At 46.2% G+C, this 108848-nt stretch overlaps 4 protein-coding genes across 4 annotated transcripts; 1 reads left to right on the plus strand and 3 right to left on the minus strand.

Moving 5' to 3' along the window:
• Positions 1-514: 514 nt before the first annotated feature.
• On the plus strand, positions 515-26491 carry LOC307208900 (regulator of G-protein signaling 3-like). The gene is made up of 7 exons (XM_079963927.1): positions 515-673; positions 16180-16602; positions 18640-18722; positions 21732-21797; positions 23413-23474; positions 24158-24324; positions 25806-26491. Exons 2-7 carry the CDS (start codon positions 16180-16182, stop codon positions 25995-25997), a joined length of 993 nt encoding a protein of 330 aa, XP_079820053.1. The 5' UTR covers positions 515-673; the 3' UTR covers positions 25998-26491.
• Positions 26492-36216: 9725 nt separating this feature from the next.
• LST1 (leukocyte specific transcript 1) lies at positions 36217-49790 on the minus strand. Its single transcript, XM_079964195.1, has 5 exons — positions 49596-49790; positions 48185-48236; positions 44664-44774; positions 41310-41332; positions 36217-37286 (listed from the first exon to the last, which is right to left on the minus strand). The coding sequence occupies exons 2-5, from the start codon at positions 48210-48212 to the stop codon at positions 37035-37037; spliced, it is 414 nt and encodes a 137-aa protein (XP_079820321.1). The 5' UTR covers positions 48213-48236; positions 49596-49790; the 3' UTR covers positions 36217-37034.
• Positions 49791-62488: 12698 nt separating this feature from the next.
• Positions 62489-79111, minus strand: LOC307209032 (natural cytotoxicity triggering receptor 3-like). The gene is made up of 4 exons (XM_079964118.1): positions 78946-79111; positions 66182-66535; positions 64384-64506; positions 62489-63384 (listed from the first exon to the last, which is right to left on the minus strand). The coding sequence occupies exons 1-4, from the start codon at positions 78995-78997 to the stop codon at positions 63323-63325; spliced, it is 591 nt and encodes a 196-aa protein (XP_079820244.1). The 5' UTR covers positions 78998-79111; the 3' UTR covers positions 62489-63322.
• A 10750-nt stretch (positions 79112-89861) lies between these two features.
• LOC307209041 (natural cytotoxicity triggering receptor 3-like) lies at positions 89862-95407 on the minus strand. The gene is made up of 4 exons (XM_079964132.1): positions 95061-95407; positions 92990-93112; positions 92424-92467; positions 89862-89982 (listed from the first exon to the last, which is right to left on the minus strand). Exons 1-4 carry the CDS (start codon positions 95386-95388, stop codon positions 89869-89871), a joined length of 609 nt encoding a protein of 202 aa, XP_079820258.1. The 5' UTR covers positions 95389-95407; the 3' UTR covers positions 89862-89868.
• Positions 95408-108848: the final 13441 nt, after the last annotated feature.

Genomic DNA, 108848 nt, shown 5'->3' on the forward strand with positions numbered 1-108848 from the left:
TAACTTGGCTTCTCGCAGCGAGGGAACTGCCAGAAGGCCCTCAGCGCTGGACCTCAGTGTCCGGGCAGAACGATGGGGGTGGAGACACTCCTTCAGGTATACTGGGACCAAGGTTGGTGGTGCAGTACCCCCCCTTCACCCCGACGGTCCAGCCTGCACTGTAAGCAAGCAATGTGCCTTTGAGCAGCCGAGCAACAGGCAGAGATCGAGTCGCCCCAGCTTTCCCCCCCAAGATGGGGAGATTTTGTTGTTGTTTTCCCCGGCCTGATGTGCACAGTTCTTCAGAGGCACTGGGAGAAAGTGACTAGGCTTGAGCCGCAGGTGGTGTTTAACTCTGCAACACTTCCGTTGCCTGATGACACACTTGTGCCCCATTCAGTCTCCGCCACTGCAAATCTCTGGGGAGTGCCTCGTGATGTCACGCTTTACTTTTGCGCTGTCAAAGGCCCAGGGTCACACACACACACACACACACACACACACACACAGGCACTCTGCCACTCCCATTGAGCATTGAGGGAGGAGCTGACTTGAGCCCTAGTCAGTTCAGAGCTGCAAAGGAACTAGCTGGCGGAGGTTTGGCTGCTCCTGTGGCCCAGAAGAGGAGGGGAAGAGTGGGGGAGAGAGAAAGTAAGGAAGAGGAAAAGACTGCAGGCGAGTGAGAGGCAGAAAGGTGAGCAGGAAAACCCGGGAAGCCAGTGCCAGCCTGTTTATTTATTTCTCTGTCTTCTCTTCTCTACCTCTTTCTCTCCTCCTGATTCAATCAGTTGCTTTTTCTCTGTATACTTTGTCTGGAGGGAATCAGTTGCCTTACTCTTCTTCATGTAAGACAGAGAAAGACAGACAGGGAGGCTGTGTCTACACAGTACACTTAAGGCAAAACCTGCCCCACCCACCCCTAGGTTGGGAACTGTAGTTTTGTTAAGGGTGGTGGGAACGGCAGTGGGGAGTGAACTACGGTTCTTTGGAAAGGGGGAGCATGGTTTGTGTGTTTTGTAAATATATGACAGGCACGCAGTGTCAGTACACTTTGATTATCTTTATTGAATCAGTTTCCTCATTCTTTTTTGCCTAGGAGAGAGGGGGTGGAAATCTTCCAGCACTTTGAGAGGCAGCTGATTTATTGTGGTCCATACCTGAGCCACAGCAAATCCTGTTAACAGCACAATCTTAGCTACGTTTACTCAGAAGGAAATCCTATTTGGTTTAGGATGGCAGCTGTAGCACTTTGAATACTCTTTTTTAAATTTTTTTTTAAAAAAACCCTTTGATGTCAGAGACACATCTAGCTACCCCTCTGGCATTTGCCTCTTAAATTTCTGTGTCCTCAGTTCTGTCCCTATTTTTTAATCTATCCCTCCCTCCCTCCACTCAACATTGCCATATCCCTCTCCCTATTCTCAAAGACTGAGATCAGGTAATACTTTTACATCAAACAGAAATGCAGAACCGTCACCATTATTATTATTATTATTATTATTATTATTATTATTATTATTATTCACAGTTTAGATATGTGCTAAGGTGATTTGCAGGCATACAATGAGAACAGTATCCCCCCCTCCCCAGAATATTTATCTATTTATTCCAGAAAATTTATACACCACTTGATTGTTAAAAACACACACCAAAAAAAACCCCAACAACCCTCAAAGTGGTTTATGAAAAGATAAAACAAGGAAAGGAAGCCTTACTTTAAAACGTACAAAACTTAAAATACTAAAGCAGATTAAAATTACCTCTGCTTTCTAATCCTCTGGGTGGACTTGTCCAAACAGGAGTGCTTTTAGCTGGTGCCGGAAAGTGTACGGCGAAGCTGTCTGCTTAATATCAAGTGGCAGGGAGTTCCAAAGCCCAGTTGTTGCCACACTTACAAAAGCAGAACAGATACTATTGGGGGGGGGGGTCTTAGCATTTATGTTTGTTATTATCCTGCATATTTTTGTGCTCTCATATTGTAAACTGCCCTATGATCTTCGGATGAAGGGTGGTTCATAAATTTACGGATAAATATTATGTAGGCACCTACAGTAGTGCCAATCCCGCCAACTGGAGCGGTCGGTTGGGCATGTGTGGGGCAAGGCGATCTTGTAATTAAACTACTCTCAAGTTAATAAGCGCCTTGTATAATAACAGCAACACCTTAAAAAGTAGCACCCAGTTGCAAATCAGGAAAAATGAACACCTAAGGCCCGGCTAGACCTTTCTGCCCAGCAAAAAAAAAAAGATTTCCCGAAACTATTGTTCCCAGAAGGTACAGATTGTGGGTGCAATCCTTGCTCCCCACAAATTGCACACCCTCCAAGTATCCCTATTTTCCAGGGACAGCTCTGGAAACCGTCCCAGTTTCTGATTTCCTGGAATGTCCCACTTTTCCTTAGGACGTCCCTATTTTCACTGGAGAAATGTTGGAGGGTTTGCAGTTATGCAACCCCTGAGCCAAAGAGATAAGTAACTAGGCAACCTTTAGAAGGCATCTGAAGACAGCCCTGTATGGGGAATTTTTTAAAAAATGTTTTCTTATGTTTTTGTTTGCTGGAAGCTGCCCAGAGTGCCTGGGGCAACCCAGTCACATGGGTGGAGTATAAATCATAAAATTATTATAATTATTATTATTGTTGTTATGGAGTAGGATGTCCCTATTTTCATCGGAGAAATGTTGGGGGGTATGTTATTTATCATATTTATTATCAAGGAGTCCAGGAAAGCAAAGAAAAAGACATCTGAAGGCAGCCCTGTATAGGGAAGTGCTTTCCCCCCCACAAAACCCCCCACATGTTTAATGTTTTATTATGTTTTTATATATGTTTGAAGCTGCCCAGAGTGGGTGAGGCATCCCAGCGAGATGCAGTGGCATAGCGTGGGGGGTGCAGGGGGGGCCAGCCGCACCGGGCGCAACATCTGGGGGGGCGCGCTCGCCGCCTCCGGAGTCGCCGAAGAGCCTCGGGCGCAGGCTGTAGCAGAGCCCCATGTTTCGCGGAACCGACGAGCTGTGAACGCGTCCGGGCTGAAGGCGTCCGGCAGGCAGCGGCTCTCAGCGCTCGCCGCGGTCCCCGCGCGTCAGGGCCGCGGAGGGCGCGCCAGGCAGCCCCTCCTCACAGCCCCGCCGCAGCGGCTGGGCCATGTTGCATTTTCCTTGCTTCTCTGCCCTTCTCCTCCTCCTCCGGGCAAGCGGCGTCGTTTGGGCGGCAGCGCTAGCGGCAACTCGCCTCAGTAAATACCCCAGCCCAGGCAGCAGCAAGAAGAAGCTGGCAGCGGCGGCAGGTTAGGGGTTAGGGGCGCAAATTACTTGCCTTGCCCCGGGTTAGGGGGCGCAAATTACTTGCCTTGCCCCGGGTGCTGACAACCCACGCTACGCCGCTGGCGAGGTGGGTGGGGTATAAACAACAAATTTAATATCATTATTATAATTATGGAATAGGATGTCCATATTTTCATCGGAGAAATGTTGAAGGGTATGAAATTGGAGGGGTGGGGGCTGTTTCTCTCCCTCTCCCCATCTTTCTCAGTCCTCACCCTCCTCGTCTCCCATCCTTGCTGTGTTCCAGCCGACTGATGTGCCCATGCCCGTGTTTACTGCAAAGGAAAAGCCTCTTCTATCGCAGTCCCTTCAGATGGCCCCCTTCGGTGGTTGTTGATGTTCTGGACATTCCTCGACCTTTCGGGTGGATGGACGGATGGACGAAATGAGTGGCTTTGGGGAGAGAGCCTCTAGGGATGTGGAGAGAGGACTGGGCCGGTTTGGCAGTGGGCTGTGTGCCCATGCGTATGGGACGAAGACGGGGAAGGAGCATAGCTGTCAACTTTCCCCTTTTCTTGCAAGGAATCCTATTCGGATTAAGGGAATTTCCCTTTTAAAAAAGGGAAACGTTGACAGCTATGGGAAGGAGAGAGGGCAGGCAGGCATGTAGGGCACCAGTGCTGGGCTTCTCCCTTCCCTGCTTTGACTTTTCTGCAAGCGCATGATTTACGTCTCGGCAGAGACATAAGCCAGAAACTCCGTCCCTGACCTTTTGCTCCCCCGTGGGGTACAAACATGTGATAACTCCTCTTTCCCTGTAGTGACAGCAGGCTGGCTTGTCCCAGAAAGGCGAGGGGACAAGGAAGAGGAAAAACCATGGCGGAATGCAAATTGCGCACCCGTTTATAACCAGTGATTACTTTCCAGCCACGGATTTGCCAACCTAACCCGCTTGGGGAGGGCGTGTGTGCATGAACCGCCCAAGTCCTCCAAATGGTGGCAAACCAGGGTGCCATGTGCCTCGCAAACCAGGGTGCCATTAGCTGCAAAACAGGTGATCACAGACAGATGGCTGTAGGGCAGGACTCTGTGCAGGCGACTCAAGCAAGTGAGCCAAGCTGCATGTTACAGCGGTACCTCTGGAAGCGAACAGGATCCGTTCCAGAGCCCCGTTCACAACCTGAAGCGAATGCAACCCGCGTCTCCACAAGCGCGGGTTGCGATTCGTTGCTTCCGCGCATGCGCGTGATGTAATTTTGAGCGTCTGCACATGCACGAGCGGCAAAACCCGGAAGTAACACATTCCGTTACTTCCAGGTCGCCGCAGAGCGTAACCTGAAAATGCTCAACCTGGAGCATATTTAACCCAAGGTATGACTGTATAAAGGGATGCGGGTGGCGCTGTGGGTAAAACCACAGAGCCTAGGACTTGCCGATTAGAAGGTCGGCGGTTCGAATCCCTGCGACGGGGTGATCTCCCGTTGCTCAGTCCCTGCTCCTGCCAACCTAGCAGTTCAAAAGCACGTCAAAGTGCAAGTAGATAAATAGGTACCGCTCTGGCGGGAAGGCAAACACCGTTTCCATGCGCTGCTCTGGTTCGCCAGAAGCGGCTTAGTCATGCTGGTCACATTACCCGGAAGATGTACGCCGGCTCCCTCAGCCAATAAAGCGAGATGAGCGCCACAACCCCAGAGTCGGCCACGACTGGACCTAATGGTCAGGGGTCCCTTTACCTTTACCTTTATGTCTGTATAGGGGATGGCAACACCTTCCCACCAGTGTGTGTGTGTGTGTGTGTGTCTCCAAGGACTCAGGGAGGTTCCTCCCAAGACCCATTCGGCTGCAGGTGCCCACAGTTGGACTTCGCATCTTCTGCATGCAGGGACCTGCAGTATGTATAGTTTGGACTAGGATGGGGGAGACTTGGGTTCAAATCCACTGTCAGGCATGACCTTGGGGCTAGTTGCACATTGTTGTGAACTCTTCGGGGAAAGGAACGGATAGGCATTTACCAAATTCTGCCCTCTACCACTGAACTCTAGCTCTTCGCCATATAGAGCGGATTCCAAGAGCGAGTGGTCTGTGCTGTGTTTATTTATTTGTTACATTTATTTATTTGCCCAGGTAGCTCAGTCAGTAGAGCATGAGGCTCTTATTCTCCGAGGTGTGCGTTCGAGCCCCACGGTTGGCAAAAGATTCCTGCACTGCAGGGGGTTGGACTAGATGACCCTCGGGTCCCTTCCAAGTCCACAACTCTATGATTCGACCCTGGTCATTAGCTTTTTTCATTAGCTTTCGCATAACTGTTTTAAATATTTTTTATTACAGTGGTACCTTGGGTTACAGACGCTTCAGGTTACAGACTCCGCTAACCCAGAAATAGTACCTCAGGTTAAGAACTTTACCTCAGGATGAGAACAGAAATCACGTGACGGCAGCAGGACGCCCCATTAGCTAAAGTGGTACCTCAGGTTAAGAATAGTTTCAGGTTAAGAATGCACCTCCAGAACAAATTAAATTCTTAACCCGAGGTTATTTTAAACCATTACCTCTATTGTGTAATAGCGGATGAGATGGTGCTTTTTAACTTTTCAATTTTTAGCTTTTCTGATGTGTAAACATAAGTTGTGGTAAGTTGGCAATTCTTTTATTCTTTTGTGCTGGTTTGGCTTTTCACGTGGATGATGTATACTGTATTAACTGCCGTTTTATATTTATATATGTGTGTGTGTGTGTGTGTGATACACGCACACACACACTTTTATTTAGTTTTGCATTCATATTACCTACTGAATCTACATGATCAGGCAGCTAATAAATATAACGAATGGATATGTAAATAATACGGAACAACAGCCAACAGTGCCTGAGTGGAAGTATGCCTGTGCAATGGGACTTCCCCCTCTGACATATTGTCAGAGGCAATATGTTTCCAAATACCAGTTGCTGGAAACCGCAGAAGCATGGAGAGGAGCTGTTGAGCTGCTGTTGTGCTTGTGGGAACAAGGACGCTGTGGGAACAGGATTCATTATATCTTATCTTCTTAGGATCTCACCCCATATGCCTCCTTAAAATTGCTCCTGAGAGTCAGGAGCAGATTGTGGGGCCCAGGTGTTGCCATGGGGGCAGGGGAGAGAAGTATATTATTATTATTATTATTATTATTATTATTATTATTATTGTTATTGTTATTGTTATTGTTATTGTTATTAGTGCTATTTCTCTAGAAAAAGAGGTGCCCGAACTCGATTCCTGTAGGTTCCCCCTGAAAAAAAAACCTGGTGGTTGTTGTTGTTATGTATTATTATTATTATTATTATTATTATTATTATTATTACCCGCCCATCTGATTGGGTTGCCCCAGCCACTCTGGGTGGCTTCCAACATATAGGAAAGCATAATAAAACATTAAGCATTTTTTAAAAAAAACCCTTCCTAAAAAGGGCTGCCTTTAGATGTCTTCCAAAGGTTGTTCCAATAGGTAGCCGTGTTGGTCTGCCATAGTCAAAACAAAAAAAATTCCTTCCAGTAGCACCTTAAAGACCAACTAAGTTAGTTCTTGGTATGTGCATGCAGAAGTGTGCATGCACACGAAAGCTCATACCAAGAACTAACTTAGTTGGTCTTTAAGGTGCTACTGGAAGGAATTTTCCAAAGGTTGCATAGTTAAAGGTAAAGGATCCCTGACAGTTAAGTCCAGTCGTGGATGACTCTGGGGTTGCAGCGCTCCTCTCGCTTTAATGGCCGAAGGAGCCGGCGTTTGTCCGCAGACAGCTTCCAGGTCATATGGCCAGCATGACTTAGCCACTTCTGGCGAAACCAGAGCAGCGCACGGAAACACCATTTACCTTTGCACCAGAGCGGTACCTATTTATCTACTTGCACTTTGGCATGCTTTCGAACTGCTAGGTTGGCAGTAGCAGGGACTGAGCAACGGGAGCTCACCCCGTGGCGGGGATTCGAACCGCCAACCTTACGATCGGCAAGCCCTAGGCTCAGTGGTTTTGACCACAGTGCCACAAGAACCGTTTTATTTCACAAACAGTACTTCATTCCGTTGGTGGATAGACAACGTCTGGAATCTCCCAAGGTGTTTTTGTGTGTATGTGTGTTGGACATCCTATTGGAAGCAATGTTGTCTGTGTGTGCGCACACTTGTGTGTGTATTTCCCACACATGCAATAGCATATGGCTGTGTGGGCAGTCATTCACCTGACCTCCTGTTGCTCATGTCGCTGCTGCATACAGGGATGGGAAACAGGAGGGGTCAGGCAGCCTTGAGGTCAGCATGGTGCAAACAGTGGTGTTTCCACTGTGTTGTCTCTTCCTCGTCCTACTCACCCCTTCTCCCGCCTGTCTCAGTATGACACAGGTGACCAGAAGCCAGGCCAATGCCCTCCCTCTGCCATCACATTATTGTTTAAAGCTCTAAATGACATAGGGCCCTAAATATCCTTCCCTATAGACGCTCTTGGTCTAAGGGGGCCCTCTTGGTGGTTCCCCCACCCGTAAGAGTTCAGGTGTTGGTGGCCCCAATATTGTGGGACTCCCTCCCCACAAAATTGCATCTGGCACCTTCATTATATCGTTTCCACTCTATGCTGAAGAAGACACACCTCTCTGCCTTAGGTTTTTGGGGGGTATTTTTCCAGGACACATTCCATTTCTGTGGCCATAATTTGCTTTAACTGTTTTTAATATGGAGTTCTAAATCTCTGCAACCTGCCTTGGGACCTGATGGTGAAAGGTGGTACTAAATGGAAATAATAAGAATACTGTAATAATAATGTACAGTCATACCTCGGGTTAAATGTGCTTCAGGTTGAGCGTTTTCAGGTTACGCTCTGCGGCGACCCGGACGTAACAGAGCATGTTACTTCCGGGTTTTGCTGCTTGCGGGTTGTGTTCGCTTCAGGATGCAAACGGGATCCGTTCCGGAGCCCCGTTCGCATCCAGAGGTACCACTGTACATATACAGTCGTACTTTGGAAGTCGAACGGAAAACCAGAACACTCACTTCCAGTTTTTGATTGTTCAAGAGACAGAACATTTGACTCCCAAGGCGTTTGGGAGCCGAGGTATAACTGTACACACACTGTGAACAGTTAATCTGGTAAAATTTGACCTGAGGTAAAAATTCTCTCCCGCCCTCCCACCAGGGCCAATACTTAGTCCCCTAGCCGAAAGGTGAGCAAATCTTTCACCCAAAGAATCTTCCAGAAGGAACTGAACACAGGGCAGGCGGGCATGTTTGTTTGTGTTTGAGGGTGTATGAGAGACCAAGAGTACCATCGACATTTAAAAGTTTCCTCTCCACTAAATCAGTCCACCACATCTGAAATGTCTCGCAAGCTGAGGCTGTCCGCGCTGCACTTAAAGAATGATGGAAATCAAACAACAGGATTAAAAGGAGGCGGGAAAACATTCCTGACTTCAGTTGGCCAAAATGGAGGCTCCAGGACACGAGCATATACGGCTTCCTGCTACCGAGTCAAACCATAATGCCCATTTATGATCTGCCAGCCGTTCTCTGAGGCATCATAAGCAAGAGAGGAGACTTTGGATTTCATTTTAATTTGATCTGGTTTTTATAAGCTGCTCTCTTTTAAAGTCCCCAGGGCACCGCTCAGAAAGAATCCAATTTCCCTGCGAAAGAGGCTTCTATTTCCCCTTTCTCAGGGTAAAAAGGTAAAGGTAAAGGTACCCCTGCCCGTACGGGCCAGTCTTGACAGACTCTGGGGTTGTGCGCCCATCTCACTTAAGAGGCCAGGGGCCAGCGCTGTCCGGAGACACTTCCGGGTCACGTGGCCAGCGTGACATCGCTGCTCTGGCGAGCCAGAGCCGCACACGGAAACGCCGTTTACCTTCCCGCTGGTAAGCGGTCCCTATTTATCTACTTGCACCCGGAGGTGCTTTCGAACTGCTAGGTTGGCAGGCGCTGGGACTGAGCAGCGGGAGCGCACCCCGCCGCAGGGATTCGAACCGCCAACCTTTCGATCGGCAAGTCCTAGGCGCTGAGGCTTTAACCCACAGCGCCACCTGCGTCCCCTTTTCTCAGGGTACTTGAGGATTAATTTGTTGTTGTTGTTTAGTTGTTTAGTCGTATCCGACTCTTCGTGACCCCATGGACCAGAGCACGCCAGGCACTCCTGTCTTCCACTGCCTCCCGCAGTTTGGTCAAACTCATGCTGGTAGCTTCAAGAACACTATCCAACCATTTTGTCCTCTGTCGTCCCCTTCTCCTTGTGCCCTCCATCTTTCCCAACATCAGGGCCTTTTCCAGGGAGTCTTCTCTTCTCATGAGGTGGCCAAAGTACTGGAGCCTCAGCTTCAGGATCTGTTCTTCCAGTGAGCACTCAGGGTTGATCTCCTTCAGAATGGAGAGGTCTCATCTTCTTGCAGTCCATGGGACTCTCAAGAGTCTCCTCCAGCACCATAATTCAAAAGCATCAATTCTTCGGCGATCAGCCTTCTTTATGGTCCAGCTCTCACTTCCATACATCACTACTGGGAAAACCATAGCTTTTACTATACGGACCTTTGTTGGCAAGGTGATGTCTCTACTTTTTAAGATGCTGTCTAGGTTTAGCAGGTGGCGCTGTGGGTTAAAGCCTCAGCGCCTAGGGCTTGCCGATCGAAAGGTCGGTGGTTCGAATCCCTGCGGCGGGGTGCGCTCCCGCTGCTCGGTCCCAGCGCCTGCCAACCTAGCAGTTCGAAAGCACCTCCGGGTGCAAGTAGATAAATAGGGACCGCTTACCAGCGGGAAGGTAAACGGCATTTCCGTGTGCGGCTCTGGCTCTGGCTCTGGCCAGAGCAGCGATGTCACGCTGGCCACGTGACCCGGAAGTGTCTCCGGACAGCGCTGGCCCCTGGCCTCTTAAGTGAGATGGGCGCACAACCCCAGAGTCTGTCAAGACTGGCCCGTACGGGCAGGGGTACCTTTACCTTTACCTTTACCTTTACTAGGTTTAGCGTTTCTTTATTACTTGTGTGAGGGGTGGGGTTTTGAACTTAGTTTGTTTTGGTGAGGGAGCTGAAGGTGTGTTTCTCCCGTCCAACTAAACATTTCTCCAGCGCTCAGCAGCCTCCCCGGGTGCCTGCACTTCCTGATCTGAAAAAGTCTGATGGGAGGGTTTCTCTCCCGCGCACCCAGGAAGGCTGCAGAAGGCAGACCAATGGGTATTTTTTAGACACTCACACTGTTGGCCACCTCAACAGTAAGATAAGCATTGTAGCAGCCAGTGGGGTGACACCTGTGGGATACTGCTGGTGAGGCTGCGTTGATCTTCCGGCTTCTCAATGCCATGCATCACTGCTGGTTACTGAGAGGGGAGCTGAAAGGAGATAGTTCAGCATGGTGCAAGCACAGCACCAGAAATGTCAATTTGGCTCGACTGCTGTGCCCACAATACAGGATACAGTTGCAGCCGTAAGCAGAGGGGACAAGATGGGACTATAGCTGTCAAGCATCCCTTGTTTGGCGGGACAGTCCTTTATCCCAGCGCCATGTCCCGCTGCTGTCCCTTATTGATGATGTCCCTTAAATAAGCTACTGAAGGTAATGGGGCCCTTTCTGTGTCCAGCTGTCCTTTGTCAACAACAAATTGTTGCTGGTTTTTTGTGTTGAATATATGCTATATGGTAATTTATGGACCTAATAGGTATCTAAAGCCATTTGCACATAACAAAATATGTATTTTATCAAAGTAATTGTTGATCCCTTATTTTGGCTGCTGATCCCTTATTTTCGAGGCTGCTGGTCCCTTATTTTCAAATCTGTAAGTTGACAGCTATGTATGGGACCTCTCCCCAAAAGCACCCACAAAGCTGTGGCAGCTCTCTACAGTTTTACAGGTAGAAGGTGTGTGTGTGTGTTTGTGGGTGGGTGTGTTTGTGTGTTATATATATATATATTTTATTTAAACAAGAACAAAAACTGGCAAATAACATAAACGCACATAATGAAAATACGCAGTTAAGCAATTTCATCTGAACATAAAAAAAGAACATGATCCGCCATTAAAACGTACAATAAAATAAGCCCATAAAAACAGCGAACAATAAAAAGAGTTAGAACAGCCATTAAAAGCAATAAAATGCAAGAGGTTCAGGAAATTGGGGGGGGGGAGGTGTGCCTGTCCAAACTGCTATGTCCTAAACAGATGAAGTCTCCTGGTTATTGGCAGGGAAGACGTTCCGCAGTGTTGCTGCTGCCAGTGGAAAAAGCCTATCTCTCTCTGACTACAAGCTGATAATCATCAGGTTGTGCAATTAAGGTGGGTTTGGGGCTCTTTTACCGCGAAGCGGCTTTGGAAATCCAAATGCACGCTCCATAAACGGGCTGTCTGGAAGAGGCTGTGTCCCCTGCTTCGTTCTGTAAAGTGTAGGGTTACTAAAGGCATAACACAGCCGCCACACTGTCCTGCAATAGCAACCAGTGAAGTTGAGTCTGGAGAGAAAGAGGGGAGAGCAGGGGAACTTGCAGAATAATGACATCATACCATTCACTGAATGCCCCACCACCACATTAATTGGGGTGGGAGCGTAGCTGGTAAGGGGAAGACATGCGGCAACGCTTCAGGTTCTGCTGTAGAAGAGCCTGGATGTTTATAACAAAACCTATTTATCTGTAGGATTTATTTGTAGGATTTATAGCATTCCTTAACTGCCCACCAACCATCGGAGGTGGAAAGGTGCAGCATGAAGGAGGCTTGCAAAGCATAGGCCTGGCTCATAGCTGTCAACTTTTCCCTTTTCTTGCGAGGAATCCTATTTGGAATAAGGGAATTCCCCTTTAAAAAAAGGGAAACATTGACAGCTATGGCCTGGCTATGTCACGGGGAACCCCGTGCAAGGGATTTTGGCAGGTGGGTGTGACATCCCATCTGTCAATCATGTCAATCATACCTCGGATTACAGATGCTTCAGGTTGCGTTTTTTCGGGTTACGGACCCACCGAAACCCGGAAGTACCAGAACAGGTTATTTCCAGGTTTGGGGGGGGGGGGTCACGCATGGGCAGAAGTGCTAAATCATGCTTTGCGCATGCGCAGAAATGCCGAATCGCAAGCCACACATGCACATGCTGAGGGTTGCGAGCGCTGTGGGTTGCAAACGGGCATCCCACACTGATCACGTTCGCAACCCAAGCGTCCACTGTATTCATTTTTGGTTCAGATTTGTCATGGCCATTGACTAGTACAGTGGTACCTCGGGTTACATACACTTCAGGTTACATATGCTTCAGGTTACAGACTCCGCTAACCCAGAAATAGTGCTTCAGGTTAAGAACTTTGTTTCAGGATGAGAACAGAAATCGTGCTCCGGCAGCGCAGCAGCAGCAGGAGGCCCCATTAGTTAAAGTGGTGCTTCAGGTTAAGAACAGTTTCAGATTAAGTACGGACCTCCAGAACGAATTAAGTACTTAACCCGAGGTACCACTGTACAATAAAGTTATTTGGATTGTATGGAGAACCAGTTTCAACTCTCCACAGAGATGGTCTGGCTGGTTCCTTCCAGACCATCACTGTTTTGCCGGTATGATTCCATCATATACCAGCAAATTCAAGCTATAACATTTGGAGTAATGGAAGGGACATAGCTCACCAGTAGAGTACCTGGCTTTGCATATGGAAGATTCTAGGTTCAATCCCTGGTATCTCCAGGAAAAGCTGTGAGAGATCCTAGCTAGAAATTCTGAAGAGCCTCTGCCAGCCAGTGTAGGCTAGGTGGACCGATCACCAGACTCATCATAATGCAGTTTTAAAAAAATGTTTGCCTGCCCGCCTCCAAAACAAACTGGAACGGTGGGATTTTTGTGGTCAGAAAAGTGTGGGAAGATGCCCTTGAAAGTGTGGGGCAACCGTGACATCGCTCAGTGTCATGTAACCTGCACGCAAACAAAAAAATAACATTGCCTTTTAACATTGCATGAATTTTAACATTGCGTGAATTTTGTGCTGGCAAATCAGGGCGAATGGTCCGGAAACAGGATATCTGGGTGAGGCCCTTGCTTAAAGACTTGAGGCCCTTGTCCTAGCCTTGGTTATCTGTCAGGACAACCAATGTTGTTTCATGGGCAAAAACCAGGCCAGAAACTAGATTGGAGGGAGTGATGGTTTGGAATGATTCCAGCTCAAATGCCTGCTTGGCCACGAAGCATCTTCCACAGGCGTCCTTCATCTTATCCGCTTTCCTCGGCCCGACTTCTGGTGACTGGTTCTGTTTGGGCAGTCAGTGGACTCAAGGAATAGTTGAATTCTCTTCCACCTGCTCCATGCTATGTTCTGCAAGGGCAATCCTGAGTTGAAGAAGGAGGAGAAAACAGACAGGCAGTGGATGTTAGAATTCCTGATCTATGATTGCAGTCATGGGATTGTTGTCACCCCATGACTGGTTGTAAGAAGGCAGGCAGGTGGGAGCCCAGGCTGAGGTTGGTGGGGCACCACCCCCATTTAGCTTAACCAACCAGCCTTCGCTGTTGCTATTCATTACGGTTGCCTATGACGCACGTGATATTCTGGACAGCATTCGCGACAAGGAAAATGATGGTAATAAAGGGTGGGTGGACCAAGAGCAGGGGTCAGCAAACTTTTTCAGCAGGGGGCCGATCCACTGTCCCCCAGATCTTGTGGGGGGCCAGACTATATTTTGGAAATAATCCAGAGATGCATTTTAAATAAAAGCACACATTCTACTCATGTAAAAACACCAGGGGGACGCAGGTGGCGCTGGGGGTTAAAGCCTCAGCGCCTAGGGCTTGCCGATCGAAAGGTCGGCGGTTCGAATCCCTGCGGCGGGGTGCGCTCCCGCTGCTCAGTCCCAGCGCCTGCCAACCTAGCAGTTCGAAAGCACCTCCGGGTGCAAGTAGATAAATAGGGACCGCTTACCAGTGGGAAGGTAAACGGCGTTTCCGTGTGCGGCTCTGGCTCGCCAGAGCAGCGATGTCACGCTGGCCACGTGACCCGGAAGTGTCTCCGGACAGCGCTGGCCCCTGGCCTCTTAAGTGAGATGGGCGCACAACCCCAGAGTCTGTCAAGACTGGCCCGTACGGGTAGGGGTACCTTTACCTTTACCTTTAAAAACACCAGGCAGGCCCCACAAATAACCCAGAGGTGCATTTTAAATAAAAGGACACATTCTACTCATGTAAAAACACACTGATTCCCGAACCGTCCACAGGCTGGATTTAGAAGGCGATTGGGCCAGATCCAGCCCCCGGGCCTTAGTTTGCCTACCCATGATCAAGAGGAATACAATTCATCTCCGCATGCCTTTCCATCATTGATGCCAAGACCCGGCCAGATAATTCTTTAATGAGCTTCTCTCAGATATTATCTGCCTTGGAGAGATTCCCAGTGAGAGAGGCAAATGGATGGGATCCCTGCAGGCCATTGTCTGACAGCGCAATGCTCTGCGCATTTCCTCAAAAGTAATCCCCACCGACTCCTGTGTGGATTAATCCCAGGAAAATAGGCATTGGATTGTGGCTTAGGTGAAGAGAGGAAGGTGCTCAGAGCCTGGGTGGCTCAAAAATTTAAGTGGCTCAAAATTGCATCTTTTTCTGACTGGCCATTAGCCTGGCGATCTAGAGAGTGTGAAGACTTGACGTGCCCCCGGCACTCTGTAGGAACTTCCCATCATCCTCCGGAGTTCACAGAGGCCCTGTGGCAAAAATAAGAGAAAGACTGATGTGGAAACCCGCTCCCTAGAGATAGGAAGCTTTACAAGTACTGAATTAGAAAATGTGCAGACAATGCTTTGGACGATTCTTTCAAATTGATGTGTAAAACCCAGCCTTGGTCGTCTCTTTAGCTCCTGGTTAAAGGCACCCCTATTTTCTGCAAGGACTAAGGCTTTCCTTGTTTTCATGTTTTGTATAAAGCGTTTGCATGGCCCATCAGAGGGTGGCAACACGAGAACGGGGCCTTCTCTGCAGTGGTTCCCTGTCTGTGGGATGCTCTCCCCAGGGAAGTTCGCTTGCTGCCTTCATTTATACACCTTTAGGCACCAGGCAAAAACGTTCCTTTTTAAGCAGGCCTTTGGTTGATCCGATTGACTTCCTATTCCCTTTAAAAATGTGTTTTTTATGGGGACGGAGCTATTGGGTTGTTGTTTTTATTAGGTATTTTGTGGTTTTGTATCTTGATTTTATTCTGTGAGACCCCTGGGTATGATGATGATTGGGTATACCCCTGGGTATAATGATGATGATTATACCATAGAATTCTCTGAAATTGCTTATACTATCCTTCATCCTTCTCCCCTTTCCCCTCAGTTTTCTCAACCGTTCTCCTTCCAAACTCTTCTTCCCTAGCTCACCTCTTTGTAGGGCTGGTTATGTTATGTTATGTGTTGAAGTTCTGACCCTGGCCACCAGGGGTATCGTGTATATAGTTTTTACTCAGGTCCACATCAGTTAATTTAGGCAGGAAACCCTGGGTTGTTGTTGTTACAATGTTGTCCGCCGGCTGCCTATAAAAGCAGGCCGGCTGAGCTGTTTGTAGGTTAGTAGTTGGGCTAGGTAAAGGTAAAGGGACCCCTGACCATTAAGTCCAGTCGTGAACAACTCTGGGGTTGCAGCACTCGTCTCGCTTTATTGGCCATGGGAGCCAGGGAACAGCTTCCGGGTCATGTGGCCACCATGACTAAGCCGCTTCTGGCGAACCAGAGCAGCGCACGGAAACGCCATTTACCTTCCCACCGGAGTGGTACCTATTTATCTTCTTGCACTTTGACGTGCTTTCGAACTGCTAGGTTGGCAGGAGCAAGGACCGAGCAACGGGAGCTCACCCCGTCACGGGGATTCGAACTGCCGACCTTCTGATCAGCAAGCCCTAGGCTCTGTAGTTTAACCCACAGCGCCACCCATGTCCCAAGTAGTTGGGCTACTGGACATTTAAACCAAAATGGCCATAATTTCTCTCTCTCTCTCACAGATGCTAAGCCCCCTCCAGAAATGTGGCTCCGAAGGCTGCCTGGTAGACTGCGATTTTTTCCCTTGGCACAGGAGCACCCTCCGAAGGCAGCCCCAGAGCTTTGAGGAGTCGGAGTCCGGGGGTGACCATGAGGCTCCCAGCCAGGAGAAGCCCTCCCCTCCCAGCATCCTCTTGGAGGGTGCAGAAGTTTCCACCTGCCTCCAGACGCCCCTGCAAGATCCCGGAGGGGTGTGGCGATCCCGCAGCGAGGGCCGCTTGGACCAAAAGGGGGTGCCATGCCCAGGGGAGACCGAGGTGGTGGACAAAACAGGAAGCGGGTGGAGCTTGCCGTCCCCCAAGTCTTTGAGGAAAGAGCGACGCCTCAGAGGGAGAGTTGCGGCGGCCAAGCAGCACTTGAGGAATCTCTTCGGAGGGTCCAACAAAGTCAGTGAGCAGCCATTACTCCTCCTTGCACGGCACTGCCATGTTTCCAGCCCTTTTGTTAATAATAATAATAATAATAATAATAATAATAATAATAATAATAAAATGTTATTTATACCCTGCCCTTCCCAGTTCCAAAAACCGGGCACAGGGCGGCTAACAACAAACTTAAAACCCTTAATTGATGCAACAAAAAACAGCATAAAATGCAGTATAAAACGTGAATAACAATAAATTCAGAATTCAAAAATCAATTTAGGGGGGAAATCCATTAGATGATCAACAGGGCTAGCTGGCTAAATTAGTCCTATTTGGGCCAGCGAGGAGACCAGGGGAGAATTAGCTGTGGGATCCCGGAGCGGGTAATCTTCATAAAAAGGGGAGGGGGAGGGAAGGAAGGAAGGGGAATAAAAGATCAGACTAAGTTCAAATTAAAGGCCAGGTGGAATAGCTCTGTCTTACAGGCCCTGCGGAAGGAAGTTAAATCCTGAAGGGCCCTGGCCTCATGGGACAGAGCATTCCACCAGGTCGGAGCCATCACTGAAAAGGCCCTGGCCCTGGTGGAGGATAGTCTGACTTCCTTAGGGTCCGGGACCTCTAAACTATGGTTATTCATGGACCTTAAGGTCCTCTTACTTGTTGCTTACTGTCCATGTTTCTTCTTTCCACAAACTCACCCGCCACCGCACACCACGTCCAGGAGAAACTGCAAGCCCAGATTCTATTTTATTTTAGCTCGGTTGTATAAATATTTTAGTGTCTTTGTTCCCAATGGTTTTAATCTCTGGAATTTCCTGCAGTGAAAAAAAAGGAGAGCGAAATAGAAAAGCACACCCTGAGGCTAAATAGAAAGCTGATAATTCATTACCAAGGAAGGGTTATGCCAAAGGGCCTGGGAGTCTGGACTCCTGGGTTCTCTAGAGGGGGACCAGAGACTAATAAGCAACGCAAAGGATCTGAGAGGCAAAGTCCTTTGTCTAGTAGGTTTGCTTGGCTATCTGACACAAACGCTGATGCCATCGTAGCTTAACTGACTCCTGTGGCTGAGAGTACTGTGAGGGGATGGGGCTTTGAGACCTCTTGGGAGTTAAGTGACTCACTGATTGAATAATAATAATCAATACAGTGGAACCTCAGATTACAGACACTTCAGGTTACAGACTCAGCTAACCCAGAAGTAGTACCTCGGGTTAAGAACTTTACCTCAGGATGAGAACAGAAATCGCACGGCGGCAGCGGGAGGCCCCATTAGCTAAAGTGGTGCCTCAGGTTAAGAACAGTTTCAGGTTAAGAACGGACCTCCAGGACGAATTAAGTTCTTAACCAGAGGTACCACTGTAACAACATTTATATATTAAGGGGAATTGTTTTGGATGACTTTTACAGAGGGCCCATTCCCCCCCCCTTTAAATTTTTCGAGAACCCTAAATAATAATCATAATATGTATATCCTGCCCATCTGGCTGGGTTTCCCCAGCAACTCTGGGCGGCTCCCAACAGAACACTAACAACAGAATAAAAACTTCAAACATTAAAAACTTCCCTAAACAGGGCTGCTTTCAGATATCTTCTAAAAGTCAGATAGTTGTTTATTTCCTTGACAACTGATGGGAGGGCGTTCCGGGAGGGTGCCACCACCGAGAAGGCCCTCTGCCCGGTTCCCTGTAACCTCACTTCTTGCAATGAGGGAACCGCCAGAAGGCCCTCGGAGCTGGACCTAAGTGTCTGGGCTGAATGATGGGGATGGAGACGCTCCTTCAGGTATACTAGGTCGAGGCCGTTTAGGGCTTTAAAGGTCAGCACCAACACTTTGAATTGTGCTCGGAAACGTACTGGGAGCCAATGTAGGTCTTTCAAGACCGGTGTTATGTGGTCTCGATGGCCCTGTGCACAAGCTGAGGTGACTCTAGCCCTGAATTCAGTGAAATGCAGGGGGGCGGCATAAAATCCCCTGGCCTCTGGAAGCAGTTGTGGGACCCTGGACACCTGGGTCCCTTGGGGCATCACAGAACTGGAACTCTTGTTTCTGTGTTTCAGTCTCTGGCATCGAGTGTGGAATCGGATCTGGGATCAGAAGGTGACAGCAACTGCCAGGCACAACAGAGGCAAAAACGCCGCCGGTGAGTTGAGTAGCTAATAGCAGAGCTATAATCTTCCAGGTCCTGGTTTAAATCTCACCTCACAGAATCCTAGAATCCTAGAGTTGGAAGAGACCACAAGGGCCATCGAGTCCAACCCCCTGCCAAGCAGGAAACACCATCAGAGCACTCCTGACATATGGTTGTCAAGCCTCTGCTTAAAGACCTCCAAAGAAGGAGACTCCACCACACTCCTTGGCAGCAAATTCCACTGTCGAACAGCTCTTACTGTCAGGAAGTTCTTCCTAATGCTTAGGTGGAATCTTCTTTCTTGTAGTTTGGAACCATTGCTCCGTGTCCGCTTCTCTGGAGCAGCAGAAAAAAACCTTTCTCCCTCCTCTATGTGACATCCTTTTATATGTTGTGACATCCTCCTTCGACTTGCTGGGTAGCTGTACTACAGTCATACCTTGGTACTCAAACGCCTTGTGACTCAAACTTTTCAATTCCTGAATGCCACAAACCCTGAAATGAGTGTTCCGGTTTACGAACGTTTTTTCGGAAGCTGAACATCCGTCACAGCTTCCACAGCTTCTGCTTGAGTGCAGGAAGCTCCTGCGGCCAATCGGAAGCTGCGCCTTGGTTTTCAAACGTTTTCAGAAGTCGAACGGACTTCTAGAACAGATTCCATTGGAGAACCAAGGTATGACTGTACAGTGGTGCCTCGCAAGACGAAATTAATCCGTTCCGTGAGGCTCTTCGTATAGCGGTTTTTTCGTCTTGCGAAGCAAGCCCATTGACAGCTTAGCGGATTAGCGCTATTAGCGGTTTAGCGACTTTTAGCGGATCAGCTGATAAGCGGCTTAGGGCTTAGGAAAAGACGGGGAAAGGGGAAAAAACCCGCAGGAATTCGCAAGACATTTTCGTCTTGTGAAGCAAGCCCATAGGGAAATTCGTCTTGCGAAGCGCCTCCAAAACGGAAAACCCTTTCGTCTAGCGGGTTTTCCGTCTTGCGAGGCGTTCGTCTTGTGGGGCACCACTGTATTCATGAGCCCGCAGGATTTCATCTGGCCAGCTAAATCAGGTGAGGGCAGCCAATGGGCCTCAAACCCTTGATTAGTTAGGGTTTCAGTGGATTGAGCAAACGAGACCCAATAGTGGGACCAGTGGTCAAGAAGGCAGTTTCTGCATGGGAAGTGAGGGGCAGATGGGGTTCGTCAACCTGGGAAGGTAGCCCATCTAGGAGAAGTTAAACCATGATGGCCTTAGGGGTCCCAGGCCACAGGGAGGTTAGGCTGGCCCCAACCAGAGCCAGGGCTTTTTCGGCTATGGCCCCGATCTGGAGCAACACTGTCACAAGAGACTAAGGCCCTGCGGGACTTGACATCTTTCCGCAGGGCCTGCAAGACAGAGCTGTTCCACCAGGCCTTTGGCCAAGGCACAGTCTGCCCCCTCCTTTGGCAATCTTCACAGAACTCTAGCCCAATGGATGCGATTTAATTAATTCGGTTTTGAATTGATTTTAGAATGATGTGTTACTTTTATTGTTAGCCGCTCTGAGCCCAGCTTCAGCTGGGGAGGGCGGGATATAAATAAAATATTGTTATTGTTATTGTTATTATCTTAAACCTCCACTGCTTTGTGGGAGAGCTTCAGGAGAAGAAAAGGCTAGGGAGGAAACCTTACACAAAATTGAAGCGGAGTCCCTAAGACTGTTAAATGGTGCCTTGTATCCCTCCTTCCAGCAACTCCTGCAGCCAAGTTTGTGCCAAATGTTATCATAATTTATAATAATAATTTATTATTTATACCTCGCCCATCTGACTGGGACCCCCCAGCCACTCTGGGAAGCTTCCAACCAAATATCAAAATCAAATACAGTGGTACCTCACAAGACGAATGCCTCGGAAGACGAAAAACTTGCAAAACGAAAGGGTTTTTCGTTTTTTGAGTTGCTTCGCAAGACGGATTTCCCTATGGGCTTGCTTCGCAAGACGAAAACGTCTTGCAAGTTTGTTTCCTTTGTCTTGCAAGTTTGTTTCCTTTTTCTTAAAACCGTGCATTCACTTCGAGGAGCAACTCATAGCACGCGGTGTGGTAGCCTTTTTTGAGGTTTTTGAAGACTTTGGTGATTTTTGAAGCTTTTCCAAAGTCCATGCTTCGCAAGACGAAAAAATCGCAAGACGAAAAAACTCGTGGAACGAATTAATTTCGTCTTGCGAGGCACCACTGTACAGAGCTTTCCTTTGGACCACAACAGCAAGGCCAAGAGGGGAGTCTTGTCATCTGGGCAGCCCAAGAACTCCAGACACACTGCCCAGGTTTGCGCCCCAGAGAAGGTCACTTTGGTGATGCTAAGGCAGCAGATTGCCTTCACCTCCCGTAGGCACAGTCCATTGTCTCTCGAGACAGAACAGACAACAATCCCCGAGCCCCCAGATCTGTAGTACGGCAACGATAAATGCTAGCAGCCTGCCTTTCAAGGTTGTTGTAAAGGTGACCGAAAGAACGTATCTACTGAGGCACTTCTTCAGGGTAAGGTGCTATAAAATGCTAAAGAGATTCTAACACCTATTGCTGATAAAGTTCCGATCTTGCCTTACATGTGGAAAATGGGGATAATACTGTAGATCCACTTTGTAGGACTTACTGAGATAAGAACAGGATCAGGCCAATGGCTCATCTGCTCCAGCTTTCAATACTGTTTGTTGCCTGAACATGCCTTGGGTTGGACTTACTACTTCTTTTCCAATTGGTGCATGGCCCATAGCTTCCTGGTGCAATCCTGTAACTTTTTGTACCCAATGTTCTGGTTTGTTTCCCACAAACACTTAACAATGCACTAACATCAGAGGAGCACCGCAGAGCAACTAAGAAAGAGAAACAATGCGCAGATGGGCCAGTATAATGCACCTCTAATGCACTCTTGTTGCATCAATGATGTGTTGCAGAATATCCTGGGGGTGTGGGGCGGACCTCACACCAATCTGAAGGTTGGCTTCCGCTGCCTCTATGCATTTGATTTACTTTTTCTTTCTTTCTTTTCAAAAGGAGGAAAAATAAAAGAAACTTCCTAAGGTTATGGAGCTCAGGGGGTAATGAAATCCAATCCCTAAGGTAATTTAGCTCTCTTATTCTAACAAGAATTGTGTGTTTGTTTGTGTGTGTGTTTGTTTGTTTGTTTGTTTGTTTGTGGGGGGTGAGGCTTCAGTGGACCATACAGTTATTATTCTGTATCTCTGTCAGGGCCGGCCCTACCATTAGACGAAGAGATGTGGGAGATATTGGGCCAGGACAGATTATCTTCCATGAACGCAGTTTTAACACTGAGTCTGTAAGTGACTGTGGAGGCCAATTCTGGATCCACACGTCCTTCCACACTGGGGACATAGGTTTTCGGGTGGGAGTTGATCGTGGTGAGGGTTTACCAAGCGTGCTTTCCTCTTAGTACATTTCTCCCCAGTGTGGTGTAGTGGTTAAGACCGGTAGTCTCGTAATCTGGGGAACCGGGTTCGCGTCTCCGCTCCTCCACATGCAGCTGGTGGGTGACCTTGGGCTAGTCACACTTCTTTGAAGTCTCTCAGCCCCACTCACCTCACAGAGTGTTTGTTGTGCGGGAGGAAGGGAAAGGAGAATGTTAGCCGCTTTGAGACTCCTTCGGGTAGTGATAAAGCGGGATATCAAATCCAAACTCCTCTTCTTCTTCTTCCCTTTCGTCCTGAGTTTGGTAAAGGCTGTTCTCCAACTGGAGCGCTCGTAGGCCAGTGTTTCCCAGTTGTCAGTGTTTATACTGCATTTTTTAAGATTTGTCTTGAGAGCATCTTTAAGCCTCTTTTGTTGACGCTTTCCATTTTTAAGTTCAGAATAGGGAAGTTGCTTTGGAAGACTATCATCAGGCATCTGCACAACTTGACCAGTCCTGCATTACAGGGTGTAACCCTGCAAGTCTATGATTCCATGGAAAGCTCTTAGTCCTGTTACTAAGTACCTGGACGGAAATGGCAAAGGAAGGTGTTTTTTAAATCAAGAGGTGGAGGGGCATGGGGAGGAGATGGATTGGTAATGGGGAAAATACATTTGTAATAAGCCAGCAATGAATCACATTGTTTTTCGTTTTTAATTTTTAATCCTTCTTGTTAATCCGTCCACTTAACCTCTTCTTCCAGGAAGAGCTATAGGCCATTTAGATCTGGTCTGGGGCCAAATTTCTTTTCAGAGTGGTCCGCGGTGCAGGGAGTGTGTGTTCGTCTTGATGTTGTCGATTATCTGCCTGATTTCTGCGAGTGAGTCCAGTAGAGTTATGGGTTGGCCGGATGGAGACGGAGATTTGAGCTGTGGTGCAGTTATCAAAAATGGGTCGTGGATTAAGGATCTTATGGGGAGTGGCCCTCTTGAGACAGCAATACGCATTACTTCCCTTGCCTCACAATGTGTTTAGGGTCATGCCTGGTTATTTTGCCGAGTGGGAGTCTGGATCTGTGCCCTGAAGTTCCCCTCGGAAGGCGCCACAGGAGTTCACAGAAGAATATCAGCGTTCCTTTAGTGCAACTACCACCAACCTGTGGCGAGGCAAGATGGGATCTGTAGTCCAACAACATCCAGAATGCCACTGGTTCCCCAGTCCATGCTGTGAAGAGTAGGACCTGGGAGGCCTTATACAACTCTGGCCAAATTGCTCCTGGGCTCAGAGGGCAGCCAGTTCCCAGTTGCTCAGACACTTTTTCTCTTATAGGCCGACTCCTGAGGAGGCGCAAGAATGGGCTGAATCTCTGGAAAAGTTACTGCTTCACCCATGTAAGTGTGCAGTTCAGAACCGCTAAAAGTCTTTAGAAAAGCTGCCACAGCATATTATGTTTTATTATTATTATTATTATTATTATTATTATTATTATTGTTATTGTTATTATTATTTAATTAATAATATTATTATTGATTACATTTGCCTACTACCCTTTATCCACATAGAAATACAATCCCTCCCACTTTCCCTTTCCAAGAAACAAGAGCTGAAAATCTGAAGCAGAAAACGATCACCATATTTTTCACTCTATAAGGGGTGCCCGGCCATAAGACGCACCTAGTTTTTAGAGCAGAAAAACAAGAAGAAGAATATTCTGAATCAAATGTTGTTGAAGAGGCTTTGCGAGGCTATCCCTGAAGCCAGAACAGCAATCTCTCTTGCTGTTCTGGCTTCAGCGAAAGCAACGCAGCCTGCATTCGCTCCGTAAGATGCACACACATTTCCCCTTACTTTTTAGGAGGGAAAAGGTGCGTCTTATAGAGCAAAAAATACGGTATGTACAGAAATTTCATAGAATCGTGGCATTGTAGAGCTGGAAGGGAACCTAAGGGGTAATTCAGTCCAGCCTCCTGCAATGCCAAAATCTCAGCTAAAGCATTTCCACCCTTTATTCCAATAAAATAATTTGGATTCCTTGAGGGGAAACCCCTGACTCCTCCATCCCTCTTCCCTGCAGATGGACGGTCTGTCTTCCACGCTTTCCTCAAGTCAGAGTTCAGCGAAGAGAACCTGGACTTCTGGCTAGCGTGCGAAGACTACCGGAAGCTGCGAGGCTGCGACAAACTCCAGGACAGCGCCAAGAAGATCTATGACCAATACGTCACCATCCACGCCCCCAAAGAGGTAAGAGACCTGGGCTCGATAAGCATGCTTCCAAAACTATCCTCACCCAAAATGCCTTTTGAATGAGCTGGTCTTCTTTTCTGAGGTGGAGGCAGAGGGATGGGTGAGGTTTTCTTCATCAGGGGTTGGCCCAAGACATTTCGCCGCCTGAAGCAGACCTTGAAATGGCACACACACACACACACACACACACACACACACACCTCTGTGCCAGGGAAGAAAGGGTCAGGGAAGATCTGCATCAGGAACAAGAGTGGGGGAGAAAGATTGACATCGGGATCTGCTGTGCCGCAGAACTCTGTCGCCTGAGGCGGCCGCCTCACCTTGCCTCATAGGTGCGCTGGCCCTACACTGTGATGTTGTGGGTAAAGTCCTGGACTAGGACCTGGGAGACCAGGGTTTGAATCTCCACTCACCCAAGAAGCCTATTGGGCCACTCACTATCTCTCCTACCTCACAGGGTCATTGTGAAGATAAATTGAAGAGGAGGAGAAGGGTGTACACTACCTTGAGGTGGAATATAAACGTATCATCATCATCTTGGGGGGCGGGGAAGACATGTGCTTTGACTGTATGATGTTGGATGTTAATCGAGTCACCAAATCATCTCCCTGCCAGTTCTCCACCTCTGCTCTACGTGTTAATCCGGAATTAGTAATTTATTTTTATTCTTCCCAACTCCCTGCTTGACGCTACCTTTTTGGCCACGCCTCTCCATCCCAACCGACAGAGGCATGTTTTCAGTGCTCCAATTCTCCCCTGCAGCTATGACTGAATTATTATTATTATTATTATTATTATTATTATTATTATTATTTACACCCTGCCCCTCTGGCTGGGTTTCCCAAGCCACTTTGGGTGGCTCCCAACAGAATATTAAAAACACAATAAAACACCAAACATTAAATACTTCCCTAAACAGGGCTGGGACGCGGGTGGCGCTGTGGGTTAAACCACAGAGCCCAGGACTTGCCGATCAGAAGGTTGGCAGTTCAAATCCCCGCGACGGGGTGAGGTCCCGTTGCTCAGTCCCTGCTCCTGACAACCTAGCAGTTCGAAAGCACGTCAGAGTGCAAGTAGATAAATAGGTACCGCTACGGCGGGAAGGTAAACGGCGTTTCCGTGTGCTGCTCTGGTTCACCAGAAGCAGCTTAGTCATGCTGGCCACATGACCCGGAAGCTGTACGCCGGCTCCCTCGGCCAGTAAAGTGAGATGAGTGCCGCAACCCCAGAGTCGGCCACGACTGGACCTAATGGTCAGGGGTCCCTCTACCTTTAAACAGGGCTGCTTTCAGATGTCTTCTAAAAGTCAGATGGTTGTTTATTTCCTTGAGATCTGATGGGAGGGCATTCCACAGGGTGGGCGCCACTACCGAGAAGGCCCTCTGCCTGGTTCCCTGTGTGCTAGGCATTGTTTAAATCACTGTAGCAACAGCCATTTCCTGGCATGTAACCTGACCGCTTCCATCTCATGTTTGCAGGTGAACCTTGACTGCCAGACCAGAGACGTCACAAATCGGAACATTTTGCTACCCACTCGTTCGTGCTTCGAACAGGCTCAGCGGCGCATATACGGTCTGATGGAGAAGGACTCGTATCCCAGATTCCTCCGCTCCCTCCTTTACCAAACCTTGTCACAGCCTGACAGACACCAACCCAACGGGCCTGTGTAAACCAGCCATATTTCCCTTTCGTTCTTTGGAGAGGAGGCCCGTCTAGGAGAGGAGGAACCAAAGACGAAGACCTCCTTCTTCCTGGACTTCCTCCGGCGGACTGTTTAGGATGTATGCAGCCCAAAAGCAGGAGAAATGGATTGGCCTGACGTTAACACCAATGCAGGCGAGGCTGTGGAATTGCCACCAGGGGCGGACTTGGGAAATCTTTCGTAATATGGCACCCTGCGTGAGGCCAAAATGTGGCGCCCCCAAGTGGACCTTCTCAATTATGGATCTTCTCAGTTTTGCACCCCCTTGGCTCGTAGGCCTGTGTGGGGAAACGGCCCGCACCACCCTAAATCTGGCTCTGTTGCCACACCGGCACGCCAATCTTTTCATGGAGGAAAGAGTTCATGAAAAGTTGGAGCTGGTGCCCCTTTGCCCATGGGCAGAACTTTTTGTGGACTGATGCAAAAAAAGTAATAATATTAGAAGTATAGAATCACTGACCATGAGCTGTGTGTGTTTTTTGTGTGTCTGTGATCCTGTTGCGACATTGGAATTTCCACATACAGTGGTAACTTGGGTTAAGTACTTAAATCGTTCTGGAGGTCCGTTCTTAACCTGAAACCATTCTTAACCTGAAGCACCGCTTTAGCTAATGGGGCCTCCCGCTGCCGCCGTGCCACCGGAGCACGATTTGTGTTCTCATCCTGAAGCAAAGTTCTTAACCCGAAGTACTATTTCTGGGTTAGCGGAGTCTGTAACCTGAAGCGTATGTAACCTGAGGTACCACTGTATTAGGTCGGAACAGGTCTATTGTCACCATTTGGCACCCATGGGCAGCTGCCAATACCCCAGGAGCTGACTGGTACACGCCCTGGGCACCCCCTTAGAAACAGCAACAACAAATACATCTGGCGATCGGCCTTGTTTTAAATTTCCCCAGCTGCCCTTGCCACAACATTGCCCTGGGTCATTGTGGGAAATTTAAATGGTGGAACTGTTTGTGGCAGCAGTGGGGTCTGGAGTATGAGGGCCCCTAGAGAGGGCACGACGCCAAAGGCGCCACGTCCCAGGCTTTCCCCCACATGATGCCCTCCAGACATTTTGAACTCAAGCTCCTCAGCTAGTATGGTCAGAGTTGTAGTCCAAAAAAATCTGAGAGGCACCATGCTGGGGAAACTTAACCTCCTCTGGCTAGCTGCATCTCACCCGTGTCTTGGGCAGAAGGTCTTTTCCATCCCTCGGTTCTTGATTCTTTTAACTGGAGAGGACAGGGACCGAAACCAGGGCCTTCTGGATACAAAGCAAGTACAGTGGTAGCTCAGGTTAAGTACTTAATTCGTTCCGGAGGCCCGTACTTAACCTGAAACTGTTCTTAACCTGAAGCACCACTTTAGCTAATGGGGCCTCCTGCTGCCGCTGTGCCGCCGGAGCCCAATTTCTCTTCTCATCCTGAAGCAAAGTTCTTAACCTGAAGCACTATTTCTGGGTTAGCAGAGTCTGTAACCTGAAACGTATGTAACCTGAAGTGTATGTAACCTGAGGTACCACTGTACTCAGCTGCTGAATCAAATTATGGGCCCTTCCTGGTTCTCATTGTGGCAACGTGCAATCTGGCCTGAGGCCTGCCGTTCAGCACCCAGGGAATCTTCCCTACTGAGAGGGAACACAAGTCTTATAGCAAGGGTGGGAAACCTCCTCGCAACCTTAGGCAGGGATAGGTGAGGCAAGTGGTGAAACTGGGCACAGCAACTGACGTGGCACTTTATTTTTGTATAGCACAGACGCATCTCCCTGTCTTGGAGGAAAGTTTCCAGTCAGACAATAAGTCACTCAAGGAGAGGGTGGAAGAAGCCTGGTGAAGGGCAGGGGTGACATCTATGGGGAGACGGGGGACTGAGCCCCCCCAGATTTTCAAGGAGCGGTCTGGGCCCCCTCAATGTTCTGTGGCCTGTGGCAGATCCTGGCAAACTTACCCACAGCCACGGCAAGCCTTGCGGGGTCTACCAACAGACCCCACTGGGGCCCCACTGGGCCTTCTCGTAATAATAATAATAATAATAATAATAATAATATATTATTATATATTATTATATATAATATAATAATGCCCTCCCAACAGAATGTCAAAAGCACAAAAGCACAATAAAGAAGGCCACTGGGCCTTCTCTTAATAATAATAATAATAATATATTATTATATATTATTATATATAATATAATAATGCCCTCCCAACAGAATGTCAAAAGCACAATAAAACATCAAGCATTAAAAACTTCCCTGTACAGGGCTGCCTTCAGGTGTCTTCTAAAACTCAGATAGTTGTTTATTCCTTGACATCTGGTGGGAGGGCATTCCACTAACTTTTGTATGGGTGGACTGTATTGTCCAATTCAGGCTCCCAATCTGGTGTCCCAGATCAAAATGACCTGAATAGCTTTTGGTAGTCTGAGTTCTGAGACCTGCAGTGAAAGTGAATTATAATAATATTTATACCCCACCCATCTGGCTGGGTTTCCCGAGCCACTCTGGGTGGCTCCCAACAGAATGTCAAAAGCACAATAAAACATCAAGCATTAAAAACTTTCCTGTACAGGGCTGCCTTCAGGTGTCTTCAGAACTCCCTTTAATTTTAACTTATTAATTCTGCAATGGTATAAATTGCTTGCTGGCCTGAGGCCATCAAAGCAGCGTACAGCAAGACAAAGGTAAAATAAAATACTAGCCGTACATATTCTAAAAGCATTGCTGCAGATGCACAATTAATATTTCATAAATGACCGGATCGCACTTCAGGGGAAGGCTTCACATCATGATACCAGGCGCCTGTCAAATTTCAGCCGGTAATTGATTCCAGTAGGCCAGTAGCTGCAACACCGAAAGCCCCGTTTTCAGAACACGCAGTACACTCAGCAGCACTCCTCCTGAGGAGTGCAGGGATATATGGGGGAGAGGCAGTTCTTCAGGTAACCTGGTTCCAAGTTGCTTTAGGGTCTTGACGTGCAGAAAGGAATCAAGATGTACGCAACTCAGTTTCAGCAACTGGCGGGCGATTTGAAGTCTTTGGGTTATCCAGGCCAGGTACAAATCCTAGAAGCCTGGCCTTTTCCCTTGAAGACACAGCAATGCCATCTGTCTGCTGCACTACTAGCGTTAATTCTCGGCTTCCATCATGCGGCCTCAGAGACTCTCATGGAAGACTGCATGCCAGGCAGGAACCTAAACAAGGACTTTATTGGCTGTCTGAACCAAGGACAGGGTAGACACAGGAAAACTCCTGCTTCCACCTAGATTACACCACCTGGTGACTCAAGTGTATAACGACGCTATCCACAAAGTCTTCATCAGAGTTTGAATATGGCCACCCATTAAAGCTATGGTTTTCCCAGTAGTGATGTATGGAAGTGAGAGCTGGAGCATCAAGAAGGCTGATCGCCGAAGAATTGATGCTTTTTAATTATGGTGCTGGAGGAGACTCTTGAGAGTCCCATGGACTGCAAGAAGATGAGACCTCTCCATTCTGAAGGAAATCAGCCCTGAGTGCTCACTGGAAGGACAGATCCTGAAGCTGAGGCTCCAGTACTTTGGCCACCTCATGAGAAGAGAAGACTCCCTGGAAAAGACCCTGATGTTGGGAAAGATGGAGGGCACAAGGAGAAGGGGACGACAGAGGACGAGATGGTTGGACAGTGTTCTCAAAGCTACCAGCATGAGTTTGACCAAACTGCAGGAGGCAGTGAAAGACAGGAGTGCCTGGCGTGCTCTGGTCCATGGGGTCACAAAGAGTCAGACACGACTAAACGTCTAAACAACAACAAAAGCCCCAGGATGAGCCCAGTCATCGAGTAAAACTCTGCTGGATGCTATTTTTGAAAACGTGGAAGTCTTTCAAAGGTTTCACTTGCAATTTCCCCTCTCGAAACATGCTTTACGTAAACACATTGCACAGAGATCCACTAGGGGACACTGCATGGTCACACACTAGGGCTAACCTGGGTTTACACTAGGATTATGATTCCAGAACAAGACAGAGAGGCAAAACGCCGATTGCTGTGTGTACACCGTTGTTATCTGCAGCAGCATGGATTATGTATTTACGTGCATCCTTAAAACACCCGTGTACACGCAGGTGGAGGGTCCTTTGCTGACAGTCCATTCACGTATGCCATTGGCTTGCACCATGGTGTGCTGTTTTGGGGCTGCTTCATAGCTGACACCTGTATACGTACAAGCCTAGCGAGGAGACGAGTGTTTGTAAAATGTGTACTGGAGACTCTGCAGGAAATGGTGTCAGAAGTGTCAGGGCTTGAATCTGTGAGCTGGGAGAAGTCAGGTGGTTGTTTGGCTTGTGTGCCACCAACTGGCCAAAAGAGAGAACTACAGGCAAGAAGCCTCTTAACGGTGATAGGCCTGCAGCAGGTTATGTGAGCTTGGCATCTTAACAACATTTCCAGCCCAGGTTCACTCATCAGCCCTAGCCAGCATGGTGAATGGTCAGGGATGATGGGAGCTGTAGTCCTGCAACTTCCAGAGAGCAATACATTCTCCACCCCTGATTTTAGGACTTGCAGAGCAAAATTAAAGTGGTTCTGGAGAAAGCAAACAATGATTTTTGAATTTTATTGATATTGATGCTGCATTTTATGTTGTATTTTATGCTGTTTTTAAGTCACATTTTAATCAATGTTTTATATTTGCTGTTAGCCACCCTGAGCCCAGTTTTTAAACCAGGAAGGGTAGGGTATAAATAAAATATTATTATTATTATTATTATTATTATTATTATTAGACATTTCCGAAGCTGCAGCCCTCCAGAGGCAGTTGGACTCCAATTCCCATTAGCCCCAGACAGTATGGCGAATAGCTAGGGAAGATGGGAGTTGTTGTCCAGTAGCATCTGGAGGGCCTCGGGTTTGAAACACATGCATATAAGACCTCTCTAAGGACTCAAAGGTTGTTCTGTCTCTGCAAAACACAACACACACACACACACACACCAGTTTAAAAATAATTTTAAATGACTGAACTATATATCCTTGCAAAAAAAAAAAAAAAAAGCCATTTAGGTTCCTGTTTTGTGACCAGGCCTACAGAACGCATTTGATCCTGTTAAAAAGAGGCATTAAAAGTCACATGTCGTTTGGCCCCCCAACCAATCCATTACAAAGCAACAGGTGGAGGTTGCAGCCATTTCTGCAGGACCAAGGACAGCTCAGGCATTGCTCCAGCAAGCTTTAATCAATGGGATCTAAGCTGGCATGGAAGGGACGCGGGTGACGCTGTGAGTTAAACCACAGAGCCTAGGACTTGCCGATCAGAAGGTCAGCGGTTCGAATCCCTGCGACGGGGTGAGCTCCCGTTGCTCGGTCCCTGCTCCTGCCAACCTAGCAGTTCGAAACCACATCAAAGTGCAAGTAGATAAATAGGTACCGCTCTGGTGGGAAGGTAAACGGCGTTTCCGTGCGCTGCTCTGGTTTGCCAGAAGTGGCTTAGTCATGCTGGCCACATGACCTGGAAGCTGTATGCCGGCTCCCTCGGCCAATAAAGCGAGATGAGCGCCGCAGCCCCAGAGTCGGCCACGACTGAACCTAATGGTCAGGGGTCCCTTTACCTTTACCTTTTAAGCTGGCCTGAAGGAAGATCAAACCTATCCATTCTGAGGGAAATCAGCCCTGAGTGCTCACTGGAAGGACAGATCCTGAAGCTGAGGCTCCAATACTTCTCTTCTCATGAGAAGAGAAGACTCATTGGAAAAGACCCTGATGTTGGGAAAGATGGAGGGCACAAGGAGAAGGGGAAAACAGAGGATGAGATGGTTGGACAGTGTTCTCGAAGCTAGAATGAAACAAAAGAGACAAGTCAAAGGCATGGGATTATTATTATTATTTAACTTATATGCAGAATTCATCATGCGAAAGGCTGGGCTGGATGAATCCCTAGCCGGAATTAAGATTGCCGGTTGGATAGTGTTCTCGAAGCTACCAGCATGAGTTTGTCCAAACTGCGGGAGGCAGTGGAAGACAGGAGTGCCTGGCATGCTCTGGTCCAGGGGGTCACGAAGAGTCGGACACGACTAAATGACTAAACAACAACAACATATTTTGGTCTGGAAATTCCATTGGGAGCAAAAGAGCCTGCAAACTATGCTGCCAGAATCCTCTGCAGGGGTCAGAAATTGCATTGCAGTTTTGTAATGCCTCTATGTCTGGAGTTGTGCAAATGCTGCAATTTTGCAGGTTTCCTTTCAAACCCGCTCGTCTGCTTTAGAATTTCACTTCCCTTCAGGGTGTGTTATAAAAAGGACAGCGAGCCCCTGGCAGGATCGGGGGGCAAATGTTTGGTTCGCTTCACATCTTAATGTCTGTCTACCTACTCGGCGCTTTCCAGAACAACAGGCCAAACTGAAATGCAAAATGAAATCTTTCAAAATGTGCACTTTTGCAATGCAGTTTTCTCTGCACCTACAAAAAGGCAGATATTGGCAGAGAATGTGCATTTTAAAAAAAGCATACTCATGAAAATGCATTCACAAAATGCGTTACGTTGGGGGTAATCGCTTGCAAAAATGGGTCTGTTGGGGCTAAAGGGCTGACAAATTTTCAGGAAGTATTTTTTTAAAAAAAACCCACAGAGAGACAGAGAGAAATTGATGTGGAAACATGGCAAACTGAACTTAAGATGGGAGAGATGAGAAATTGCTGGAAACTGAAATAAAGAGATTCACCCATCCCTAACTCTGGGAGATGCTGTATGGGACGCATAGGGAACATAGCTAGCTTGGACCAGCTCAAGGTCTTTGCTCATCACACTCAATAATTATTATTGTTTTTTGGTTGTTGTTTTTAATTAATTAATTAATTAATTAATAATACCCTGCTCATCTGGCTGGGTTTCCCCAGCCACTCTGGGTGGCTCCAAGCAGAATATTAAAAACACGATAAAACATTAAACATTAAAAACTTCCTTAAACAGGACTGCCTTCAGTTGTCTTCTAAAAGTCAGGTAGTTGTTTATTTCCTTGACATCTGATGGGAGAGTTTCCCACAGGGCGGGCGCCACTACCAAGAAGGCCCTCTGCCTGGTTCCCTGTAGCTTTACTTCTCGCAGGGAGAGAACCACCAGAAGGCCCTCAGTGCTGGACCTCAGTGTCCGGGCTGAACGATGGAGGTGGAAATGCTCCTTCAGGTATACTGGGCAGAGGCCATTTCGGGCTTTAAAGGTCAGCATCAACATTTTGAATTGTGCTTGGAAACCTACTGGGAAACATACTTCTTGCCAACTCTGGCTGGCAGCAGCTCTCCCCTGTCTCCGGTAAGAGAAAGATCTTTCCATCACCTGCTCCCGGATCCTTTGGCCTGAAGGATTAAATCTTGGATCTTCTGTGTGCAAAGATAGGAGCCAGGAGCGTCCCCCGACCAGCTGTCAGGGCAGCACAAAGAGGGATGCAGTGGTACCTCGGGTTAAGAACATAATTCGTTCTGGAGGTCCATTCTTAACCTGAAACTGTTCTTAACCTGAGGTACCACTTTAGCTAATGGGGCCTCCCACTGCCGCCACCACGCGATTTCTGTTCTCATCCTGAAGCAAAGTTCTTAACCCAAGGTACTATTTCTGGGTTAGCGGAGTCTGTAACCTGAAGCGTCTGTAACCCGAGGTACCACTGTACACTAGGTTAAAAACACAACATCTCACAACCACACACACCCCTTTTCCACTGGTTTTTTAAGAAGCTGATGGATTAAAGTAATTTCTGGGGTGTTGTTAATTATGTACCTCATGAGAATTAAGCTTTCTGTTTTATGATATACAGTGGTACCTCTGGTTACGAACTTAATTCTTTCTGGAGGTCTGTTCTTAACCGGAAACCATTCTTAACCTGAGGTACCACTTTAGCTAATGGGGCCTCCCACTGCCGCCGCATGATTTCTGTTCTCATCCTGAAGCAAAGTTCGTAACCCAAGGCACTACTTCCAGGTTAGCGGAGTCTTGAACCTGAAACGTCTGTAACCCGAGGTAACCCCCAGTCCGACTCTCAGTACAGTGGTACCTCAGGTTAAATACTTAATTCATTCCGGAGGCCCGTACTTAACCTGAAACTGTTCTTAACCTGAAGCACCACTTTAGCTAACGGGGCCTCCTGCTGCTGCCGCGCCGCCGGAGCACGATTTCTGTTCTCATCCTGAAGCAAAGTTCTTAACCTTAAGCACTATTTCTGGGTTAGCGAAGTCTGTAACCTGAAGTGTATGTAACCCAAGGTATCACTGTATATCAAGTTTCAGTTCTGTCCACACTGACTAACAGCAGTTCTCCAGGTCTTCAGACTTCCCTTGCACCCTATACATGGGATGCCAGAGATTGAATTCTACATACAAAGTGTGACCTTTGCCCCTGTGCTTAAGACCTTCCCTCAAGTGCTTGCCGGCAAAGGGTGCCCCAGTCAGCTGCCAAGGCTATGTGCAGAGGAGCGAAAGAGGAAAATGGGAAAGGGGGCAGGTTGCAGCCAGCACTGAGAGGCAGCTATGTTGCATTTTAGCCACAGAGTCAGCAGCTCCTAAGCGTGAACTACATATTACCCTTGTGTTGCATCAGCCAGGCCACAGAGGGGAGGGAAGTTGTCAGTCGTAGGAGCATAGGAAGATGCCTTTGAATGAGCCAGGACACGGGGTCATTTAGCAGAGGCAGTACTGCGTACACTGGCTGGCAGGGACAATCTCCATGGTTTTCAGACACAGTTCTCTCCTAGCCCAACATGGAGAGGGTGGGGATTAAGCCTGTGGCCATTGCTCAGCTGAACATTCATTTTCTCAGCTGAAATATATTAAAAAAACCCAGCAGAACAACTACGCAACAAGGCCCAGGCTGAGTGCCTCATCTTTTCTGCTAAGTGTTGGAAGCAGATGTGTTACGTAAGATTTATTTTGAGGATCTGATGAAAGACTTTGCAATTAGAAAAAGTAGCAGAATTTACTTTCAAATATAGATAAAGTGGAAGTGTACAAAAGGAAACATTGTTTTCCACCTTACTGTTGGTTTTGTTTCATTTTTAATTTTTTTTTTAAATTTCACAGTTGATTCTTATTTATATTTTGATTTAGATATACAGTGGTACCTCGGGTTAAGAACTTAATTCGTTCCGGAGGTCTGTTCTTAACCTGAAACTGTTCTTAACCTGAAGCACCACTTTAGCTAATGGGGCCTCCCGCTGCCGCCGCACGATTTCTGTTCTCATCCTGAGGTACAGTTCTTAACCTGAGGTACTATTTCTGGGCTAGTGAAGTCTGTAACCTGAAGCGTATGTAACCCGAGGTACCACTGTACATGAGGGCACCAAAATCTTTTAAGTGCTGCATGCAAAGCAGGTGTCCTGCAACAGACTTTATTTTTCTTCTCCTTTTCAAAGCTTCCTGACCGAGGAGGCAAGAGGAAGTGCAAAGCGTTCCTCTTTTCTTGAAACTCACCCACCCGTTTTTTCCGTGGGAGAGAAGGAAAGAGCAACACGCTCAGAACCTCAAAAGAGGATCTTTCTCTTTTCTTGCTTGAGTATCATTTGGGGCAGTTCTATTCTCAGAGTTTATTTATTCCCCCCCCCCTCCATTTGCACATTCAGTCTTCCTTTGAAGCATAGTCCACCTGTCTGCCAAAGCAACACACCCCAGTCTCTTCCGCCCAAATGTCACCTATCTATATACATCTGAAGTTGGAGGGCATGAGATTAGGGTAGCCTAGCACATAAATAGGGACATGGGTGGCGCTGAGCCTCTTGGGCCTGCCGATCAGAAGGTCGGCAGTTTAAATCCCCACGACGGGGTGAGTTCCCGTTGCTCGGTCCCAGCTCCTGCCAACCTAGCAGTTCGAAAGCACATCAAAGTACAAGTAGATAAATAGGTACCACTCTGGTGGGAAGGTAAACGGCGTTTCTGTGCGCTGCTCTGGTTTCGCCAGAAGCGGCTTAGTCATGCTGGCCACATGACCCGGAAGCTGTACGCCGGCTCCCTCGGCCAATAAAGCGAGATGAGCGCCACAACCCCAGAGTCGTCCGCGACTGGACCTAATGGTCAGGGGTCCCTTTACCTTTACCTTTTTTTAGAACATAAGTGCTCCTTGCACTGTTGCGATGTTCCGTTCCATTCCTCCAGCAACCAGACAGTGAATGAGTTTGACTTGAAGACGTCCTACAGCGCTTCAGCCACATTCGTTGTAAGATTATTTGAAAAATAAAACTAAAATGAGGAGTAAGTTTTACTGGTGCACCTTGCTTTAAGGGGCAGCGAAAGACAGACTATTGTAGACTCAATGAAGATAGTGTACAGTAGGAAAATAACAGCTTTGTGTAATGAGAGAGGGCAGGGTGAAAACACAGATGCTGGCAATATACAAGAAAGAGTCTCCCTGTTTTCAGCTCTAACATGCTGGGAAGTCTGGTGAGATGTCACAGCGCAGATACGGAACCTGCTTTCTGTCACAGAGTTGGTTTTCTTCTAGGCTAGTTCTCATGATTCGTATATATTCACATTTGGTCACTTTTGCACCCCATCTATTGTTCCATACATGGGGGTCCAGCCTGAAAGGTAGGTCAGCCTAAGATGAATGGCTTATCTGAAGCCCAACCCATTGGAGATTTGAACTCAGGTCTCCAAGTCCATGACAGCGTGTCAGCGGCTGTAGAGATGAGCTTGGGCAGGCATAGGCAAACTCCGGCCCTCCAGATGTTTGGGACTACAATTCCCATCATCCCTAGCTAACAGGACCAGTGGTCAGGGATGATGGGGATTGTAGGGAGGCCGGAGTTTGCCTAGGAAATGTCTCCATCCCCTTTGCGAAAATAGAATCCAAATTGTTTGAGGATGCAAAAAGGGGGGAGAAAAATAAATTAGGCAAACCCCTAACCACAAGATCTATGCAAAGATATTCAACCTGCATCAAACAGTCCAATGGCCGGATGTTTCAGCTTCTCTGGGGCCAGAATCCGAGCACAACAGATACACAGTCCACATCAAGCACAGAACCTTCTTCCCCTCGCTGAATCTCCCATTCCAGTCCAACGAAAGTTCAGTCCTGTTCCACGAACGACTGGTCCCCACTCACCGCGCCATCCGTTCCGTCCTCTTTGTTTGGTTCAGGCCTGCAGTGGCTTCCCTGACTGGCCGTTTCCTTTAGCTCTGCCACTGTAGCATAGTCGTTGTTGAGAGATGCCAAAGGGACTGGGCAGGTCCCCCCATCACACTGCCCCCTATTGGAATCGGGGAGGTTCTGTAATTCAGCATAATGCAAGCTAGCTTCATCCGGATTGCCGGCCACACCCTAGTGATGGGGGAGGATACAGCAAGAGGTCACATCGGTTAGTACCAAAAGATGAGAAGAGCGGGCTGGTTAATTCGAACCGGAACGTGAAATTCAGCCCCACCCCACCACCACACCTCCTCCTCCATCCTTGTTGGCCCCTGGGAGTTCCCTGGGCACAGTGCTTGGATGATGGCAGAAGCCACCATTGGCAGAATTCACCTGTCAGGGAGGGTCTGAAGCCCATCTCTCCTTATCTCCCCCTGTGAGGGCTATGTTTCCCTCACCTGACCTCACAATAGGCATGGATTTAGGTCAGTTTTGGTTCTCTCGGTTTCCTATTTTTCCAATCAGTTCTCCCCATTTCTGAAGCAGTTTGTTTGTTTGTTTGTTTTACAAAAAAATCGCAATGAAAATTATTCAGCATTTTAGTGTGAATTTCTCCGAACGGGCACATTTTTTGTATGCAGCTTTGAGCGATGTACACATTTTTTTTCCCAAGCAATTCATCCTAGTACAGTGGTACCTCGGGTTACATACGCTTCAGGCTACAGACTCCGCTAACCCAGAAATAGTGCTTCAGGTTAAGAACTTTGCTTCAGGATGAGAACAGAAATCGTGCTCCAGCGGCGCGGCGACAGCAGGAAGCCCCATTAGCTAAAGTGGTGCTTCAGGTTAAGAACAGTTTCAGGTTAAGAACGGACCTTCGGAACGAATTAAGTACTTAACCCGAGGTACCACTGTATTCAGGGACACGGGTGGCACTGTGGGTTAAACCACAGAGCCTAGGACTTGCCAATCAGAAGGTTGGCAGTTCGAATCCCCGCGACGGGGTGAGCTCCTGTTGCTCGGTCCCTGCTCCTGCCAACCTAGCAGTTCAAAAGCACGTCAAAGTGCAAGTAGATAAATAGGTACCACTCTGGCCGGACGGTAAACAGCGTTTCTGTGCACTGCTCTGGTTTGCCAGAAGCGGTTTAGTCATGCTGGCCACATGACCCGGAAGCTGTACGCCGGCTCCCTCGGCCAATAAAGCGAGATGAGCGCCGCAACCCCAGAGTCAGCCACAACTGGACCTAATGGTCAGGGGTCCCCTTACCATTACCTTTACCACTGTATAATACATTTTTGCATGTTTCTTTCGCCACTCATTTCTATGCGCACTTTTACTTTAAATAGATGCATATATATATTTTTGGTAAATATTGTTTGATTGCAGAACTGCATCCTGGGAGTAAGCCCTATGGAACTCAACAGGACTGACTCTGCCTAGACCTGGGGCTCAGCTAGACTGGTAAAGAAAAAAGTGATTTATACGTGTTGTATATGAGATATAACATTGTGCCACCAGACGATGATGCCAAGTCCCGTTTTCCTCTACCTGTTTTCCCTGTTTACATTTGCAACGCTTTAAACTGGAGCGCTTCTCTGATGGGTCTAGATGCAGCCCTGGTTAGTATTGTGTTGTGCAATTGTGTGCACCCAGAAGGAACCCCCACTGAGTTCAACGGAACTTATTCATACTTAAGTGGGGTTAAGATTGCAGCCTTAGTCCCTTGCCTGGAGCTAAAATATCTGTACTTGGGCCTTTGCTGTATCAGTTGATTTCCTCTCTCTACCCACCCACTTTCTGCAGCGAGTACAAATTTAGACTTATCACCTCCACCACCACAATTCTAGTCACAGTTCAGCGGAATTCAGTTTCACCCCACTGCTCAAATTTTATGCAAATCTAAGTCCTTTTTTGGGTCGTGCACTTCTTCTGCATTTTTTTTTCATCCAGCTTCCTCTGAGGAGCTAAACTTGTTTCTCTGGACTGTACCAGACTTTAGATGTGCTCTCATAGGCTTGAATTATTCTCCAGTCCTCTGGACAAAAAAACCCCACCTCTCCACATAGAAAAGTAGAAGACAGGAAGAGGGTTTTCAGCCTGGTCTCCTTCCTGACACATCAGTTTTCTACGTGCATAAATATTTCCCCTCCCCTCCCCCTGTTTAGTCATGAGAGCCCTTGTCTACAGTCCAAAATGGTACAGTATCAAGAAGACACTGGCTGGTCATCACTAGGGACATATATAGGCACCTTTTTCCCCATTCCTCCTTGGATTTGTCGCATGCAGCGATGTTTCTGTTCCGCTGCAGTTCATCTCCCACCAAAAATGACATTAGCCATATTGCAGGATGTCCTCATTTCACGTGCACAATTTCAACCATACGTGCTTAAAGGCAGGCCGGTTGAAATTGTGCAAGTCTAGTTCCACACAGGGGACGCAGGTGGCGCTGTGGGTTAAAGCCTCAGCGCCTAGGGCTTGCCGATCGAAAGGTCGGCGGTTCGAATCCCTGCGGCGGGGTGCGCTCCCGCTGCTCGGTCCCAGCGCCTGCCAACCTAGCAGTTCGAAAGCACCTCCAGGTGCAAGTAGATAAATAGGGACCACTTACCAGCGGGAAGGTAAACGGCGTTTCCGTGTGCGGCTCTGGCTCGCCAGAGCAGCGATGTCACACTGGCCACGTGACCCGGAAGTGTCTCCGGACAGCGCTGGCCCCTGGCCTCTTAAGTGAGATGGGCGCACAACCCCAGAGTCTGTCAAGACTGGCCCGTACGGGCAGGGGTACCTTTACCTTTACCTTTAGTTCCACACAAAGTGGAGAGCTCTTTTTGTACCAGGTCCACTTGGGGGCAAGGTCCACTTAGCACACCAGTTCTGGAATGCTCCCTGAGATCACACGGGACAATCTAAGATCCCGCGAGATCTCACGTGAACATCCCTAGTCTTCCACTGCCGTGGCAGCAAGTGGGCCCAGTGAAGCCCACTTGCATTTTTGGGAATGCTGGGGTGCTCCCTCCCCCTCTCACCCACTAGCCACACGGCACCGCCAAAGGTCTGACTACATGCTTAACCCTCAAAAACAAACCCCTGCCTAAGATGAGGGATTACTGTACATTATCAGCTACCTAGATTACGTTGTCATTAGGTTATTCCCATGAAAAGGAAATCCAATACAAATTGGGGGGTGGGGTTAGGACATAATTAAGTATCATTTGTGGGCCGAAAGCAGCCACAACAACATATAGGTAAAAAAGGTAAAGGACCCCTGGATGGTTAAATCCAGTCAAAGGTGACTATGGGGTTGCAGTGCTCCTCTCGCTTTCAGGTCAAGGGAGCAGGCGTTTGTCCACAGACAGCATTCCGGGACGTGTGGCCAGCATGACTAAACCACTTCTGGCGCAACAGGACACTGTGACGGAAACCAGAGCACACAGAAACGCTGTTCACCTTCCCGCCTCAGCGGTACCTATTTATCTACTTGCGCTGGTGTGCTTTCGAACTGCTAGGTTGGCAGGAGCTGGGACAGAGCAACGGGAGCTCACCCTGTCATGGGGATTCGAACCGCCAACCTTCTGATCGGCAAGCCCAAGAGGCTCAGTGGTTTAGGCCACAGCGCCACCCACGTCCCTACAACAACATATACACTGGGTTGATTTCCAGTTTCTGGACATGGGGCAAACCAGTGAAGATTGGCAATTTCCACTCCAACATCCCTAGACACTACATTGCGCTCAGGCCAGTGTGCAGCTCATGGGACGAGCACTGTTTTTAAGACAAGCCATTCCAAAACCACAATGATCAGCTCTAACACCTTGAATTTATCTCAGGGATGACCATCTGGTATTGATAGAATTTAGAGTCTAGAGATGTTCCTTTAGCATTATGAAGGTTGGTGATGCAGGGGCTTGCCCTAGAGCCACATGGCCTAGGCAGTTCCAGAGGTCTAGGGCAGGGATAGCCAATGTGGTGATGTTTGGGGCAGGCTAGCTTGGGATGATGGGGCTTGGAGCGCACGACATCTGCAGGACTCCACAATGCCCTAGAGGTTGTTGTGCAAGTTTGCTTTAGAAGCTCCGGAGAATAAAGTCCCTTTGAGCCATTCCCCATTCCTCCAGTTCGTCTGTGGATCCTGAATCTACATGGTGCAAATGTGTACAGTTCTTCCTCACCCAACCTCCTCTGCCCGCTTGGTGTTTGTCTCTAAATCACACCATACTTACTTCTACAGGTTTTCGCTTCTTTCCTGCGAAGGAAAACAAAAACACTTGTTATACCTGAAGGAGCGTCTCCACCCCCATCGTTCTGCCCGGACACTGAGGTCCAGTGCCGAGGGTCTTCTGGCAGTTCCCTCGCTGCGAGAAGCCAAGTTACAGGGAACCAGGCAGAGGGCCTTCTCGGTTGTGGCACCCGCCCTGTGGAACGCCTCCCACTAGATGTCAAAAAGAACAACAACTACCAGACTTTTAGAAGACATCTGAAGGCAGCCCTGTTTAGGGAAGTTTTTAATGTTTAATAGATTATTGTATTTTAATATTCTGTTGAAAGCCACCCAGTGTGGCTGGGAAAACCCAGCCAGATGGGCAGGGTATATATTATTATTATTATTATTATTATTATTATTATTATTATTATTATTACCATCATCATCATCATCATCGGGACAAAAATTGTGAGGTGTGTTTGCTTTCATTTTATATTCTTCTTTCCTCAGGTTGTGCTTTTTTTTACAGCAAGCAGCAGCCCAGGAAGCTGCCTTATAACCAAAACTCAGCCACTGCATTCTCCATAATCATCACACATCCACAGGCTTGGGAAAAACCCCGAGGTTTGCAGAAGTACAGAAATACTTTACATGCAGGCACGCAAAGCTCGCATAGGGTAACCACCAATTTTTCCAGGCAAAGTCACTGGGAGGAGCAACATTGTCAAGACATTCTGTGGCTCCCAAGGCAATTTACAGCCCCCGCTTCTTAAAATGTGGTTGCGTTGGGTCCCAGTAGCAGCCAGACTTTGTAGCTGCTCGCACGGTGATTTTCTGTGTATACAAAAGTGATCCTTAAAAGTATTTGACGAAGTGAAATACAGTGGTGCCTCGCAAGACGAAAAGAATCCGTTCCGCGATTCTCTTCGTCTAGCGGTTTTTTCGTCTTGCGAAGCAAGCCCATTGACGACTTAGCGGATTAGCGCTATTAGCGGCTTAGCGGCTTTTAGCGGCTTTTAGCGGCTTAGCGGATCAGCTGATAAGCGTCTTAGCGGCTTAGAAAAAGGGGGGGAGGAAAAAAAAACCCGCAGGAACTCGCAAGACATTTTCGTCTTGCAAAGCAAGCCCATAGGGAAATTCGTTTTGCGAAGCGCCTCCAAAACGGAAAACTCTTTTGTCTAGCGGGTTTTCCGTCTTGCGAGGTGTTCGTCTTGCGGGGCACCACTGTATCTGATTTATAGGTCCCTCCAGAATATTTCTTTGGATTTGTTTGTTTTCCCCCAAGAGCTTTTGACAATACAGTGGTAGCTCGGGTTAAGTACTTAATTCGTTCCGGAGGTTCGTTCTTAACTTGAAACTGTTCTTAACCTGAAGCACTATTTCTGGGTTAGCGGAGTCTGTAACCTGAAGCATATGTAACCTGAAGTGTATGTAATCTGAATATGTAACCTGAGGTACCACTGTATATCACTCATGCAATATATGTATGTGAGTGGTAGATGTACACTGGGTCATCCACATATCATTTTGGTATATTTGGTGCCTTATTGCCATCCAGAGAGGTGCTTTTACCCTACATCTTCCCATAATGGTTGGCTGGTGGTCTCTGATTTTAAAGGTTTGTGCATTTTTGTTATAAATATATATAGCTGTAAATTGCTTTGGGGTTTGTTTGTTTTTTAAATATAGTAGTATATAAATATTTTTTTATGAATAAAAACAACACTAACCCAGAACATTTGTGGTGTGGAAAGCCAACAGGATTTCAGCAGGAAGTGGCAAGACATGCACAGATAGTGGAAACAAAGCACTCTGCCATCCCACAAACACCTGCAAGTCTTTTATATGTGTTGGAAGCCGCCAAGAGTGGCTTATTATTTATACCCCAGACGGATGTGAGGGGTATAAATAATAAAATAATTACTAAAATTATCGTTGAAATAATTACCAAAATTAGCGTTGAATAAATTTCGTATTCTAGCAGGGGGGTTTTAGGTTGAGATATTTCCCTGTCCATATCTGTACAGTGGTACCTCGGGTTACAGACACTTCAGGTTACAGACGCTTCAGGTTACAGACTCCGCAAGCCCAGAAATAGTACCTCGGGTTAAGAACTTTACCTCAGGATGAGAACAGAAATCGTGCGGCAGCGGTGGGAGGCCCCATTAGCTAAAGTGGTGCTTCAGGTGAAGAACAGCTTCAGGTTAAGAACGGACCTCCAGAACAAATTAAGTTCTTAACTAGAGGTACCACTGTACTGTTTTGAATCTGTCATGGATGCCTTTGTTGAGATTTCTGCATCGAAGCAGATTGAACTAGATGATCTTCAGGTTCCTTTTGAACTCTACAATTCTATAATTTTAGAGCTTTTAATAAACTGCTCCATCACTTTTTCTTTGCTTGCCTGCGATCCTTGATAATATGATAAATAACATACCCTCCAACATTTCTCTGATGAAATTAAGGACATCCTATTCCATAACAACAACAACAACAACAAGGAGTTTATGGTTTATACCCCACCCCATTTGACTGGGTTGCCCAAGCCATTCTGGGCGGCTTCCAACAAACAAAAACATAATAAAACATTTTTTTTTAATTTCCCTATACAGGGCTATCTTCAGATGTCTTCTAAAGGTTGCCTAGTTACTTATCTCCTTGGTTCGGGGGTGGAATAACTCCATACCCTTCAGCATTTCTCCAATGAAAATAGGAACGTCCTAAGGAGAAGCGGGACATTCTGAGATCAAATCAGAAACTAGGACGGCTTCTGTAAAACCAGGAATATTCCTGGAAAATAGGGACACTTGGGGGGTCTGAAATAATAAATACACAAAACAAAGGATGTCTGAAAGGGGGCCTGTATCTGTGTTCTGGTCCTCACCCTAGACCAGGAGACGTAGTTTGTACGGACATAGGAGGCAGCTTTATGCTGAGTCAGATCCTTGGCGTACTCAGTTCAATATTGTCTACACTGACTGGCAGCCTCTCTCCAGGGTGTCAGGCAGGAAGCCTTGCGCAGGGAGATGCCAGGAATTGAATTCGGGACCTTCTGCATACGCAACCACAGAAATATGTCCTTTCCCTCCCCAAGATCAGGTCTCTGCGAAACGCAAAGCCAATAAACTTATTGAGGTTTCCTAACTGTTGGGGACCAGGACTGATTTGAGGAAAGTATTCTCAACTTCAGAACAATTCTCCCCTTCCCCACTCATTTCAGGAACAGAGATTTAGGACTTTGCAGGCTCTCCAGTGAGGACCAACCTCTCAGCTAAAATGGTTTTGATTTTAAAAAAGGACATCCTTTGTTTCAGGCAGTTTTTCTCTCCTGCTTTAGAGGCTGTTCACAGATATTTCGCAACGAGATCGTTACCTCTTTTGCAGACACGGCAGAGGCAGATGGAGAGGATCACGATAACCAGCAGCATCAGGAGAATGGCCGCTCCTCCTCCGAAGAGCAGCCACTTTGTGATTTGGCAGGGATCTGCGTAATTGGGAAGATGTGACGCCGTCAGTGCCAGGGAGCCCAGTACCCCTCTTGCCCCCGGTTCCTCTTGCCTATGATCCCACTCCTCGCCTTGGAACCAAAACTAGCTGTAGTTCGTGTCACCCCTCCTGAGGACGTAGGCCTGAGGGGGCTGCAGCAAGACCTTTTCCACCCAGCGCCCATTCCAGAGGGTGGCATGGCTGGGCATTTGCCAGGCCTCACCAGCACTTCCACTTCCCACAGAGTATCTGGTGAACAGATGCCGCCTAAGAAAATTCTTTCAGCCAGAGAGAGAGAGAGAGAGAGAGAGAGAGGAGGCAGTGCCAGCGTATTCCAGAGTGGGGGTTTTGGTGTTGTTGTGTGTGTGTGTGTGTGTGTGTGTGTGTGTGTGTGTGTGTGTGTGTCTGTGTACACACACACCATAGCTGTCAACTTTTCCCTTTTCTTGTGAGGAATCCTATTTGGAATAAGGGAATTTCCCTTTAAAAAGGGAAAACGTTGACAGCTATCACACACACACACAGTGGACGCGATCTGTGCGGGATGCACGTTAGCAACCCGCAGCGTTCGCAACCCGCAGCTGCATGTTTGCGCATGCAAGGGTTGCGATTCGGCACTTCTGCACATGCGCAAAGCGCAATTTAGCGCTTCTGCACATGCACGACCACTGAAACCCAGAAGTACAGTGGTGCCCCGCAGACGAACGCCTCGCAAGACGGAAAACCCGCTAGACAAAAGGGTTTTCCGTTTTGGAGGTGCTTCGCAAAACGAATTTCCTATGGGCTTGCTTCGCAAGACGAAAATGTCTTGCGAGTTCCTGCGGGGGTTTTTTCCTCCCCCCCCCCCTTTTTCTAAGTCACTAAGCCGCTTATCAGCTGATCCGCTAAGCCGCTAAGCCTCTTATCAGCTGATCCGCTAAGCCGCTAAGCCTCTTATCAGCTGATCCGCTAAGCCGCTAAGCCTCTTATCAGCTGATCCACTAAGCCGCTAAGCCTCTTATCAGCTGATCCGCTAAGCCTCTTATCAGCTGATCCGCTAAGCCACTAAGCCTCTTATCAGCTGATCCGCTAAGCCTCTTATCAGCTGATCCGCTAAGCCGCTAATAGTGCTAATCCACTAAGCTGTCAAAGGGCTTGCTTCGCAAGACGAAAAAACCGCAAGACGAAGAAGCTTGCGGAACGGATTCTTTTCGTCTTGCGAGGCACCACTGTAACCGATTCTGGTACTTCCGGGTTTTGGTGCATCCGTAACCCAAAAAAACGCAACCTGAAGCGTCTGTAACCCGAGGTATGACTGTATGTATATATGTATGTGTATGTGTGTGTATATATATACGGTATACACACACACACACACACACAGTGGTACCTCGGGTTACATATGCTTCAGGTTACATACGCTTCAGGTTACAGACTCTGCTAACCCAGAAATAGTACCTCGGGTTAAGAACTTTGCTTCAGGATGAGAACAGAAATCGTGCTCCGACAGCACGGCGGCAGCAGGAGGCCCCATTAGCTAAAGTGGTGCTTGAGGTTAAGAACAGTTTCAGGTTAAGAACGGACCTCTGGAATGAATTAAGTACTTAAGCCGAGGTACCACTGTGTGTGTGTGTGTGTGTGTGTGTGTGTGTGTGTGTGTGTACACACACACACACACTCACAGTGGAACCTCAGTTTTCAAACGTAATCTGTTCCGGAAGTCGGTTCAACTTTTGAAACGTTCAAAAACCAAGGATAAATTGGGGACCGGAAAAATCCATTGAAAAATTGGAAAAACACACAGCGGAAGCCGTTCAGCTTCTGAGGCACATTCGAAAACGCAAGCAATTACTTCCGTGTTTCGGCGTTCGGCTTCCAAATTGTTCGGCTTCCGAGAAGCCCGAAAAACCAAGGCTCCGCTGTATTCGAGTTAGGACATTTTTTAATTCAGCTTTCGTGAAATGACAGTTATTTGCTATTAAAATGCACGATTCATCGTGACACTCTTTCATCTAAGTAAATGTGTGTTTGAATATTTAAAGGGAAGATTTAACACGTGCTCTTTTGCGTGCCCTTTTGAGTTTGTTCTTTCCTTCAAGGAAAAATGCTTTTTGAAAAGTCCTGCCGCCTATCCCAAGCTCCTGTTGGATGAGCTCACACAAATTGCCTGATTTCTTTTTTCAAAGCATCCACAACACACACAAAAGAACACAGCAAAATAAATGAAGACGTTTGCCTGAGCCAGTCTAAGGGCTTGAGAAAATTACCTGTTCTGCTCAGCTGCCCTACCTCATCGCCAAAAGCTGCCACCCAAAAACATACTCTCCTCATTTTCCATACCTTGGTGACATAGGTGCCAACACCCCGGGGACCTGGGTGCTTGGGCACCCACAAAATTCCCCATGAAGGGGCCGGGCACCCACAAATTTCAGTGCCGGGGCCATGCACACTGATGGCACTCACAGCCTTGAGCACCCATGGTTGTGGGACCAAACAGGCACTCCTGCTGGTGATGAGAGCAGAGGTGAAGGGGTCCAAGCAGAGGAGGAGAATGAGTTTTGGGGTGTCTTCTCTCGCCTTTGTGGCTCCGACGTTCTGGGTAACAGCACATCCCAGCTCAGGGGTCCATGGGAGCTGCAGTTTCCACAGCCCCTGGGAAAACTACATTTCCTATGGTGCCACCGACCCCACACTGAGGCACAAAGCTGGAAACAGTAGTTTGTTAAAAGCCTCCAGGAATTGTAGGCCGGCAGATCGTAAACTACACTTGCCAAGATTCTTTGGGGGGAAGCCATGTGTTCTAAATGGGCATTAATGATACGATACGATACGATACGATACAATATCTTTATTGTCATTGTCCCATAGAGAACAATGAAATTGAAAAATCTACGTAAGACATTCAAAAGCCCCTAAAAACTCTGAAACCCCATTTTAAAATACAATATACTATAGAGACTCCTTATACTGTGTTTAGAACCAGAATTGCATTTGGGTAGAAACTGTTTCTCAGGCGGCTAGTCCTGGTCTTTATAACCCTATACCTTCTTCCAGAAGGCAGAAGCTGAAAGAGATCATTTCCGGGGTGCGTACTATCCTGCGCTATCTCTGCAGCTTTCTTATGGCACCGGGAAGCAAAGTTAATACACGCTCCACAATACAATGGTAAAATGCCATCAACAGGTCCTTTGAGAGATTTTCCGGAAGATTCTCAGAAAATATAACTTCTGCTGTGCTCTCTTCATCAGGTCTTTGCTGTTTTCTCCCCAGGTTAGGTCATCTCTCAACTCCATTCCCAGAAATCGAAACCCCTCTGCCCCACCTCTGCCTCTGCCCCTGCCCCTTGAGGAACCTGCCTCAGTCTACCCAATGACAGGGCTGACCCTGATCCCAACCTGTTGATGAGAACAAGGGCTGAAATGCACCTACCATTTCCTTCACAATGCAAAACAAGCATTGCCAGAGTAAGAAGTGAGGTGTTCTAGAACGAAACAAAAGAGACAAGTCAAAGGCATAGGATTATTCTTATTCTTATTCTTATTCTTATTCTTATTCTTATTTATGGTAGTAGGGGGCAGGCTGTCTCAGAAAACATTTTCTGCCATTATTGATCTATAATTAAGGAACTTGAAAGTCCCATGGACTGCAAGAAGATCAAACCTCTCCATTCTGAAGGAAATCAGCCCTGAGTGCTCACTGGAAGGACAGATCCTGAAGCTGAGGCTCCAATACTTTGGCCACCTCATGAGAAGAGAAGACTCCCTGGAAAAGACCCTGATGTTGGGAAAGATGGAGGGCACAAGGAGAAGGGGACGACAGAGGACGAGATGGTTGGACAGTGTTCTCGAAGCTACCAGCATGAGTTTGACAAACTGTGGGAGGCAGTGGAAGACAGGAGTGCCTAGCGTGCTCTGGTCCAGGGGGTCACGAAGAGTCAGACACGACTAAACGACTGAACAACAACAAATTAAGGAACAACAGGGTTTCCCACTAGCAGATAAAAAGAGCATTCCAAATGTTCAAACTGCTTCATGTACAAAATCTCAGTAAACCCTCACAACTGCCTTGGAAGGCAAGTCAGTAACATAATCATCTCTATATTGGAGATTGTGGAAGAAAGGTGGCTGAAGCTGAGGGGAAAATGACTCGTCTGACAGTCACCAAGTGTGTCTGAGATAATTTTGTACCTAGAAATGCAGCTCGCATGATTAACTGTTACATGGGGTGTTTTATAACCACATCCACAACTCCAAGGTATGTATCCAATTTGCACAATGCATGCTCAGCTATCACAACTGGCACAGAACCGTAGAGTTGGAAGGGGCCGCGAGGGTCATCTAGTCCAACCCCCCTGCAATGCAGGAATCTTTTGCCCAATGTGGGATTCGAACCCACATCCCTGAGAGGAAGAGTCTCCTGCTCTGCCAGCTGGTCTGTACAGCAGCTACACAGCAAACTCAAGTGCTGAGTGCCACCAGAATTGCAGACAAGAACCCCAGGGCTTGCTGAAGTAAAACATAAAATAAAATAAAATAAAATAAAATAAAATAAAATAAAATAAAATAAAATAAAATAAAATAAAATAAAATAAAATAAAATAAAACTGTTGAGCTCACACAGCTCAGTCACTCCACTGCTCCAGCCCTCTGAACTTTGTAGGTGACTGAAGCTTCAGACATTTCACAGGAAGACTCACTGAAATCTCTCCCTGCCCCTAATATCGGTGTCTCTCTTCATTCACCCATTCTTTTGCATTTTCTCAAATCCTCTGCCCTTCCCACCGCTCTCTCACAGATCCAGGCCCTAAGCGGCTCACAGGTTCCATTCAATCCCCTCTTACCTTCTCCCACTTATTGAGTTTGGTCCCAAGGGCTTTGGGGCGTCTTCAACATCCCAAGCGCTCAGGCATCCGTCCTCGGCCGTCTGTCTTTGCTTTCGATCTGACACCTTCTTGTGACAGATGTCACGAAGCAGCGAGCTGCAACTTCTGCTTCCACCAGGAAACAGGGACCCAGCGCACAAAACCAGAACTTACAGAGCAGATGTTTCCATTCGACCACTGGGGCAGAAGAAGCAGAGCTCAGAAGGCGCTCGCTACGGAGGACAACGGGCTCCACTCCCACAAGAGAGAAGTCTCAAGATTGCTATCTGAGCTGTTAAAAACGCAGGCTTCGTGTTCTCAGGTTGAACTTAGCCAATCCAAGACAAAAACTGGGTTAACAAACCCAGTTTGAACGACAGTCGCCAGGAAAGCAATGGAATGAAATGATCGAGGTGGCCTGACGACTTTCCCCCCAGGGTGCATTGAAATGGGTGTTTGTTTGGGTTCTTTTTAATATATAATTTTTATTAAAATTTCTAATTTACATTTAAAAATGTTCATTTAAACAACCTTAAATCAATGACTCCCCTTCTCTTTCCGTGGTGCTACCAGCGTTTTTAAACAAACACAATTTTCACCCATTTTCCAGTCTTCTTTAAACGTATGTTCTTCTTCTCTTCTTCTATATGTTAAATGTGCAAGCTGCACGTATTCCATCAGCTTAAGTTGTCATTTATCTTTCGATGGGACCTCGCTCGTTTTCTGTTTTGGGGCTAGCAAAACACAGACCGCAGTAGTGGTATACAGAAACAAACTTTTTTGACACCTGGGAATTTCCATCTGAATTATCCCCAGCAAAAAGGACTCTGGGGTTTTTTAGGTAAGGTACTTTTAATCTCCCCCCCCCCCCAATTCATTATATATCATTTCCCAATACTCTTTTACCTTTTTACAAGTCTTCTACATATGATAAAACGTACCCTTAACCTCATTACATCTCCAGCATTTATATGATTCGGACTTATACATTTTAGCAAGTCTAAAGGTAAAGGTAAAGGGACCCCTGACCACTAGGTCCAGTCATGACCAATTCTGGGGTTGCGGTGCTCATCTCGCTTTATTAGCCAAGGGAGCCGGCGTACAGCTTCCGGATCATGTGGCCAGCATGACTAAGCTGCTTCTGGCGAACCAGAGCAGCGCATGGAAACGCCGTTTACCTTCCCGCCAGAGCAGTACCTATTTATCTACTTGCACTTTGATGTGCTTTCGAACTGCTAGGTTGGCAGGAGCTGAGACCGAGCAATGGGAGCTCACCCCCTTGCGGGGATTCAAACCGCCGACCTTCTGATCGGCAAGTCCTAGACTCTGTGGTTTCACCCACAGTGCCACCCGTGTCCCTTTAGCAAGTCCACCTGGAGTTAAATACCATCTATAAATCATTTTCAGGTAGTTCTTCAAAGAATAGCATGCTGTGAACTTCAGATTACTCTTCCAAAGCTTTTCCCAGAGATTCAAATCTATATTAAATGGGTGTTTGTTATGAGATGGGTGCTTCTTACGCAAGCACATTTTTCACAGCAGCCACACAATGTAGGGCTTGTCCACACTTCTGCTTATCCAAGCAGTTTCCCCTCTGCACTGCTCAGGGGAAGGAAAAAAACCCTCTCTTTAGTGCTAAATCGGAGAAAACATCCATCAGGAGAAAACCCGAATTGCCATTTGTTCCAACTGAGCGCCGAAGAGTGGTTTTTCCCCAGAGGAAATCAGTGCAACAAGAGGAATAGCGGATAAACCCATAGTTAGCAAAAGCCAGCCCACAGCCCCACAACTCAACCACTTTAATTGGGATTTAACCTTTCCTGGGGAGGGGGGGAATCCCATTGCTAACGATCTGCTAACGATCTGTATCCAGGGCAGCAGTCTACCAGCTCCACCTGGTCCGCAGGCTGAGACACTACCTGCCCGCGGACTGTCTCGCCAGAGTGGTGCATGCTCTAGTTATCTCCTGCTTGGACTACTGCAATGCGCTCCTTTGAAGGTGACCCGGAAACTACAACTAATCCAGAATGTGGCAGCTAGACTGGTGACTGGGGGTGGCCGCCGAGACCACATGACACCGGTCTTGAAAGACCTACACTGGCTCCCAGTATGTTTCCGAGCACAATTCAAAGTGTTGGTGTTGACCTTTAAAGCCCTAAACAGCCTCAGCCCAGTATACCTGAAGGAGCTTCTCCACCCCCATCGTTCAGCCCGGACACTGAGATCCAGCGCCGAGGGCCTTCTGGCGGTTCCCTCACTGCGAGTTCACCCACAACTTAACCCTTCCTTCCTTCCTTCCTTCCTTCCTTTAATTCTTCCATTATACTGGCCTCGGGCCAGTATTTCTGAAGGAGCATCTCTACCCCCATCGTTCTGCCCGGACACTGAGGTCCAGCTCCGAGGGCCTTCTGGCAGTTTCCTCATTGGGAGAAGCAAAGCTACAGGGAACCAGACAGAGGGCCTTCTCGGTAGTGGCGCCCGCACTGTGGAACGCCCTCCCATCGGATGTCAAAGAGATAAACAACTACCTGACATTCAGAAGACATCTTAAGGCAGCCCTGTTCAGGGAAGTTTTTAATGTGTGACATCTTAGTGTATTTTTGGTCTTTGTAGAAGCCGCCCAGAGTGACTGGGGAAACCCAGCCAGATGGGCGGGGTACAAATAATAAATTATTATTATTATTATTATTATTATTATTATTATTATTATTATTATTATATTGAGCCACCTTCTGGGAACAGAAAAACACATATTTAGATACAATGTCGGTTCACACATTCATACCCACCACGTGTTTGGTCTGTGTTCATCACTCACAGGGCTGTTTCACACATTGCTAGCAACTCCACATGTGATGTGCAGCTCCAGCCAATCCCAGCTCCCTGAGAGTTGTACCTGTACATGTCTGTCAATCATTCCCTTTTTTAGCAGTATTCTTTAATAAGCAGTGCACAAAGGGCCCTTAGATGCATGTAGCTGAAGGGATCTGTCCAAATGCTGTTAATTTTTGTGACAGTGCCTTTCTGGGTGGTGGCTCCCTGTTTTCGGAATGCCCTCTCCGACGAAGTATGTCTGTCCATTGTTCTTCACTTTCATGAGGAACTTTTAAAAAAACAAATATTGCTGTTCAGCTAGGCACTTGATGACTGAAAGACCAGCAGCCCTGTACGTTAAGTCACTATTACTATCCCCATATCACAGGTGGGAGGACTGAGGCTGAGACTAAGTGGCTTGCCCAAGGCCACAGCCAGGATTCAGGGCACTGCAACAGTCAAACCTTCTTTATAGCTCAGTCTATTAAACCACTATACAGTCATACCTCATGTTACAGATGCTTCAGGTTGTGTTTTTTCGGGTTACGGACCACCGAAACCCAGAAGTACCGGAACGGGTTACTTCCGGGTTTCAGTGGCTGCGTATGCGCAGAAGCGCTAAATCGTGCTTTGCGCATGCGCAGAAGCACCAAATCGCAACCCATACGTGCACAGACGCGCAGCTGCGGGTTGCAAACGCTGCGGGTTGTGAACGTGTATCCCGCACAGATCACGTTTGTGTTTTTTTTAATAATAATTTTTTATTAATTTTCCAATTAAAACAAAACAACAACAACACACAAACATCATCAAATACAAACAAACACACAAATATAATTTCTTAACCTCATTTTCATAAACCTCCTTTCTCGGACTTCCCCATACCTCACCCTTTTTGCATCCTTGTTTTACAGTTTTTCAGCAACCCTTTTTACCAATTAAATTTAAGCTTATTATCTTTCTCAATTTCACCTTAAATCATCAAACAATTTCAGCTGTAATTCTGCCTCTTCCCTCCCCTTGACATTTTAGCACTCCTCAATTTTATAACAGTTCTTAAGATATAATTTAAACTTCTTCCAATCTTCCTCCACCATCTCTTTCTCTTGGTCACGGATTCTGCCAGTCATTTCTGCCAATCCCATAAAGTCAATCACTTTCGTCTGCCATTCTTCCAGTGTGGGTAGTTCTTGTGTCTTCCAATACTTTGCTACCGCACAGATCACGTTTGCAACCTGAGCACCCACTGTACAACTAGCTCTCTCTGATGATTTTTTTACATTCGTAAGCTACCACGTGATGCAGCAGCCATCAAGTGACGAGCCACTGAGTGATAAATGGGTGGTGTGGCATGGTCACATTCATTGAATTGTGGCGGATAGGGGTTCATGTGGCTACTTTTGTTTTAAATTGCGGCCTACTAGAAGCAATGATGGGGCAGCCCACTATTCCATAAATCTCAACTACTCTGGGATTATACTGCTCTGTGCTGCATGTATGTGCATAAATCTGGGGGCCACATTCCACTCTGGGGGCAATAAGCCAGTGGTGAGTGGGGCCAGAAGCAAAAGTGGGGGGAGCAAATACATACCCAAGTGTCCTGGAAAAGCCAGAACACCCTATACTTTATCATGACAGAATGGCACCCATTTTGGTTACTGTGATCTTGTGTGATTTTGCGGCACGATTTCGCCAGGGAAAAGGTTGGCCTCCGTGCCCCAGAAAACACCTTTTTGTGGGGAGTGGGGGGAACCAGCTGGGGAACCCTCCAAGGAAAGAGGGCTCAGAGCCCAGGGAGTGGTGATGAGCGGTTAGAGGTATAAGACTGAGAAGAGGAGGTGTCAGAAGCTGAAGAGGTAACAGGCAGATATGAGTCAGGTTGGTGAAGAGTCACGGGTGTCTCCCGCTCCTACTGCCACAAGCTCCCCTTCCCACTTGTCTCCCAGAACCAGAAGAGGCATAAAAAGAGCGGAGGACAGCTTGGCTGCATTCAGGCACAGTCTCCGATTGCTAGGGGAAAGCCCCAGAGAGGAGGGGACTTAGATGGCTGTGACAGCAGCTGATTGTAATGGAGTAAGACCCGTGAGAATGAGCTGCTCTCCTCACTAGGCCTGACATCTGACCAAGTTTGTGGAGATCGTATTTTTGCTAATAAAGTGTTAACTCCCACTTTGAATGGTGCGATTACTAACCGGCCTGCTCCCGTGACACCTGCGGGAGAGAGATATCAAAAGAGCTGCCAACATTTTTTGACTCTCCTTCTCCTGAATTTCAGAATGTGGCACAATGCCGCTGTTTCAGTTCTTGCAGCAGAAGCTGAGATTTTGCAGAAAGGAAATTGAGTAGGGTGGGGCCCACCACCACAACCCACACAAAAGAAGTCGGGGGTCGGGGGGCTCGGACACCTGACAGGATGAGCGTTCTGCTTCGCTGGGCTGCATCACCCACAATAGCTGGGGTGGGGCAACAATGTCTGCTCCTCTGAGAATACCTCAAACAGGGAAGGCCCACAATTCCCTGGGGTAAACGGTGGTGGTGGGAGGCAGGTTATCACATTTTACTGGCCCAGTAAGAACTTCATTTCCCCCAGTAAACGGATGCCAGAAACCAAAAATGTGAGAGGTTTCATCCTCCTGCTAAGCATACAAGAATATAAAGACGTTTCTATAAAAGCATGTTTTTAATCAGGATCTGATTTCTTTCCACAGGGCCTGTAAGACAGAGTTGTTCTGCCTGGCCTTTAGCTTGGAGCCAATTTGATTCCCTCCCTCCCTCTCTCTTTTTTTTTTCTTTTTCTTTTCCTTCTCCTGCGATGAGGCTACATTTTAATATTTTAATGTTCCACTATTTTAATGTTGTATTTTATTTTTGTTTTTAAGTTTGTAATCATTCCTCTTGTTTTTATTATTGCTTGTAAGCCACTCTGAGCCCGGCCTTGGCTGGGGAGGGCGGGGTATAAATAAAATTTTGTTTTTATTTTTATTATTATTATTAATATACCCCTGCTTACTATAAGGCAGCCCTACCCAACCACATTGATACGGAAGGGGGGGGCATGTCTTCTTCACCTTCTTCTTCGCTACAATATGTCCATTTATTTCCAATTGTCAATGTCAAAAGGGACTAAAATCTATAAAATTCATAGAAAATCAACGTGCCAATTTGCTCAATTTCTCTAGGACTCCATGACACCTCCCCTGTCCTCCATAATCCCTCAAGCAAGGTGTCAAGACCCTAATCCTGTCAAATCACTCTGCCAAATCTTTCCTCCGGCCAATGCCAGTACATGGACCATTGTCTTCTCATCACCGGTACTCAGGATGTGCTTATCTGCACATATCTCCAGCTCTGCATATTCCCCCCTCCCTCCTCCATATGTTAATCCTGTGTAACCCAACCTCTTCTTAATGTACTCATGATGTAATCTGTGTAACCCAACCTCTTCTTAATGTATTCATGATGTAACTGGGATGTATTTTGCACTGTATTCTGGGACATGGAGGGAAGTTTCGAAAGTTCATGTCACCCCTTTCTTGCGGTTCAATCTCGCCTTGAACCTGTTGCGCAATAAACTGCAGCTTGGTCCTGTCTCCGGCTGAGCTCATTTTCCTCCGCAGGGACCCGCGGACTTAGTCCAACAAGATGAGTGGCAGAGCAGCCTCGCACCCAGATTTTACCGTAACAACATGTTGTTGGACTCCAACTCCCATCAGCCCCAGTCGGTGTGACCAGTGGTCAGGGATGATGGGAATTGTAGTGCAAACATCTGGACGGTAGCAGATTGGGGAATGCTGCTAAAAGTGTGCGGAACTCCCTCCCCGCTGAGGCCTCCATCTGTACTACACATTTAAAGCAGAAATTGTTGTTGTTTAGTCATTTAGTCGTCTCCGACTCTTCGTGACCCCATGGACCAGAGCACACCAGGCACTCCTGTCTTCCACTGCCTCCCGCAGTTTGGTCAAACTCATGCTGGTAGCGTCAAAAACACTATCCAACCATCTCGTCCTCTGTTGTCCCCTTCTCCTTGTGTCCTCCATCTTTCCCAACATCAGGGTCTTTTCCAGGGAGTCTTCTCTTCTCACGAGGTGGCCAAAGTATTGGAGCCTCAGCTTCACGTTCTGTCCTTCCAGTGAGCACTCAGGGCTGATTTCCTTCAGAATAGAGAGGTTTGATCTTCTTGCAGTCCATGGGACTCTCAAGAGTCCCCTCCAGCACCATAATTCAAAAGCATCAATTCTTCGGCGATCAGCCTTCTTTATGGTCCAGCTCTCACTTCCATACATCACTACTGGGAAATTTTAAAGCAGAAATATAGCACTTTAAAACAGGCATGGCTTCCCTGAAAGAAACCTGAGGCCTGTAGTTTCTTAAGGGAGTTGTTAGGTGGCCCCTATTCCCCTCACAAAGCTACAATGGCCAGAGTGGTTTAACAGCCAACCGCTCTTCCAGGAAACTTGTATTATTGTCAAAGGATTATTGTATAACAGGGGTCGGCAACCCAAGGCCCATGGGCCACAAGCGGCCCATGGGGGTTGTTTAACCGGCCCATGGACCCCCGCCACCTGCTCAGGGACCCCTGCTGTCCGTTCGGTTGGCTCCCATGCACCGTGCTAAACTGGCACGGAGCAGAGTGGGGACCGCCTTCTGTGACGCTGGCTGGCTTCCCATTGGCTGCAGGAAGCTCCTGCAGCCAATGGGAAGCTGCGCACGCCTCCTCCACACCAGAAGGAGCGCCGGAAATAGCGTTTGCGGCTTGATGGAGAGAAATAAAACTATACAGACATCAGCTATTTCACCTTGATGAAAGTCTCAATACAGCTATGGAAAGCTTAAGTATTCTTTTACAGTACACTGGGTGCTGGCTGCAGGGAAAAAAAATGGAAAAAAAATGCATTCACTTCAGGCACATCTTTTTAATTTTTTTATTCAGTATTTTTAAACAGGCCCCTTCTCTCCCCTCCCTCTCCTTCCTCAGCCACACTTTATCAAGCGAGCTTGATAAAATGATTGGTCTAAGTATTACTTTAAGCAAAAAGATCAGGAGTTATTTTCTTTGAATAGAGGGCAGTACAGTGGTACCTCAGGTTAAGTACTTAATTCGTTCCGGAGGTCTGTTCTTAACCTGAAACTGTTCTTAACCTGAAGTACCACTTTAGCTAATGGGGCCTCCCGCTGCCACCACACGATTTCTGTTCTCATCCTGAAGCAAAGTTTTTAACCCGAGGTACTATTTCTGGGTTAGTGGAGTCTGTAACCTGAAGTGTATGTAACCTGAAGCATCTGTAACCCGAGATGCCACTGTACTGTGTTTTCCCCCCATGTTACCTCTATTTTCAGTTTAGGGATTTTCTTCTCTAGGAGATGCATTATCTTTGTGAAACAAACATTGCTTTCTCCAGTTTTTCTGTTAATGGTGAAGAATGGAAATAGAATAAAGTGTTACTGATTTTGAAAAAGAAAAAGGAAAAAGGAAAAGAAATCATGTTTGCGCGCAGGCGTGTGTGCCTATCGCAGCGTCCGCGGGACCGTGAACCGGCCCAAGCCACAAAAACTTTGCCGACCTCTGTTGTATAACAAGAGACGGGGGGGGGCAACTGTGGTGTAGTGGTTAGAGTGTTGCATAGTACTTTGGAAACCAGAGTTGAAACCCCGGTTAAGGCATGAAGTTCACTGGGTGACCTTGGGCCAGTCACCATCTAACCTACCTCCCAGGGTTGTTGTGGAGAGCAAAGAAAAATCATGCACGCCACCTTGGGCTCATTGGAGGAGAGACGGGATAGAAATGTAATCTTAAATAAAATATGTTTCCTGCCTTCCTCCGTGCCAGCTGTAGGCTTCGAATCTCCACTCTCTCGAGAGGAAGGCTCCGTATAGCCTCCTCTGACTTTTTCCTCTCTTTCTCGCAGAAAACACAACCGAAAAAGTTTTGCAATCCGAGTTCAAGAAGCCCTGTACGGGTTAGTCTGACGTCACCCAGGAAAGCATGGGTGGAGAGCTTTGTTGTCAACGGCACAGCCCGGTCCATCATACGTTTACTTGGAAGCGAGCCCCTCCTGGTGGATTTCCTTCCACGTCAGCGCCATGCAGGGAGCTGCAAACTTTTGGTGACTTGAGTGCAAACAAGTCTAGGGTGTCCTCAGACTATGCAGGAAGTGGTTGTTTCCCCCAGGCCCCTTTGCCAGTGAACGTTTGAAAGGGCTACACCTAAGTTTCGTTTTAGTCTAGGACAGGCTTCCTCAACCTCGGCCCTCCAGATGTTTTTGGCCTACAACTCCCATGATCCCTAGTGAAATAAAAAATTTAAGGTCTTGTTGTTGTTGTTTAGTCGTTTAGTCGTGTCCGACTCTTCGTGACCCCATGGACCAGAGCATGCCAGGCACTCCTGTCTTCCACTGCCTCCCGCAGTTTGGACAAACTCACGCTGGTAGCTTCGAGAACACTGTCCAACCATCTCGTCCTCTGCCATCCCCTTATAAATGTTCATAAATGCACCAACCAAGCACATACATTGATATATAAACCACGTCTGAAACCCAACAGAAAGTCCTAAAACCATTTTGTCCCTCCCAAATTGACCTCAAACATTTCTCTGCAAGGTCGAAGGAAAATGGAAAAGCCTCCCCATTGTCTCCTCCTTCACAAATCCTGTCTTAAGGGTATGTCTGTGTATGAATTGGGTGAGCCAGTGACCTGGCTCAGGAACTAAGTATTAGTCATTACAAAAGACTGGCCAGGCTCCCCAGAGTATCCAATCAAGTGACCGTTAACAGGTAACCTGCCAGACAGGAGATAAACAAGGCACTCAGATTTCTGTTGTAGACCGCCCTTTCTGTGATGTAGGTATGATGTGTCTGGGGGTGGTCCTGGACTCCAAGGCGGGCAATTTAAAATATCTACATAAGGGCGGGCACACCTGGGTTCTAGGTCCTCCTCCTTTCCTGTGTGAGAGGGGGATACCCTGTTGCAACAGTTCAATAAAGATCAGGCTTACTAGCTGCTTTGCTTCTCAATATTCTCTGGTTGGCCTCTGTTCTTTTCTCTGACCGATGGAGAACCTACAAAGGACTCTATAAGGACTCTTGTGCTCCCCATAAGGGAATAAGGACAGATTTTTGTTTATTACACTAGCTAGCAGGGCCAGTGGTCAGGGATGATGGGAATTGTAGTCTCAAAATATCTGGAGAGTCAAGGTTGAGGAAGCCTGGTCTAGGAGAAGCCTTTGTTGTGCCAAGGTTTTAAAGAGCAGTTGGAAACTACAGAGATTTTTTAAAATGAAACAGGCATGTGTTCCAAATATACAGGGATGGTCCTTATTTTTTATAACCTCAGTAAATTTTGTTTTTTGCATGCCGTGTTGTTTCCTACAAGGCCTTGTAGAGTTGCTGCTCTTTTATATTCAAGTTCCATCTTCCTTTTTTTCTCCTTTTTTATTTATTTATGATTTTCAGGTTTATAGCTTTCAATAATTCTACAGTCATTTTAGCATTTCAAAACTTGACTTCCTTCCCTCTCTTACTGCGGTTCCTTAAATTTATTTTTAATATTTTCTGCATATTTGTTCTTGAACTTAATTTGTTCATTTATTCCTCTACTTTAAATACGTGCTCTTATGAAACTGCAGCTTGTTACAATAATCTTGCCAATGTTCTTGTCTGTTTACAATTTGTTTGTGAATCTTCAATCAACCATTTCCATTCTTCTATAAAAAGGTCTGTTATCTTGATTTCTTATTTTTCCGGTAAGTTTTGCCATTTCTGCATATCAAGTTCCATCTTCCATCCAGGCCACTAGAATGGAAATGTACAGGTTTGTGCATGCGTGGAATGCATGTTGTTTTTAGTTTTTAGTTTATTTTTATTTATTAAATTTGCATACATACTTAGGGCGGTTCACAGAATAAAAATACAAGATAAAAACACAAAATAAAAACAAGAACAAGAACGAGAACAAACCAATACCCCAATACCCCTAACCCTAAGCATACACACAAACAGTAAGGGTGCCTTCAAGCTGTCACTATTTTGCAGTAGGAATTCAAGTGTCTTCTTCTTTCTTTGGCGATCACTTGTAGCCAAAGATTTATGGAAGATTGTCTTCCATAAACACGATTTTAACAGTGAGTCCGTAAGTGACTGTGGAGGCCAATTCTGGATCCACACGTCCTTCCACAGTGGGGACATTGGTTTCCGGGCAGGAGTTGATCACGGTGTGGATTTGCCAAGCGTGCCTTCCTCTCAGCACGTTTCTCCCTTGCGTCCTGAGTTCAAGTATCTTCAAAGCCCATGACCCCTTTGGTAAAGGCAGTTCTCCAACTGGAGCGCTCACAGGCCAGTGTTTCCCAATTGTCGGTGTTTATACTACATTTTTAAAGATTTGCCTTGAGACAGTCTTTAAACCTTTAAACTTCAAGTCTATACTGCTTGGTGTAAGGAAAGCAGATGAAAGTGCTTCGTCACCTTAGCACAACAAACCAACTCCGTCATTCTTCTTTTTAAGCAGACCTTTTGCAGTTAGGAAAGATGTAGGAAATGCACTAAAAAGTGCGGGATGAATGGCTGAGTCAATGGGAAGACATATAAACACACATCCCGCAAGCAAATCAGGACAGATGCTCAACATCATATAACCTCCCCATGAACATTCAGTAGGAGTCTAACCTGTTAGAATTCCTGCTCCATGATTGCAGTCATGGGATCTTTGCCTATCACATGACGGTGTGTGTTTTGACGCCACAGAGTGGGAAGTGATGGAGACAGGATGTTTGTGTTGCTGTGTTCCGTGAAGTGGGACTATTGTCCTTTGTTCTTTTTCTCTTTGCTGTCTGATGCTAGAGAGAGAGGGAGCCATGTTGTAGTGCTCCGTGTGTGTTTATATGTAAATAAAGTAGATTAGCCAAAATGCTGAGTTGCTGAGGTCTGTCACGCAAGGTGCGCAAACTCTGCAGATCCCTAAGTGTGCCGGTGCCGGTCGCTGTGATGGTCGGGCTGAAGAAAGCTTTTGAAGCTGCCGAACAATCCACCAGGAGGGAGGGAACATGCCAGTCGGGCATGTGTCTCTGCCAGGGTCCTACTCGAGTGTAGGCTGAACTCAAATAACTCAGGATGAAAGTGGAATAAGCATGTCATCTGGAGGGGCCCTAAGGAACCTTGAAGTGAATGGCTTGCCTTTAAGAAAAAACAACCACAGCTACTGAGCAGGAAGCAACTGCAGTTGTGAGGGGGCATCAGCAAAGTGCCCCTTTCTTCCATAACCTCCCCCCAGTGGCAACTCCAGGCAGCTAAAAGCCACCATTTTAAACTTCCCACAGTGCTTTGTCATCACTCGGGGCATTGTGACATTGGGAAACGTCAATGACAGGCTCCATTAAGGGGCAGGGCCTTACCTTTCTGAGCCCTCAGATTCAACTGTATTCCCCCCCCCCCCGAGGTTTCCCAAAATTTTGTTGAGGACAGTGGAATCAAATAAAATCTCTTTTTTTATTTATTAATTTTTTAGAAAAATTTTCTTTTACAGATTTAAATGACACATTCATATCCACTATAATACCAAATTCTTTTGAACTTCCCCCCGCTCCCTCCACAATCCTCATAATTTTAAATTTATTTCACATTTTCTTTATGATTGTATTGCCAGTTGATTAATCTTTACAGCTCTTATCCCTCTCACAATACCCTTTCTCATCACAAAGCCTCTTTAAATCCAACTAGCGTTGTCTGTTCATCACAAATATTTTCTAGATAAATCGTAAACTTTCTCCAGTCCTGTGTGAACTTGTGATCTTTCTGATATCTAATTTTTCCTGTCAATTTGTCTAGTTCAGCAAAATCCATCAATTTCCGTCTCCATTCTTCCAATGTTGGTAATTCTTCTTGTTTCCATTTTTGAGCCATTAAAATTCTTGCCGCAGTCACTGCATATTGAAAAAGTTTATAATCACTTCTATTAATTTCTCTTCCTGTAATTCCTAACAGGAAGGCTTCTGGTTTCTTCACAAACGTGTATTTAAACATCCTTTTCAACTCATTATATATCATTTCCCAGAAGCCTTTTACTGGAATCAAATAAAATCTCAATCCACTCTATGGAGAACCTTGCAGGGCTTGTCATCTCTATTGCTAACATAATTCCTTAGAACAATTATGTCATATTTGTTTGTTTATTCATGGTGTTTACATCCCACCCTTCAACAATCACATGCACGCACATGACAAATTTGTGCTATCAGTAGAGATGGCTGAGTGTTGTGAAGATCTCCTCAGATTTGCTCAGGGTTTTTCCAGGGCATGGGTCGGGGAGGGGGGAGGGGGAGAAACTCAGGAAAAATCTGGTCCAGTTGGAAGACTCAGAAAGGTGTTCTCTGTACCCCTAATGGGCACAGCCTTTACCAAAGGTGTCATGGGCTTTGAAGACACTTGAACTCAGGATGCAAGGGAGAAACGTGCTAAGAGGAAGGCACGCTTGGCAAATCCACACTGTGATCAACTCCCGCCTGGAAACCAATGTCTCCACTGTGGAAGGATGTGTGGATCCAGAATTGGCCTCCACAGTCACTTACGGACTCATTGTTAAAACCGTGATCATGGAAGACAATCTTACTTGGTTACGAGTGATCGCCAAAGAAGAAGAATGTCAGATCCTTAGCAGGAATTGTCAGTATTGTCTATTGGGTTGGGACATCCAAGGATAGTCTAGCAATACAATTACTGAAACTATGACATCAAATTCAGCCTGTATTAGGTTTGCTCAGTAGCAGAGGAGTCTACAGAAGGGTTAATTCTGCTCTGTTGATGAAGGTCCTCAGATTATAAAGGGGAGGACGAGTTCTGCTGGATTGAAGGGGGAAAGGAATAGAGAATGGGTCATGGGTTTTGTAGCTGCCTCTGCTGCTGTTGTCAATTCCTGCTTGTTGCTTTATATCTGTTCTGTCTGCGGTGCAATGGCCTGTTTTGTGGAGCTAGAATAAGGAAGAAAAGAGGTAACTATTAGCAGACTGGTTTTCTAAGTGCGCAGCCTGACACAACCAAAACAACAACACCTGACACATGCGCAAGAAGGAAGTATCAAACTGAGGTGCATGAGAACTTCCCATTTGGCCTATGGGGCCATTTTGGCCAAGCCACACCCATCTGCCCCACACAGCTGATATCCAGGGGGGTGGAAATGGATGTTCCAGTGCACCAGAGATCCCACAGATCTGTTGCTGCCACCTACAACTCCCCACCGAGGCCTGCAGAGCAGTCCTCTCTCCCTCAGAGCTGCCCTGCCCGGCCTGAGTTAGTATGAATAGCCTTTTCTTGCCCATCTGGTTGTGAAGCAGCACCACTCACCAGTGCCGTCCCACCCATGAGACAAGGCAAGGGGACTGCCTCAGGCAGCAAGATCCACAGGGGCAGAAGATCCCGGTGTAGATATTTATTGCCCTCTTGTTCCTAATGAAGGTCTTCAGTCAACCCTTCTTTCCTGACCAGGAGGGGCATGCAGTTTTGCAATGTTTTAAAACCCTAATTAAGCATTAGCCTTCCCCTGAATGGATTCAGGACTGAGACTGAGTAGGCTGGCTAGTGTTAGAATTCCTGCTCTATGATTGCAGTCATGGGATTGTTGTCTATCACATGATGGTGTATGTTTTCATTCCACAGAGTGGCAAGTGACGGAGGCAGGATGTTTGTGTTACTGTGTTCCGTGAAGTGGGACTATTGTCCTTTGTTCTTTTTCTCTTTGCTGTCTGATGCTAGAGAGAGAGGGAGCCATGTTGCAGTGGTCCGTGTGTGTTTATATGTAAATAAAGTAGATTAGCCAAAATGCTGAGTTGCTGAGGTCTGTCACGTGCATGATGTGCAAACTCTGTGGATCCCTAAGTGTGCTGGTATCGGTTGCCCCTTTCCCCTTCTGACTCTCTCTATGGTCCAGAAAATGCCAGCTTCTGCAGGGGGGGGGTCTGAGGGTTACTCACATCTCTTCCCATAATAAAGACGTGTCACCAAAGCAGTGGTTGTAATTCCAAAGGTACAGAGGACAGCACGCAGGAGAAGCCATATGAGGACCATGGTATCCTGTCGTGGTGCAGAATTAGACCCTGGAAGATTCCAAACACAGGAGAATGGGTTAAGACAGGGGAACACAAAGACATATAATCAAGACCATATAACACTGGTCCTGAAAGACCTACATTGACTCCCAGTACATTTCTGAGCACAATTCAAAGTGTTGGTGCTGACCTTTAAAGCCCTAAATGGCCTCTGCCGAGTATACCTGAAGGAGCATCTCCACCCCCATCGTTCAGCCTGGACACTGTGGTCTAGCTCGGAGGGCCTTCTGGTGGTTCCCTCATTGCGAAAAATGAGGTTACAGGGAACCAGACAGAGGGCCTTCTCGGTAGTGGCGCCCGCCCTGTGGAACGCCCTCCCACCAGATGTCAAGGAAATAAACAACTATCTGACTTTTAGAAGACATCTGAAGGCAACACTGTTTAGGGAAGTTTTTAATATTTGACGTTTTGTTGTGTTTTTATTTATTTATTTTTGCAAAAAAATTATTAGTTTTTACAATATCAGCGACAAACAAAAACATAAAACAAACAAAACATAACAAACATAAATCATAACCTTATTGAAAATAAGTTATTTACTTTGTAAACCGACTTCCTCATTTCCCCTTAGTTGAATTTCATTGCATATCCTTATAACGGTTTTCCAAATCCCAATTTTAATACCCTTTAACTTAAACATTAACATCTTTTAATCTTCTCCTTCTTGTATTAGACATATTATTTTATCAGTTAACATAAATACAATCCTAAGCCCATTAAGTATCTGGACGCTATTTCCAGTTATTTTAGCTTAACAAATTTAGCTAAATAATCATTAAATTTCTTCCATTCTTCGTGGTGTTCCTCCTCCTTCTGGTCGCGGACTCTTCCGGTTAGATCGGCTAGCTCCATAAAGTCCATCATCTTCATCTGCCAATCTTCTACTGTTGGTAATTCTTGAGTTTTCCACTTTTTAGCTAACAAAATATGAGCCGCAGTTGTGGCATACAAAAATAGATTAACATCTTTCTTGGGCAATTCTGAACCTGTTATTCCAAGAAGAAAGGCCTCTGGTTTCTTTATAAATATATATTTCAACATTTTTTTCAATTCATTATAAATCTTTTCCCAGAAGTCTTTCACCTTGGGGCAGGTCCACCACATATGAAAGAATGTTCCTTCCTTTTCTTTACATTTCCAACATGTATTATCACAATTATGATACATCTTTGCTAATTTTACAGGAGTCAAATACCATCTATACATCATCTTCATAATATTTTCCTTTAACAAAGTACATGCGGTGAACTTCACCCCTTTCTTCCGCAATCTTTCCCAATCCTCAAACATTATATTATGTCCTAAATCTCTTGCCCAATCTATTATCACCGATTTAACTTGTTCATCTTTCGTGTGCCACTCCAGCAAAAGCTTGTACATTTTAGATAAGTTTTTACCTTCAGTATCTAACAACTCCATCTCTGTTTTGTTGTGTTTTTAATATTCTGTTGGGAGTCATCCGGAATGGCTGGGGAAACCCAGCCAGATGGGTGGCGTATAAATATTTTTATTATTATTCACTTTCACTGCTGGTTCTCAGAATTACAGACTACCAAAAGCTATTCAGGTCAGCTTGATCTGGGGCACCAGACTGGGAGCCTGAATTGGACAATACAATCCACCCATACAAAAGTCAGGCCTCCTAGATTTCCCATCAGCTTACCTTTGAGGTCTTCTCTAAGCACATGAAGTTCAGTCCCGTTCCCCGACGTCTCCTGGAATCCAGGGATCTTCACCACGCATCGATACACCCCCGAGTCGTAATGTCTCAGATCCCGTATCTCTATGTTGGCTTTTCTCTCCAAGAGGAAGGCCTGCTCCGAGGTGGGACTCACCCTTCCCATGAATTCCCGGGTGGTCTTTCTGACCTCCACCCCTGGCTCCTTCACCCACCGGAAGCTCCCAACCTTAGGCTCTGAGGTGGAGTTGTAGGAACAGTGCAAGGTGACGGAACCGCCTTCCGTGCCTTCTGCTGAGCTGGGCTGGGAGACCATGAGGGGTTGTTGAGCCTGGGAAGCTAGAAGAACAAAGATGGAAGAGTCAGGAGGTAAGGCAGGTGTCCTAACCCACACAGCTCCGATGGCTGGACGGCAATTCTCATCGTCCCCAATCGTATGCCATGCTGGTCTTGGCTTACGGTCTCTCTGTGCAATGGTCTTTGTGCTTCTCCTCGGTTGTCTCCTGCCAAATTTTAGGTCATAACAGCCTTGTATTTAATCACTCACCTGGTTACTAAAGGGACACAGAAATCTCCCTTTTACCGAGGGAGGGTGTTGGTTCATCTGGCTCAGCAGTATTTACAGCTGTTATGTACTGAGTTGAATAGGATTCAAAATGCAGCAGTCTGATTGGTCCTTGAACATTAGGATTCAGAATGCAGCAGTCTGATTGGTCCTAGAACAATAGGATTCAGAATGCAGCAGCCTGATTGGTCCTAGAACAATGCAGCAGTATGATTGGTCCGCAGGAGCTACCCAATCCAGCTCCAGATGGAAGTGAATCCACAACCTGATTGGCCTACAGGAGAATCCCGGAATTAGCCAATCACGTGCAGCCCATTGTGTATATAATGTATATAAAGCAGATACTTTGGGGGAACTTTCATTCCTCCTCACCACTATGGGCTGAATAAAGAGCATGAAATCCACTCTTGACTCTGAGTATATTTCAACAGCTGTCCAGACTTTCAGACTGGGGTCTCTACCAGACCTCTCTGAAGTTGCTGAGCATTGAACCTGGGCCAATCTGCCTGCAAAGCATGCATACACACAACAACAACAACAACAACAACAACCATACACAATCCTAAGAGGCTGTTGGCCTTTCTTCCCTATTCTGGCTTCAGAGGAAGGCTTATCTTCTTATGGAGCTAGACGACAAGTCTTTTAGCAGAGTAGTAAATATTTCTGCATGCTAGAAAGTTTTGTGGGTTGTTTACAAGGCTGGATTGCCGTGCACTCAGGTTTCGTTCAGCCTTTCTGAGATTATTTACACAATGCGCTTTCAACAGGTTGAATGTGGCATACAAACATTGAGAATTATTATTATGGAGAATTATTTTTTTAAAAAAAATCCAAGTAGGAATCTGGATTGAAATTTGAAATATTGCTTTTCTGCATGCAATTCTTTCAACTTTTTTTTTTTTTTTTTTTGCATTTCATAATGGCGTTTGTTTTTATATATGCAATCGTTTTATATATGTTTTAATTGTATTGTGAAATCACTTAAAGATGCCTCATAGGAAGCAACTCATAAATTTAAAAACAATTGCAGTCGTACCTTTGTTTTCAAACAGCTTAGTTCTCAAACGTTTTGGCTCCCGAATGCCACAAACCTGGAAGTGAGTGCTTGCTCCGGTTTGCGAACTATTTTTAGAAGGTGAGCGTCCAATGGGACTTAAGTGGCTTCTGCAGCCAATCAGAAGCCACACTTTGGTTTCCAAACATTTTGGAAGTCGAACGGACTTCCGGAACGGATTCCATTTAACTTCCGAGGTACGACTGTATAATGATAATAACTCCTCTTGTACAATGGGACTCCCCACCTCCCAGCGCATGCACCCCATGCCCTGCTAAAATCTTCAGAGTGTTGGACAGACCAGAACAGAACCCCTGGAACAGACTGAGGAATGCATGAGGGGAGGAAAGGGGGAGAATGTCCTGTTGCGCAAGCAGAAATCCTTTCGCTGATTCAATGTCCTATTATTAGGAATCTGTGCAATTTTACTGTTTCGTGCAGGATCACACATCCAGACGGGGTTTGTGTGGGATTCATTTTTTTGTGAAGAGGGCTATTAGCAAGGCCACACACACACACACCCTCAAAACACATCCCCTTCCGTTCCATGTAGCTGTTGCCGAATTTGGGTTTGTGGAAGTAGTTTGCAATCATGACATGAGGATGGCGCATGTGGGCAGGCTGTTGGACAACGTTATGTGAGGGGAAGTAGTCCACCAACTTCCTGGGGTTCAGGAGCAGAGGCACAGGGAAGAGAGGAGATGGAGAGCGAAGGGGAAGAATCCGAGGGGAGCGTAGGAGAAGAGGACAGTGGACCGAGGGATTCCATGAGCCTCTCCAGCGAATCGGAAGATTCACAGAAGGGGGCGCCAGTGGCCAGGGGTAGGGGGTTCCCAAGGGGAACGCCCCAGGAGCAAGGGGGCAGCAGGGACTCCCAGAGCAGTAGTTGGAAATCAGGACCAGCTTCCCCACCAGAGCAGAGTGGGGGGGGGGGAAGAGTCCCAAGGATCGGGGCCAGTGCATTCCCCACCAGGGAGAGAAGATAAGGCAGGGCTGACCACACCTCCATCGGAGAGTCAGACAACGGAGGGGAGGTCAGATCCGGCCAGTATCCCGGAAGAGGGAAGCAGTGACAGAAGTAGTGTAACGGTCAGGAGGAAGGTCACTGGGTTGGCGCGAGAGGCAAGTTCAAATGTACAGGAGCGCGGGACAGTAGAGAATGAGGATTGGGAACCGGGTCCTAAAGCCCGCCGGAGGGAGGGGGAGGAGCTGAGCGACTCAGCGTCGGAAGAGTCCAGAAAGGGCAATGCCCCAGCGGGCAGGAGGACCCAGAGGAGGAGAGAGCAGCGTAAAAGGTGGAGCAGGGCTAGGATCTTAAACTGGTGTCATAGGGGAGGAGACTCAGACGGTACTTCGCCGGTCTAGGGTTAAGACGTAGAGCTGCGCGCTGCGGCTTTGAAATGGAAACTGAACCTCAATAAAGACTTTTGTACATAACGACAGCCTGGCGTTGGTCCTCTGTGAGCTGGGACCTAGGGGCAGCTCTGACAGACGGTAAAAAGGCAAACGTGTGTAAAGAAAGCAACCATGTGCAATCTATCCCTGCTTTTCTTTCCCTCTCTGTAGGTCTGTCTTTGGCTCATTTGGATCATTTTAGCCTAGAAAGGGGGTGCAGGAAATTTGGAAGGCCGGGAGCAGAACTGAATCCTATGCAGCAGCTTGTCTCAATAAAAGGAAGCCTTGGAAATGTATTGTGTGGGTATCCATTGACGTGATAACCAGTTCTGTATTTTGTATATCTAACAACTGAGTTTATCTCAGTGAAGACCTTACTTGGAAAATAAATACAACCCAGGTGGTTAAGAAAGCCCAACAGAGACTCCATCTCCTCAGAATATTGCGGAAGAACGATGTCAATCAACATTTGATTATCTCCTCCTACCGGTCCACAATAGAAAGTGTCCTTTCATACTGCATCACGGTGTGGTATGCTGGTTTGACATCATCTGATAGGAAGTGCCTACAGAGGGTGGTGAATACAGCACAAGATATTATGGGCTGTCCCGTGAATCCGCTGGATGAAATAGCGGAAGAACGTTGCCTCAGGAGACTGAGGGAAATTCTCAGGGATAGTTCACACCCTGGTAGGCACTTTCTTGATCTCCTGCCCTCAAGCAGAAGATATAGAAGCAGGATTAGTCCCACCAACAGGGTAAAGAACAGCTTCTATCCGTGGGCTGTTAGGCTGCTGAATGAAAAGTTAACAGTAGGGCAACTGACTTTCGAGTTTGGTGGGTGTGCGTCAGTAAACGAGGGGAATTAAGACTAAGAGAGCTGAGCTGAGTGGGGGGTGCTCGTGTAATCTCACTGTAAACCACAGAGCCTAGGACTTGCTGATCAGAAGGTCCCCGTGAATCCCCACGATGGGATGAGCTCCCATTGCTCAGTCTCTGCTCCTGCCAACCTAGCAGTTCAAAAGCACCTCAAAGTGCAAGTAGATAAATAGGTACCGCTCCGGTGAGAAGGTAAATGGCATTTCCGTGTGCTGCTCTGGTTCACCAGAAGCGGCTTAGTCATGCTGGCCACATGACCCGGAAGCTGGACGCCGGCTCCCTCGGCCAATAAAGTGAGATGAGCACCGCAACCCCAGAGTCGGTCACGAGTGGACCTAATGGTCAGGGGTCCCTTTACCTTTACCTTTACAAGTTGTACAAGTGACAATAAAGTATTTCAAATATAAAGATGTTTGACTGATTGGGGAGGGGATACCAGCTCCTAGCTACCACCAACCTGTTTTTGGTGTGGTGGAAGAGGAGGAATCAGGCCAGTGGTCCTTCAGTCCGCCATTTTGTTCTCACAACGGCCACCCAAATCCCCTGGGAAGCATGAAAGCAAGACATGAGCACAAGAGCGCACTTGCTCCCTTGAGTTCCCCAGCAAATGTCACTCAGAGGCATACTTCCTCCCATGAGAGCCTCGCTAGTCACCACAAACGACTAGTCTATTGGGCCACACAGCAGCTTTCATCTTAGACACCTTCCTGTTCTCCCCTCCCTCATGGTTATCTGTGGCTTAAATCCCTCACCGTTATTTAAGCCACCTATTTCAAATGGCCACACGTCGCAGGCTCACTTTTCTTTTCGTTCTGAAACTATCCCTTGCTTCACAGTTTTACAAGCCTGACTGTGTGTTGTTGTGGACTTCTCTGTTCCGTATGTAATTGAAGTTCCCCTGCAGCACTAAATATATATATATGAGTTTGAGGAACTGTTAGAAACACAGGATGCTGCCGCAAGAGCCGCTTTTACTCTGACCTCATTTGTTTATTCATTTGGTAGAATCCAGATAGGGACTTCCTATTTAACAACAACTATTATTATTATTTTCCCAGTAGTGATGTATGGAAGTGAGAGCTGGACCATAAAGAAGGCTGATCACCAAAGAATTGATGCTTTTGAATTCTGGTGCTGGAGGAGACTCTTGAGAGTCCCATGGACTGCAAGAAGATCAAACCTATCCATTCTGAAGGAAATCAGCCCTGAGTGCTCACTGGAAGGACAGGTCCTGAAGCTGAGGCTCCAATTCTTTGGCCACCTCATGAGAAGAGAAGACTCCCTGGAGAAGACCCTGATGTTGGGAAAGATGGAGGGCACAAGGAGAAGGGGGCGACAGAGGACGAGATGGTTGGATAGTGTTTTCGAGGTTACCAGCATGAGTCTGACCAAGCTGCGGGGGGCAGTGGAGGACAGGAGTGCCTGGCGTTCTCTGGTCCATGGGGTCACGAAGAGTCGGACACGACTAAACGACTAAACAACAACAACAACAAATTATTATTATTATTATTACAGATAGGTAGCCGTGTTGGTCTGCCATAGTCAAAACAAAATAAAAAAATTCCTTCCTTTCGTGCATGCACACGAATGCTCATACCAAGAACTAACTTAGTTGGTCTTTAAGGTGCTACTGGAAGGATTTTTTTTATTTTGTTGTTGTTGTTGTTGTTGTTGTTGTTGTTGTTGTTGTTGTTGTTATATCCCACCCATCTGACTGGGTTGCCCCAGCCACTCTGGGAGGCTTCCAACATATATAAAAACACAATAAAATATTAAACATTTTAAAAAAAAACTTTCCCATACAAGGCTGCATTCTGGTGTCTTCTAAAGGTTGTATAGTTATTCTTACAAAAGTCGGGTGCCTCTCTCTGCAAGAGCCCATGGGGCTCTAAATCCCCTTTAAAAAAAATTAAAAAACAGATTTTGATTTTGCTCCAGACTTTTAAAATGCAACGTTATTCGTTTTTATTAGGAATTATAGGTACCAAGATTCCATAGGTTCAGAAAATACAGTATTTTTTGCTCTATAAGACTCACTTTTTCCCCTCCTAAAAAGTAAGGGGAAATGTGTGTGCGTCTTATGGAGCGAATGCAGGCTGCACAGCTATCCCAGAAGCCAGAACAGCAAGAGGGTCCGCTGCTTTCACTGCGCAACTATCCCTCTTGCTGTTCTGGCTTCTGAGATTCAGAGTATTTTTTTTCTTGTTTTCCTCCTGCAAAAACTAGGTGCGTCTTGTGGTCTGGTGCGTCTTATAGAGCGAAAAATACGGTACTTTTTATGTATGCGACAACTGCTGCATGGATGTTCTTAGCCCAGAGATAGGAAGAAGAAACAGTCTCGACCAGCTAAGAATGGCAAACCAAGTTGATGGACCATGCAGAAATGGCAAAATTAAGTGGAAAGTTCAGGAACCAAGAGGACACGAACTTTTAAAAAGAATGGGAAATTTTATAATTTATTTAGGAGACCATTGCTAGCAGATGAAAACAATAGCAGGATTTTAATCTCACTTGTAAGGTAACAAAGACTATGGATAACTCAGGTGGATTTTTTTTAAAAAAAATGTGGATAAGAGATTGATAAGCAGTTGTAAATGTTGACATTTGGACCCATGGAGGGGATGGGGGGAAGTCTTGAGATTCAGAGCAATCTCTTTGTTAAGTTGTGGGCGAACATATCAGATGACACAGCGATTCTTCCAAAGCAGCTCTTTATTTGTAAGCTGGAACAGAACTGAACTGAGGAGCTCAGTCAGCCTGCTTATATAGAGCTCCACTATAATGCAACAGTAACCATATTCTGTAACTAGCCAATCACTGAACATCACTTTCGATCCTTCATTTGCATACAAACTATCCAATCACTGAACATCACTTTCGATCCTTCATTTGCATAACTATCTACAGTATCTCCCTGCTGGCCCAGGGTGAGAACTGCTGGCCCAGGGTGAGAATGTCTAAAACATGGTTCTCTGGGCAATCCAGGCAGGTGGTGGCATATAAATTATTATTATTATTATTATTATTATTATTATTATTATTATTATCATTATCATTATCATTATTATTATTATTATTTTATTACAATTTTTATTATTTACTATTATTTAGTATTATTTATTTATTTATTTATTTACTTACTTACTGTTTATTTGTTATTATTAACTACAGTGGTGCCCCGCAAGACGAATGCCTCGCAAGACGGAAAACCCGCTAGACGAAAGGGTTTTCCGTTTTGGAGGTGCTTCGCAAAACGAATTTCCTATGTCTTGCGAGTTCCTGCGGGGTTTTTTTCCTTCCCCCCTTTTTTCTAAGCCACTAAGCCGCTTATCTGCTGATCCGCTAAGCCGCTAAGCCGCTTATCAGCTGATCCGCTAAGCCGCTAATAGTGCTAATCCACTAAGCCGCTAATGGGTTTGCTTCGCAAGACGAAAAAACTGCAAGACGAAGAGACTCGCGGAACGGATTCTTTTCGTCTTGCTTGGCACCACTGTATTTTTTATTATTATGATTATTATTACTAACATGAGTTTGACCAAACTGCGGGAGGCAGTGGAAGACGGGAGTGCCTGGCGTGCTCTGGTCCATGGGGCCACGAAGAGTCGGACACGACTAAACACAATTATTATTAAGAAAGCTTACAGAGTGACAAGGATATTTGGAGAAGGATGGGGCCAGCTGCAGCAAGACGCCTCCAAAGAGTCTGCCTGCCTCCTTCCACTCTGCTGCCCTACAGCTGAGGGGGAGGCAGCAGACGGATCATTTGGGGGCAGTGAGGAGCCTGCGGTTGCCCAAGCCACCACATCACTCCCAGAAGAGACGTGTGACTCGGGCGTGCTGCAGGCCCTGTGGTGAGTGCCACATGCCATTTTGTCAGCCCCCTCAGTAGTGACACCCGGGGTGGTCCGCCTCCACCGCCCCCCTTCCTCCACCCCTACTCCCAGTCACCAGTCCAGCTGCCACATTCTGGATTAATTGCAGTTTCCAGGTCACCTTCAAAGGTAGCCCCACATAGAGCGCATTGCAGTAGTCCAAGCGGGAGATAACTACAGCATGCACCACTCTGGTGAGACAGTCTGCGGGCAGGTAGGAGCGCACCAGGTGGAGCTAGCAGACAGCCGTCCGGGACACAGAATTGACCTGTGCCTCCATGGACAGCCGGGAGTCCAAAATGATGCCCAGGCTGCTCCCCCTGTTCCCCCCAAACAGTATTTCTATCTTGTCAGGATTCAGGTTTAAATGTACGGTATGTACTAGGGATGTCAGATACAGTGGTACCTCGGGTTAAGTACTTAATTCGTTCCGGAGGTCCATTCTTAACCTGAAGCACCACTTTAGCTAATGGGGCCTCCCGCTGCCGCCACCGCGTGATTTCTGTTCTCATCCTGAAGCAAAGTTCTTCACTCGAGGTACTATTTCTGGGTTAGCGGTGTCTGTAACCTGAACCGTCTGTAACCCAAGGTACCACTGTACACTAGGTTAAAAACACACCATCTCACAAACACACACACGCACCGAGGTACCACTGTATTCACTCAACACCAGGACCACATTAACTTCATACAAAGGCAAGCAGGCGTTTGGTGACACCAAATTTCAAAGCTGCAAGTATCTATCACAAATTAACGCAACTTGCGTTCAGTTTGTGGTGTTTGGGTGCACACTCCATTGAATCTGGTGAAACTTATTTTATGATATTGCTTTTTTGTTGTTGTTGCAATTTTATTTTGGTATAGTTTTTATTTTAGTTATTTATTTAGGTGCCAGCGTCGTCAACCACAGAATCCTTTCATCTCCCAACAAGACCTTTTTAAGTGGAGATCTTTATCCCAGTCTGCCTCTGTTTTCATATATCGAATTGTTTTTAAACATTTTATATATGAAGCTATTTTTGACAATTTTTACACTTTTCTTGTTTCATTGTAACAGGTTGGTTTTTCCTGCTGTAACCTGCCAATGGGGTCTTACGGCACAGGGAGATAAGTAAGTTTTGCATAGACCATTTACCAATTATTTTTAAAACAAATACCTAAGCAGCTTACAGTATAGGTTAAAACATCTCAATAAAAAACAACAACAAGGGAAAAACCCACATTCTGTAAGGCACAGTTAACAACTAAATAGAGAATCTTCCTTGGCACCGAAATAGATATTACACATAAAAACCTGCTGCAAAAATACACTTTGTTCCAACCAGCTTTCCCAGCTGAATAATTGCACCTCTACCATGTATGTCTATTCTTATTGTACATCACTTTCAGATGCTTGTACAGATGAATAAATGGTTGATAATATTTTTAAAAAAAAATAATGACAAAAATACAAGGAAGTTTCAAACAGCTGAGGAGAATATCCTCTCAATATAAAGAAATAAAACAAAATGTTACAAATGAAAATCAGCACAAAACTTATATTAAGTTTTCATTCTGCTTACTTCCCTCTGTCTGTAAAGTTAGGAGTAGCATAAATAAATAATTGATAAAATAAAATTCATTTTAATTTGAATACTGAAGACACAAAGACAATTGTTTACAGACTCACCGGAATTTGACCACCCAGAAATTAAAATTCTCATTCTGGAGCCCAAAGATACCAGTCAATTCTAGTCTCTTGCAGCTGCCATCGTGGGGTTAGCAGAGGATCTGACAATTCTGATTATCTGTTTCTCGTTTTTCTCTCGTCTTAAATTCTGTTTTCCTAATTTCTGCAGCAATTGGCGTGTTAAAAAATCCCCATGAGAATTCTTCAGCATTTCAGTGGGAATTTCTTCTAATAAGCATCTCATATACACATTTTCCCAAGCAATTCCCCCTAATATAATGTATGTTGGCATGCTATTTTCACAAATATATATTAATGTAGACTTTCCCCTAATATATGCAGTTTTGTAAGCACTGTCTGGCTGGAGAATTGCATCACAAAATTTGGGTTTTGTGATTGTCAAAGGACGGCAGTGTTTCAGTTCTTGCACTGTTTTGGAAAGCACGAATTGGCTAGATTTAGCTTTTAATTGAAAGTGCATCCCTCCCCCAGAGATTTGTCTTGCCCTGGGGGAAGGAGAGAGCTAGCTTTCAGAAAGGATTCCCCTACCACTGCTTCTATGTTGCCTCTATTGATCTTAATTGTTGCTGATTTGTGAGGTTATATGGAAAAGCTGCATGTCTAAATCTGTACAAACCATGCAGGGCCTTCTCAGTGGTGGCTCCCCATTTGTGGAATGCCCTCCCTGGCAACATGCATTTGTTTTCGCTCATTATTGACTTTCAGGAGTTCCTGCATTTAATGGTCAGCTGAGAGAATGCGACTGTTTTAAAGATGCTTTTAGACCTGTTTTAAGAACGTTTCAAGAATGTTATAGATGCGTTTGCCACCCTGGGTTCCTTTGAGAGGAAAGGTGGAACGTGGGTGGGCTTGCTCTGGCAGGGTGGAAAGCTGTGCTACTATATTATGGGTTGCTGGTTCCCCCTCCTCCTCACTCCTGTGGAGGCTTTTTACAGTTTCGCTGGTACCGTCAGAAGTAAGGAAGTGAAATCGACAAAGCTTTTTGCAAAAATAAACAAAAGACATAGAGGAAACGCAACAGCTATCTTCCTGGTAAATATTGCCCCAAACAGGGATAGGGAGCATGTAGCCCTCTAAATGTTGTATGGCCACAATTTCCATCCTCCTCATTGCCTGCCGACATGCCCGATATTCAGGTTTGAGGGGAACTGTAGTCCATTAACACCACACCACCAGGTCTGACTAGAAGGATCTGAGAGAGGGATCTTTCCCAACTCAGTCTGGAGATGCCAGGGATTTAATCTGGGAGTATTGGGAAATAATTTATAATGAATTGAAAAAAATGTTAAAAAGTACTTTTCCAAAACAAAGAACCAGAATATTTTGTTGGGGATAATTCAGATGGAAATTCCCAGGTGTCAAAAAAGGCTATTTATGTATGCCACTACTGCAGCCCGTGTTTCGTTAGCCCAAAAATGGAAAACGAGCGAGGTCCCGACTAAAGAAGAATGGCAACTTAAACTAATGGAATATACGCAGATTGCGGACCTGACATATAGAACAAGAGAACAAGAAGAACATACGTTTAGAGAACAGAAAACGTTTATTGAATAAATGGGGGGGGGAACTGTGTATACTTGAAAACGTCGGCATTATTAAGATAAATTCAACAGTGTAAAAACAAGTTTTGATGGATGTATTAATGGAATACTGAATGGTTTAGTTAATGTAAAATATGTGGGGGTTTGCGATATGCGATTGAACCATGGAAGGAGAGGAAGGGAAGTCTTTGACATTGAAGGTTTAATGAATATTTTAAATTGTAAAATAGAAAACTTAATAAAAATTATATACACACACACATAAATAATAGTAATCTGGGATGCTCAGTGTACAAAGCACATGTTTATCTCTAGCCCTTGCTATCCAATGTGCCTTTATTGAGGGTGCTTCTAGATTACCTGCTTATTGAGCATTAAGTCCTGATTTATTTGCAGGGAAGTTAGATAATAATCCCACACTTTCCCCATCACCTTCCCAAAGGTCCGGTTTTTGTGGGTGGGAGGGGAGTGGGTCTGTTGCGCACCCTCAAAATTTGCCAATATGTGATTGAAGCACCCCAAATCACCTGTATGGGCTGCCTCAGTGCGAGAGATGGGAACGAGGCTCATTCCATCACACATCTCCTGCCCCTGAACTGTTTCTGTGTCAGCTGGTTGTGATAAGAATTACTATTTCAAGAATTGGTGCCTGTTTGTTCCCCCCCCCCCTTCCCTCCCTGTCTCTTTTCCCTTGTGTGTTGCATTTTGGGGGACAAACGCCGGCTCCCTCGGCCTGAAAGCGAGATGAGCGCCGCAACCCCATAGTCGCCTTCAACTGGACTTAACCGTCCAGGGGTCCTTTACCTTTTTAACTTGCATTTTTTAGATTGTAAACCTGAGGACAGGGACCACCTTGTTTAACTGACAGTAGACTAAGTTTTAATTTATATATATATATTTTAACTGTTGCTATATCTGTATTGTCCCTGTTATACCTAATTGCAGATTCAAATGTATCCCTCTCGTGTTTTATGACTTCCTCGATATTGTATGTGGGCTAGAACTGGTCTGTGACCGAAATAATAAAATTCATTCAACTGACTGTACATAAGCCACTCTGGGGGCCTTTTAAGCCAAATACCAAGGTATAAATGCTCTAAATAACAACCCTCTTCCATAAAATTCTGTAGATTCCAAAGCCTTATCAAGTCCCACTCCGCCCTGCCAAAAAGCAGGGTCTGCCCCCAGGCCCAGCCCCTCACACAATCCAGACCTCCGCCTGCCTCAGGTAGCCTGCAAGCTCCAGCAGAACAAAAACTTGAGAAATCAACTCAAACTATAAAAGAAAAGATAAAAAAATTCCCAACTAGTGAACAGATGAATTATTCCTTCCCTGTTGCCAAATAAACAGTGATCAGTCAGAGCCTGAGTACAAGCAAATTCCATCCACCAGATCTATTCCACAGTGCAAATTCTAGAGTTGCAGGCTTTGTTAAAACACACACACACAACCCTCTACTCTTGTGTCCAACAGCTGCCAGACATAAGGAAGGTAAGTAAGCGATGCTTTCCTCGTCATATTATATTATGTCAGGGGAGAAAAAAATGCTTACCTAATTTCCATTTGTTATGCCTGCTGTTAAAGACACAGGAACAGAGCCAGAAAAAGACAGTCCGCACAATTACTATTTTTTAAAAAAGAATTGGCAACCCTAGAAATCTGGATCAGAACTGCCCTTCCTTGACTCTCCGGTCCCCTCGCCTAAAGCTTTTCCTTGTGAAGGTGAAACATCGAACACACCTGCCTTGGTTACCTGTGATCAGGGTCAACATCAAGTGAATCGCTTTCAGGTCCACGAGGCCCATCTGAGCAAAGCCGGTGGGTTGGTGGTAGTTATGGACAGAAATGAAATTCCTTTTGGGGAAGGCGATAAGAGATGGGGAAGTATGGCAGTTTCTCTTGTCTCTGAAAGATGCTGGTTGCTAGTCACTCGGGCCCGGTTGAAAACAAGGCTTCCTGTTTGTGGGGCAGATGCGGAGAGACAGCTTGTAGGTTGTTGCGATGGGGTGAAGATAGGAGAGGAAAGGGGTCTGGTGGGATAGCGCAGAGACAGAAATGGGTGTCTCACACACTTGTTATCTTTCCATAGTCTTCAGCCGTCCTGTCATACAACCTGTGTTGTGAAAGTGTGCAATTCTTAAGTTCTGGATCAGAGCCTATGCTTCAAGAGCCTCTGGGCACTTCCTGGGGATTCAGAGACCTGTCCGTTTCAATTCTCTCAGTTTCTCCTCGGTCCAGTTTTAAATTTAATTCACATTTTGGCAGCAATTAACAACTCCCCCCCCCAAAAAAAAAAAACCCCATTACAAAACCTTCAGCATTTTGGTGCGAATTTCCCCTAATAAGCACATTTTGTATGTGGTTTTGACTAATAAACACATTTTTGCCAGCAATTTCTCCTAATACGGTGTGTTTTTATATGTTATTTCCACAATATGTTCATTTTTAGGTGCACTTTAACCTAATATATGCATTTTTTTGCTCTCAAATCTTCCTTTATTTAATATGTGCATTTTTGTAAATACTGGACAACTGCATTGCAAAATTTGGACGCATGAGAATTTCGATATTTTACTGTGTTTCAGTTATCACAACACTCAACGGCCCAATTCCTATATTGTTCGGAATGGATAAAATTGTATCTGCAGGAGACCCTCACCTGTTGGGAAAAGAGACAGGGAGGGAAGGGGGGGGGGACAAACAGGCACCAATTCTTGAAATAGTAATTCTTATCACAACCAGCTGACACAGAAACAGTTCAGGGGCAGGAGATGTCTGACAGAGATGGTCAAAGCTGATGGAATGAGCCTCGTTCCCATCTCTCGCACTGAGGCAGTGATTTGGGGTGCTTCAATCACACATTGGCAAATATGACTAAACAATCATGGCTTCTAATGAGGATGGTCCCAAAAGAGGTAGCAGTCTTACTAGTCACCTCTAATGACTAGCCCTTGAATCACACAGCAGCTTTCTTCATAAACATCCTCCCATCACCCATATACTAACCACAAAAGTCCATTTTTTAAAAAAGGAGTTGTGTTTTAATTATGCTGGCCACATGACCCGGAAGCTGTACGCCGGATCCCTCGGCCAATAAAGCGAAATGAGCACCACAACCCCAGAGTCGGTCACTACTGGACCTAATGGTCAGGGGTCCCTTTACCTTTTTAATTCCATTTCTAAACTTCATTTGTTACTTCCATGATAGGTCAAACACAGGGATGGCAAGCTCAGTGAAGTATGGCTTTATTTGGTATTCATAACATTTGTGTTGAATTCTTTCTGTATCAGGTTGTTTTTTGTTGTAACATCTAATTCATTGTCTAGTCCCTTAAGAACACCACCCAGAGTGGCTGGCGAAACCCAGTCAGAAGGGTGGGATACAAATATAATGATGATGATGTACTTTATTTTGTGAGGTAATAGTTCTGAGCCCTGGTGGGGGCTTTTTGGTACTTCTTTTCTCTCTTTTTTATTTATTTTATATTAATTCAGGGTTTTTTTTTAATGACTTAAAATCACAAACTGCCACATTCTGCGTTAATATTCACCCCGGACATAAGAACAGATTAATTCCTTTATTCTTAGCAAGAATATTATTGGCACAAAAATGGAAGCAAGAAGAATTACCGACGAAAGAAGAATGGCAAATGAAATTAATGGACTATGCAGAATTAGATAAATTAACAGGAAGGATTCCAAACCTGCGGGACCAGAGATTCTTAGAAGACTGGACTAAACATTTGAACTATCTGAGAAGCAATTGTAATAAACAGATTACGCTAGTAGGACTGCAAGAAGTTCTGTAAGGAGGAATGTGTGACATATTGCAAGGAAGACTATGAAGAGAATTATTAGTTAATGATAATTAAAAGTTACAGAGAAATTAAGAAATGCAGAACAAGTGATAAAGAATGGAAAATCTTCAGAGGTTGTTGACAGAAGTCTAAAATATTGTATAAGATAAGAAGTTATGTTAAAGGACAGTTGGAAATGATATGTTTTTTAAAAAAAACTAATAAAAATGTATATTAATTTTTTTTTTCCTTTATTCTTTGCACCTGTTGTCTCCACTTTATATTCCACCAAAGCAAGAGTCTTAATTGGTTCAGGAGAGGCAGGCGGCATTTTGTAAGAATTAGAAATCGCACCCGAACACTCTTCGATGGGACAGCTTTATCTTGATCTGATCTCTGATTGTTCTGCAGCATGCAAGGCCACAATAAGAGACTCTGAGACCACATTGCATCACAGCAGAGGGGAGGGGACTCTTGGGCTGTCAATTATCACGCGTGTGGGAAAGAGAGAGAGCAAATGGTGTGCAACGTCCATAATCCTGAGCGCTATACCAGAAAAGTCGGGGGGGGGGGGACATGTTGCTGGTTTTGCACAGTTTGAGCATGAAAAAGAAGTGGGAGGTTGATAGCATGCAATGGCAACAGCACGAGAATTTCCACTCTGGGCAAGACCGACGACCCATCAAGTCCTGTAAAGTTGCCACTGCGAATGCTGTTACTTGTTACAGCCAACCTAGCACCCTCCAGATGTTTTAGACTACAGGTCCCTGGGGCTGATGGGAGTTGTAGTCAAAAACATCTGGAGGGCACCAGCTAGGCAAAGGCCAGGGATGATAATAATAATAATAATAATAATAATAATAATAATAATAATTTTATTTATACCCTGCCCTTCCCAGTTAAAAAACTGGGCTCAGGGCGGCTAACAACAAATTTAAAACACTTTAAAACACTTACCATAATTTTTGCTCTATAAGACTCACTTTTTCCCTCCTAAAAAGTATGGGAAATGTGTGTGCGTCTTATGGAGCGAATGCAGGCTGCACAGCTATCCCAGAAGCCAGAACAGCAAGAGGGATTGCTACTTTCACTGCGCAGCGATCACTCTTGCTGTTCTGGCTTCTGAGATTCAGAATACAGTGGTGCCCCACAAGACGAATGCCTCGCAAGACGAAAAACTCGCTAGACGAAAGAGTTTTCCGTCTTTTGAGGTGCTTCGCAAGACAAATTTCCCTATGGGTTTGCTTCGCAAGACGAAACGTCTTGCGAGTTCTTGCGAGTGTTTTCCCTTTTTTCCCCCTTTTCCTAAGCCGCTAAACCGCTAATAGCGCTAAGCCGCTAAGCCGCTAATAGCCGTGCTTCGCAAGACGAAAAAACCGCAAGACGAAGAGACTCGCGGAACAGATTAATTTCGTCTTGCGAGGCACCACTGTATATTTTTTTTCTTGTTTTCCTCCTCCAAAAACTAGGTGCGTCTTGTGGTCTGGTGCGTCTTATAGAGCGAAAAATACGGTAGATTTACGACAGGATGTCTCCCATCCCTACTTGAAGATGCTGTGAACTGAACCCGGAATCTTCATAGGCTCTACCACTAGGGATGGACGAATCTGTCCATTTTCATTCCCTCAGTTTGTCTTCATTCAATCATACTTTCAGTTCTCCACATTTCTGCAGCATTTTTATTTTTATTTTACTTTAATCCTCGTGAAAATCCACCAGCGTTTTAGCACTAATTTCCTCCTGGCCAATATTTTTGCAATTAATTTCCCTGAAAGGGAATGAATTCTGCATTTTTATTTGTTTCGTGGTCTTTTATCCTCACAGCGACCCTGTGAAGCAGACTGTATTGAAATCCGAGCAAAGCAACAAAAGGAACGGCATGAGCACATTCAAGACTAACAAATTTATTCTGGTGTAAGATTTTGGGGGCTAAAGTCCATCAAATAAATCATTCTTCGCAATCCACGAAAGCTTATGGAATACATTTGCTACATAGCCTCTGAAGTGTCACTTGACTATAGTTTCATTTCTGCTATAAGTCGTGGATAGTTGGCGGCCCCCTTGATTGAAAGGACACCAGCATAATTTTCTCAACGCCACACAAACAGCCAATGACAGAGAGGAGGATCCTTAAATTAAGCACAACAGCGACAAATGATGGAGTCTGGGGCCCCTGTAAAGCAAATCCACCATGACAATGAATTATCAAAACCACATCTTTTATGCCCTGGCTTCCTTCCTCTAAAGGCTTAGAATAATGTTTAAAAAAGGCACTGCTTTTCCTTCCTCTTTGGTGTCTCAGGCAGGATATAATCAATAACTTTAAAAGAAACAAGGACATAGTCTTGTGAGGTTCAGTTTACAGAAGGAAGGAAGCCCTGAAAATTAAAAACTAGAGGCCAAGTGGCTCCCTTTACAAGGGTGTGTGTGTGTGTGTGTGTGTGTGTGTGTGTGTGTGTGTGTCAAATTCACCAGTAAACCACAACGGAGTAAAATGGAAATGGTCTGCGCTGAATTCAGTGCCAAAATGCCTCCTTGCCATGTCCTTATAATCCCAGTGGGGTACTTTGTAAATCCATTTGTGTGTGTTGTGGGGAGAAATCATTTTTTTCATATGCAGCACTTTCTAAATCCAGGTTTGGTTGCTTGCTTGTGGTTGTTAAGATCCATGGCCCTTTCCTCAGGTTAATCCAGGCATCCACCACCGTCTTGGTCCTCCAGAGCAGTAGAGTTTTTCATTTTTATTATTGTTACTGGAGTGGTTTCTTTGAGTACAGTTTTCTGCCCCAACTGAAGCCTCTGACTCAGGGCATTCTGGGATAACACCTGGTGAATCAAAGTAGGCATTATCCAATCATCCTGATGTGATCTGAAAGAAGACCCACTGTCTGGGGATGAGTCACTAAGGCTTAGGAAGTTCTGAAAGTGTGAATTGTGTGGGACACAGGATTCTTCCAGGTGGAGCTTTATTATGGAATCAGTGGGTCCAATTCTTTTCCTTCCACCGCCATGGTTGCCCCGAGGCATTCTGGGATTTGCAGTTTGCTGATGACTCTGGTCGTTCTCTGTTAAAGGTCCTTAGCCACCCTCACAGGACAGAAGTTCTCATGATGACATTTAAACTGCTTTGAATCTGCCACACAGACACACTCATAAATTAGTTTAAGAGGGAGTTGACAAGACGCATCAATAACCTCCCCACTGAACAACACACTCATTCGCAGATGGCACCAAACTGGGAGGGGTAGCTAATTCCTTAGAAGACAGAATCCGAATTCCAAATGACCTTAACAGATTGGAGAACTGGGCCAAAGCTAACAAAACAAAGTTCAACATGGCTCTGCACTTAGGCAGGAAGAACCCCATGTGGGATGTAAGAATCAGGTGCAGTCAAACACAACATTGCTAGAGTAGACATGAAGGTTGTCTCAGTCCTCCAGCAGCAGTATTGCACTTGGGCAAAAAAAAAAATGAGAGGCACAAATACAAGATGGGTGACACCTGGCTTGAGAGCAGTACATGTGAAAAGGATCTAGGAGTCTTGGTTGACCACAAACTTGACATGAGCCAACAGTGTGACGCGGCAGCTAAAAAAGCCAATGCAATTCTGGGCTGCATCAATAGGAGTATAGCATCTAGATCAAGGGAAGTAATAGTGCCACTGTATTCTGCTCTGGTCAGACCTCACCTGGAGTACTGTGTCCAGTTCTGGGCACCACAGTTCAAGAAGGACACTGACAAACTGGAACGTGTCCAGAGGAGGGCAACCAAAATGGTCAAAGGCTGGAAACAATGCCTTATGAGGAACGGCTAAGGGAGCTGGACATGTTTAGCCTGGAGAAGAGGAGGTTAAGGGGTGATAGGATAGCCATGTTCAAATATATAAAAGGATGTCACATAGAGGAGGGAGAAAGGTTGTTTTCTGCTGCTCCAGAGAAGCGGACACGGAGCAATGGCTCCAAACTACAAGAAAGAAGATTCCACCTAAACATTAGGAAGAACTTCCTGACAGTAAGAGCTGTTCGACAGTGGAATTTGCTGCCAAGGAGTGTGGTGGAGTCTCCTTCTTTGGAGGTCTTTAAGCAGAGGCTTGACAACCATATGTCAGGAGTGCTCTGATGGTGTTTCTTGCTTGGCAGGGGGTTGGACTCGATGGCCCTTGTGGTCTCTTCCAACTCTATGATTCTATAATTCTATGATTCTAGGAACTTCCTGCTTTCCAGGACTGAGACGAAACTTCCTATGTATAACTTGAGATGGGCATGGCCTCTCCTGAAGTAGAAAGAACCAGAAGCACAGGCTGGTGACCATCTTTTATCTTATCTCTATCGATGCAATCTTAACAACAGCACTACTAAGATGAACCCTTGGCTCCAGGCCAAGAGAAGAAAAGGGGGGCTTTCTTACATAAGGAGATAGTCACCGCATTTAAACTATGTTCTAACCTTTTAAGTCTGCCTTCTGGGAACCTTTGTGTGAACAGATGATTACTTGTGAGTAAAAGTTTTATACTTTACAGAAGACTGTGTGGCGTCTTATTTTAGGAGGGATTAAACGGGGAAAATACCAGGAAATATTTACAGAGACTCTAACGAGTCTGAGCAAGCTATCTGCTGTGCGTGTGTTTAAAAAGGGGAATGTTAACTCTGCTGATTTTGCCGAACTTGTAAAGACAAGTTGGAATAGGATATCTTAGACAATATATCTTTCCCCGCATCCCTAAACATTCCCACACACGATACACAAATATAGGATGGGGGACACCTGGCTTACTAGCCGTACATGTGAAAAGGATCTAGGGGTCTTGGTGGACTACAGGCTTAACAGGCATCAACAGTGTGATGCAGCAGCAAAAAAAGCTAATGCTATTCTAGGCTGCATCAAGAGAAGTATAGTGTCCAGATCAAGGGAAGTAATAGGTAAAGGTAAAGGTAAAGGTAAAGGGACCCCTGACTATTAGGTCCAGTCATGGCCAACTCTGGGGTTGCGGCGCTCATCTCACTTTATTGGCCGAGGGAGCCGCCGTACAGCTGTGGCCAGCATGACTAAACCGCTTCTGGCGAACCAGAACAGTGCACGGAAACACCGTTTACCTTCCCGCCGGAGCGGTACCTATTTATCTACTTGCACTTTGACATGCTTTCGAACTGCTAGGTTGGCAGGAGCAGGGACCGAGCAATGGGAGCTCACCCTGTCACGGGGATTCGAACTGCTGACCTTCTGATCGGCAAGCCCAAGAGGCTCTGTGGTTTAACCCACAGCGCCACCCGCGTCCCTAGGAAAGTAATAGTCCCACTCTATTTTGCCTTGGGCAGACCACACCTGGAATACTGCGTCCAATTCTGGGCACCACAATTAAAGAAGGATGTTAAGCTGGAACATGTGCAGAGGAGGGCAACCAAGATGATCGAGGGTCTGGAAACTGAGCCTTATGAGGAACAGTTGAAGGAGATGGGTGTGTTTAACCTGGAAAAGAGGAGAATGAGAGGAGATCTGACAGCCATCTTCAAATATCTTAAGGGCTGTCCTATGGAGGAGGGAGCATGCTTATTGCCTCCTGCTCTGGAGGTTAGGACTCGAACCCATGGCTTCAAGATGCAGGAAAGGGGATTCCGACTAAACATTCAGAAAAACTTTCTGGCAGCAACAGAGGTTGGAGGCCCATCTGTCATGGATGGTTTAGCTGAGGTTCCTGCATTGCAGAGGGTTGTTCTAGATGCCCCTTGGGGATCCCTTTCAACTCTATGGTTCTGCAATTTAGTTTGCCCCAGTGTTACCACCGGTCCATCTGCTTTTGCAGGCTTTTGAGGTCCATGAATAACCATAGTTTAGAGGTCCCGAGCCCTAAGGAAGTCAGACTACCCTCCACCAGGGCCAGGGCCTTTTCAGTGATGGCTCCAACCTGGTGGAATGCTCAGTCCCATGAGACTAGGGCCCTTCAGGATTTAACCTCCTTCCGTCAGGCCTGTAAGACACAGCTATTCCGCCTGGCCTTTAATTTGAATTGAGCCTGATCTTTTATTTCCCTTCTCTTCCCTCCCCCTCCACTTTTATGATGATCACCTGCTCTGAGACCCCACAGCTAATTCTCCCCTGGCCTCCTTGCTGGCCCAAGTGGGACCAATTCAGCCAGCTAGCCCTGGGGATTATCTAATTGATTTTTGGATTTTGGATTTTATTGTTTTTCGTGTTTTTATACTGTATTTTATGCTGCTTTTATAATTAAGTGTTTTAAAGTGTTTTAAATTTGTTGTTATCCGCCCTGAGCCCGGTTTTTGAACAGGGAAGGGCGGGGTATAAATAAAAATTTGTTATTATTATTATTACAAAACCCTGCAAGATCAGTGAACAAGAGAAGTTTATCCGACCTCCCACCCATAGGGCAACAACATCTCTAACATCTTGTACAACCTCAAAAACACTGTAGCTTTGTGACAGCCAGGAGATGCTGACACCTGCGGGTAAAATGTTAGAATTGCTGCCATATCTGTGCCACCATCTTTCAAAGGGAGAGGGGTAGAATTGCTCATGAAAAGTGGAGAATAGCACCCTCTATTGCCTCTGAATGAAGTTTTTCCATCTTCTTTTTTTACTCACCCTTTCCCCCTCCTCCTCCCTCTTCCCTCATAAGTCTCTCTCCTTGGTCTCCAACTGTCTAAAAAAGCAATTTTTTGCTCAAATAATTTTGATGTATGGAAGTGAGAGCTGGACCATAAAGAAGGCTGATCGCCGAAGAATTGATGCTTTTGAATGATGGTGCTGGAGGAGACTCTTGAGAGTCCCATGGACTGCAAGAAGATCAAACCTATCCATTCTAAAGGAAATCAGCCCTGAGTGATCACTGAAAGGACAGATCCTGAAGCTGAGGCTCCAGCACTTTGGCCACCTCATGAGAAGAGAAGACTCCCTGGAAAAGACCCTGATGTTGGGAAAGATGGAGGGCACAAGGAGAAGGGGACAACAGAGGACGAGATGGTTGGACAGTGTTCTTGAAGCTACCAGCATGAGTTGGACCAAACTGCGGGAGGCAGTGGAAGACAGGAATGCCTGGCGTGCTCTGGTCCGGGGGTCACGAAGAGCTGGACACGACTAAACGACTAAACAACAACAAGAATTTTGATGCCTGAGGTGGGGAAGACAATGCCACTGCCTATCCAAGCCGAGCTCCATCAAGTAGCCAAGTCCGAAATAATTTTGATACCCGAGGAAATATATTTCACAAGCACATCTCTCTCTCTCTGTGGCAGCAGGGGGGGGGGAAGGATGGGGCGGGCCAGAATAATGAGACATTAAATAGCTAACATTCTGCTGCCTTTTCATGACACAAAGAATCAGCTGCCTGAGGGGGCCACTTCACTTTGGTAGGGCTAGACCGGCATTAAAATATTTTAAATACGGGGGAGAAAGAATATACAACTATATGACTGGAATAGTTATGGAAAAGTGCATGTTTCTGGAACAAAGGCAAATACAGTCCTACCTTGGCTCTTAAACGCCTTGGCTCCCAAACAAATTGGCTCCCGAACACCGCAAACCCGAAAGTGAGTGTTCCAGTTTCTGAACGATTTTCAGAGGCCAAACGTCCGGAGCGGCTTCCATGGCTTCCGGTTGGTTACAGGACGCTCCTGCAGCCAATCAGAAGCCGCATTTTGGTTTCTGAACTTTTTGGAAGTCGAATGGACTTCCGGAACGGATTCTGTTTGACTTCCGAGGTACAACTGTATAGAATCCAGGAGAACATAATATGAATTGGAATACCAATCCAGAATGTCAAAGGAGTAGCAAGCAAAATAAAAGCTTTAATAAGCATTTGTATATAGATATCTGTATAAGGCAGGAGGTGAATGATTTTATATTATTGGTTCTTGAATTCTATACATCTCAATTGGTTATTTTTGCTGATACAGAAAAATATGCATTATCATCATCATTATTACCAAAACTATGGTTGAATATGACTTGTTATTCTTAGCCAATAATTTACAGCACTGAAGCAAAATCTGGAAAAACAGTATTTAAACATTACATTTTTAAACAGTTCATTCCAAGGTAAACCTTTCTTGAAGTTGTGCTAAACATTTCTACATCCTTCCCATTTGTTTTTGCTTTAAGTCCCCCAAGTGGGGGGAAATGGCAGTTTTCCCATCCTTATTCCTCTCCTGGCTTTCAAGCTGCCACAAATCAAAATCCTGCTAGCAGGAATATACATTGAGCGGGGATTCCGAAACTGTGGCAAACAAGTTTCATTCAGGTGGTCTACAGCATGCCCGTGTTAAATATTCATATTGATTCTTAATGGGGGGGGGGGTTATTACTTCTTTTATTTCTTGCATTTTCCTGCATTACGCTTTGAATTCTGTGGGATGCAAATCTAGCCCAACACATTACAATTGCTACAAGAGACAGACAAATCATTAGGTGGTCCACCAAGAGAATTAACCATTCTCAAGCGGTCCGTGGAGGGGGCAGGAAGTTGAGGAATTACTGTAGGTTAGAGGATGACGGCACTTACTCCAAGACTATACGGTGGTACCTTGGATTACAAACTTTATTCATTCCAGAGGTCCGTTCTTAGCCTGAAACCGTTCTTAACCTGAGGCGTGCTTTCGCTAATGGGGCCTCCTGCTGCTGCCACACGATTTCCATTCTCATCCTGGGGCAAAGTTCGCAACCCGAGGTACTACTTCCGGGTTAGCAAAGTTTCTAACCCAAAGTGTTTGTAACCCGAAGTGTTTGTAACCCAAGGTACCACTGTACACATATCTTTTAAATCCCCCCTTTTTTGTATTTTTTCTTTTATTCTTTTTCTCTTTTTTTCTTTCCTCTGTAACTTTCAAAAATGCAATAAAAATGTTTTTTTTTTTAAAAAAAAAAAAAGACTATACACGTATGGAAGCATATGTGACCTTTTCGCTTTGACACTTGGATTTCCCCGCCTTCTTCACGACGAGCTCTGAATAATTCAGATCTGCCGATGACTCTGCCTTCTTATCCTATGGAAAGAGGTCGAGGAATCAGTGTCATCATTTGTGAGCTTGCCCAGGTGTTTCCTGAACACTGGTACAGCCACAACATCAGCCATTAGGCCTCTAGCTAGTTACCGCTCCTTCAGATCAGCCATACTACAATCACTGCAATTACAGTCAAACTTTGGTTGTCAAACGTAATCCGTTCCAGGATTCGACTTCTGAAACGTTTGACAACCGAGGATCAAAGGGCGGATGGCAAAATCAATGGAGAAAAAAGAAGAAAAATCTCCCTGGAAGCCGTTCAGCTTCTGAAAACTGTTCGAAAACCAGAGCAGCTACTTCTGGGTTTTTGGCATTCGGGAGCCAAAACGTTCCAAAGGGAGGAATTTGGCAGCTGAGGTTTCACTGTACAGTGGTACCTCAGGTTAAGTACTTAATTCGTTCTGGAGGTCTGTACTTAACCTGAAACTGTTCTTAACCTGAAGCACCACTTTAGCTAATGGGGCCTCCTGCTGTTGCCGCGCCGCCGAAGAACAATTTCTGTTCTCATCCTGAAGCAAGGTTCTTAACCTGAAGCACTATTTCTGGGATAGCAGAGTCTGTAACCTGAAGCGTATGTAACCTGAAGCGTATTTAACCCGAGGTACCACTGTATTGTTTTTTCCAGGGATGTGGGAGTAATAATGCACCCGTCTAGGGGTGGCAGAGAAATTTGGTTCTCCTTTCATTGCCAACATACCTAATTCCCACTTCCTAAAACAATATGCAAAACCAAAAGATAGCTGTCCTTCTAAATTTGCTTTTCTCTGAATTTTGCAGGTCTCCAGCCCCAAAATAGCTGTTGGTTAGGTACTGTTGGTTAGGCCAAGGTTGCAGGCCTGAACCCCATATGAGACAGCTGCATATTTGGGTTGGACTAGATGATCCTATGGGGTCCCTTCCAACTCTATGATTCTATATGTTGAACAATGAGCACATCTGGGCGAAGTGTGTCTTAAGCCAAGTGCCTTAGGGGAAGTGACGTACAAAAATGCACTACACTTAGGGGAAGTGGCGTACAAAAATGCAAGCGGGGGAGACCGCTTGCAAAAAAAATGGATATACAGTGGTAAGGTAAAAGTAAAGCGAGCCAGTGTGGTGTAGTGGTTAAGAGCGGTAGACTCCTAATCTGGGGAACCGGGTTCGCGTCTCCGCTCCTCCACCTGCAGTTGCTGAGTGACCTTGGGCCAGTCACACTTCTCTGAAGTCTCTCAGCCCCACTCACCTCACAGAGTGTTTGTTGTGGGGGAGGAAGGGAAAGGAGAATGTTAGCCGCTTTGAGACTCCTTAAAAGGGAGTGAAAGGCGGGATATCAAATCCAAACTCTTCTTCTTCTTCCTAAAGGCACCCCTGACCATTTAGGTCCAGTCGTGACCGACTCTGGGGTTGCGGCACTCATCTCGCTTTATTGACTGAGGGAGCCGGCGTACAGCTTCTGGGTCATGTGGCCAGCATGACTAAGCCGCTTCTGGCAAACCAGAGCAGCACACGGAAACGCCATTTACCTTCCCGCCAGAACAGTACCTATTTATCTACTTGCACTTTGACGTGCTTTTGAACTGCTAGGTCAGCAGGAGCAGGGACTGAGCAACGGGAGCTCACCCCGTCGCGGGGATTTGAACCTTCTGATCGGCAAGTCCTAGGCTCTGTGGTTTAACCCACAGCGCCACCCACGTCCCTTACAGTGGTACCTCGGGTTAAGTACTTAATTCGTTCCGGAGGTTTGTTCTTAACCCAAAACTGTTCTTAACCTGAGGTACCACTTTAGCTAATGGGGCCTCCCACTACCGCCACACCGCTGGCGCACGATTTCTGTTCTCATCCTGAGGTAAAGTTCTTAACCCGAGGTACTATTTCTGGGTTAGCGGAGTCTGTAACCTGAAGTGTCTGTAACCCGAGGTACCACTGTAGTTGCTCAAGGGAGCCGTAGACTCAAAAAGGTTGAAAACCTCTGGGCTAGAGACTACATCAGTTCTGCCTCACCTCTCCAACCTCCTCCCAGTTTCCAAACTTGTCCATCTAGCATTATCTATGCTAGCTAACAGTGTTTCAAGCAGAAGCCAGTCTGCAGATCATAGCTGTCAACTTTCAGATTTGAAAATAAGGGATCAGCAGCCTTGAAAATAAGGGATCAGCAGCCTCACCTGTCCCGGGGACAGTCTACGGGATATCTAACAATCTGAGATAGCAGCGGGAAGCAGCGGGAAACGGCGCTGGAATAAGGGAATTTCCCGCAAAAAAAAAGGGAAGGTTGACAGCTATGCTGCAGATATCGGGTATCAGACCTGAGGCCTTTGCCATGCAGCAGAATATCTGCGACTGAACTGCAGCCCTTCTGCATCGCCTCCCAACCATATCCAGCTTGGAGCCAGGTTTCTGAGCGCTACCCTTGAAAGCCTGACTCTGTTTTTAAGCTCAGGGCTTACCTGACTCAGGCGTTTCGTCCCGGATCCTCTTGCTTGGCGGCGACCTGCAAATTCAGTTTAGTAAAATGTAGCGAGCGAGATGCAATCCGAAGAAATTTTCCTCTAAATATAACCCATAGGAGGCCTATCTTTGGTTCCCATCTCTTTGCTAGCTGGTGCCCTCCAGGTGTTTTGGACGTCAACATAATATCATTTCCTTAATAACAATTTATTTAACTAAAACAATAACACTATAGCATATGTATCCATGTTTGTTAACTTGATGTGGTTAAATGGTTTTTTTTATTAAAAAAAAACTTAGAGTTTTAGCACACATGAAAAACTTAAAACAAATCCTTATTTCCTGATGAATAGTCTTTGGACTACAATGTAACTTAAATAGAAAACTATTTTTAGAAAGATTTTTCCTCCAAAAGCATTTTATTTTAAAAATCCATTTTGAATAAAAAAAATCTGATTTAAATAAAAAAAAATCGATTTAAATTTTTATCCACCCTGCCTTCAACCCCCAGGTCGGTGAAATGCCCATCTCTGGTTTAGAGACAAGCTCTAGTCACCCTGCTCACCTTGTCTGTTCCTACAGTAGAGCACTATCAGAGGGAAAACTACAAAAACCGCCAGAGCTGAGGTGAGGCCTGCCCAAAGCACTATGGAATGTGTGCTATTTTCAACAGGTTTCTTAGGATCTCCTAGGAGAGAGAATAAATGAGGTATTACATCATCAAACTTCAGAATCAAGGTAACAAAATATTTTACGACACACTCACCCACCTATGTACACAGTGCCGCAATACAGGAAGACATTGTGAGAAACTTTCAAATTAAATTCAACAGAGCCTGCTGGATTGTTGTTGCGGTTTCTTTCCTTTCTTTCTTTTTAACTTTAGATTTTCCTCCATGCCTTTTTATAAACTAGCACAGAGAATCTCTTGCCTCATTGCTGCCAACAAGAAAACACAGTTTTGTCCTTTGGCCTTGCATGGGGTTTTTCCTTCTCAGACAGAACAACCAACTATTTCTCAGGTAGCACATGTTATCACGCCCTGGGAATGGTCTTTCCCCTTAGCAGTTAGAATGTTTGGGAACATTCAGCGACATCACTGCTGTCCATCCAGTCTAGGGGAGAACCTAAAAGCAGCAGCCGGTCCTTAGAAACTACAACTAACCCAGAATGCAGCCACCAGACTGGTGACTGGGAGCGGCCACCGGGACCACATAACACCGGTTCTGAGAGATCTGCATTGGCACCCAGTACATTTCCGAACACAATTCAAAGTGTTGTTGCTGAACTTTAAAGCCCTAAACGGCATCGGTCCAGTATACCTGAAGGAGCGTCTCCACCCCCATCGTTCATCCCAGACACTGAGGGCTGCCTTCAGATGTCTTCTAAAAGTCTGGTAGTTGTCTTTCTCTTTGACATCTGGTGGGAGGGCGTTCCACAGGGCGGGTGCCATTACCGAGAAGCCTCTGCCTCCTTCCCTGTAACTTGGCTTCTCGCAGTGAGGGAACCGCCAGAAGGCCCTCGGCGCTGGACCTCAATGTCTGGGCAGAACGATGGGGGTGGAGATGCTCCTTCAGGTATACTGGACCGAGGCCGTTTAGGGCTTTGAAGGTCAGCACCAACACTTTGAATTGTGCTCAGAAACATACTGGGAGTCAATGTAGGTCTTTCAAGACCAGTGTTATATGGTCTCAGTGGCCACTCCCAGTCACCAGTCTAGCTGCCGCATTCTGGATTAATTGCAGTTTCCGGGTCACCTTCAAAGGTAGCACCACATAGAGCGCATTGCAGTAGTCCAAGCGAGAGATAACTAGAGCATGCACCATATTTGGAGATGGCTCTCATATCTCCTCCTAGTCTCCTCTTACACAGGCTAAACATGCCCAGCTCCCTCACCCATTCCTCAAATATATCAATTCTTCACCCCCAACTTACTGTCCACACAGAAAATCCAGAAATACTACACCCCAGCACTTTCTACACAAGCAGCTTCAAGTGAGAGGGAAGGCCTGTCACTGTAGATTACAGTACAGTGGTACCTCAGGTTAAGTACTTAATTCGTTCCGGAGGTCCGTTCTTAACCTGAAACTGTTCTTAACCTGAAGCACCACTTTAGCTAGTAGGGCCTCTTGCTGCTGCCGCGCTCCCGGAGCCCGATTTCTGTTCTTATCCTGAAGCAAAGTTCTTAACCTGAAGCACTATTTCTGGGTTAGCGGAGTCTGTAACCTGAAGCGTATGTAAACCGAGGTACCACTGTAAACTGATAATGAGCTAGATGGACAATCTCAGTAGAAGGCAACTTCCTATGATAAAACCAGCAACATCTGAGTCTAGCCCACTGGTTTCCCAATGAACCCATCCCAGTTCCTTCCTTCCTTCTGACCAACTACAGTGGTACCTCGGGTTAAGAACTTAATTCGTTCTGGAGGTCCGTTCTTAACCTGAAACTGTTCTTAACCTGAGGTACCACTTTAGCTAATGGGGCCTCCCGCTGCCGTCGTGCGGTTTTTGTTCTCATCCTGAGGTAAAGTTCTTAACCCGAGGTACTATTTCTGGGCTAGCAGAGTCTGTAACCTGAAGCGTCTGTAACCTGAGGTACCACTGTACATTCCTTCCACAAAACCCAACCTCTTTACCTTTTGCAGCTTTAAGCACGCGAAGCTCAGTCCCGTTCCCCGAAGTCTCCTGGAATCCAGGGATCTTCACCACGCATCGATACACCCCCGAGTCGTAATGTCTCAGATCCCGTATCTCTATGTTGGCTTTTCTCTCCAAGAGGAAGGCCTGCTCCGAGGTCGGACTCACCCTTCCCATGAATTCCCGGGTGGTCTTTCTGACCTCCACCCCTGGCTCCTTCACCCACCGGAAGCTCCCAACCTTGGGCTCTGAGGTGGAGTTGTAGGAACAGTGCAAGGTGACGGAACCGCCTTCCGTGCCTTCTGCTGAGCTGGGCTGGGAGACCATGAGGGGTTCTTGAGCCTGGGAAGCTAGGAGAGTGGACATGGGATGGGGGTGAGAGAGATGGAAAGGCAGGAGTCCCAGTTGTTCATGGTCTTGACCAGTTCGCCCAGCCTAACCTTCCAGCGTAGCTTAACTGTACAGTCTTAATGATCCCTGAATGAGGCACCTGTGTTCACACACAACTTATTTCCAACATGGTCAAGAGGAGGAAATAAAACTCATGTGGCTATAATTCCAGTTGCATTAGACCACAGCAGGAATGAGGGAGAAATTCAATTCAACTCCTCCTCCTCCTCTGTGTTCTGGAGGTTCATCCCGCTCAGTTCTTGGAAACCATATTTGGTTAATGCTGCTGGTCCAACATGGTCCATCAGATTCTGCACCTGCAGAAACAGCTAGACAGTTGCACTTGTTTGTGTTGGGACACACAATTGTCACAATTCATCGCAATATCAATTACAGTGGTACCTCAGGTTAAGTACTTAATTCGTTCCGGAGGTCCGTACTTAACCTGAAACTGTTCTTAACCTGAAGCACCACTTTAGCTAATAGGGCCTCCTGCTGCCGCCACACCACCGGAGCACGATTTCTGTTCTCATCCTGAAGCAAAGTTCTTAACCTGAAGCACTATTTCTGGGTTAGCAGAGTCTGTAACCTGAAGCCTCTTTAACCTGAAGCGTATGTAGCCCAAGGTACCACTGTAATGTATTGTTTTAAACATTTTGTGTATCATTGAAGTCTGGTGAACCGTTGAAGCCTGGTGGTTGAATCTGACAAAGTATTACCTGTGGAAGTACGTACCACAATAAATTTATGGGTCTTTAAACTGCCACAGGACACAACTTCATAAGCCCTGCTACAAGTGTTTAATGTGGCTAAACCAAAAAAGTCTGGTTTGGATTTGAAATATGTTATTAGAATCATGTAAGTGATAATCTGAAGGCAGCCCTGTTCAGGGAAGTTTTTAATGTCTGATGTTTTATTGTATTTTTAATATTTTGTCGGGAGCTGCCTAGAGTGGCTGGGGAAACCCAGCCAGATGGGCGAGGTATAAATAAATATTATTATTATTATTATTATTATTATTATTATTATTATTATTATTATTATTATTATTATTTGTGGTTGCGTTTTTACAAGAAACTGCCCTCTTCTATACGGCTATTAACAGAACAAGAGCTCTGTCCTCCCTCTCTCTTGGGCACCCTAACACCGGGGGAGCCTTGGAGCAGTCAGCAGAGACCAGGAAAATGCACATGTCCGAGAAGAAGGAACATGAAATAGTCACTCCTTACCTGCCCAGAGGATGAAGCAGAAGACCTCCAGAGGCATCATCGACATGAAGCAGTTAGGAATCTGTTTGAACAGCAACAAGGGCCAGCACAAAACCGAGTGCGCATAGTGTGCACGCTTCCACCAGTAGCTTCCGGAGAAGGCGAGCGCACGGTGGAAAATGTGGTCTGGTGGCCGGAAAGTAGAGGTGCTGCCCGTCCACAGGAAAACACAGCTCACATTTTCCATTCCGGGAGCCACTGCAGCAGGCGATCAATCCATCCCCCAAACCTTTCCAGCCCCTCCATCGTCCCCCAAAGCTTTCCAGCTCTTTCTGTACCTTGCAACCATAGCTCAGCACACATGCTCTGTATGTACAATGTCCCACATCTGATCCCTGGCCTCTCCAGTTAAGCTACAGGCGGGGAATGTGTTCCCCTCCAGAAGTTGTTGTTATATAATTCCAATCCTTCCTGAACAATGAGCCACGCTAGCTGGGACTGGTTGGAATTGACACTCAAACAACATCTGGAAAAGCCACGGGTTCACTAGCTCTTGAGTTAAAAGGTCTCTAATAGTAGGGACGCGGGTGGTGCTGTGGTCTAAACCACAGAGCCTAGGGCTTGCGGATCAGAAGGTCAGCGGTTCGAATCCCCACAACAGGGTGAGATCCCGTTGCTCAGTCCCAGCTCCTGCCCACCTAGCAGTTCGAAAGCACGACAAAGTAGATAAATAGGTACCACTCCGGCGGGAAGGTAAACGGCATTTCCATGCGCTGCTCTGGTTCGCCAGAAGTGGTTTAGTCATGCTGGCCACATGACCCAGAAGCTGTACACCGGCTACCTTGGCCAGTAAAGTGAGATGAGCGCCGCAACCCCAGAGTCAGCCACGACTGGACCTAATGGTCAGGGATCCCTTTACCTTAAGAGTATGGAGTGGGCAAATAAGTCCGTTTCGAGTTTCTCTCCATTGATCCTTTCTCCAGTCTTCAATTTGGTTTTCCACATCTCTACATCGGCTTGCATTTCAAAGCCCTCGTGCTTGAAGTCCGTGTGAAAAGTTGGCCTTTAAATGCAAAGTGAATTGAAATTTTCTTCTCCAGCCCTGGGAGAGGTGCTCTGCCCAAGACCTTGGGGGACGATTTGCAAATCAGATTACAGTCACTGAGCTATAACGTTAGAGTGTCCCACTAGAACCAGGGAGACTTTGGCTCAAATCGCCAGTCAGCTGTGGGTGGGGTTTCCTGGAGCTTGGCACATCTTTCAGTCGCCTTCACAGCGTTGCGTTGATAATAAAAAGAGAGCAATGTTTGTATCAACAATTTGAATATTTTGTTTTATACTTTTATAAACCTCTTAGAGGTTTTTAATAATCAAGAGTAGTGCTTTTTTTCTTTTAAAAAAATGTTTAGGTAGGGGTACTCTCATTTTCCTACTCATATTGAAATACTGCCCCTCAACGAGGCCAAACTTACATTCACAAAATGTTTAGGGGGTATGCGAACCCCTGCGTACCCCCAGGAAAAAAGCACTGATCAAGAGACGTAAAAACCTTCTTAAAGAAAAATAATTGAATGAATTAAATAAATAAACCATGCTATTTTTTTTTTTTTTATCCTGAGTCCTTCACACATGTCCTCGCCAGTATTTTGGGACAATCAGCAACCATAATCTTCATTTTTTTCCTGTGACCTTATGAGTCTGCTAAGCACAGTTTCAGGTGTTATTCAAGTACAGTACAATTCTCTCAGGAACTCCTCTGTGGCAAACTGACTCAAATCCCTCTATAAACAGGCACAGATTTCCTCCCCCTTCTTCTTTTTGCAATTTTCCTTGGGGAGGGAACAGTTTGCTGGCATTGCGCAAGCTCCCAGCTTGGGGGGGGGGGTAATCACCTCATCTCCTCAGATTCTCTCTCTGCTCCACAGCTGTAGCTCTGGAACTTCAGAAGGTCCAGCCCTCCTTAGCAGAGGTTGGATTTGTGAGCAGAGCCTAGGACCGATGCGTTTCCACAGCATCCTTCTTCCAGGGTCTTGTTCTTTGCCGGAGACGCTGGTTTTGTAACAACGTATGGCACGCTGCATCCACATCTGGAGCTGGGAGATTCCACAACTTCACCACTGGGTTCAGCAAGGCGGTTCTTATCTCCAGTGGCTTTCTGGTTCTGATCTACTTCCCTCCCAACTGCAAGATATGAGTCCCTCCTGTGTCCCCCACAAAGCCTGCTTTTGGATTCGCAAGGGCTTTTTCAATTCCACAACCCCATCTTCCCAGAAGTGTGTGTGTGTTTGCTTGTTTGTTTGAGAGAGGCTCCTAAGTGCAGGGTCCGTGAAGTCGCAACAGAGCAAACCACAGGGCTGAGAGAGACAGGAAAGGGCTCTGCCACCTTCTAGACCACAAACAATGGCTCTTCGCGTCCACCCGAGCAACTCTAAGGAGGAGTTTTGCGGTGGCCGCTTTGATGCTAAGAGGCAACAGGCCTCTTGCACGGACGGTCACGTCTCTCTCTAGCAGCGCCATCGAGACTAAACTCTCCCCTGGCAAGCTACCGCTGCTTCTGTTTCCTTCCAAACCGCAAGGCTCGCACTTCTTTTCCTGCCCCCGCTTTTCAACCTGCAGATTTCTTCATGAGGCCCCATCAATTGTGTGAAATTGGATTGCGGGCCCAACTTTATCAGCCACTTTCTTTTGTTCTAAAAGTACTTCGAGTGGATTCCTGACCAAATATTCACTTCCTTATTTATTTATTGCTTAACTAAAGACCCGCACTTAAAACATCGACAGCTTGTCTTCCTGCTTCCGTGTACATTACAAACCTGCAGTTATGGGCTTGATTGATTGAGGTAGCTGATAGACTCCTTCATTTTTTATTTTTTAAAAAAACACAAATAGGGCACACCCATTGAAATTAATGGGGGAAATAGGCTGGACCTCATTGGAGATAACCCTTTTTATTGCCGCAATGAAACAGGTGCATTGTTCAGAAGAGAGCATCGCCATTGCTCATAATGAGAAGCTGGGGTTTCTCAAGAAGCTCATGTGAAGCTAGCAAGCTTGCCAAAAAGTCTGGAACAAAAACAACAAAAGGGCAGTACAGTGGTGCCCCGCAAGACGAATGCCTCGCAAGACGAAAAACTCGCTAGACGAAAGAGTTTTCTGTCTTTTGAGGTGCTTCGCAGGACGAATTTCCCTATGGACTTGCTTCGCAAGACGAAACGTCTTGTGAGTTCTTGCGAGCTATTTTCCTTTTCCCCCCTTTTTTCTAAGCCGCTAATAGCCGCTAAGCCGCTAATAGCGCTAATCTGCTAAGCCACTAATAGCCGTGCTTCGCAAGACGAAAAAACGCAAGACGAAGAGACTCGTGGAACGAATTAATTTCGTCTTGCGAGGCACCACTGTACTGTATTTTTTGCTCTATAAGACGCACCAGACCACAAGATGCACCTAGTTTTTGGAGGAGGAAAACAAGAAAAAAAATATTCTGAATCTCAGAAGCCGGAACAGCAAAAGGGATCGCTGCGCAGTGAAAGCAGCAATCCCTCTTGCTGTTCTGGCTTCTGGGATTAGCTGCGCAACCTGCATTCGCTCCATAAGACGCACACACATTTCCCCTTACTTTTAGGAGGGAAAAAGTGAGTCTTATACAGCAAAAAATACGGTATTTTCAGATGAATTTTAGGTCACATTCGCACTGTGCTTTTAAAGCACTCTTTTATGACTTTGGCAGTCATGGCTTTCCCCCACCCCACCCAAGAACCCGGGGCACTATAATTTGTTTAGGGTGCTGAGAGTTGTTAGGAGACCCTTCACAGAGCTACAATTGTTGGAAATGCAACAACAGAGATTATACAACGTGCAGCTGAAGTGTTAATTCTGTTCACGATCGTTTGTTAAGGTACCACGTGCTCTGATTGAATGCATAATTCTGGTGGATTTTTCCTTCTATGTTTTAGTTCAGTGTTTCCCAAACTTGTGCCTGTTTGAGAACTACAATTCCCATCATCCATGACCACTGGTCCTGTTAGCTAGGGATGATGGGAGTTGTAGTCCAAAAAGCAGCTGGAGACTCAAGTTTGGGAAACATGGTATTAGTTGAATGCTCACCGCTTTGTACAAGGCCTGACATAATATCAGAATTGTAGCGTTGGAAGGGACCTGGGGGTCATCTAGTCCAACCCCCAGGAATCTTTTGCCCTAAGTGGGACTCAAACCCACAACCCCAAGAGTCTCCAGTTATGCACTGTTTTATTCACTTTCCTCAGTAAAATGTTATCGATACTTTTCTGCCTGGACTCTGACTGTGTTGCTAAAGTGACTTTGCTAACAGTGGCTGGTGGGAGTTCCAGTCTAAAATATCTGGAGAGCGGCAGGTTGGGGAATGCTGCTCTATCTAGTGTGTCAAAGAAATGGAAGTCAGTGGGATTATCTAGGGGGAAAACAGGTTCGAAGAGATAATCTTACTGAAGCTTTGCACAACAATCTGAGGGCAATTTAGGGGATTAAAGCTGCTTATATCCAGGAAGCAGAACAAAAAAATGACAGTTAAATACCAAATACAAAGAAGTGAGAGGACACACAATGAAAGGGTAGGAAAGGGAGGAGCCTTGTTAAATAAATCATATTTATTAAATAATACAGAAAAACGAAGAGAAAACACTGAACAGATACGTGCTCGTCAAGCAGAAAAAGGAAACAAAAAATTACGAACACAGCAGCTTCACAGTTTATTGAGAGTTTTGCTGAAGGACATAATATGCCTTCGAACGTGTGTGTGTGGCAGAGATCTTTCAGAGTGTCAGTCCCATCAGCAATTTTGTTCTGGGCCATTTCACCTGTCTATCTCAATCTTGCTTAGCTAAACTGACATTTCCGTGGTAATGGGTTGCATAATTTGCTGCCACGATCAAAAGTTAGCATTTAAAGTACCAAAGTTATACTTTTCGAAACAATACAAGAACTGAAACACAGCTGTCTTTCAAAATTCGCGCTTCTCTGAAGTTTGAAATGCAGTCCTCCGGCCTAGTAATGGGTACCAAAATGCCGCAGTTTGTTTAAATTTGTGCATACCAGTGAAAATAAATGGCAAAAGTATATTACATTAGGGAGAACTGCTCCTCAAAAATCTCTGTATTAAGTAAAACTGAGTTTCAAAGATGCACGGATGAGTTTTCACAATGATTTGTTGTTGTTGTTGTTTTAAATTGCAGGCTGATGTGGGAATGTGTAGAACCAATCTTAAGGCTAGAATGACCGCCCCCCACATTAAATGGGGGGCGCCCTTTGCATGGTCACATGCAGCCCCCTGGACCCTATGCAGCACCATTAGCACAGGCTTGGCTTCGCCTCCCCCCAGGTGGGATACCTGGAGGTCTTTGCCTACCTCAGCCAGTTGCCCAATCCCGCCTGGGGAAGCATTGCCAAGGTGATCAGGCCATGTAGGGGGAGGGACCACCCTGCCCACACAATAGGGATAGGATATTACCTGGGAATCATCAGTTGGCTCCAGAGTTTCTCCCACCCTACCCAGTTGAGACTTCTTTTGCAGGTTAACCTTTTCTCCACAGGTATGCGGGCGCTGCTGCGTCAAGGTCACTGTTGAAGGGCCGGAAAGGAATTCTCTTGCATTGGCAGGTTTTGCCTTTCCCGTAGCAAAACATCACAACTTTGGCGGTATCAGGCCTTGGGCAGAATCCTTTAGTTTATCTTCCCTGAATGGGGGGGGGGGGGTTGCAGCGGTGACCCACATCCCCCTCCTCTTTGCAGCGGTGATACCAGGGTTCCCCGTTAAAGGGGTTGTTTGAGGGGAGGCGTTGGCCGTACACCTAGAGGTTGTCATTGCCCTCCCCTGCGACGGCGGCGTAACGGGGATGGGCTCTCTCTGCTTGAACATATGATCTCCAGAGCTAGCCCATCCACCCCCCACACTGGATAACCCTGATGTTCCCCAGCTCCCCCGGGGGGGGGGGGACTGGGAGGGATAAACGCCCAATGCCTGAGCCAAGGTCTACCCGCATCTGAAACATAATAAAGTTGTGGCCAATTTTAATCCCATAGCACGTTGTCTTGAGTTGTTGTTCCACACGGGGGCTGCCCAGGGTTTGGGGGTCTCCGCCTGTCCCCACAAAAATGAAAGACTGAGAGAAGCTGAAATTGACAGATTCACTCATTCCTATTACAGTGTCCAGGATTCCCCAATTTAACTGATAGGCAACGTCTTTCACAGAATTTCCTGGAGAATACTGACCAGTGAATTGTTTAATATATCCCCTCCCCCCATGATTATGATGTTGAAGCTTAAAGGCCCAAAGAGTCTATAGAGTAAACACACACACACACACACACACGTAAGAGAATGAACTTGAAGATAAACTAAAAACTGTTTAATGTTCTACCCCCCAAATTATCTTTATTCATGCTCAGTCCACTTGGAAATTATGGGGACGATTTTCAAGTGTTGTTCAGAGATTTTTGAACGAATTCAGTGAACTTCATTAAAGCGAACTAGTTCGTTCCAACTAGTTCATTCCAAGCACTGATATGTGGCAGTGGATGGATGGCTAGGGTTTAGCACAGGGTTTCTCAAACTTGGGTCCCCAGCTGGACTACAATTCCCATCATCCCTGACCACTGCTTCTGTTTGGAACTTCCCGTGTATTGACATCTGGTAGGCATTTTTGCTGTATCTTTTTGGCACCTGCTTAAAATATTTTTGTTTAGGCAAGCCTATCCGGACATCTAGACATTAGCACTTGCCCTGCTAGCTAGGGGTGATGGGAGTTGTAGTCCAACAACAGCTGGGGCCCCAAGTCTGAGACGCACTGATGCAACCAGACAAATAGGCAAATGCAAAATAAGCAAACCGTTGGGTTTTTCATGAGTGCCCACTTGTCATAATTATACCACCGTTCTGTATTTTAAAAGCATATAAGGGTTTCTTCATATTTGCCAGACACCCTGGGTATATGTAGAAAAATGTTGTTGTTGTTGTTTAGTCGTTTAGTCGTGTCCGACTCTTCGTGACCCCATGGACCAGAGAACGCCAGGCACTCCTGTCCTCCACTGCCCCCCGCAGCTTGGTCAGACTCATGCTGGTAACCTCGAAAACACTATCCAACCATCTCGTCCTCTGTCGCCCCCTTCTCCTTGTGCCCTCCATCTTTCCCAACATCAGGGTCTTTTCCAGGGAGTCTTCTCTTCTCATGAGGTGGCCAAAGTACTGGAGCCTCAGCTTCAGGATCTGTCCTTCCAGTGAGCACTCAGGGCTGATTTCCTTCAGAATGGAGAGGTTTGATCTTCTTGCAGTCCATGGGACTCTCAAGAGTCTCCTCCAGCACCATAATTCAAAAGCATCAATTCTTCGGCGATCAGCCTTCTTTATGGTCCAGCTCTCACTTCCATACATCACTACTGGGAAAACCATAGCTTTAACTATACGGACCTTTGTTGGCAAAAATGTTACTTGGTTCTAAAATAAACAAATCCCAAAAGCCTCCCAGTCAGGGTTTATGCATGCACAAAGTCCTCTTGTGGCGGGGGGTGGGGGGTGGGGTGGGGGCGGGAACCATGAGACTTGGTTAAATGTTTCTAGCTGAGGTGGCACTTAAGCCTAGAGAGGTGACAAAACGGCTCATCAGGCCACCTCATTTAAGCTAAAACAACAAGAGTCTTAAGCTGTCAGTTAGGCCCATCGCTCAGCTAACGCAAACACGGTTTTTGAACACCAGTGCTTTTTATTTACCTTGCCCCAGGGCACTTTTTGGTGGGATGGTGCAACATTCCAACCAAACTTCCTCTGGTGAAGAAATAAGGTGATTTCAGAAGTCTAATCCACCCTAATCCATTGTCCTTGCAGCTTACTTGGAGTAGGGCTGCCATATTCCAAGAGGAAAAAATCTGGACACAAAAAGTTGTTGAGCTTTTTTTAGGGCAATCACCGGATAGCCCTCACCATCGCGCCAGAGCCCAGGTCACCCACACGAGAGCCTGAACCAGTATGGGAGAGCAATCCTGAAGCCATTTTGACTCTCCCAACGGCCTCGAATATTCTGCTGCAGTAAGGGAAGAAAATGGGGACAGCCTGTCTTAAGGGCATATTTGTGTATGAATAGGGTGAGCCTGTGACCTAGACTCAGGAACTAAAGTATTAACCATCATAAAAGAATGGCCAGGTTGCCCAGGTAATGCAATCAGTGACCATTATCAGGTATCCTGGCAGGCAGGATTTCTGCTGGAGACCGCATCCTTCTGTGATATATGTATGATTTTTTGGGGGGGTTGTCTTGGGATACGGCGTGGGCAATTTCAGAAGTCTATATAAGGGCTTGTGCACCATTGTTTGGGGTTCTCCTCCCTCCTGCGTGGGGTGAGTGGGGTGAGTTGCTTTAATAAAGATCAAGCTTACTAGACACTTTGCTTCTCAATATACTCTGGCTGGCCTCTGTTATTTTCTCCTACTGATAGGAAACCCACTTAAGGGCTCGGGCTCCAGAATGCCACAAGTGCAGTACAGTGGTACCTCAGCTTACAGACGCTTCAGGTTACAGACTCCGCCAACCCAGAAATAGTACCTCAGGTTCAGTGGCGTAGCATGGGTTGTCAGCACCCGGGGCAAGGCAAGTAATTTGCGCCCCCTAACCCATGGATTTGCGCCCCCTAACCCGTGGATTTGCCCTAACCCCAGATGTTGCGCCCGGTGCGGCCGGCCCCCCCTGCACCCCCCACGCTACGCCACTGCTCAGGTTAAGAACTTTACCTCAGGATGGGAACGGAAATACCACGGCGGCAGTGGGAGGCCCCATTAGCTAAAGTGGTACCTCAGGTTAAGAACAGTTTCAGGTTAAGAATGGACCTCCAGAACGAATTAAATTCTTAACCCGAGGTACAACTGTAATGGTAACTTGCATCAGTGTGCTTCAGAATGTGACAAGCCAATCCTGCAGTGTTTGGGAGCCCTTCTGCTAAGTGGGGTCCTGGATGTCTGCCCCCAAACTTTGCTCTGATGGGCTGCTGATAGGGTTGTTACCATCTCAACCCCAACAAGGGAATTCTTCTAGGTGTGGCACTCTCCATCATGACAGCGTAGGTTTTCACCTAGTCCTAAGAAAGGGGTGGGGAACCTCTGGGAAAAGGGCTAATCTTGGCCCCGAGTCCATTTTCCTCAAACCGCAACCACCCATCCTTTGTCTGACGTCATCGGTGATGTCAGCTGATGGGCAGGAGGACAGGGTTTAATCCTGAACTGGCTGCAAGTTCCTGTTCCCAGCAGAGGACCGGCCCCCACAGCCAAGGCAGCAGAATTAAATCTGCTGAGCTACTTCAAAGAGACTGTTGCAGAGGCTTTACGGCGGCGCCTCCACTCTGGTTTGCTCAAATGGAGTAAACAGTCTTAAAGCAATTTGCCAAATCTCTCTAAGGTAAAGGTAAAGGACCCCTGACAGTTAAGTCCAGTCGCAAACGACTCTGGGGTCATGGCGCTCATCTCGCTTTACTGGCCGAGGGAGCCGACGTTTGTCCGCAGACAGTTTTTCCAGGTCATGTGGCCAGCATGACTAAGCCGCTTCTGGCGAACCAGAGCAGCACACAGAAACGCTGTTTACCTTCCCACCAGAGTGGTACCTATTTCTTTACTTGCACTTTGATGTGTTATTGAACTGCTAGGTTGGCAGGAGCAGGGACCAAGCAATGGGAGCTTACCCCATCACAGGGGATTCGAACCGCCGACCTTCTGATTGGCAAGTCCTAGGCTCTATGGTTTTTTTTATAAAAAAAAGTAGAATAGCTCTCCTATATCATTTTATAGGATGCCATGCCAATCAGTGTGTAAATAATACTGAGCTAGATTTTAAAAGGGGTGTTGTAATATGTTTGCACCAACGTTCACCTGTGCAAAGGTCTGGATTGGGCCTGATGCCAGCTGCCAAAGGCAGTGAGACTGGCTGAAGCCTTCCTCACAAATTGCACACCAACGTGCATTAAGCATAATGCGTAGCTTGGCTTCTACATACGCAAAAAGGTACTTTGGCCAAAAACGCCAATTAATGCAACTCTTCAGTGAAAAGGAAGTATTTTGCAAAATAATGGGTTTGAGACAAAGTTGGCAAGGTCCTCTGATTCCTTACAACCCATACCTGGGAATGCTTCACAGGCAAACTGGGAGAACCAGTAAATCTTTGTAAGCAAAGAACCAGAAGGCTGAACTATCAAACAGGGCTCCTTTATTCTCGCAGTGTTGCCCTTGGGTGTTGATATGTCTATACCATAGCTGTCAAGTGTCCCTTATTTGAAGGGACAGTCCCTTATTCCAGCGCCATGTCCCGCTGCTGTCCCTTATTGATGGATGTCCCTTAAATGTCCCTTAAATGATGTCCCTCAAATTTCAAAGGAAGCAGCTCCTCTCCCTCCCTCCCTGCCGGCCAGGGAGGAGGGAGGCTCCAACTGTGTTGCTTGGCTGTGTTGCTCACCCAATAAGAAGTCTAAGAACGACGGGGGGGGGGGTGGAACTTGCATGCCTTGTGTGTGGCTAGCTAATGCAAGCTGAGGGGGTTTTTGAATGCTGGACGCCATTTTGTTGCATGTGCTGCTGCAAACTTTGCAGTGCAAAGCCAGGCCGGGGAGCCATCTTAAGTTGAGGCTGCATAGGCCTTGTGGTGCATGTGATTCAGATTCTATTCAGTTGAACCTCTGGTTACAAAGTTGGTTGGACAGTGTTCTCGGAGCTACCAGCATGAGTTTGACCAGACTGCAGGAGGACAGGAAGACTGGAGTCCCTGGAACAGGTGAGGCTGCAGGTCCCTTATTTTGGCTGCTGGTCCCTTATTTTCAAAGCTGCTGGTCCCTTATTTTCAAATCTGTAAGTTGACAGCTATGGTCTATACTCCCTATTAGCCTTCTTTATATGAGAAGCAAATACAGCATAAAACTGATCAATGTAATTGTAAATCAATCAATGTAAAGGTAAATAATTGCTAATGTAAAGGTAAAGAATTGCTTAGAAGCATCTTATTCAAAAATGCCTCCCTTACTACAGAGGTCAGGTCACTGGGAGAGTCAAAATGGCTTCAGGATTGTTCTCCCATACTATTTCAGACACATGGTTGATATATTTAGATATGTGTGCATTTATGAATATTTATTCTATGTACGAGACCTTAAAATTCTTACACCATGATGATGCGTTTTCTCCTTGGGGGCATCATGTAAGGGGCAGGAGTGGGTCAGCAATAAATAAGTCTTTCTTAGAAGAAGCAAGGTCTGTTCAGAAGTGGCAGGTTTAGTGAGTACAGTAACTCTTTTCAGTAGTTCTTGCCCCTGGGAGGCAGTTGTGGAGACTAAAGGTCGTCCCCCCCCCCCACTTCCTACTGCTGCCTAAGCCACCTCCTCCTCTCCCAGGTCCTTCCCAAGCAATCGGAGACTCTGCTGTCTCAACTGCCATTGCTCCACCCTCTTCATGCCTCCACCTCCTTCAAAATGTGCACTTATGCCCGTCCACACCTCTGCTTGCCCCGTGCCTAGAAAGCAGGGGTCCAAGCAGTTTTCCACTTGACCCATCCCTTTCCAAAGGGAAACCTGCCCCTGAAGGCAAACTCGAAGAAAACGTTCATCTGAAGAAAACCTAAACTGCTTTTGCTCCGATTGAGTGCCAAAGAGCAATTTCCTCCAGGGGAAAGCAGTGGGATACGGGGAAATACAGAGAATAATAATAATGTATAATAATAGTTTATTACTTATACCCTGCCCATCTAGCCAGGCTTCCCTAACGCGCAGGCAAATATTCATGAATTTCCTGAAAGGGCCTCCGGTACATTGGCTCCCAGTACGTTTTCAAGCACAATTCAAAGTGTTGGTGCTGACCTTTAAAGCCCTAAACGGCCTCGGTCCAGTATATCTGAAGGAGCGTCTCCACCCCCATCGTTCAGCCCGGACACTGAGGTCCAGCACCGAGGGCCTTCTGGTGGTTCCCTCACTGCAGGAAGTGAAGTTACAGGGAACCAGACAGAGGGCCTTCTCGGTAGTGGCACCCGCCCTGTGGAACACCCTCCCACCAGATGTCAAGGAAATAAACAACTATCTGACTTTTAGAAGATCTCTGAAAGCAGCCCTGTTTAGGGAAGTTTTTAGTGTTCGATGTTTTATCATGTTTTAAATATTCTGTTGGGAGCATTCCAGAGATGCTGGGGAAACCCAGCCAGATGG

Source organism: Podarcis cretensis, assembly GCF_951804945.1.
Source record: "Podarcis cretensis genome assembly, chromosome: 2".
NCBI classification, from domain to species: domain Eukaryota; kingdom Metazoa; phylum Chordata; class Lepidosauria; order Squamata; family Lacertidae; genus Podarcis; species Podarcis cretensis.

What these genes read in the sequence shown, in the direction of transcription:
- LOC307208900 (XM_079963927.1), top strand. Translation starts at nt 16,180, where the DNA reads ATGCTAAGCCCCCTCCAGAAATGTGGCTCCGAAGGCTGCCTGGTAGAC. An exon ending in CAGAGGCAAAAACGCCGCCG is followed by an intron (nt 18,723 to 21,731) that starts GTGAGTTGAGTA and finishes TCTTTTCAAAAG; the next exon opens with GAGGAAAAATAAAAGAAACT. An exon ending in AATGAAATCCAATCCCTAAG is followed by an intron (nt 21,798 to 23,412) that starts GTAATTTAGCTC and finishes TTTCTCTTATAG; the next exon opens with GCCGACTCCTGAGGAGGCGC.
- LST1 (XM_079964195.1), bottom strand. Translation starts at nt 48,212, where the DNA reads ATGCTTGTTTTGCATTGTGAAGGAAATG. An exon ending in TTTGCATTGTGAAGGAAATG is followed by an intron (nt 44,775 to 48,184) that starts GTAGGTGCATTT and finishes CCAATTACGCAG; the next exon opens with ATCCCTGCCAAATCACAAAG. An exon ending in AGAAGCGAAAACCTGTAGAA is followed by an intron (nt 37,287 to 41,309) that starts GTAAGTATGGTG and finishes CCCCATCACTAG; the next exon opens with GGTGTGGCCGGCAATCCGGA.
- LOC307209032 (XM_079964118.1), bottom strand. Translation starts at nt 78,997, where the DNA reads ATGGGCCTCGTGGACCTGAAAGCGATTCACTTGATGTTGACCCTGATC. An exon ending in GCTTAGAGAAGACCTCAAAG is followed by an intron (nt 64,507 to 66,181) that starts GTAAGCTGATGG and finishes GGAATCTTCCAG; the next exon opens with GGTCTAATTCTGCACCACGA. An exon ending in TCTTTATTATGGGAAGAGAT is followed by an intron (nt 63,385 to 64,383) that starts GTGAGTAACCCT and finishes TCCTTATTCTAG; the next exon opens with CTCCACAAAACAGGCCATTG.
- LOC307209041 (XM_079964132.1), bottom strand. Translation starts at nt 95,388, where the DNA reads ATGGTCTCCCAGCCCAGCTCAGCAGAAGGCACGGAAGGCGGTTCCGTC. An exon ending in CGTGCTTAAAGCTGCAAAAG is followed by an intron (nt 93,113 to 95,060) that starts GTAAAGAGGTTG and finishes TCTCTCTCCTAG; the next exon opens with GAGATCCTAAGAAACCTGTT. An exon ending in GGACGAAACGCCTGAGTCAG is followed by an intron (nt 89,983 to 92,423) that starts GTAAGCCCTGAG and finishes CTCTTTCCATAG; the next exon opens with GATAAGAAGGCAGAGTCATC.